The 122,187-nt window shown below is 37.6% G+C and overlaps 2 protein-coding genes across 12 annotated transcripts in view; both read left to right on the forward strand.

The window, feature by feature from the left end:
- The window catches only part of ZNF385B (zinc finger protein 385B), a 176,797-nt gene extending 162,778 nt beyond the window's left edge, over nt 1-14,019 (forward strand). For 8 of the 9 annotated variants that reach the window (XM_082763131.1, XM_082763130.1, XM_082763133.1 and 5 more), the window contains 4 exons: nt 7,705-7,950; nt 9,548-9,726; nt 10,867-10,968; nt 12,564-14,019. In XM_082763131.1, coding sequence (XP_082619257.1) covers nt 7,705-7,950; nt 9,548-9,726; nt 10,867-10,968; nt 12,564-12,782 — 746 coding nt within the window. In that variant the 3' untranslated portion in view covers nt 12,783-14,019. The remainder of the gene's footprint in view (nt 1-7,704; nt 7,951-9,547; nt 9,727-10,866; nt 10,969-12,563) is intronic. The other variant, XM_082763134.1, reaches the window with a different exon arrangement.
- Nucleotides 14,020-54,659: 40,640 nt separating this feature from the next.
- SESTD1 (SEC14 and spectrin domain containing 1) lies at nt 54,660-109,342 on the forward strand. 3 transcript variants are annotated; one of them, XM_082762986.1, is made up of 18 exons: nt 54,660-54,877; nt 68,196-68,275; nt 74,197-74,305; nt 76,768-76,858; nt 77,833-77,946; nt 84,349-84,462; nt 86,407-86,501; nt 87,376-87,431; nt 89,985-90,187; nt 93,329-93,451; nt 96,939-97,133; nt 97,739-97,853; nt 98,989-99,148; nt 102,868-102,949; nt 103,273-103,395; nt 104,755-104,946; nt 106,111-106,232; nt 108,563-109,342. In XM_082762986.1, the coding sequence occupies exons 2-18, from the start codon at nt 68,221-68,223 to the stop codon at nt 108,690-108,692; spliced, it is 2,079 nt and encodes a 692-aa protein (XP_082619112.1). In that variant the 5' UTR covers nt 54,660-54,877; nt 68,196-68,220; the 3' UTR covers nt 108,693-109,342. The 3 variants fall into 3 exon arrangements, with proteins under 3 accessions (XP_082619112.1, XP_082619110.1, XP_082619111.1); XM_082762984.1 differs by having other exon boundaries at nt 54,662-54,877; nt 89,985-90,196; XM_082762985.1 differs by lacking the exon at nt 54,660-54,877 and adding an exon at nt 54,950-55,152 and having other exon boundaries at nt 89,985-90,196.
- The last annotated feature ends 12,845 nt before the right edge of the window (nt 109,343-122,187 follow it).

Genomic DNA, 122,187 nt, shown 5'->3' on the forward strand with positions numbered 1-122,187 from the left:
TTGAGAAAGGCCCTTTTTGTCCTCCTATTAATTCAGTCATTGATCCTCTTCTTCCTCCGTATCTTGTTTCAGGGCAAACAGAACTAAGCTAAATATTTCAGCTAAAATATCTATTTATGTTTATATAAATATAAAATATTTATATATGTATAAATATATAATTATTTATATTTATATATTATGTATATAAGCTAAATATTTAAGCTAAAAATTTCAGACAGCCTTGCAACCTCTTTGGTTATCTCTCTACTTCTGTATTTTTGACTTAAATACTGTGAATTTTGTTATGGTATTTCTATGTGCAGCTTTTAATATCCAGTTCTTTCTTCCCTGTACTATTTCTTATTACTATTTTTCATAGTTTTCCATTTTCATAATGGCATTATTGTCTTTGACAAATGCAGCTAGGTCAAAGCCAGGTATGTTCAGAAGCAATGCTGCAGGGATACTTCTGGACTCTCAGTGGGAGGAAAGCAGTAGCTTTTCTATGTTATTTCACCATTTTATTGTGAAATGAACTAAAGCAGCTGATTTTCTCTCTCCAAATTCTTCAAATCCATCACTTTCAAAGCTCTCTGTGCATTGTTTCTCTGTTATAGTGTGCTTTTAAGGTGCTGACTTGCACTTACCACCCCTCAGCCATTGTGACCAGCTTCACACCTTGTCTGGTTCTTCTGTTTGTGAAGATCTTCCTACAAACAGCTGCCACACTTACTTTTGTTACCATCACCTGAGATATTTTTTTTTCAGTGATGGAGTGAAAAACAGAAGAAAGCTTATGAAAAGTTTGGCTGCCACACCAATGCGTATGTTGGTGACCTGTTCTGTCTCCTGTGATTTCATATATGTCTGTCTGCAGCTGTGATCTCTGCTTTTAAACTGTTGATCATTTGGTCTGGCGACTGTCTTGCTGTTATGTGCAGAAACCTTGGAACGGCAAGGTCAAATGAAAAGCTGCAGTAATACCAACTAACTGGCCTCTTTTTAGCATTGTCAGTGGCTTTATAAAGGAGAGTAGGAAGAAACTAAGTTTCACTTAGTTTTGTGTCAGATATGCCAACAATCTAAAATATCGAGTTTTAACTGAGTTAGAATTTTATCTTTCAATAAATACATTTTTACTCTGCCTTTAGTAAGAACAATTTAACAACAACTATTAGTTTTTCAGCAAAATTTCTTGGATTCTATATGGGTGTAATTAATATAACTTAGTTTACCTTTGCTATGCACTTGATAAGGTTGTATAAGTTGTTGTATAAATATTTATACAACAGTCTAACAACGTGATTGATCTCCTTGTCTCATTCTGCAGTCACTGAATGCTTCAAAGGTTGTTTAATGCAGCCCAATTGTCATAGTCATATTTGGAGCTGTTGAAATTACAGGGAGAACCTGAAAGATGGTTTCCCTAAGTACAGCTCTGCTTGTTTGGGAGATATGCCTGCTTTACCTCAGAGTCTCAAATAGTCTAAAAAATAAGCACTTCAGGTTAATACTGGTGCCCAGTCACACAGTCCATGTGAACTCAGGGCTGTCGTACCTCTTTGCACCTCATTTCTAGTGACAACCTAAAGCTATTCAAAGTTGTAAAACCCATAAATAAAACAGAAACTCTTCCTTTCAGAAATCACTTTCGTTATTGTTGTTACCATAGGAAACTCCATAGTCAGAAATTAATATAAGGTGGTCAGAATCATCAAGCTATCCAAGTTCTTTAAAGCTGTTCCATCAGCAGTGATGTGGTGTAGCATAGAGCTGTAAATAAGGCTGATACTGCCAGAGGCTTTGCACTTAACCGTGCATCATCTGTTCTCTGGTAGCATGGCACTGATAACCACTCAGTGATCAAGCTGTGCTTTAGTTTGTTCCTTGTGTGTCTCCTAACATAGCCACTTGAGGCTGGAAGTTGCACTGGAAATTGCACAACTGTTTCTTTTAGGTTCTTCAAGATGAAAGGGACCATAAGTATTTCAGGTATTTACTATTTTCTTACTTTTATAAAAGAGAATCAAAAATATCTAGACTACCAGAAACAGTTTTTCCAGTTTTGCTCTTTTCCAGGATGGAAGTACGCTTTGTTCTTTGAGAAGGTGAAAACTATATAATAATAATATAATCTTTCATAAAATCTAATCTCAATTTGTGGGATGAGAAATTAGCAAATTCCTCAAAAGAGCTCTGGTGCAGGGCTGTGTAGAGCAGCAGTGGCCACTTTACAACTGGTGTACTGTGTTTTGGTTGTAGCCTTAGTTTGTGTAAGTACTACTTAGTTTGTGTAAGGCTACAGCTCATCTGGGTGATGCCAGGTATGACCAAGTAACAAAGATAAGTGTGAAGCATACATACACACACGCAGAAATGTATTCTCAGTAAATAGTACATTGTTACTTCTGAGCAGATTTATTTAAGTATAGGTAGAAAATGTACATGACAGTTCTGTAAGGGTTATTAGGATTGTAGCAGTACTCTCTACCTAAAAGCTTTTGGTATATGTGATGGAAAGGGCTTCTGCAGGTGTATCCCATACATAATCTAAATCTTGGATAACCTGTAAATTTTATTTCAGTTGCTATTTGAACAAGCTTGTGAAGCAGAAGTTTATTGCAAATATATGTTATGTACATCTTCAGTGATAAAAACTGTAGGTAGGCATGTTGTAGGATGTAAGTAGAAATAGCTATTATTGATACAGAAAACTGGTATCATTTGAATTTCTAGGTTTATACACGAGTTTTATAATTCTGCTTGTTTTTATTTTTATTAGGAATCTGGATTAAGAAACATGAATTTTAATTTATTTCTCCATTAAAAACAGCACCTATATTTTCATCATAAATTCCAAGTGAAAACTTCTATCTATTGTGTATGGAAATCATCACTCACACTGAAGAGAAAAAAATAAAATTTTATATATATATATATAGTGATTTCCTAGCTGTAAAAAGCAAGACCTATTTAGTACATTTTCGTATGGTAAGAGACCATTTTAAAATATAAATTTCTAAGGTACAGATATACATATATTATAAAATTATAAACACTTGACACAAATTACAAAGTAAGCAAAGTGATTTCTCTTAAAAGTACCTTGTTAACTAAACTGCTTAAATAAATGATGAAATGGTTAGGGGAAAAAAAATTGTGTTGTTTTCTGTATGGCCTGCACTGATGGTCAGTCTGTGCATGGGGATGGAGCATTGACGTGCCATTATTAGGAACCAGGAGAGGATACAACTGCACAAAGGAAATGCAGGTTGAGTGTCACAGGGAAGAAGTTGTATGGTAGTGGCTTTGCCCCGTCTTGAGCTCTGTAACAGCAACAGTAGTGAGAGAAACATGAACTACACAGGGCGGTACGTCACTTGGACTGGTAGGGAGCTAGAACCGGTTAGATTTAAGGCTGTCAGATGTTATCCTATGCTGTTTTCTAACTTGGATACATAAAGCCAAAATTTTTAACTACTAATTAAATAAATAAGTCTTGAATTCTAACGGTGCTGACGCAGACATGAGGCAAACAACCACAAATATATGAAAACAACTTCAAAGCAGAATTGAAACAATGTAAGTAGGCAACAAGAGCATTGGTATTACTAAGCCCAAAGCAATACTTAATTAGCTTGCTTTATTTTTTCCTTGGGCTCTATTTCAAAATAAATTCAGGCTTCAGTAAGAGCTAAAATGAAACACTGATTTATTTCTCTGGAGTCCTGAGGAAAAGGCAGACTTAATTAAAAGACAGAAATTTAACACAAATGAAGTATGGCCTTCTGTCTGGAAAACAAACATAGTCCAGTACAGTGCAGCAGTACGAATTAGATTTTCAATGGACTCCTTGCATGTGAGTTGTGATGTGGGCATTTCAAGTTAACCCTGGGTCAGACTGAATCACAGCTGCAGCTTGCTGGGAGGAGACTGACACCGTCTGGGTCTTCTGATTCCAGTTCCCTTCTGAGGAGCTGTAGGATGATGATCTTCCTGCTTTCTATATATATATATATGATCTGCATTTCCTGTGCTTTGCACAGTTGAATACTTGGTAGGCATTTGTCTCAAACAAAACTGTAGGTAATGGTGTTTTGAATTCTGTAGACTGAAAACAATAAGTTATTATCCAAAGCCCATTTGGGGAAGTGCAATTGTCTGATTTAGAAGGCAGGAAAAAAAAACCTTGCCCCACTGCAGTGATAAATATGTACTTAGCTCACTGAACTTTCTGTGGGAGTTAAACTGTCTAATAACCTTCCAATTACGACTTTTGAAGATGTTCTGCATTAAACACTTAAAACAGTGGAAGGAAACATCAACTTATATAGAGGCATGTATCTCTCCATATAAACACACAGGCACATGGAGCTGATCAGTGTGAGGAAGCTCTCCAAATGATACAATTACTATGTGAACTGTAGTTCTTTCCAAAAGCCCAGACAGTGGCAGAATTTTGCCCAGCTGGATGCTGCTAACTTCTCTCTAGCTTTCCAGAAGTTTTCTCGTCATCCCGTTATGCATTATATACCCTAGAATTGCTTTGTATTATGAAGAGTGAAAACACTGTAAACCTTGGGAATATTTTAAATATTGACATACTACATCTGCTGGCATTTGAGCCTCAGAACTAAATATCCCTTAATGGTGGCTGGCGAAGTGAGGAGAAATGGAAAATGAAATCTAGCATTTTTCAATCAGCTTTTAAATTCAGCAATGGAAAGCTGTCACTCTCTGATGGTGATTGGTGACCTGTGTAAAATGGATCTTTCTCCGTTGTTTAGGATCCTACTTTACAGGCGCTTAATGGCAAAATCCACAACTGGAAATCTGTTCCTCTGTGTAACAGAGGGGTTGCAGAACAGACCTGTGCAGTGCCTGCACATGGGGCAGTGAGGGCCACCCCTCTCTGCTGGGCTCCTCTGCTGGGCAAGCCCATCTCAGTCTCCAGGGAGTGTTTCAAAACCACCAAGCACCAAACTTACATCAATAAATAAATAAATAAATAATGGGAAACAATATAAGACAGACCAAGTAGAAGTATAGTTTATATATACACTAACATAAGACTTGCAGTTCTGTAAGTGTATTTTTCTTTTATGGCCTGAAAGGCAAAATACCAAAGAACCTTCCTCTGCTTGAGTCAGGCCCCTACACATTTGGACATGATGCCTCTTGCAGTCTGGCAGTTTATCACATAGAACAACAACAAGAAATCTATTATCCTGTAATGTGAACTCACAAATGGCAGCAATTCAGAACGCTTTCCCTGTAGATATTAGCACTGCTGAGAACTTTCCATACTGAAAACTCTTTAATTTAGCATGTTAGCAGATGTAATTTATCAAAACCCTTAATTTTATGTATGCTCACAAGTCATATGCTGTTTGAGGTTTTTGCAGATGTAACTGATTACTACAGTGACATTAAAATTGAATAGTCTATGAACTGTGATTTAACATTGCTTTCTTTTGTCATACATTATCAATCAAAATACTTTCAGAATCTGGCTTTATCATATATTCAGTCCTAATAGCAGGCTTCATACTTGATCATTTTATGTCCTGTATATTTCATATTGTTTAATTTCAAAGTATTTTTATAGCTATTTTAAAAAATAATCAATTCTTTTATTAGAATTTCCTTTCTGCTGTTTTTTAACAATTTAAAATTGATGTACTGCAATGCACTTCTGGGAAATATGCCAAAACCCATGCATTTTGAGTATCAAAATGCCTGTTCACAGTTCACACGTGCTCTCAATTTCTTGTAGGGGATACAATCCTGTTTTCAGAATTCTTGGTAATGCAGCATTGGGATGATGCACAGAGTGATGTTACAACAGAGTCTGGTAGCTGTAAACATATTTCAAGGAGCAGTATTTAAAAATAACTGAGTGTTCAAAATAGAACCTAGCTTTTTAATTGGTTCAACACATTTTAAAATATGCCATAGGTTTCAGATGGGATATAAGTAATTTTGAAGAGGTTGCTGTTAAGTGATTGTACTTAGACATTGGTTCCTGTTGCAGTTACTTAATACTTTAGGGTTCTTTTGAATCTGAAGGACATCAAAACGTCACATCTTAACCAGAAGAAACTGTCATGTAAGTCAAGACAGAATCTAGCAGTGGTCATAAAGAATGACTAAGGACATTATTTATACAAGCCATTTAAATATTAATTGCAGTGGGTGAATGAATAAGAAATGCTCTCCTCATCCCTTTCCAGATTTTCTTCTCTGAAGTAGAGGGAACAGTCATCTTGTGGACTTAGAGAAATGACAGTACTAATAAATTTGTGGTATTCCTCACTAGAGATTAAGTGTTTTGAAGTATAAAGTATAAATGATGTGCATGGAAAAAAAAATACAATGTAAAAGTAGCTATATGAGTTTCTAATTTGTTCTGATAAAACAAGAAAGAAACATTAATTTTGAGAAGATGCTAATCTGCATCATCATATACATATTACTTTATGCACTTTATCCCATACGTTTTGTATCATGTCCTATTTGGGCTTGTGATGCAAGTGATGGAACTATGATTAATCCTAAATGTAGAGCTGGCCTTTGATACTGCATAAATCTCAGAGATACAGAAATGTCTAGGCTGATATTGGTTGGTCTTTAATAAAATTAGATCTATAGTCCTTTTCTATATATTTAAAAAATAATAAAAAAAAAATATCTTAAAATGCAAACTGGCAGATGCTACTGTTATTTAATAGAATTGAAACTTTGTCATCTTTTGTTCCACTGATGGTGGCAGTTTGTTCAGTGATAACAGGTCTCAGGCTTTCATTTCATGTGTCCATTTTGTCAGGGCTGCTCATACCAACAACACTGCACTTTTTCCCCCTCTCATCCCTTGTACTTTATAGGTGAGCTGGTACCAGTATAGCTTGTGGTCAGGAGGACTGCAACTGAATAACTTAAAATGCAATGAGTTCTTGTAGACAACACGTACGCAAGGACAATTTGAATATTGGCTCTGGTTCAAAGTTCCTCTTTAGACACATTTAAGATATTTAATCTCTCTGCCTTGTGATTACCATCTGTAAAATGAAGTAATACCTGCCTACCTGTCTCATAAGAGGACAGATTATTGATTCATGGTTGAGAAGTGATAAAGGAATATGCTGAATGCACATCAGAGCCATCAGATCTCCGGATATGTGGGGAATAGTTCTTGGAAAAATCTAAAAATATTAACAGCTGTGCTCATGTGTATAGTGTAGCACCATACTCAACCCTAGCTGAATGGAGGGATATCATATGCCAAGACAGTGCTGGAGCCTTTGAGTGTCCTCCCAGTGACTTTGAGAAATTCGAGCCATTCCAAAGACAATACATTGCTTTTTGGGAGTATTTTTGTAATCCCCAGTACAAAGCCTCATGTGTTTCTAAGCACTCTTCACTCTTTAACCCTGGCTGCCTTTGAGCTTTCTTGGGCTCCTTTCAGCTGGACAGAGCTGCAGCATGACAGCAACAGCAGCTGGCATGACTTTGTTGAAGTCATTGGTAATGGTAAACTTAAAAGCAGGAAAGTCATTACACACATTTTGTGGTTGGATTTTAACAAGATTTCAAGGATGCTGCTGTCCTGTATAAAATTGGATGACTTAGGCCCCTGTTGTGTTAGCTTCACTAAAACCACAGGACTATTGCTGTATGATTGTTTGTGCGCAGCATATTTGACAGATATTTTGATTCTTTTAGAAGACAAAGGGAAAGCAAAAACCAATAGTGCAAGTCAGAATTCCAGTACAGAAGCGGGTGCTTTTCTTCCAAAGCCTGGAGCAGCAGCAGCGGCACTTGTAACACCTGCATCATCCTCCAAGAGCACAAATGGGGCTCCTAGCACAGTGTCTGAGTCAGAAGAGGAAAAAGCCAAAAAACTACTTTACTGTTCATTATGCAAAGTGGCTGTAAATTCTCTGTCACAACTAGAAGCACACAATACAGGTGAGTAGGTACACAACGTGAGTTTTGTGTTAATTTCCAAAAATTCAAGGTAAAAACTGGCTTTCTGATACCATGGTAGCCAGAATTCACTGAAGAGTCTTTTAGTTAAAATTTACAATGGCAAGTTGCTAAAACTTTTGTGTTAATGGCAATTTGATGTGTGATGTTTGATATTTTATTAAAGCTCTCTATAAATTTTGGAACTGTCTGTCAAGTACTCTATAAGCTTTTAGCTGACAATATCCCTACAGTTCATGTTACTTTGTCATACTCCATGATATCTCCATTGTGGTTTCTGTAGCACCAAGGTTTCTAAAATATCAGTTCTGTATCTCTTTCATATTTGAGCTGTCTGTCTCTGGTGTCTGCTTTTGGCTGGCACAATTTTTAGTAACTTTTGTTATTTGATATTTTTGCTATTTTTAGTGTGGGCTCCTTAAATTTCCTAGATGTCCTAGAATCTTTGGATTATTGAGAATCAGCTATGCTCTCCTCATTCCTCTCATAAATCTTTTAAAAGGCCACAAGCAGCAATCTCTAATGTACTCTGGCTGCTCTGTGATGTGCTGGTGATGTAAAGCTTGTTAACAAACCATTGAAGCTGGTTTTACAGCTGTAATCCATTTTTGAAATGGCGAAAGCAGCCACTTCTTCCAAATCGGGGATACTTATTGCAGTCTCCATCACCGCCACCACCTCTGATGACAAGCTGTGGTAATAACTGTGTGCCTGTACAGTCTCTCATTTTACACCTTCCTGGATGGTCCCACAGTCACCATTCTGTTTTAATTATTAAAATTCTTAGAAATATGTGCTGCTCTTAAATCTGCCTTCCTCCACTTCAGCAGAAGTCAGTATAGATTTATTTCTGAGGCACCTGTACTAGAGAAATTGCTATGATGGCCTGTGCATAAAAGTTTTCTCAAAGAGATTAATCCAGAAAACTCCTGTCTCTGGTTAGTATAGTCTTTCTTTACACCTCAAGTTTCAGGGTGACCAGGACCTCCAAAATCATATAGATTCAGGGGAAATCTTTAAGATAAGTATTTCCTCATTGACCGTTTATCAGTTCCCACATTTAAAGCCAAAGGTTGAATTCTGGCCCTGGGTAAATCCTTGGAAAAAAAAAAATGAATCCAAGTAACAGAGCCAATATACCATGCAGTCTCTTTTTCTTCCACATATCATCCATCTGTATTGTGGCTGCTGGCTTAGTCACAAATTCACAGATTTTGAATGATCCCTCTGGTTTTTCTCTTGGCTAATGTCCTTTTCATACTGTGATCCACTAGCTTCTGGATTTTGTTCGAAGGGTTTTGGCAAACCAGGTCATGCAGCCACACACTGCCCCCACACAGGAGCCAGCAGCCCAGTCTCCCTGCAACTCCTTTCTGTACAAATGCTTCTGTTGTGCTTCCCCTTGGACTGAGGAAGTGGGAACAATGCTGACCAAAAGCAAGGTCTTTGTTAATCCTGACCTGTGGTAGTTCTGATTATTCTGTCTTGAAAATAAATGTGTTACAAGAAGTGCCATGGCTAATGGACAAGGTTTTATGATGCTGGTCAGTAATTCATCTTCAACCTGTGTGCCCATTAGGCTCCAAGCACAAGACAATGGTCGAGGCTCGAAATGGTGCTGGCCCCATTAAGTCTTACCCTAGACCTGGATCCCGGCTGAAGGTTCAGAATGGCAATAAAGGCTCAGGACTGCAGAACAAGACATTTCATTGTGAAATCTGCGATGTCCATGTTAATTCAGAAATTCAACTTAAACAGGTAGTTTGTGTGTGTCTGAGGCTTAAATCTCTTGTTGTTAGTTATGTTGCAATATTATAGGTGGGATATAGATCTGTGTGAAGATATTTTTCCATAAAATGAACTTCTACGAAGTATTTCTTTTCCATCACCCCACAAATATTTCTAAATATCCATTGAATTCACCTAATTGTTACAACTGAGAAAAAAAAAGTGTGGGGGGGGGGAAGGTGACTTGAGAGTTGTAAAGCAGAGGTGGACAAAATGTCACTATCAATTAATAGCACAGTAGATCTAGTTTAAAAGTTTTCTGTGGCTCAAGAAATTTTAACTTTGGTCCCCCAACAACCAGAAATCCTGGGCTGAGGTTCTCTGAATTCCTGTTTTGGTTCTGGTTTAATCTGTTGGGATATTTTTTAATAATCTTTGAATACAAGAGGGAGAATGTGACTTGAATCTATTGGTTTAGGACAATCAGTGGGAGGGTAATACCAGGGATATGTCTCAACTGTGTGGAGCACCCCTATAATTAGCACTGCAATATCAGCATAGCTGCATGAAGATGCAGCTCTGCCCTGACCAAGCCAATGAGCCCTGGGTTCAGAGCAATGCAATACAAATTTGTTGTTTCTGATACCCAAACTGGAATCTCCAACTGGATGGTGCTGTGCTGTGTGAACCTGTGCTCTCCTTCACAGTTATTTCAGTTATCTCTAAGACAGTATTAAATTGCATGGTGTACACATATCCCTGGGTACTGGTTCTTCCTTCAGTTAATAATGAATTATTTATGCAACTGAACAGCATTAGAGAGACTGAAGTTCACCTCCTATGTCTGAATATCCTTATGACCTAGTGATTACCGCTTGGCCTGGTTCAAAGCTTCTCAAGTAGAAAACGGAAGTACTAACCAAAATACCAATAATTTGCAGAGCCTGTCTTGGATCACAGAATTCGCTGTATTCGATTAGTTTCTCATTCTCTGTTTGATGTGCTCCAAATGATTATGTTTAATTTAGCAAAACTCATCTTTGCTCTCTCTAAAGAACCTACTGTATCTTACAAACAGGGGCTTAGGCATACCCTGCTGATAAATCAGTCTGAAACTCAAAGTTGAGAAATGTTTAACCAGTTAATTAAATGTGAGAATATTTATTTCAGCACATTTCCAGCCGAAGGCATAAGGACAGAGTTGCAGGAAAGCCTATGAAACCTAAATATAGTCCTTACAACAAACTGCAGCGCAGCCCAAGTATTTTAGCAGTAAGTATTTTTTTTTCTCATCATTGTCTGTGTGAATTTGTGACCTTGGGGACTCCCACCACACAGAGACAGGAGCATGACAGACCTGACACTTGCACAGAGCTTCTCCCCCTGCAGGCTTGCTCTGTGCTGGGATCAGATTTGAAGATAGTTATGTATGCTGTCTGCCCCATCAAAGGCATGCAGACGACTCTGGGAGTGTTATTTACCTCTAGGAAGGAAGGAATAATCAGTGGGATGTGGAATGGGAACCACATGCCCTGTGGAAAGGTATCAGCTCTGTTGCATTGGTGCACTTCTTGAAGTCTGAAACATATATTCTTTCCAGGCACCTGAGATAACTCTCAGTTATGACAGATGCAATCAGGGAAAAGGACATATGATGTTAATATATAAAAATACTAATGCTCTATGTAGCAAAGCAGAGGGCTGAGCAGATGTATTATGTTGCTGAAAAAGAGTTATCAGTTCTTTAGGAGAATCGATTGCCTATCAGCATGCTTGGGTAGTGTCTGTCACTATCAAAACACCTTGCCTCCCTCTGTGCCCCCTGCTGTTCCCCTCTCACACCCATCTGCATTTCCAAGAATTCCTCAAGCTGGCTATGCCAGTCCAATGCAGCCTAAGTTCAGGCTGGCTGCAGCACAACACAGATTGTATGTTTATTTGCTCGTGACTCAGCCTGTATTCTATTCATTAAGGGAAAGTGCATGTCATCTATGGTGCAAAAACAAGTCATAGGCTGGAAAGAGAGACATGCAAATGTGTGTGCAAGAGTAAGCACTGAAAAGCCTTTAAAAGCTAAGCTACTAATGGGTCTCTCTAATTGTATAGAGGCAAATGAAAATGCTGAGGGCTTTTTGTGAGTCTCCCTATTCAATAACCTTTCCCATTTGTGTGCACCGTTTTATAATGTATCAGGTATGCAGAGGCCTCCACTAACAAAGGAAAGATGTGAGCATCTTTGCTCCACAAACATGTATGTGTTGTGATACCTGCCATTTTCAGTGAAACTGTATTGTATGTGTTTCTGGTTAGCTTTTTCACCACAAGGTAGTTCTGAGTGATAAGTTTCACCACAAGCTAAGCTGAGTGATATTTTTTTTCAAAAAAATGTATGGTGTTGATATTAAAATGTGTGTGTGTGTGTTGATAAGAACAGCTCTGCATCAGCAGGTAAAAAGATGGCTGAACTCTAGTATCAGCTTTCCAATCTGACCACTGGACATTTCTACAATTTATTTTTGCAAGTGAAAAACTTGACTTTTTACATTGAAGTCTTAGTTGTGGTTTATATATATATATATTTTTTTAATTATTTTTTTTTCAAACAGTAATGATTTATATAATTTACTCTTGCTCACTTGCAAATTGCGCTCCCTTCTAAACCTGCCTGACTGCCCTACTCTTGAGATTTGTGTGTTGTGGAATATAGTTCAGTTGCTTTAATTGCCTCAAGAGCAAGAGGGTAATGTGGGTGTCACCCCTGAGCAGCCAACACCATGCTCTGTGCATCAGGGTTCGTTCTTCCCCTATGAATGAATGGTCATGGGGAGAAATGTACTTCACTGCCCTTTTTGTTTGCTTTATTCCAGGCAAAACTTGCATTCCAGAAGGATATGATCAAGCCTCTGGCACCTGCATTTCTCTCCTCTCCGCTGGCGGCAGCTGCAGCAGTGTCATCTGCTCTGTCCCTCCCTCCCCGTCCCTCCACTTCCCTCTTCCAGGCACCAGCGATACCCCCAGCTCTCCTCCGGCCAGGCCATGGGCCCATCCGTGCAACACCCGCCTCGATACTTTTTGCACCGTACTGATTTGATCGATGTAAACAAGAGATAGCTATGGCCAGTAGAAAGGGTGAAAGAAAAGCAAGCAAGGGGTCTTTCTCTTTTGAAATGCCATTTGGTGTGACACCTCAACCCACTGCACCATAAAAGTCATCACTGATGGTACTGCATTTGGAGTCTAGACAGCTCTCTTTCTCAGTCTCTCTCTCTCTCTCTTTTAATCCAAATAGACAGTGATTTACTAAAAATTTAAATGCTCATAAAATTATATCATTAAAGATTCATGTATCTATTAATTATTATTTTTTGCAATGTGTATGACACACCTTGGAAACAAGGAACATGAAGTATTTTCCTGGCAGACTTGAAAACTAGGGTCTTCCTCGCTCACACTTATGTAAATAGCTCTCTGGAAACCAATGGGGTACAATCTAGCATGGAAAAAGATAGATGAGCCAAGTGCTTGATCGTGGGTAACATCTCAAAAATGAACTGTGTCCTTTTCTTTTCAATGTGCTCTTGTTGACAGGGATTGTATACTGTCCTAGGCCCCAGTACTGGTGTATCTTGTGTAGTACTGAAGATGTATCACGTCTGATTTTAAGGTTTTTAGTTTCTGTGCAGATGTTTGAACACAATGCAGCGCTAAAGTTTTGTTTTGTTTTGTTTTAATTCTTTCGTGTCACACTTTATTTAGAGAGATTAAAACTAGAAAGCCATATAACATATAGTTAAGATTACTACTTGTTTGCTACTTTTATTTAATTTATTTTTGTTGTTTCCTCACTGGTGTTGCTAAGCAATGTTTAAAGAGAAAAAAAAAAAAAAAAAAAGCTTTTCAATTGCACATTACCAGAGCTCACATGCATTGTTCAAGAAGACAATGGATCCATGTATTTGTACGTAAATATCCTTTTTCTTCATTTCTAACTAGTTTCCTTTGTAACGATGCTGCATAATGTTGTGGCTCCCTAATGCAATAATGTACAGAACATGAAATATTTATAATTGACTGTCTTATCTGTTTACTTATTATATTGCAGTAATGCCCCTCCTCTCTTCTTACCTCCCCAACCCTTTTATAAAGGTGATATCAATATGCAGTACTCAGACTGAAGTCATTATGTGACAATGGGGGAAAACATGGAAGAAAGGAACAAAAAAATATATATAGAATTAACTTTTAGAGCATCTTTATCTGCAATCCATAATAGTAAAATGTCTGTGTATTTTTTTAAATGTATCTTTTCAATAAAATAATAAGGAAAATATACATGCTTCTTGTGTTTATTTGTTGGTACAGAAGAAAACACTTGGAACAAACAAATTTAGCTAAAGGAGTCTTTAGGAGCAAGCAAAGCATTCAAGTTGCAATAAAGTATAATTACAGAACCTGTATTTACTTCCCTAATATCTTAATTTCTTTGCCTTGCTACATCCTGTTACAGCCTTTTCTGGGGCTTTTTTGCAGTAAGACTGTAAACATTCAGTATATCTGAGAGTTGGAGAAAGAGGCAGGAGAGCCAGGTGGGCGATAATGGTTTTTATTATTGCACCACCAATGTACTGTGACATGGTAATGCCATCTCTTGATGAGGTTAAGGATTAACTTTAAAGCCAGCCTGGGCATACCTGAGGCTGCAAGCAGGTTGCTTTGCAGCCAGGACTTGCTCTGAAGCATGGGCAGAGCAGGCAGCTGCTTGCCACAGCAGGCTGTTGAAGACAGGTGTTTGCGGAAGCTTTGAAATGATCCTTTTCCCTGCTGAAAAGCTTCATCTGCCCTGTAAAAATCCTTTCTTCATAACTACAAAGTGAAAAGTAAGGAGTTCAAGAGTAAAAAGACTTAACTATTGGTCCGACAGTACCACTGCAAGTCCATAAAGGCCAAGGAGTAAAAATGTCAGGTACTTTGCAATACAGAGTTTACAACCAATATATACCTCATAGTTGCAAGGCATTAGAGAGCATTTTCTGCAAATGTAATTCTGCCCAGTTTCCATTATTCAGTGGAACAGTCAACTGTGGTGTGAGAGGATAACTGGCTGGAGAACAACCTACAAATGGATAGGAAAGGGAGCCCAGGCTTTTACCATCCTCTGGGGAAGCAGCCATGGCTGTATTAATCTTGTAGTCAGTGAGAATTACAAGGTGGTACAGAGACACTCCTCCATGTGTACCTGTTTGTGTCTGATTTTGTAACTCATGCTCGGATGGAGTCAGGTTCAACCACTTGGCACTTCCAGAGGACTGCCTTGCATGAGGAACTGACTTCTGTTTGACATGAGGTACATTTACAGCAGCATGCATTTTAGTTGGATGTTCAGGAAACAGATGTTGTCCATGAATTAAAACATTATTTTGTCTGCTTTTTATAGCTTACTATTGTTCATAAGAAATCGAAAATAATTACTAGTTTCTGCCATTGGAAATGTTACCATATAAAATACAGAAAACCTGTGCTAAGGAGGGGACAGGTCAGTGATATGAAGATTTGTTGTAAAATTGATTTTTTCCAAGAATATGTTTCATGGGAGGAATATTTAGGTCACTGGGAATGAAACGCTCTGTCACATCATCCAGCAATGAGTGGAATTATTTAACCTGTGCAACACAAGGAGCTAAAAGACTGCAACTGTGACCCAAGGAGGACTGGTGTTCAGAGCCATATTCAAAGCCCTTTGTACTCTGCTGTGTTAGCTTACATTTTGTGCACTGTAGCTCCTTTTGCCACTAAAGTGTTGTCCATGACACACAGGATTGAGCATTTGAGATAATAATTAGACGATAAATGGCAAAGCCTCCCTTTATGCCTGCTGAGGTCTTTAATTTTGGAAATGAGCTCTAAATGAAGATTTTGTGTCAAACTTGTACAAAGGCCATCATCTGCTTTTTTGATCCGTTAGGATGTTTTCTCCTGAGGTGAAATTTCACAGGTAGCTGGCTATGTTTATTTATTTATTTATTTTAGCCAAGAACAGTTCTGAAATGTGTATTTACAGTGCAGTTGCCATTTTGAATAAATACACTGAACACACAAACCACGAGCTGATTGTTTTGGTAACAGGGTCTGATCCCCTCATAGGTCTGTTACTTCAGGTCTGTTCACTGCAGGAATCGTCACAGTGTGAAGGGGCACTAATGCTGGGCGCTTGCTCTACCTCTGGCTTGCAAGTTGTTCCTGTGCACGAAGCCAAGTTTGTGCCACCAGAAGAAGGCTTACAGTGGGCACTGTGTCAGCCAGGGATTGTCACCTGGCACTGCCATCTTCCTGCAACAGAAGGAGGATCCTGACTGGGCACAGGCACATCAGATGGGTTTCTTTGCTGCTGATGCATGTGGCTGGACCACAGTCCCTGTATTGCAAAAGATTTCTAGAAGGGCTATCAAACAGAGGATGTGGTCCGGTAGTCTATACAGATAAATGCTTTTAGGACAAAGAAATAAGATTGTTTATGACTGCTGCAGGATACTTGTGTGCCTCTCATTGCTGCAGTTCAGAAAACTAACAAAAATCTTTCCTTCTCAGTTTGGTCAGATGGCAGAAGAAAGAAGACAGAAGCTAGTGTACACACTACTCTGACCATATCACCACCTGAACCCCTATGATAACATTACACTGGGAATTAATTTCCATGTTCTGATGACCTAATAAACATTTCCTGTTAGAAGAAATTCTTTTATTAAAAACAAAATTACCTTATTTTTACACCTTTACTCTTGACCTATAAATTTTATGCTCAGAAGTTTTGCAAAGGATTTGTCACCTTTGTATCTAAAAAGGACATGGCTGTTTTAAGCTCTCCAGAAAGTATTTCACTATCTTTATGCACCTGGCAGCAACCCAGTGGGCCCCACTGTATGTTTTTGTACATCACCTTGAATAAGTGAGGTACTGTCCTGTTTATTCATGCTTGGTTGGAGAGTAAATCTCCACAGCTGTCACCTTCTGGTCACAGTGGTCATGATGATTTTCTTATGATACCTAGTATATTTTTTAACTGTTTTTCTTTCCTTTTTTTTTCTTTCTTCTTCTTATTGTTGTTTCAAGTGGCATCCTAAATATTCCCAAGTATTTATTGAAAAGAGCAGCATTTCAGGTGAAAGTGTATATTTTTAAGTATTTAAAATTCTTATATATAATGTTTGGGGATTAAAGTAAAATTGAGATACAAATGTTTCTCTTTGGTTTAGCAGCCTAGTCATGTTTATCTGTATTGCTGCAGTGTGGTGCTAGGCACTGTGCAGACCCAGTGAACCTGCACGTGCTGCAGAATGCTGACAGTGAACTGGTGCTGAGCATGAGGCATGGAGGAGGCTGTATCCAGCCTGTCGCCTTTGACAGGTTGCCATTGAGGGAGGTCCCCAGTGACCACAAAATGTTATACCCATCTTCAATAAAGTCAACAAGGAGGATCCAAGGATCTAGGCCTATGAAGACAAATAGTTTGGGACTAGCTGACATAGGTTTACCAAAGGCAAAATCATGCCAGGGCAGTCTGATGTTGTCCGTGATGAGATGACCGTTGAGGGGGAGAGCTGGGGATGCCACTACTTCACATTCAGGAAGGCACAACATGCTCATCAGCGACCTGTGCAATGGGATGAAGACCACCCTCAACAAATGTGTGGGTCATACCGTACAGGGGAGCCTGCTCTCCCAGGCAGAGGTCTGGGAGGGAAGGCTGCCATCCAGAGGGAAGGCTGCCATCCAGAGGGATCTGTGCAAGCTGTAGGAACAGTTGGACAAACGCCAGGTCCTACATCAGCTTCACCCCTGCAATACAGCAGCCCGGGGACCCCTCACCACAGCAGCTTTGCAGGACAGGGCCCTGGGGTGGTGGTAAACCCAAATTTTGTGGTGGACAACTTGAACACAAGTCTGCACTGCACCCTTGTGGCAGCAGGGCTTAACTGAAAACTGTGCTGCGTTAGCAAAACCATGGCCGGCTGGTTAAGGGACATGGTAACTCTCGTGTTGGTTACTTTTGAAGCTGTGCCTGGTTTCATTGTCCAGTTTGGGGCCCCTGACACAAGCGAGATGTTGCCAAATAGGAGCAAGTATAAGAGGTTAGGACGATGGTTAGGATATGCACGTGTGTTTTACAAGAGAGTGAGGTGAGATGGGTTTGCTGGGGATGGCAGTTCTCACTGCTGTCCCCAGATGTCCAATTGGTGGTTGTAGAGAAGAGCGACAGAGATTTCTCAGAGCAGCCCATAAAGGGTGAGAGGTGATGGTCACAAGCAGCAGGAAGGGATGTTCTGGCTGTATATAGGCAACAAGTTTTCACAGTAGAAGTGGAGCATGATGTCCAGGCAGGTTATTGCTGTGTCCAACCCTGGGGAAGCTCAGAGTGCAGCAGGTCACAAACCCTTGTACTTTGTGGTGCTGAATATACCGAGCATTCACAGCACAGTGGGACTGGCTATGAAGCGTTGACAAAATGAAGACAAGCATCTTATCTCTAATGGGATGAAAAAGGAGAGATTAAAAGAGGGTGTATATGGAAAGGTAAGAGTGAAAGTTACAGGGTTGGGAAATTATTTTTACTACAGGTTTGTGGCTACGTTCTGGAGGTTCTGAGGTTGTATTTTTCAATCTAGAAGAAGGGATATTGCAGTAATTGCAGCATGGTGTTTTTTGGGGCCTGGTGAGTTTTGCTAAAACAAATATGTTTTCACAGAGCTTAATTTGTTTAGGTGATATGAAACACTTTAACCTGAAATATTTTTTGCTGAAAAATTTCTTGCCAGTCTTGGTCACCTAATGTGTTTGCAGCCAAGCAACTTCCATTATTGCATCAAGTACCAGGACTAACACTGGTTCTGCATTTATTTCTCAGTAAGTGTGTTCTGGAGCAATTGACTGTTTTGTTTTTGAATTGTGTATTTATTTCGCACTCATCAGACCTAATAATAAAAGATTTATATAAAAATTAGTCATTTTTCTTTTAGGCATGGTCTATTAAAGGATGTGTTGGCAATGTAGCCAACTAGCAAGAGGATGGATTATAATAGGACACTGCAACAGGCAGTAAGGCCACAGCTAGCTGAACCTGATGAATATGCACTGGTTTATGCAGGTAATATTTTGAATTATGCAGATAAGATTCTGAATTGCAACAGAAGGGCTACAGAAGCTAGAGACAGCTTTCTGTGTCTGGAGTTTCTGGTCTGCAGGACGTAGATGTTCTTTTTAATGTAAATGCACTTCTCAGAAATGTTCTCTCTGAAAACAAATCCAGAGCTGTATAACCGTATAAACAGAAATGATTCTTTTCTTCCCCCTGAAATAAATGTAGGCAAATATTGTGATTTTATTGTGCAAAACAGATGAAAATGGAACAAAAATGGAAGTTGGTGTTCACACCTTAGCCACCTAGTTATACTTGTCTAAGTTACATGCAATGTAATGGCAAAGGTGATGTGTTAACATCACAGCTTAGGTTGGAGGTACAGCGATTCCTATGAAATTGAAATAAACAGTAGTAAAAGAAATCCCATCAGCATTTTCATATGTTGTGTGAAGAGGCAGAATCAGGCTATCCCCTTTACTTGAGGCTGGGTACGTGCAGGGTTCTGCTGTGTCTTTGTTAAATGAGAAAGCAGTGAGAAACCAGATACCACTTTGACTTGCACAGAAGCCCTTCTCCACCAGCTGTACTGAGGAGAGGAACAGGCATAGACAGGCTTGCAGCCGCACAACACGGGCAGCACAAGTGGCAGGATGGCCACGTCTAGCTTGGTGAAGTCTCTTGCAACAGGAAGGGTGCTGCCAAGTTTAGGTCAGTCTTACATAATATTGTTTGTCTGCAGTGGTGTTGGAAGATGCATTGGTAAGGAGGTGTTAACTGCTGTTATCTCCTTCCCTGGGCTAGGTGCAGCCAGTGTTACCAGGGCACACAGACTTCTTCTTCAGAGACTGCAGTTTATGCTTTAGCTATACAATGTAATTTTGGCAGATTTAAATGCTCAACATGGACAGCAGCCTGTTGGTACTGTCAAACCACTAAATCTGATCCCTGTTTTTCAGGATATTTCTGGCAATGAGCCCCCCTCCTGTGTTGCAGACCCCAAAATGGTTCTTCTTAAGCAAGAAATATTTACATTTCTTTTCCTTGGGATTTTGTGTTTCCTTCAGTAACTCTCATGCTCATAAGAAGATGCCATTTTTGGTTAAGCTTTCTCCACTGAGCAACCCATCCAAGTTATTTTTCTGTTCAGACACTTCCTCCACTCCAGCTGTAAGAGGGAGGTTTTTCCCACTGTTCAAGGACCAGTTTCTGCTAGCCAAGATCTCACCATCTTACATCACAAGCTATTGCAGCAGCATCCTGCTTAGCCTTCTGATTGCATCAGCTGACTTTGATCCTCTCTCCAGCTCCTTTCTTGACCACATCAAACCGCGTCACTTGTTTCTCCTGAGTATCAGCTCTCTTGTCTCCCAACAAAGCTCCATCCTCCATTTTGTGACTGAAATCCATCTTCATTTTCTAGCAAGTTGTGAGGTTTTGTTCCATTCTGCATTTGAACTTGAAAGTTGGTCCCTAAATAACAAAGTCACCAAAGAGTCCATCTTCAAAATCCTCCCTACAGCCCACTTACAGAAGCAAAAACCCACCTCCCATCTCTCCCTTAGCTCCCTGTATGCACACACACACACACCAATAATAAATAAAGAACCACCACAACTTCAGGGAGATTTTGTGATGTCAATTTTAGTACATAAGAACACCTAAGAATAGGGGACAATACAGCCATGACCCTTCTCTTTTCATCTAAGCTCTGTCAGCCTTGACTGCATTAAGCACATTTTCTGCCAGATCTGATGCTTGCTTTAGAGGTCCAGTGATGCCTGCAAACCCTTCCTTTTTGGGATATATTATCTCCTCAGAAAGGCAGGTGGCAGCTTCATTCAAAGTTAATTCTTGGTCTCAACTGTGCCAGATCAGGTTTTCACAAGCAATTCAAATTTTAAAATCTTCTCTAACATCTTCTGCAGAGGCTGAGTGAAAAATGGGTCTTCACTGCCTGACTTCACGGGAACTGCTCAGAGGGCTGACATGATTGAACAGCATGAGCCTACCTCTTGCCAAACAGGGCAGAGAAAATGGTAGGGGTTTGGATGATGTAAGAGGTCTGTCTCCTCTTGCCTGTCTGCCACCAAGACAAGACTACAGCAATCCCCTTTCATATCTTGAAAAGTTGATTCTTTGGAGCACCTGAGTTTAGGCCTTGCTTCTTCCCTGGGGCAGAAGTGCCCTTCTTGTGTCTGGGCCTCCTGCCTCCTTCCCCAAGCAAAGAGGCAACCAGAGTTCCTTTAAAAAATGAGAGTGGGCAGGGTGGGACACAAAAGGAAAGGGAGCTCTCATAACACTGGTGTGGTTTGTGAGCTGCTAGGAGGTACAACGCACTCACATATTTAAGAAGGAAAATGTGCTTGTGAAGGTGTGTTTTCACATTGCCAATGTTTGTTTTACTTTCTGAGTAATCAAGAATTCAGTTGTGATTTGCAGTGCACTTCTGTGTTGTGCCTTAAAGAATATCTAAAGAAATAAACCAAAAAGTTTTTTGATAGATCTTATTAAGTGGGCCATCAAGGAGAGGACTTTACTCAACACTAGCCTACCTGTCTGTAGGCTTCCAACAAGCAATTCTTACAACAATGCATTTCAACAGATGACCCACTTTCTTTCTAATTTCATTTAAAATTAAAAAAAAAATCAGCTCTGTGAGCATCTCATTCATATATAATTGTGATACAGGCAGTTTTTATTATTGTCTGCTGATGAAAAGAAAGACCACAGCCTTAAAAACAGCTGGTGATTCTTTGCAAAGTGGAAACAATGGGCATTTCTACTAGGACTGAATCAAAACAGCCTGTGAAACCATCTGCCAAGCCACTCTGCTGATGGGAAATTAGCCTCACCCTCTATTTGTTATTAAATGGAAGAGCTAGAAGAGCAAAATGGTGATCACATCGCTTTTTAAAATTATTATGATGTTTGGAGGTGGCTTTACAATGGCAAGGAGGAAAGGGTGAAACCTTTAACCAGCTGAGTTGTGATTCCTAGAAACCTTGATTGTTGTTTTTTTTTTTGAGCTTTGGAAATGATCCCAAAATTTGTGACTCTACAGCTAGCCTGCATGGGGCTGTTTCCTTCTGGTGAAGAACCTGGAGCCATGCAGAAGCTGATCTCTGGGAAGTATGTGCAGGTATTGTAAAGAGAAAAATCCACTTTTCAAAGTTATTTGTATCTTGACAAAACAGAAGACCAGAGTGATTCATGTGCTTGTTTCTGTGTAGTGTTAAGAAGGCATGATACTTGGCTTGCATACGTTACTGATGGTGATATTATCTATTTATTAATTCTGAATTAATAAAAAGAATCTTCTAGCAGCATTAAAACAATAAGTAACCAAAACACTTTTTTACTTTGGTTTACTGTTGCAAGTCAATAGAATTGTTTGCCACAGGACATAACAAGACGCTTCGAAAATACAGTATAGAATAAAAAGTTGCATCTTGTAACAGCATCTTGTAAAGACCTTAAAAAACTTCTATACTTCATTAGTCATAGACTGGAAACTTAAAAAAAAATAAAAATAAAAAAATCCTGAAATCCTTAATTTTTTAATTATATATCTTAATCTGGATCCAAACTACACTGGGCTAAAGTCTCTGAACAATGGAGATACATATATATAATGATGAAAATAGGAAATATTTATACTTCACAATACTAAGAATTTCTGTTGAAAATGTTCTGAGCTGAATGTAATTACTGTAATTTGGAAAAAAAAAAGTGGGGGGGTGCAAACCTAGAGAACCTCTAACTGGAGAATTAGTTAGATGTAAGACTAAAACCTATAACAATCTAATTAGGGATGCTATTTCAACACATATTCAAAACATAACTCATAGAGTTGATGATTAAAGGGGAATAAAATTTGAAGCAGCCTGTACAACGTTTGTTACATCCCAGTTGTTTGTTTTGTTTTGTTTTGTTTTCTTAAAGAAAGCACCCTAGAGAGAGGCAACACAGCAGAAATGGAACCGCTGAGATTACAAAAGTTGATCACCCATTGCAGAGCACATCTAACATAGCAGGTCCTGCATAGCAGCAAACATATCCTTTGGAAACAGCCCAATGATCCCTCTGCCAAATCCAGGCTTTGAGTGTTTGCCCAAGTAGGAAAGAAGCAGGTATGTATCCACTGAGCCACAATCTTTTGAGCTATCCATAACATCTATTAGCACTTCCTGCCCATTGTGCTCTTGAGCCTCAAAGAGGATGTAAATGTGTGCATCTCTCTCAATATGTTTGCTATATGCCAATTCAGACTCATCAGCCAGTACCCAATTATGCCTAATTTCACAACACTTCTGAACTTGGTCCATTAAGAAAACTTAAAGTAGTATAACTCATGTTCTCTAAGGCAGCAAGAATCTGACTTAAAATGAACTGAATAGGAAATTGCCTGGTGACTTATTCTTCAATTTAATTATTTTTTACTTTAGAAGTTAAATGTAGCACTTTGCAGGCTACTGAATCTAGGTCAAATAGATGTGATATTAATAATAACCAGTTCTGTGTGAAATCTATGGGTTATATTTAACAGAAAGGCATTGCAGGATTCTACAGAATTAACTGATTTTTTTTTTTTTTTTGGTAAGTTTTGCACAGGCCAAAGCCAGAATTGCCTGGAATTCTGTAGATTTTGGAAACTCCCCCCAACTCATTCTTCTCTGGTGTGCTTGCCTCCTCTATGAGCAATTCTGGGCATCACAGGCACAGAAAGGAGAGAGTCTCTAGGTTGCAATTTTCCTTATCCTTTTTTAATTTATTTTCTTTCTACCTATTATTAAATAATAGGTAATTTCACTTATTTAATAAGTGAAAGAGACCCTGCAAACTGCCTCACAGAAAAATAACCACAAGTGAAGACATGGGTGCTTCCCTCAGATCCAGGAAGAAAACAGAATCTTTGCTGACCTGGGCAGGAGGCAGCTGAGCTGAACAGTACTGGGTAACATCCAGTCCAGCCTAGTTCCCTCAAAATGTACCAAAAAAAAAAAAAAAAAAAAAAAAAGGGCCTTTCCAGAAAGGCAGATCAATGAAAAGGTTTTGTCTTACGTGAGCTGAAACAAAATAACAGACTGGGAAATACATAATTTATTTACTTACTGGATCTGATTTGCTTTTTGGAAAGATACTGGAAGCTTTGGTGACACAATTTTTTGTTGCAATGTGTAATTTGCTGTATTTGCTGATAAATGATGTGCGCACTTTGGGCTGGGTTTGTTCTCCCCCAAGTACGCAGCAAGTACTACCATCCCTGTGGAATTTCAGGGTAGGTTTATTTCTACATTTGACAGGTAATGATTTTGTACCAGGGATCTGATTAACAGCCCTGGTGACTGCCTGTAATTTATTCAAGCTTCTGGTCCAGATGGTTTAAAAAATAAAACAAAATCCCCTGCATCTCAAATGAGTATAGAAATGAAGAACTGGACAAATGACTGAAAGGGACGTTTAGACTGTGACTGGTAGAAACAGCACTTAAAATTTTTGTTGAAAATGCAAAGATTTGGGGAGGTAGAGGTGGAAGCCATACACAAAGAGTTGTGGGGTTTTCATTTTTGTTTTTGTCTTCTTTTTAAGTGAAACCTGAATAAATATGTTCCTTCTAGTGCCTTTTCAATTCACACCTTTTTCCACCCTGTAGATGCAGTGTAATTGGGAACTCTGACACCTTGTTGAAACGTGAGGACAGCCGGACACAAAGAAAACTTTTTCTAGGCTTGATGGCGAGCACTGTGTGTCCAGAAACGCTTTGGAGAAAATCCTAACAAATGCCAGGTGAGCCGATGCTAACTACTCAAGGGTACATGTTTGGAGGGTTCTGTTTGCACCTTGTTGCTCTGATACAAACAGAAAAAGGTGTGGGTAAATCTGAAAAGTGGCCCTCTTACTGTTGTGTGAATTTGTTGGCAGCTAATGAGGATTTCACTTCTCCATTCCACCCCCCCCCCCCCCCCCACTCAAAAAAAAAAAAAAAAGGGGGGGGGGGGGAAATCCCAAATCCCGCAGTAAGCAGAGCCACGTTGCTGGTGGGAGGTTTGATGACACCTGGTGGCAAACGGGGATAATGCGGCAGGGAGGACACATGGGTGACATCGGGGTCACTGACACTAAAGGAAAACGAGATCCAGGGGGAGCATAATATGAGCTGGAGCCTGACAGCAAGAAGTAGAAAATAATACGTTGTGAATGGGGTAGAGGAGCTTAACGACATTATTTTTAGTAGCAAAACCAGCTCTAACAAATGTGTTGCGTATCTTTATAAAATATTCTGTATAAAGAAACTGTAATGGGCTCTCTGGGATCAGTTACTGTCTATTTAGAAGCAAGTGCAGATAGCAATAAGATATGACCAATTAGCTTAGCTGTGTAAAGTTGTATCCTTGGATACCATTCAAGTGACTTCAAGTATTGCTCATGCAATATAACTGGGAATACGAGCTTCAGGGTAATAAATAGGGTGTTCTAGATAATGCTTCATGAAGTGAATCTGGCGAGGAAAAAACCCTGTTCAGAGCAGAAGTTGCAAGGCTTACCAGTGCCGGTGCATGCCTTGCAGAAGGGGAGGGAGCCAGCCCCAAGCCTGCAGTGCAGCACTGGGGAGGAGACCACAGCCTCCACGGGCGGCCCCAATGAGCTGGGGGAGGCTCTTGGAGGATGCTCTCCTTCGCTTCTTGTATTGCCAGGCTGCATCTGTGAGGCTACTAGGGCAGTATGCCAGCAGTTCCACTCTCAGGCATGATCCCCAAGAAAGTCCTTTTACTGAAGACGTGTTAATTTTTTCTTAGTTTCTTTATTCTTCAAAAATAATTGTTGTGTTTTGTGAACGAATTCTGTAGGGAAGTCTGCCACCATTGTTACAGACCTGCCAAATACTCTAGTTTTCTATCCTACCTCACAAAGAACAATTTCTTTCACTATAAAGGCTTTTGGCACCTTTCAGTAGCTTGTCTATTTTGCACACTGCATTTGTATGCTATTTTCTGTTTGCTTGATAGAAACAGCCCTGAAATCACCTCAGAAGTTTCACTTCAGCTCCTAGTTCCCATGTGATGTCTGCTAATAGATTGTATAAATAGGGAGATATTTACACAGAAATGGAGGCTGTTGTAACCCTGCCATGAGTATCCTCCTCTCCATCTCTTGTCACGTGTCTTGTAATGGAAACACTGGGGTTGCATTCAGCCTGCTATCCTTAGGGCTAAGGGCACAACTGAGCTATCAGTTTGAGATTCCTCAGTTGACTGAACATTCATTTAAAAAATGTAATGGCTTATACTTCGTGGAGAGGTGAAATTTAAGTTGTTTTTCTCTTTTATATCTCTGAAAACTTCATCTTTCCCCATTCCATACTTTCTATTACCTTAAATTTTGTGCTAGGCTTTTTTTTTTTTTTTTTTTTTTTTGTCTATTTGTTCTTGTTCAATTTGTTTGTTTTAAGAAGTTAGACTCTTCATCTAAATTATGGGTCTCTAAATTTAAATATCTAATAATTTGAGGGCACTGGTAATGCAACTTGTACACAGTGGCGCACACAGCTCCATTTTTCTGTCAGAATGTCCTCATTTTCACTTTGCAGTATCACAGTTAGAGGTCAGCATTTGCTCCACTTTCAGGACTCTCTAGAAAAGAAAGCAAGCAGTAAACTTTCACTTTCTGCCCCCAGCAACTTCTCAGTATTTTTTCTCCTGTTAGAGCAATAACCCCAATCTTTAAAAGCCAGATATGAGATGCTCTTTTGTGTTATTTAAAACTTGTCTTGATAATGTTTGTGGGCTTGTTTTTCCAAATTGTATAATTTAAATAGGTCAAACAAAAATTTGTGAAGAAGAAATAAAATATTGATATACTCACAATATGCAAGTGAAGACTGTACACAAAAGTGGCCAAGCTCTAGCTTAGGCAAGTTGGACAAGCTCTAGCCAAAGCAAGAGTTATTTTTGCTTACAGAGAAATTAGAGAATTAAGCATGTATTTCCAACTTAGAGTCATATTTAAGGCCAATACATTATCCAGCCTCAACAACAGCAATTCTGGTTTCCAGTGCTCTCATCTATGGAAATAAACAAGAGTCCCTGTGGAGGCTTGGGTAGCAGGGATGGGATTTACAATGATTTGTGGCTCCAGGGCTGATTTAGCTCTTTACATCACTGGACGTGGTACGGATCCCACCCAGACCTGCTGCCACTTGCAGTGGGAGCTGTGTGCACCACACAGGAAGGGGGTCCCTTCACTCCAGCCCCTGCACACACTGCGCTTACAGGTAGAGTCTGTAACAGGCTGCAGTAGAAAGGGAGGGAAGAAAGTGCTCTTCATATTGACTGAGGCTAGCAGGACAGGTAACAAGCTTAAATTTGAGGAATGAAGATTTAAATTAGACGTTAGGGGAAAAAATCTCATAGTTCAGGTGAGTAAGCATTGGCGTTGATTGCTTAGGCTTTGTTCTGAAAACCTACATCAGAGATTTCATAACCTCTCAGCAAACTTTTGCCAAAAATGACTCACTGAAGAGTAATGTGTTGACTGGTACTTTAAGATCCCTTGCCACCACAGATTTTAAGTCTGTATATGCAAGGTTCATTGATTTGCTGGTTTGTTCAATCATTTGACATCTTAGACCCAGTAATTAAATCAAAAGTCCCATATCAGCCACTAGTACGGTTGTATTACAGAGAGCTTTGATGCACTTTTACTAATCGGCTGCTTCTATATTATTATTTAGTGTGGGTTAACTTGTAGCCTGACTCATAGAGAACACTTCAAGTGCAAACAATAATTAATGCTGTTAAAAATACTCTGCAGCAAAAAGCAGAAACTGAGAGCACTGAGTGAAATATTTGTTCCCTTTTCCCCTCAAAGGCTTTAGAATTAAAGATTTTACAATGTCAACTGCTTGCATAATGACAAAGGCTTGTGGCCTTCCTAGTAGATGAATGCATTTCCATCAAGGATACACTTTTTCTTGGAAAATCTTAGTTATTCAAGATTTCAGAGAACTAAACTTAACATTACCTCTTGCAGTCTTTCTGCTGCTTTTCTTGCCACATACCTGGCAGTGCAGAATGGATGTGGGCTTGTGGGCAGCAACTGCTGAGAGCGGCTCTTCACTTGTGGGGGTGGCTCTCTGACAGAGACAGAAGTCACACTGATATCAAAAGCTATGTTCATTTTGTCTCCAGAGGCAATGAGAACATCTGGCTAGCTCATGTTGTGAAATGTGTCAGGAAAGCCACTGGGACGCAGTTTTAAGAAACTTGGTCCCACTTTCCCACTACCTCTAAATTAATAAAGACCATGAGATGTCCCCACTGCTCGTTTTGCAGCTGCTAGAAGTGTTAGTCACAAATACATTTTCAGCCTCAGCCACAGGTCTGTCTGATGGATAGGGAAACATAAACTGGGAAATAAATATTTATGATGTATAGTCCCCCACATTCCTTTTTTTATAGATTGTTCAGTGCAGATGCCTATCACAACAGTAAAACTAAAGCTGAGCTAGATTTCAGCATTTATGATTCATTTGCCATGGAAGGCTTAAATCACCAGTCTACTAAATGGAATGGCTCTGAACTAAATTGTGAAGTCTTTTTAAATGTCAGCTTTGCAAAGAAAAGAAATTTGTTACACAGTTTTTTTGCATTGACTGAAAAGGCTATCTGGAATGCAGGGAACTTAACTATCCCTTGAATGCTAACAGCAAAACTGAGAACAACACTAGAAGAGTAGCTGCTGAAGCTGATGTTTTTCCAAGAAGACCACAGAGTTCATCAGCAATCCTATCTGGCTGTATACCAAAGAGTTTCCAAAAGTCACTTTTGCTTTGAGAAATGCAGTATCTGTTCCAGATACAGTGAAATATAGTTATGCTAAGTAAGAGGAATGGACAGTCAATTAAAAGCATACTCTTCCAGACATTTTACTTCTTTGAAACCCTAGGTATGTATTTTTCATGCAGTTTAACATTGCTGAGAGAAATGTTCATGTCTGGAGCTCAGAACTTCCTTATGAGTCCACAGTTCTCACCTTTACAGGCACTGATGGCAGCTAAAACACCTTCAAGGAGATGTTTCTCTGTGCCTGTGAAAAAGCATCTGAGCCTAGCAGGGACAAGGGCCTTCATCAGCCTCTCAAGTGAAAGGGTGAATACTTTGGATCTAGCCAATCTTAAACAGGTAAGAAATGTGGTTTAAGTTAAGCAAAACATATAAAAATGGTTGAAAATAGGTTCAGTGCTAACATAGTAAGTCTTGTTTTTATTGTATAATGCTGGGTAAGTAAAACTTCTGAGCAAGACTCAAGCATCCATTATCATCTTTTATGTGCTGATAGGTAACCCTTCATCTACCCCAGCATTTCTTGTTGGGTATTTATATTGTAAGTAATATTAGCCTGCAATCAGGCATCCACTGTGCTTGTTACTGCTCATGCATATCAGAAATGATGGTCTTGCTCCAGAAAACCTACAGCTTAGGTATATGGCAAGACAAAAAAAAAAAAAAAAAAGTGTGGGGGGGGGAGAATAGGACGAACAGAGAATCATAGTAATAGAAATGGCATTCCCGTTCCATTCTGTTGTTAGCATGTAGCTATTATGCTATGACTGCATCTCTTTTCCAGAGAAAGAAGAGTCTGCTTTTGCACATCCAGCTTTTGGGGATAAGTATTCTTTTCATGGCTTCTACAGTGATCAGATCTAGTCATCTTTACCCCTTAGTTCATATTGGTGCCACTTGCTTTTAGGTGTCATTCACTCTAGGACTTTTTCTGCAATTGTTCAGGTTACTTTAAGAGATGCTGGTCCTTAGCCTGGGTAGATGTTTTCTCTGACTCAGCACCTTGCTCTCACTTGTTTAGAAAGCCCATTCACTAAGCTTTCCAGCACTGTGCTTTTAAAGAAAAAAAAAAAAAAAGCAAAGGATTGTATCTCCCACATGATGCCTTCCTTTGAACCCTCACTCACTTGTCTCAAGATGTGTCTTCCTCACTGAAACTGTGAACCATTTTTTAGCATTTACCTTTTTTTTTTTTTTTCTTTCAGTTTTAAAGAGGATCTCTTACCTTTCAAGGCTGGTATTAGGTTTCAAAATCAGATTTATTTCAATACTTGAGTTTTTGAAGACCAGATCCTCTGTTGCTCCCTTGCTACCTTTCCAAACAGGCCTTCATTTGCAGGTATGGACTGTCACTTACAGGTAACAGGAACAATCTTCTATCAAGAGCTTTATTACCTCTAAAGATGGATGTTTACTAAGCAAGGTAGAGCTTCTGCATTTTTATAATGCATATTTAAAGAGTAGTTAAGCAAGCCATGTTTCGTTGAGTTCAACTGACATGAGATCTCTAACACTTCACTCAGGCACAGTGCCTATTGCAGAAAGCAGTTTGATCAGTACAATGTCTTTCATAGATAGCAATGCTATGTTGTCAGTATTGATTCTACTGTTTTGGTGCCTAGTCAATCTAAAGAGTGATTCTTGTTCTAAAGACTTTGAAAACTAAAACTTAAGATAGCCAGTCCTGTGGATAGACCTCTGCCTGAACACCTGCAAGTCTTTGTGCTATATGAAAAGTTGGTTCTTGAAGCCTGTTCTGGTTTGAAGTGCAGTCAGTGCTGGTTAGAAATTAGACATCACATCTGATAACAAAGCTCGAGAGTTGTCCTTCTGCTGATCCTTTGGTAAATAGTCTACTTTCAGTTACTTGTTTGGGTTTTGGTCCAAATCAATCTGTTTGGACACATCTCTCACTGTGATAATTCACATGTGATTTCAGGTTTCTTGACTTAATGAAGCTGAAATCGCATCATTGTTTTTGAATGTACATGTATATACTTCCTGGGTAGCAAAGCTCTACCAAATTTTTACACATTTAGTTGGTAACTTACACTAACAGGCTGCAATATCATGCTTATCTTGTGTGTTTCTTTGTGTTTTTTTTTTTTTTTGTTTTGTTTTGTTTTTTTGCTTCAGAAGCAAATAGCACAGAAATAGATTGGCTTGACTGAAGGAGACAAAACTGTTCTGGTGCCTAGAAACTAGCTTTGGCTGCTGCTTGAATACAGATATTTGTCTAGGTGATAAGCTTAAAGTTCTGTGTCTTCCTACTTAAGGCCTCACAGGGAATTTTTTTTTTTCCCTAAGGAGACAAAGTAAGCCTTTCTTGGTCTGTTTTCTTGCCATCATTCTGTTTTGAACACTTAGTGGGGTTTACAAACAATAAGCTTCCCAAAAAGCAAGAGTTAATACAGACAGTCCCTCCACCCACACAGTTCAAAGAGCAGCCACGTTTTGTCCTGCATTCCCTGCAGCATGGTGCAGACACCTCAGTATGACCACAGGTAATTATGAACCTGGTCCCATGCTTTAAAAGGTCACTTTCATCCATTCCTGATGACAGACGCCAGCCTGTTTAGCTAATTTACCTGTTCTCAGAGTTAATTCCTCTATAAGCAAGTCTCCTTAATGTGATGAATCACTGAAAGTGAAGAAGCAAGTCTAAAATAGGGGAGTTTAAAAAACTATTGTATCCTTCTCTTAATTAAAGGTTTGGAGTGAGGCATGTAGATGGAAAGAAGAGATAATGAACTTCTCATTTTAAAGGGGGAAGGAAAATCAGCTACGTGTAATCTTGGGTTTAAACATGTCTGGCAGAATCCCAGCCTGGAACTGCAAGCCTCCTGTGTGCTCCATGAGCCCAGGTAGAGCACCTGGTCCACACCAGGATGCTGGTATTCATTTATCTGTTTACATGGATGTCTATTTCTATTTTCTTTTGAATTGCATACAGTTGAATTTCAGGCTTTCCAGGATTCATATAGAAAACTTAATTTAGCTGCAAGTAACAAAAAGAGAAACTAGAAATTCTTTAAAATAAAACAGTCCTGTGACTATCCTACTGGAAGGACATTGAAGGTGTAATATGAATAAAGAAACAATCATAAGAAAGATCTCTCTCTCAAGTGTCAAGAGGTCTATAGGACTAAGATGCCCATGGAAATTCAATCTGCCTGCTGCTGCTTCTGCAGTGGAGGAGTCGAGCTGTCTTGTTCAGGCTGGTAGCAACAATATCACATTTGCCATGGCCATGGAGAATGTGCAGTAGCTTTTCAGATCTATGCTAACAGAGTGGCAATTCTTGCAGTGTTTGAAAGGCTGAAAAAAAGAGAAGGCTATGCATTGATACCTATTTGAGCCTCTTAAAATTCTTGTGTCTTCAGTTAAGCTTTCACAGTCCTTTTTGACTCTGCTTGCTGTAAGTCAGAACTTCCCACTTCACCACAGGTTTTTATAGTTTCCCTTGCCTTCTCGGACAAGCTGCAGAGAAATCTGATTTATCACATTCAGAAGCAAGGAGAGCCTCTTTTGGCAGTGACAGACTAGGCTAAAAGCAGCAAGCAGACACTGATACTGGTACTTCCTTGTTGAGAAGATCCTTCTACCAAGCACAGGTGAAAATGAAAATGTACATCAGGCTGGTTGCACAGAGCCAAAACGAAGCCAGCTCTTATACTGCTCATCATTAGACAATAAAATACTTCCTTGCTTGGGAATGTTTGGAAATAGCAAGAGGGGAATCTTACCCTGCAGAAACTGGAGATGTGGTGTGTCATGGGTGTTCTGCACTGAGATCCCGAAAACCCCATTGATGAATTTGTTGTTCAGGAAGAAGCTCATAGGCAAGGTGAGGTAGTATCCTGCAAGTGCACAAAATGCTTGAATTGCTGAAATTACCCAGCATGCTGAAAGCTGAGTTACTGTAGGGTAGGTTTCCTTTGGATCATTTGTCTCACTTAGTGGTTGGAGCAAAGAAGAAGCTCCAGTGTCTTATCTGCTCCTCATGGCACCTTCATGCCCTTCACAAAGCCTACAGTCATCTCAGGTCTGCTGAAACTGGTGTGCCTACCTCTGACAGCCACAACTCCACTTGTGCTGTAAAAATAAAGTGGCCTGCTTAAGGAAGGTCAAACACTGTGCAAAACAAAACAAACAAAAAAAAAATAAAAATAAAACAAAACATTTGTTGTACAAGGAAGGGATACCAAATACAAGAAATCAGGGAGAAATAGGCTTCAGTAAAGAGATGCTGCAATTGTGGTCCTGGTGGCCACCACTCACCATGGCCTTTCCCTTAGGCCTCTTACAAAAGTGAATGCTTAACTGAAAATTCAGATTAACAAGGCCCAAGTGCACAACCCCTTCTCTTTCTTTGATGCTTTGCAAAAATCCTTTAATTTCTCCTGAGTTTGACTTGTTTTATAGAAATATAAAATGTTATGGTGGCAGACCTGTGCCACATCTAATGCTGTGGAAGAACAGGTTGGAATTTTTTTCTAGTGTTTTCAGTGGGGGAAAAAAATATATATATATAAATATATGTGTGTTTGTGTGTATATGTATAAACAGAGTTTGGAGGGACTTCATCCTGAAATGATTTTACCTGCAAGTAAATAAGAAAACAAAAGTTTTTAGTTTTTATTGGCAAAAAGTATTTCAGTGGGAAACACCAGGTAAAATACTATTCTATGTTGATCAACGCTTTCCATAGAAAATGTTCAATAAATGCTAACTGTTAATATCTTTGCTCAAATGTACCATAAAAAAAACAATGTAATAATTAAGTACTGAATGGAATGTTGGTCTCTGGTATTTTATACTTAAGACTCTTATTGCCTTGGAAGGTAATATATATATATATAATAGCATCCTGATGAAACCCTGCTGTGTTATAGAGAAAGCTGCAGTGTTAAATTTTCAAAACTATCATAAATGTAATTACCTCCTGCTGAGAATCTAAATGCTTATTCATAGCACCATTACTTTCAGTAATTAAGTCTGTAATTTCCTTCAGACTATGATTCGTTCCTTCCTAAATCATAAAAGCCAGGCCAAAAAAAAAATTATGTTTGATCAGTTAATGTATAGAAATTTCATTAAGTTTGCTCCATGCCAGAATGTACATTAAATCTTCACTGTTTGAAGTGAATCAAAGCAACTTTTAAATTCTGCCTGAGGTGGTAGGGAGCAGTGAGGAAGGAGGATGACCCACTCAAGGGAGGGGTGTGTGTGTGTATTTCTGTCTGTCTATCTGTCCCAGTGGTTTTTAACACCTGCTAGCCAGCTAGGGCAGGGTGCACAGACGTGCTTCTCCTCTTCCTTATGCGACAGCCAGTTTCCAGATCAGCAAAAGGCACAGGCAGGTTCCTGTTGTTTCTTGCTGCCTGCAGACCTCTGCTCCAGGTGAGAATGCCTTCCCCGGGCAGTGCAAGGAACCATGCTTGCCTATGGAAATTTCAGTCATCATGACACTTGTCTTTTTTCTGCCTCTTTCTGCGTGTAGCATGATACAGGTAAGAGAATGTAGTCAGAAGATGGTAGATAATGCTTCTTAATGATAGAAAAACAAACTAGATTGGTCCTTGATTTTAAACGTGTACGTTGAGTTAATGCTGTGCAGCAATTGCTGGTTCATACAGCAGAAACATACCCAGATCATTATGCCTGCTGAATGTTAATACAGTATTTCCTTTTTTTTTTTTTTTTTTTTTTTTTTTTTTTTTTTTTTTTTTTCAACTCAATTTGCTTCCAATTTTTCTCTTCCTTTACATGATTTCTTGGTTTTTTTCCCTGTCCTGTCAGGAAAGAAAAATCTTACTGGTTGCTAAGTAACTGTTGCAGTATTGCTGCAGATGTGCAATAGGCATATCTGTTACTACGATGCTGTTTAGTTTTTGAGTAAAAAATATTTTTCAATAACTTCAATGTAATTTTGAAAATAATGATGGCCTGATAAGAGAAGATGCTTCTTATCCCAGATGTTTCTAGCCACATATTCATTATATCAGCTGACTGTAGAAAAAGGCTTTTGGAGGGAACTGGATTAGCTTACAGTGTTATTCTCCAAAGTTTTATGGGAATGCAGTGTAGGTGGCTAACATGGCAAAATGAACTCTCACCAACTCATTTGCACAGCTCCTTGTAGGTAGCCCATCTGCTATTTGAGTAAATCATTTCTCTGAGCACTGCAGACCTGTTTGAGCTCCAGGAGGCCCCACACCAAGCAAAATTCCCCCATTCACCACCAGCACTTCAATCTGTGGCCCATGGGGTGGCAAGGGTTTATTTCCCAACTGGTTCATGTGGAGGACAGCAACCACCTCTGCCATCTTTTGCTCCTCTGCATCAGAGCACTGTGCTGATGCACACAAAGAATAAAAGCTAAAATCACATTGATCATTTATTTGGGAGGAAAATACCAAAATGCATACATAATAGAGAATGATTGCACTACTGATAGATTTCATTTTAGCATTTACTAATTCTGGAATGTTTGACTTTGTACCTACAGCAAGCTTTCATTGTAGATTCTTTTTAGCAGTAATTATGTATAGATAGACTCTCCTCTTAGTGTGGGAGGAACAAAATAGTTGTAATAGTTGACATTATTCAACACTAATGCATGGTGTTTTAAAGACGTGTGTATTGTGTTAATATTTCATTTATTGTAGCTGGGTTAGGAGGCTTCCATTTATGTATGTATGTATTTATTTATTGTATTCATTTTAATCAGATACGTCCATTAAATGTAGGATGTGGCATTTGGATTTTTTTAGCGTACGCTTTCAGGCGATTGATTTTTGCCTGTGTTTGCAGAGAGTGAAGGAGTTTGTCCATGTAATCTCCAAGAAGGTCAAATCTTGACTTAATAAATGTATGATTCAGGAACATAATGCTTGTTCTTTAGGACATCACATTAATATTTATTGGGGTCTGGATTCTACAAAGACCTGCTAATTAGTTACAGAGTCTTTTGTGTATTGGTTAAACTGGCTTAAATCCAGTTTTGCTCAAGAGGGATTAAAATTGCTCCTATTACGATAACTCTGCTAAGCAGAGGACTTATATTCCCATTAATTCCTATGGCTTCCTATGGCTCAGATTAGTGTATTGGTACATCTTTCTGCCCCAATTAATAGCTAGTGGTAGCCAACATTTTTAATAAACTCATTGAAGAATATTTCCAAGGAAAAGCACCCCATAATGCTGATCTTGGAGTGAGAACCAGGTGGCCTTCCAGATATATTAGTTCAAATGTTAATAGTATTAAAAAAAAAAAAAAAAATGAAGATGGTTACCCTATTGAGACAACTACAGAAAAGCAGAGAGCAGGGTCTGCTGTCCAAGTAAAGGCACAGCTATCATTGCAATATTGCATGGGCGAGGGAGGACTTACCTATATATCATGCAAGATGGTGTGGCACAAACTTCAGCAGGCTGAACTGAGCCTGTAAATCCCCCAGACTTGCTCTGGATGAGTCAGCTATATCTGCATAGCTCTAACTAATCAAATATACCCTGCTTCTGGAGTCAGATCAGTTGTTTCTCAGACACCTTTGATTATAGAGCTGAGTGGGTAGGAAAAGGTAAGATTAGACAAAGCAGCTAGTAATCTCAGTGTGTTTGTGGAGAAGGAAAGAGAACATACATAATGTAACATCTGAAAAAGTGTGTGCCCTGGTAGAAAAATCCCTACAATTAGTGAATTTAAGACAGGCTTACAACTTAAAACTTATGCATTATGTTGAGGGAAGAAGCTACAGAGTCAAAATTGGATTGAAAAAATAAGAGTGGAAAAGATCTAAAAAAAGAATTGTGTGGCATAGAAGGACACTAAATAGAATCACTAGAATCATCTAGGTGTTTTTTGTTTACTTGTGTTTTGCTTTTTTTTAAAAAACAAAAACAAACAAAAAAAAACTGTCCACAGGTACGCCTCTAAAAAGAGCAAAGCAACGGGGGAATAAGAATATCTTTTGTCAGCCCAGGATGCCCCAGGTGATTCTGCTTCTTGACACTGAAAGCTGGTGATATGGACCTATGTGGGGTGAATTTTGAGGAGTAGGTTCATGTCTCTTGGAGATGCTGAAGCAGGGGAAGGAAATTAGGTACATATTCCAGAGGAAATTAGGTACATATTCCAAGAGGAAACTGAAGAAAGTGTGCTCAGTCATAAGTAACTTCAGTAGACCAGTGCAAATCTTAAAGGCACTTTCTGGACCAAAGGTAGGTACAGTGGGACTTGCCTGACCTTGAATCAACAGAAACTTCTTTGTTTTCATAGTGAGCATAACATCTGATAACAGTGACTCAGCTGAAGAATTTTGCACCTCTGTGAAGTATCACCAACACTGTGGTAAGTCTGGAATGATAATGAGATTTAAAAAAAACAAACAAACAAACAAAAAAAAACACCACTGGGATATGCCTGTGGTAATCTTAACTCCTGTAATTGTTTTGTTTTGTTTTTCCTTATGACAGGTATTATTCTAGAATAGAAAAATATTATTTCATAAAACCTCATTTAAGCCCCATGGCCTGAATCTTTAGGAATTTCATCTCTAGGTGAATGGGAAAATAATGGGCAGGGAGCTAACCCATCTGCATAAACTATTTACCCAAGCTCCTAATGGGGTAAAACCACAGAAAATATTGGCACACAGGGAAAAGTCAGCCATCAGAAAGCTTCATTTGCATCAGCTTTGAGATCAGCACTCCCCCACTGATGATTTTGAGCCAACGTAAGAGGAAGCAAATTACAACTTAGTCTGGATATTTAAGCTGAACTTAAATGTAGGGTTCAGTTCAGAGTCCTCCCTCTCTGTGAGCCCTTGTGGAGTGTCCCACACTAAGAGCACCTCACCTCTGCTCCAAAGTGGTGGCTGGCTGCTTGTATTCCTGCTGTAAGAGAGGTATCAAAATAATGACCTACCTCTAATACTAGCTTAAGGAAATGTATTATGTATCATCTGAAACACATTGCCAACGACAGTGTTCAGGCTGAAGCTGTGTTTCTCTAATAATAATCTCTCTCTTGCTCATCCTCCCAACTGTTCAAGAATCCAGTGCTTGGAAGAGGGGAATAATTTTTAAGGGCTCTCAGAGGATATATAAGTGGTTCCAGAAATTCTAGCTGAGAGCTTAAAGATACATTCTAAAGACGCTGAAATGCGCTGAACTGGTCTTTTTGTGGTTATTTCAATCAGCTAAGAGAGGGCTTATATACTGTGAAGCTCCTGGTCTTTGCTAACACATGCTCACACACACAATGGCATTCTGTTGAATTGTATCCAGAAAGTTAATTATTCTTCAGAAGGATTTTGGCTTTCTCTGAGGACAGTCTGCATCCCCTCCCCCCCTCTTTTTTTTTTTTTTTTTTTTCATTGGAGTAATCTTTTGCCTTTGTTTAACAAATAGGTGCAGTGGGGAAATACTTGCCTGGGAAATTTCTGCAGGGAATAAGATGCACAAAGATTTTGATGCTGCAGTCCAAGATAAATAAGATATTTTAATACTCTTAGCAAATGAAAATGCAAATCACAGAAAAGTAGAGGCAAAAATATATTCCCTGGCCTGAACATTCAGAGAAAGGGAGCAGGACTGGGAGGTGTCTGACAAGCACATTATTTGCAGTCTCCTACTAATTGAGTGTTATCTGCATTGCTTGCAGCTGTCATTCCACGACCAAATGTATTTGTAAAAATGCCAGTAGATTCAGAGAGATGATGCATTTACCAGAGAAAATTCTGAGCACTGTAAGGAGACTGTAAGCCAATTGATTGATTGAAGGGATGTCCAGAAGGATTCTTTGCACTGTTCAGGAACCGGTCCTTAAAACCTAATTAGTGTGGTGTTAAATTATCTGTTACAACCAAAGACTGTAATTGTAGTTTTCTTTGTATACATGAGTTCAACTTACCAGCATGCAATACCTCTCTACCACCTAAGAAAGAACTGCTGCCTAAGCAGTGAGATTTAGGTGAGGCCCAAAGGTAGCTAGCAAAGAAGGAAATATTTTTAAAGGGACTTGAGAAAGAGGTGACAACTCTGAGGTTTGGGAAGCAGAGAAATAAAGGAGAAAAAAAATATAGTGTCAGGGAAGAATAGGTGTGATAATGATGACAGCAGATATTTGAGAAAAGATGTGGAAAAAAAAAAAAAAGAGGAATAGGAGTGAAAGAAGGAAGAATTGTGCAACAGTGGGAAAGACTGGATCATAGAAGAACAGAAATTAGGCAGAGGAGAAAGAGAGAGTATCTTGATTTAACAGTTATAACAAGTATAATTTAACAAGTCTTCTGACGCATGTTAATATACTCTTTGCAAATTGTAGAAATTATTATGTACATTTTTAATCCTTTCAATTGTAATACAATGTATGTTAATGTTCACTTTCAACTAGAGATCAGAACACATTTCATTTCCACTGTTTCAACTTTGGGGGAAAATATGTTTTTATGGAGATGGAGCAATACAAATGACTGCATCTAACAAATTCTCTAATTTCTGTTGTGCAGATACCTAATAGAGGCTTTGAAAAATAAACCTCCGAACATTCCAAAGTTTCCAAATCAGATCTGCATCAAGGCATCCCACTGCTAGCAATGCCACTTGCCAGCTGTCAAATCCCCTGATATATTGTATAGGTTGTGACATTTTTTGCCATGGATTATTGACTGGACCCTGCTGTCAGCACAGCATTGGTGATGCTGCTCCTGCCTGCAGGCATGCAGTAGGCACCTGCCTGCTCTAGCCGTACCAGTGCCTCTCTGTTTTCAACAGCATTCATCATTGCAGAAGAGCAAGAGGGATAACTGAAGTCCTGTGGGCATTTGAAATAGTTCAGCACCACTCTATTCTGTGAAGTATGTCAAGCTTTATATGTTAGAAGACAAGTCAAAATTGCTGTTTGAACAAAGTGTGCAGGGAGAAACAGATTAAAAGCACATAGTGCCTCTTTCAAAGTTCTGACCAGCAGTTCATGTTTAGACAGTATTTTGGGTCTGAGAGGATAATTTCAGAGCTATTCCTACCTGTCTCTGGCCAGTGTGAGGGTGTACAGAAAGGAGATTTTGCTACCAACTGCCTTTGTGGCTTTCCTGCTTTCCAGTGGTGCTAAGGCCTGAGGATATTCAGGGACGCATATGCCAAGTTTAAGATAAAGAGCCAAAACAAGATTGGACTCGAGGGTTATTTTTCTCCAAATTATGTTTGGTTGTTTTGTTTTTTATTCCCCTTTGTATGCTCTTATAAATGAGGTACATTTTAGGACATTATCTCACTCTCAAGGACTACTGGCATGTACTGTTGGTGAGGACTTGTTTGGAAGATTGGAAGATGGCTTCTAGCATAGGCTTACACAGATAAATTCAATAATGTAAAAACCCCAGCGGGGACTGCTGCATACAGCTCTGTGTGCTTTAGATGATCCCAGAACAGTGCTGCTTACTAGCCGCTATGTACAATGTCTCCCAGATAAGATGCTAATAAAAATGGTAAAGTGCTCCCATTCTAATGATGCCGTATCTCAAAACCAACCAACCAACCAAATGAAGTCCCACAAAAAGTAAAAACAAACAAACAAACAAAATCCTACAGGGGAGAGTGATTTCTAAAGTGAAAAATGGAAATTTTTTTGAGTGCTAGCAAGAATGAGGGAAAGAGCTGTTTATATCTTCAGAGTTGAAAATTGAGAAGAAGGAGAGAACTGGAAAAGTACCTGTCAGAGATTTGAGAAATTTTGCTTTAGTTAACATATTTGTCCTTTTGAAACAAGGAGACGTGCTATAATCACACTGGAAACAGTTATAGATCACAATTTGGTCACTGCAGGAATGAAAACAACAGGAGAGGAAGGGTATGGTGCAGTTCAGATATATATACCCTGAAGCTATGACCGGTTTAAATCACACTGGAATACATGCACAATTCAGCTTAGAAAGAATTGCCCTGTTCCTGTAAATACAGCAGAAAGTGTCCATTAAAAGAAATGAAATGTAATGATAAGCTCTGCCTACTATTATGACCAAACTGACTTTTTAATCTACGCTGCAATTTATGTTCTTACAGGGTTTCAGTCAAGCCATTTATTTTATCTCTTATTTTGCTGTTTCAGGAGAGAGCCAGGAAGATCAGCTGTAATCTTCTCTCATTTTAGACAAATGAAATCCTGATGGCTGTGGCCTTAAGGGCAGAGCTGCCCTCACTGTGGAGGTGAAGGAGGAAGACATCGACATCTGGTGGCAAGACAAGAACAAAGGGTGGGCTCCAAGACATGCAGCTTGCTGCTGATGGTACAGGTGAGATACTTTGTGTAATAAACAGGCATAGAATAATGCAAGATAAATTGTGTAGCTGCAATACTGAGCATAAGTCCAGACAACTTAGCTCACATAAATGTGCCTTAGTGAGCAAAATGTGTGGACTCACAAGACAGGACAGGAAGTCTGTTTAATGACTCCTTTGGTTAGCCAAGCCCTGTGCACAGTCCAGCTGGAGAGCAGAAGGGGCTGAGGAGCTGGAGCCATTAGCAGAGCTACAATGACTACTTATGTGAATTTGGAACTGCAAAGGCCTTTTGGGGCCATGGGTAGCTGAGGTAAGCACCACCACAATCAGTACAGGACGTGTTTGAACCCACAGAGCTTCAGGAGCTGTGGCCTTGCTCCCCAACAGTGTGGGCAACGCCATCCCCTCTCCTGATAACTATAATGTGACCGAGGTGTTACTATAAAATGACAGAAAGAGCTGCAGGACCCAGTGCCAGAAACAAAAGAAAAGGACTTTATATTGTCTGCTTGCACTTCTGGAAAGGAGTGGCTACAGGTTGTGTTACACCATCACCCAGTTCCCATTTCCTCCTTCCCCCTTCCATGACTTCCATGAAATACTGTTCTAATACTTGAGTTCATCTGTCAATTACACCTGGGAATATTTAGCTCCCTTTGTTTTATATATGTTTTGTATAGGTTACAGGGTATATCTTATATGGTCTTTATTTGAAACTCCTAAAATATCAATCTATTCTTTTTTTCTTTTTTTTTCTTTTTTTTTTTTTTTTTTCTTTTCTTTGTCAGGAAAAATCTGATGGGGCTGTATTCCCCCATCTTTGTAAGTATAGTATTTCCTGAAATATTCTGTGGTTCATATTTGGATATTAAGCACTAGTAAATGCTCAGAAAAGTGGGAGAAGTTCCTTATGCCGCTATGTACTTCCATAGACTGCAGGGCATCGCTGAATCTTCAAATTTGTTCTTGTTTAAATTATATATGTCAACACCTCTCTTTTTATTACAGCCTGAACAAGTGCTTTAGCTATTTATAATAAGAAGGAGGTCATCAATTGCCTAGCAGTTGTTTATAGCACCCACCATTACATTAAATGTCTCTGCAGTCCTTAAAACATTGGCTTGTTTTTTAGTGATGACTTCATACTGTCTACTGTGAGGCACCAGGAGGATAACAAGTGACTCGTGGCCAAAGATCAGTTTGTGTGAGGAGGCAGCATCCTCTCCCTCCCTCCTTTCTCCCTCCATGCGGTGAGGGGTGGAAATGGCAGAGATGTTCATGCTGTGCCTTCCTTGGGCCAAGCACAGGGGCGTGGCAGGATGTTCTTCACTGGGACCTATAATATCTTTTACATGCTTTCTTGCTCTTGTTCTGAAATGCTCTGGAGTTACTCAATTTATGGATGTAAGGCCTTGCTCATTTGTTCCAAATTTCCTTTAAAGAAGGGAAAGAAGCATGAAATGTAGGTCCCTGGATATCAGCAACTGCTTGTAGGAGAAATAAAATAGATTGTGTTTTCATTTTTGTAACTTGAAATGGCTGACTGGTGAGGCATTTGTACATCATAGTTAAGTTCCTGAACTACGCTAAACTTAAAAAAAAAAAAAAAAAAAAAACAGGAGAAAAACCTGTAGCTTAATGGAAGTTTGTTTAATCGGAAGTTAGTTTGGTTATGATTTTGAAGTCAATCTGTAGTCTCTGCATACTTTAGATTTAGACTCTGCTAGAGAATAATGAACCTCACTTTGCAAAGCTCCTGATGACCTTCATAACAAGTAAAGTTGTACTTCTGTAATGGCCTCTTCCGTGTGCTAATTTCACATCAGAGAATGCTTGTCTGTTATTTAGATCACTATACTTTTCTAGCCCATTTTCCAGTGTCAAAGTTACTAAGTAATCATCTGTTACTTCAAATAATATAAAAATAGCATGTCATTACCATTAAGCACTAACTGCAAGGATTTAATTTTAAACCATTTCTCCTTTCCCTGACTGAAGAAATGGCTCTGCGATCATTTTTAACCTTTCATCAGCATAATTGCCAAATAATTAACAATAGTTAAATGATGAGAACCTGAGAGAATTGAAAATTATTATTGAAATATATATTTCACTGGAGCAATGACCTACATGAATGTTTCAAAATAAAAGTAATGTATATTTGGCAGCAGAGGCAACACAGACTCTTTATATGTGCTAGATGTTCTTTATATGTGCTTATGCCTTAGTAACCTATAGCCGTATAGGCACAAAGACACATCTCACTGAAGAAAACTGCTCCTCCAAGGTTATTTTACCAAGCTTTGCAATGTCTTCATTTCCACTAACACAAATTACTTATTCCACAGAATAAGCAGTGGAAACCTGTATAAAGACTCTATAATCCCTTTCTAATTTTTGTATCAGATACTGCTTCCTTGCTTCTGCTAGCAGAGCAGATTAGTCTGCTGAGTTTTTCCTGCAGTTTCTTCATTTTTCTCAACGAGCTCTATGTGTTGACTTTATTTTTTTTTTTTTTCTATACACCCTTTAGGAGTTGACAGTTGTCAGCCTCTCCGTCCTGTCCCATCTCTGTGAGTCATCAGGATTTACTCACTCCCCTTTGCCTACTAACTTGTTTAGAAGCTGCTTGGATCCTGAAGAGCTGCTCATCTAGGTACTACCAGCACATCCTTTCCTGCTCTTTGTTCCAGGCACTCCTATCTATGATCCACTTACACAAATCTTAATATTTCTACTCCAACTGTCTGCATAGAAAGGGTAGGAAGATGTGAAGGTACTGGTGGTGTTTACTGGTGTCCGGAGGAGATCACAGGTAGGAGAAACCAAGGGGGCACAAATGTGTCAGAAGCTTGGCTGCTCCCAAAAGGAATAATTTTTCCCTCATCCCCTCCCCCCCCATTTTTTTCAAAAGTTCGGGCACTTATCAGTGCACAGTGCTATGATGGCACTATTAGAAATCCTAAATAAAACCTCTCTCTGGATTTTCATCAGTTCCTTCTTAAGTTCATCCTTCTTGTAGACAAGTTTGTCTTTCCAATAGTTTTTCGGTAAAATCATGGAAATTTCTCTGCAGCTTTCACTCCCCTTTTTAAGGGTGTGGATTGTATATGTAATCACACTTTCTGCAATATTCTTCTCTTCAGTTGCGTCATGTACTTTTAGTGGTGGATGTGATCCTGCAGCCAGTGGCTGATGCAAGTACCCTTTTAATTGCAGTTCCTTCTGGGTTCACTCAAGCCTCTCATAGCCACTTCTTTCTCTCTGCTTGCTTTCATCTATTGCCACACCATTCATATTGAGTCCAAGTTTATTTAATTTTATGACTGAGGTTTTGGGGGAAGTAGTGGTAGAAAGCATGTTATATTTTGTTTTTCTGCTAGTGGTTCCAAGGTACGTTGCTGAAGTACCAGTAGTGCCTATACAACCCTAGTGATCCTTCAACTCCTGTCCTGTATTTATGCCCTTGAGCTGTTTAAATCCGGAGCACCTGGCTGGAAACAAAGGCAAGGGGTTGTCTGAGTGTTTTCACAAATAAAAGTAATGTGTCTCCTGCTTCAACTACATCCCCGCCACTTCCTCATGGACTATTTAGCACAAGGGTGTTCAGCAGGCTTTGCTTTTGTTTGACACCTGCTCAGAAAAGCTTGTTGAGTACCAGAGTCCATTGGAGTACGCAGCCCATTAATGCTTGCTTTTGAAAATGCAGGTCTAACACTAGCACAGCAGTTGTGATCCTTTGTGGGAAAGTGCTCCAAATGCAAATTTTAATCAATGCTATTTCCTTATAAAATCAGTCCCTCCAGCTCCCTAATTATCAGTGCCAGGCTATGAATTGCCATTATACCTCTCATATTGAGGTCCAGATTGAAAATGATATCTTCCTGTGCTGCACGGGAAAGGATTATCACCCTGCTGCTCTACCAGGGATGGGAGCATACGTCAAGCTGATTAGAACATTCTCCTCTTTCCTGTGTATAAGGTTCCACCATTGCAGCTCTCTTACTGTAAAGCTACTTATCTTTTTTCTTTTTATAAAAAATAAAATAATAAAAAACCCTACATGATGCTTCTGTGTATTGTCATTTATAGCTATTTTTAAGAAATAGGAAAATCAAGGTTGAGCCAACATTAAGCTTATTTTTTTTACGCAGTTCATAAGTACTGTGACCACACCTGCTGTTTCCCTTTCCTCCTATGCTAACATTTTTGCAGCCTCCTGCTTTCTCTGAACAACCAAAAGCCTCTAGATCAATAAAAGAAAGTAAATGTTCAACAGAATGGCTTATGGACACCTGAGCTTTCAAAACCACTGTGAAATAATTTCCCTCCCATTAAAATAAATGTGAAACTCTTTGGCAAGCGAGTGCATGTTCTGCTTTGTTATGTGTAAATAGAATAAAAAAGAAAGCATGATTCCTACATTTGAGTTGTTTGCAAAATAATTGTATGCTACCTGTTTCCATTACCAACAAGAAGAGCTACTTTTTTCATTTAATAATATAAAAATCATCATATGCTTTTATTAGGTTGTTTAGTTTCCTTGTGGTTGGATATAACGTTATACTTTACTATATATATAATTTATTATTGGTAATATTTATTGCTAATAAAATAGTCCATGAAAATACAAATGTTATATTAAAAAAAAAAAAAAAAAGTTGAATCCTTTTGCTGCAACAAACTGTTTTTGCACATTTTAGAACTTCTTTGTAGATTCTTTAAATGGAGAGTCTTAAGAGATTTTTGCAAAGCTTTGAGGAAAGTCTTTCTTTTTGCATTTAAACCTGAAATTATAAATGCAGATTATATTTTTACAAGATTTTGCAGCAGCTCAGCACTCAGGATATTGTAGTTTATTGATGACTTCTGGGGACGTGCTCTGTCAGGGAAGCCTGAAAATGTAATTGGAAAAAAAAAAAAAAAAAAGCATAGTGGTCACAGATAAAAATAAGGATAATAATGAATATACAGAATAGAAAAAAAAATCGAAGGGTGAAAGTTTTGAGGCATAATCTGGATTAAACCCAAATGCAATGTTTTATTTACCAACTACAACAGAAAGACACTAGGCTTTTGTTTGCTTCTTATTTTGCTGTGCTGTAGATTAGCTGCTGCAAATGTTTAAAACTGTGTACCTGTGTCCTGCTCTGAGAGAGAAGCAAAGGGATGCTGTGTGTTTGCAGTTGTGATCTGGGAAGTATCCAGCACACTCCAGCTCTGGGAGGGAAGCAGTGTTTGTGAGGAGTAACTTGGGTCTGGCCTCTAATGGCTGCTTTGCAGAACAGAGGAATCCAAAGGTTTGTCAGTTTGACTATTATTTTCTGCAGCTAAACACTCTTTGTGTGCTTATTCCAAAGGATTTCTGGTAATTAGAAATCTGATTTTGTATCTCTTATATCATCCATATACTTAAATGGTTTATAGGTGATCTAAAGTCTAATCCACAGCCCTGCTAACAGAGCTACAGAAATGTCTGAATTGAACAGGGCTTTTTGTTGGCAGTGGCTGCCTATATGGATCTAAGCATGAGATGTGCACTCTGGTGCTAAATACTTAATTCTGCAGATATTTTACTCACATAAGCAACTTTATGTGTGTGAGTAGTCACCTTGAATTATAAATATATTGAACTAATTACATTTCTGAGGCCTAGCAAGACTGGAACAGGAATTATTAAAAGTTTTTTCTTCCTATTCTATCAAAACTGGTTTAATTTCTTACAATGAATGGAAATTTAAAAAAGAATAAAGGAAGAAGTCATACATGACAGCCTGGGGAATTGTTGTGCAGTATACAAATACTGACTGATTTCAAAGCTTCTCTGTATTACCAAACATCTCAGCGTCTGTGTGATCTGCCACAGGGTGTAATGTTCATTCAAAACCAGTAAGCTTGGAAGACACCAAACTTGGGCTGGTTCCACTCAACCTTCATTGCAAAAATGAAGCTTAGAAAAGCCTGACAATTCAAATCAGTTGGACAAGAGAAAAGTCTTTGAAGAGGAGGCTGGCGAAGTCAAGGACTGACACTAGGCAAAGGACTCAGAGTACTCACATGCATCACTGAACAGGAGGCAATTGCTTTATACCTTCAGATGGAGTTGGTTGAGTGTATCCTTGGTGAAGGCACTGGCTGAATCAGCTGCAGGGGGCAGAAAAGGAGCTATTTCTGACTTTGGTCTGTTCTCCATCCTGGCTCACCATGCAGCTGCACAAACCAAAATACTCCATGAAAAGGAAGGGGCAAAAGGGGCAGCTGCAAATGAAGCAAGGGCACATCAAATCTGGCCTGAGATGAACACCTGCAGAGGAGAGACTGCTAGAGAAGGCCGTGCCATCCTTCAAGTTCCAGAGGTACAGGTGGGCAGGTAGCTTGGGCGCAGCGAGAAGAGTTTAACCTAAATGCAAAATGTGTTTAGAGCAGGGAGGAAAACAGAGAAATACACAATCAGGTTTCTACTGTTAGCTAAGCCAAAGCTGAGAAGGCCATTTATTTCTGCTGTGGCATGGTGCTGATGGGGTAATCGCTGGGCGCCGAACAGGCCAGTGAGCCCAGAGAAGGGTTTTGTGTGAGCTGGTAAGGGTGGTGAGGAAGGTGAAGGGGAAGAGTTGCCACTAGTGTTAGTGCTGGTAACAGCAACCAGCAGGCATAAGGACATGTTTCTGGGAAGAGTAATAGGTGGCCTGGGTAGCAAGGAAGCCAGTGAAAACAGATGGGCCCTGTTTAGCCTAAGGAAGGTTTAAATCCATGCTACCTCCGATGACACAACCTTGGTATGCTCGTGAATTTTAAGTGGGAAGGTTCATTAGGACAATTTGCTGCAATACAGGCAACTCAAATGCTTCTTGCCAGTCCTGAAAACTATATATTTTTATATTTTTTTTCCTATAAACTTCATAGTTTTTATTATTTACTTATTATTTATTATAAAATTATTTATTATATATTTACTTATTATTTATTATGTTATTATTTACATAATATTTATTAATTTACATAATATGGTAAAAAAATATAAACAAAATATTTGCATTTAGGATAAAAGGCAAATAGCAGTCTGGATCCAGTCACTGATTATTGCTAGAGGACACAGGTGTTCTTAATGATAAAGCATGGAAGATATCCACAGCCAGTTAAGAGAAAGGGTTTAGAAGAATGAAAAACAATTACTTCATAAAATAAGGTGAATTCAGCAGAGTCCTTGTAAAATTTTTAAGCAAAAGAATCCCACATCCCTGCCTTTATTGTGTTACTTCAAATCCATCTGTATTTGAAATGTACTTCTGATTCAGTTAAAGCAAGCATTTCAGAAAACCTCAAATACAAGGCCATGTAGAGATAACTAATAAATGTCAGTAACACTTTCAAACTCTGAGAAAGCAATGCATCTGTTGAAGAAACACAGAGCCTGAGAAGCCAGATTTCATTCAGTATAAATTCTGCTTCCCCCTCCATCTCAAAGCACAACCTTGCAATACCTGAAAAGGAATGGAACTACCACAGTTTTGTTGAAAAGCTTAAGTGTACGATGTTGCAAATAGCTTTTCTGTGCAGTCTGAGGACAAACACAGCAGCCTGGATAGCTCACCCTAAAAGGATATAGAAGCCAGGCAGATCAGCGGGCCAGATCTGTTGGGTGGGCACAGGCAGGCTGACAGGAGCGCTGTGAGTCAGCTGCTGCACGCCCTGCACCAGGAGGGGGAGGAAGGTGTCTAGCCAGCTCCCTGAAGCCAAACCAGCTACATGTAAGAAATAACAAGACCTTAGCTCTTATTGCTGAAACATGAAACGGATTTAAATGCCTTTATTCACAGTACAAGAAAGATGCTATTGAAGCAATAAGGTACCCATAGATATTTGTTACTGTGTGAGGAATCTGTTCGTACACATGCAAAAGGACAAATTTAAAATTTCTTGCTTAATGAAAGAACTGAAATGTTTTCTCACAGTGCCATGCCTTAGAAGTGGAGTTGTATACGTGTACATGAGCTGTCTCTGGCTGTGCTCCCTGAGAATCCTTTTCCTTTATCTGCATGCATATGGTAAATTTCCTTAGAATTTATAAAATCAAAAGTTATTGGGAAGATGTAATTCATGGTACATTAGGGTTTTCAACCTGCTCACTGACTCACAGGAAGAATATGAGGACTTTCAATGGTCTTGTCTTTAGAAAGGATCATTTGATGAAGTAATATATGCTATGAGTCTGTAAGATTTTTTTTATTCTTTTTTTTTCCTTTACACACAGAAATGCACATTTTATATGTTTTAAATTTTGTTATATACTGTTTTATACTACATATACATATATGTGCAGTGATTCAGTGCAGGATAACATTCTTTGATAACCTTTCTTTTTATGGAAGTTTTTATGTGTTACCTTATTAAGTAAAAATTGTTGCATGACTTCGTTCATCTCTGCCCTATTTTTCCCATCTCTCAGTATGAGCTGTTCTGAAATTATGTTCATGTACTAGAAGACAAAGTGCCAAGTACCTAATTTAGTACTCAACAGTTCCATCCAAATTTCAGTTGTTGTTTAACACCAAATACTGTAAAGACAAAAAGCTCAAGAAATCCTTGCCTCAGACTTGAAAATTATCAGCACTTTGGTTTAGACAGTACTACTGATACTCTGCTTAAATAGTACCTTATTACCAAAGTGGCCTGAGTGACTTTAACAACTTGTATTAGCATTACTTGTAATGCCTGTGACCTCCTTGAATGACGTCAGCATTGCCACCTGATTCGCATGACTTCTGATGCATGTGTGCAGAGAAGTGACACAGGAAGCCCTAGGGTTACAAAATACTTGGAAACAGTGCAAAACAACTACCAATGAGTGGGATTTTAAAACACTTATGTGGATTAGAAACAAGTCCTGTGATTAGCTTCCAAGGGTTTTGGATATGTTTGAAAATCCTGGCCATTCTGACTAAGGTTTCAAAAATATTTTAAGGTTAAAGATCAAAACAATGAATTATATTTGAGACTACTTTTTCAAAAAGTATTAAGTTTGCACACAACAATGTTGATAAAGGAATGAGAAATTACTTCCACATGTTCCAAAATAATTTACTTCTCAATTATAATTACAGATGTAATTCCTTTCCTTGGTGAAATTGTTACTTTTTTAGCCATGAAATTCTGTCCTTCTTGAAGAGGATTTCTGACACATGGGGTGAACACCATATACTGTGTAACGGAACACCAAGTAACACCCTATCGCTGTAAAATGACCACTCTTCTACACCAAAGGTTGCATTGGTTGCATTTAAGACTCATAAATGCTTAATAAATATAATAAACTATGAAGCAAGGAAGCTTTAAGAATATCCATAGACTAGCAGACACAGTGATGAATTTTAAACAGCCTAGGCATTTACTCTTAAGAATGGCTTTTTTTTTTTTTTTTTTCTTTTAAGAGAGAGAGAAAGAAAGAGAGCAAGAAGAAGACAGCAAGGAGTTCTGAGTTATTGCCTCTAAAAATAATTCATATTTTTTATCCTCTTTCGATTCACCGTGTCTCACAATGATTGTGATTAGTATTAGTATACACCCTGGAAACCAACTGCTGTTTGTAAAGTTAGAAATCCAGCCTATAAGAAGATGAAACTATTTAAAAATATGTATCTAAAATCTGTAACTGAATGGTTCTTGTTAACATAGGTAGATCAGCTATTTTTACACTACAGAAAAAAAACAACTGTTATTGAGACTCTCCTTTCAATGTATTTCCTTTCCAAATGATCCCAGTCTGATCCACACAGGAAAAGCAAAGATTTGTGTTTTTTTTTTTTTTTTTTTTTTCCTCAGGAACACACTTGTTAACTCTTCCTGGTGAGGACTGTGCCAGACTCCAGAATCACCCAATATGGGGAACGTGCCCAAAAGTGTAAAGCCATCTAAGACTACACTGCAGAAATCCTGTTCCTTGATTTTTGACTTTTGTCGTCATCTAACCACCTCTATCCTGTCAACATTTTGCTATACTTGCTAGCAGTTCATTTTGAAATTATATGTAAATCTAATGTAAACAAAAGAAATGTTGGTGGTACTGCATATAGTTTTTTCAATAGGCAAATGCTAATAAACCCCATGGCCAAAGAGTGAGCAAGCTGCAGGGAGTCAGTAAGTAATGAAGCTTCCTGAGAAAAGTCTTTATTTCTTTATTTATTATTCTTGTATGCAAGCAGAAGAAGCAAGCAGTGCGGTTCTGGCACTGCTTGAGAGAGCATTAGGAACTTTGTCTAAGAGTCATTCAAAAGCATCACTGATGACCAGTGCTCTCTCTGCTACTTCCAGAGTTAGCACTTCAGAGTCCTGTTTTTATTCAGAACTGTTATGCCTTGCATGATAACTGGTATGGTGAGCACAGTAGTTTCTCTTCTTCAGCAAGCACCACAGCAGTAATCCCTGATCATTCTGAGCCATCCATCACCAGAATAAGCTGTAGACAACCCACCAAACCTGCTCTGTGGGATGGCACAAGCACCTAACAGGACAGGTAGGTTGGTGCTCATCTCCTTCCCCAGCAGGCACAAAGGTGACCCGAGGCATGCCCATCTCTGTTCTGCTGTCAAGTGCCTTCCCACTGAACCTACAGAGACCAGCTCAAGATCCATACTGTTGTTATGTCACATGGAGACTCAAGCCAGAGCTGGTAGACCATTTTTCTGCATAGAAAGGAGGATGTTCCCCTTGTACTATTGGGGCTCAGGGTCTGTTGACAGGCAGAAACTATTTCTTCTTTGCAAGATGTAATAAATTCCCGAGGAAACTGTGTTGAAGGAATGTGTGCAGCAGGACACTGACCACAGATAGCTTTGCTTCCCATGAAACATTTCTGACATTTCTCAGGTAGCTAACCCAAGTAATGCAGCTTTTAGGCTTCTATTTTATTTTTCTCAAGAAAGCCCTTACTTCCTCAGTAGAAAGGAAAGGACAAGTTATGAAGTATTTTATAGAAGATAAAAAGTAATTAAACAAAGTAATAAGTCACTGCAGAGCTTGCTGTGGGACATGCAATCCAACAACTGATAATAGTACTTAGAAGGATACAATGAGATCAATGTTTTATTGTTTCCACCTGAGCACAAAGCATATGAAAAAAGACACAAAATACAGTTTCTTCAGAACCTTGGAAAGATTCATACTACTGTCTCGTTACAGATATGTCACTCATGCAAAGACCTTTGTAAAACAAAGGTTTTATCTTTAAAAAAAATAATTTAAGTGATGAACTTCAAAGTTACTGCCAACATGAGATAGCTATTTACAATATTGTTTTATACACTCTTTGGGAAGTATGATCATAATGAAATTTAGGTGCTTCAAAACCTGTTGCTCCCACAGAGTGCCAGCCTGTGTTGATCATTAAATGCAATCTCACTGGTTTGGGCTACCTGGGAACTCGAGTGTGGATTCCATTACAAGCGTGATTTAAGGCTTTGTTGCAATTGTTTCAGAAGATCCAATCTCTCCTTGGTTCGCGATTAAAAACTATCATTTGTGTTTAAAAGAACATTGCAAATTTTTATGCTAATAGCAGGTGAATGTGCTACCTTCAGAATTCACTGAGTGGTAGTTCACATATTGAATACTGTAGCAGATCTTTTGTTTGTTTCTGTGATGTTTTGAATGTGCTCTGAATGCTTATGTTTCTGTCAGTTTCACTTACCAAGCCTTCTAATATTTATCAACATAGGAGGGACTTTTCCCACTGTTTTGTCAACATGAATCTGCCCGTATGACAAACATGTAAGGCTTTAAAGTAGTAGATAACTTTGCTGCTTACCCATGAATACAATGATACCATCTTGTTATGATCATAAAATGCCACATAGAAAACATTCACCGTTTTTTATTTACAATTCATCATTGCCAGCCTACACTAACCGTAGTGCCTAAAGTTATTTACTGACTTACAATATGTACAATTTATGAAATGCAATGGTCTGCAACGTATATCTCTAGTTACTTATGCTAGATAGTGCTAGCTTGTGCTAATTAACTCTTCACAGTCATTTTTGACCTGCAGGTAAAAACAATTGTCTATCTACTGCATGGAGATGTAGAAGCAAATAGCAAGCAAGGCAGCAGAGTAAATCATTGCAGCTGGAGGATTTCCAGCCTGCCTGGTGCAAGGCTGTGCCCAGCAGCACTAAGTGGAGCAAGAGAAAGCTGTGGGAGGCTCCTCTGAGTGTGGCATGGGGTGCTGCATAGGATGGCCACCATCACACCTGGTGGCACCTGGGACCAGTGTCATGGTGAGGAGCTGCTGCCCACTAGAAGTGTGTGTGGGGGTTGGTTTGGTTTTCTTTGATGACTGATTTTTCTGGAAGCGCAGCAGCTGAAGCTGGAAGCAGTAACTCCATTGTGAGAGTACGGCTCTGCCTGTAACAAAGGCGCTGTTGTGCTGGCACACAGCACAGCTCCCAAGGCTCAGGATGTTTTCAGCCTATTTACTTCTATTCATAGTTGAGTAAATCTGGCATGGCTGCTGGAAAATTATAAGATATATGCAGGCTTGTTTTGATCAGATTGATCCTTGATACAAAAATACACTGTGAGTTCTTTTTACTGGCAGTTTGCATGGCACAGGCCACTAACTACAACTCTGAACTTCCAGTATAACTTCAAACAAAATTATTCATCTCAGAGTCTATCCTAGCAAATCCCTCAGCAGAGGAGACATGGACAATTCTTTATCTTCAGCTCTCATACGTCTGATGGGTTGTGTTCTCTGAGAGAGGGACAGCTTTGTGACTCAGCGGAGGCCAGGGATGAGGTCAGTACCACAGATGTGCTCCAACTGGGACGCTGAGGGCGAGTCCTACAGCAGATGTTGACTGGCAGCTACAGGGAAAGCAGTGGTGCTTTTGCAAACTGTTTTAAAGGGAGAAACCAAACAGTTGGAGCCTCTGTTAGATACAGTTCTCATACTTGGATTGAGATATAGTAATAGTCAATCATTCTGCAAATAACAAGAGCAAGATTATTGTTAGGATGAAGTTTGTAGATACTATTTTTTATTATGAGCAATTACGTTGCCCAAAAATGATGTATTCAGCAGGAGATTTAAGACTGACAGCAACTTGACCTAGGGCAGTTAGACTGAAAGCAAGATGAGTCCCGGCTGGTTTTCTTCAGATTCCTTTCCAGCTTGCACGTTTGTGCTTGAATTATTTTAGTCTTGGCATCATGTAGTTTCAGGATGTGCATCCAGGATTGGGTCAAGATGAGAGGTTATCAGCTGCAGTCCGGGGAAACAGATCATTAGCTGTGTGGTGATGGAAACACCGCTGTCAAAAGGTCACAACAGGTGGAGGTAGAAGATAACGGCTCTGCCCACGCCGTTATCAAAGACCACTTCTCACCTGCGGTCACCCCGATCAGCTGGCGTCCAACACGCCGCCCGCAGGCTGGCTCCTTACAGGGGCCCTCAGTAATTAACGAGAAACGGGCGGCACCTCGTTTACCGCAGGGTGCCGGGTCCCCTCAGCCGGCCGCGAAGGGCCGGGGCCGGCGCTCGGCACCCCCTAGCGGGGCGGCGGCCGCGCATTGTCTGCTGCCGGGGCGGGGTGGGGCTTCTCGCCGGCTCTCGGCCGGGCCGGGACCCGCGCAGCGGCTCGGAGGGAGGGAAAGAAGGAGGCAGGGAAAGAACGAGGCAGGGGCGGGCGGCTCCGCGCCCCACAGGCGGGGGCTGCAGCGGCGCGGGGGCGGCCCCGGCAAGCCGCCGTCTCCTTGCTGGCAGGGGAGGGGTCGGAGCCGCCCGCCCCTCGCCGGGGGCCGCCGCCGGGCCAGCGAGGCGCTGCGAGCCCGGCCGGAGCGGGCGGGTGGGTCCCGGCTCCGCCCCGCGTCCGCCCTGCCGCCGGCCTCCAGCCCGGCCGGGCCCCCGGAGCGCCGCAGCCCGGTGAGTAGGCGCCCGGGCGGGGGCTCTTCCCCCGCCGCAGTCCCGAGCGCGGCGCAGGCCCCGCGGCCAGGCCGCGCTTTGTTCCCCGGGCGGCGGCGGCGGCTGGCCGGCTGCCTCGCGGCCCTGCCGGGCACCGAGCGGCGGCGGCCGGGCCCGGCGGCGGTGGCCGGGGGCAGTGCGCGCCCGGCCTCCCCGCGCGGCGCCGCCTCCTCGGGCTGCCTGGCCGCTCGCTTCCCTGGCCCCTCGCGGGTCTCCGACCGGGGGAACCGCAACAGGTCCGGGCATTGTTCGCCCCGGCGGCGGGGTGGGGGTGCGTGGGGATGGCGGGGCTCCCGGGGGACCACCGCCTTTGTGCGGGCGCCGCAGGGCGGCGGCCCCCTGCCGGCCTCGGGCTCCGAGGGGCTCCGTCGGGAGCCGCCTTGGCCGCCCTTGGGGCTCGCCCCGGGAGCCGCGGCCCGGGCGCTGCCTCGGCGTGGAAGCGCTGCCTGGTCGGGAGAGGTGATTCACGGCCAAAGCAGGGGCTGCTCAGAGCCGTGGCTGCCGTTTCTTTGGGTTTTTGGCAAGTCTATTGTCTAGCGATTTTTCCTTTTCTCTCTCTGTAACCGTAGTGTCTCTCGATACCCGCTAACAGAGCCTTTCAGGCAGATGGTTGTGGGCAGGAGATGCTCTGAAGTGCTCTTAAACAGTGTGTCACTGCGTGGAAGCAACTGTTTAAGACTTGTGTGGATTGCTGCAGTGTGGCTCTGTGCTTCATGAATTTCTTTCTTCCTCTCAGTAAGCAAAACTGGCAGTACTTACACGGATTGGTGTTAATAGATGCTCTCGTCATTTGGTCTTTCATCTTCATCCCAAAGGAAATACTGGTCTGCTGCCTTAGCGCTGCGGTGTCTGCATTGTCCTAACGATTGGATGCTGACTCTGTTCCCTCATTAAAATTCACTGTCGCAAGGAAGCACTGCTTTTTCCCCTTCCCTGTTCAGTGATATCTGATGAGGTTCAGTGCATAGTAAATAACAAATACCCCGATTACATTACGGGACAGCTATGGGGATGAACTTGTGTGCTAATAAGGGCTCTAATTTTTCTGAATGTATGTCTCTTTATAGTTCTAGTGACATTGTCCATGCCAAACACAAACTTAGTAATGATGGAAGGGGGAAGGTGGACCACAGAGTAGAACTGAAGCTTGGTCAGAGAGGCCTGCTGCTTGTGCTTTGTTTTGTGAGGAAGAGCAAAACAAACAGAACTAGAGATGATTACAGTGTTGCTTCTAGTGATGGCTCTGGGGGGTTTGCACAATTCTTTATAGCATAAGCTGTTGCATCTTGAAGAATCCCATGAAATCATCTTAGCCAACTGTTTTTCTTAAAGTAACACAGTTGATGTTTTATTCAGTTTAGATGATCTGTAACATTGCTTTTCCAAGAAATGGAAATTAAGAAAACTTCGAGTGTCTTATAAGAAACAGTACCCTGATGTCTCCTTGCATCATAGGCTCTAATTCCCAATTAGCTTTGGAATCATATTGCTCAGTAAAGCTTACACTAAGAAGGGAAATGCACATGGTTTTGGTGTTGATCGCTGTTTTCCAGCAGCAGGGGTAAGGTAAATTTCAGGTCAGTGTCAGTTTGCTGCTGCTTGAGAGGGAGGGGAATGGGAGGTACTTATGGAAGATACTAAATCTGTCAGTGGTGAGCTTACTCATGATGATGATGCTATATGACTGGCAAAGTTTTTAGGAGTAGAGTGTGAAGAGGAATAATTTTATCCCCTGACTGATAATGACTCCTTGGGGAAATAAGGCATACTTATAGTAGGCAGCTCCTGATAAAGCAGGCAAAGCCTGCACAAGGATCTAGCAGTGGCACAGGTCTTCCCCAGCATCTTTGCTCAAGCTGTCTTGAGCGCTTACTATTGATATTATTGTTCCTGATCTATGGGTGTGTACTATTGCCTTCTGTCCATCGTTCTGGTGTATTTGCCTGACTGGCAAATTTCTGGTAATATCTCTCTTTATGAACTTAAAACTTGTTTTGAGAGAGTGCTGTAATGGCTGCTGCAGCTGAGTAAATACCTGTGAAATGTGTTCAACATATTGGCTTCACCTGTGATACAATAAACACAGATCTGAGTTGTTGGATTTTATTGTTGGGTGGAGTTGGATCATGGCTGCAACATTTCATGTAAGTCTTGAAGCACTTGCTGAGGTTTTTCATTTAATGCTGATCTCTTAATTCTGCATTTTCTAGTACATAGAGGGACTATATCTTGAGTTCAATTTCTAATTTACTTTTTTAGTATTAGTTAACTTAATTTGTCAGAATACATCCATCTTCTTTTCACAAAAACAACAACAACAACAACACTGTTCTCCTTTTGCCTAAAACATTGTGTAGAATACCTCCGCTAGAAAGCGTGCTGCAGGGATTCTGGTTCTTGTTGCTTTCCCACTGCTTCCGGTGCTGCCTCAGGAGCATTGCCTGCTAATTATAAACAATGTTGATGTCTACCATATGTTTTGGTAGAAAACATGGGATTCCTGCTGTCCTACTGAAGTCGGATGCCTATCTTATAAATATTTGTGAATGTGTAGTGGAGAAGTTGTTTTCCTTATCACATAACTTTCTAATAAACCCTTGTTTTCAGTCCCAAAGGAAATAAAATTTTAGTTTCAGGATTCATGTTGAAAAATATGGTCAAATAAAAATGTATTTTTTTAAACTTAAACTTGCAGTATCCAGGATCTGGAGTTCAAACTTTAACACCTACAGAAAGTGGTGTATTCCAGTACCAACGGTAAGAGAGATCAATCTGTTCTGAAAAGTAGGTTGTTAAAAACTTCATGTGACTTATTTGGGTCTTATGAAGCTGATGAATACGCTGTGTTGAAAACTCTTTGCAGCTGGTGTTGCACGAACTTCTTTTTAAGCTGTTACTTTTGTGTTTAACTTAGCTACTTGTTTTTTCATCTTGTGATGTTTTAAAATCTTTAAAACCTAATATAACTAAACCGAAACTTCAGATACTGAAGTTATGCTTGCAGTTCGTCTTTGGCATTATAAAGTAGTGCAATTTGTGTATTGTCTCATAGTGTTAGTGTTTCAGAGCAGTGCTCTCAAATGTAGAGGATGCTTACTCAAGAGAATGGAGATACCTGGATTCTGTGATTGTGGGTGAGAGTAAGGACAGGAGTTCTAAAAGCATCAAGATAAATTGTTGCTGCTCTGCTAATGATAAGCCTGTGTACAGAAGAAAAATAAGAGACTTGAGCAAGTAGAATAACCCTCTGGCAAGACTTCTTAGTCTTAGACTAAATGAGAATGAGAGATCTTGAAGTGAAGTTATCCTTATGGGAGACACTAAACTTGACAGGAAACAAGTAAAAATGAATATAGAGTGTTGTTTTCCTGTTTCTAAGAGAGAAGACAAGCTGCAGCATTTTTGGACAAGCTGAAGTTTGGAATGCTAGGACATAACCTGTTAAGGAAATTACAATAGTTAAGAGGTGTTGAAGGTATGACTTAGGGCTTTGCAGCAGCAAAAGGAGATAGATGTAGTCTCAAGGGAGATAGATGTAATAGGCACATGAGAATGCAGAGACAAACTCTGCGTTCTCATGTGTTGGCAGAGTTGACTTTGAGATGTGTTCTTAGAAAGGTATCATTAAAGGATAAATATAGACCAGACAAAATAAGGCAAAAAAGGGCACTGGAAGCGTAGGATAAATGGATTTGATGTTAACATACTGTTTTGGTCATTAAATTGCCTGTATGGCTGAACCGAAATAAATGGACATTCTTAAGGGAGAGGGTCAGAAATAACATCAAATACATAGATGAATGGTGCTGTGGCTTATATGTTATTGTGTGTTGATGAAAACAATAGTTTCTAATCAGTATACACTTAATGTATACTCATACTCTTGTCAGTTTTTCCCTATGCTAGCATAGTATTCTCAAATTCTTTCATGATGTGTTCTAATTCAGCCCTAGTTCATGTGTTTTACACAGATACTTGTTACATCTATGCTTCAGGTAGCAGTTTTGAGCTTGGTTTTCATATTCTCTGAAATGTGTGACCATCTGTTTATGATGGTGGAATACTGTATGTTTTATTGTGAAGGAATGGAAGAGAGGTGCTGCGGTTACTGCAGGTGGTTGCTGTGGCCAGGTTCTCTTGTGGTATGGAGCTGGAACATTCAGGATTCTTCATATGAGAACAAAATTGAAGATAACTGTTCAACTTAAGGAAAGATTTAAGATTTATTTCTTTCACACAGTAACTTAAGGCCAGCACAGTTATTTTGTATAGCAATGAATCTGTAGTTCTTGAATATTTTGTAACTTACAAATGTGCATGGAAGCTATTTATGGCCCAGCTCTGGAATATTTCAATTGTCTATTTTACTTTCATGTTTGGTTAAGATTAGCAAAGTTCTCAAATTATTTATTTATTCCTTATGCAGGGATTTTAATTATCTTCATTGTGTCTACCTTCTGTGCTGTGCAGTGGGGCTTGAGGAAGGAGGCCACTCCCATATAAATTATTTGTAAATACGGAGGAAATTATTCATGGTGCTTTGAGGCCCACATGCAGATTTATTTTGGAGCTAGTAACTTTGTTTGTCAGATATCAAATGTGAAGTTTTAGAGATGTGTAAACAGTCTCTTTATTAGCCTCTCATTTCTTTTCTTTCTGTTTAGGCTCAGTTTTCTCCACCTAAAAAGGCTAACTGCTTTTGTCTGCTCTGCTTATGTCTGTGTTCCCCACTCGACTTTCCTCTCAAACAACCCCTTGGCCCCTGCCCCAGACTCTATCTGGCTTTCAGTTTAGAAGAGCATTTCTTTTTGCTTCCATGTAATTGCAGTGACATTATACTGGGCTGAGAAGTGATTCTGAGGGCCTGAGCTGCACGTACTTGTAACCAATGCCAAGTATGTGTATTGTTATGAAGTTGTAGAACTAGATTGTTTTCTTGCATAAATGTTATAAAAGGAACAAGAAGTTCTAATCTGGCACCCCCAGAGAAAAGTTATTTTTCATTTGCTCTAGACTGCCAACAGTTGCACTCATCAGTGCAGCTGTTTGTCTTTTGACTTTGTCTTTTGATACAGCTGTTTATGGTATTGTCCAATCCCTTTCCTCCTACTGTCTATTTAGTTAGCTTTATAAAGTACTGAAGGCATAAGAGCTCTCTGATCTTTCATCACTAACTGGTTTTGGCCAGTTCTTTAAATAACTTGTGATAAGGGATTTGTTTTGGCCAGCTCTTTCATGCAAGCTTTTATGGCTGTTGGTTTGTTTTTCTCTTTTTCAGTAGAGGGAGCTAGAGGAGTCTGTCAGTTTATTCTATTATTCTATGATTTATTTCTTTTACAACCTGAAATTCAAACCATCTCTATGTGGGAGTTTACAATCTATATGATTTCTGTCACGTTTCCACATGGTTTCCAACTAAGTAACATTTTAAGAGCTGAACCTGTGTTTTTTATGGTAATTAACGAAGTGTCATGAGGGAGGAAAAAAATGTTTGTGCTATGCTTTGAACATAACATTTCAACTGACATATTGGGAAGTAGGAAGGAATGGAAGAAGCCATCCCCCAAATTGTCTCACTTCGCTTATTCTATGGTGCTCTGAAGTGAGTTGGGACTGTTCCAGATGACTGCAGCTTCTGCTGCATTGGCTGCCTGTTGCAAGGGAGGAAATAAGGTAGACCAGAGTCTTTTGCTGCTTGGGGAAACATCCTAAAAGAGCAAGCTATGGAGTTCTACAGAAAGGTAAACACCAGGCTGCATAGTCCTGTGCTTGCCCTTATTCTGTGAGATGACTGAGGTATAGGTACCCTGTGTCCTAACTGCGGGTTGCTTGTTAAATTGTTTGTGCTCTTCCTCTTCTTTCTCTCTGACACTTCCTCCAAGTCTGAGAAAAAGCTCTCATTCTGTGAAACGAATGGTTGACAGAGATCAAAGTTAAAACTTAGGAGCACCTCTTCTCAGATTGCATAGCTGCTCTTACTCACTTGTTCTCCATTTGCTTGCTCACCATTCATTAAATTGCTCATCACTTCTTTTTTGCCACTCATCGTTCATTTCACTGCTCACAGAATGTTGAGGGGGAGGAAGAGGGTGGGAAATGAATATTGAAGATGGATTAAATAGAGGAAGTAGTTGTTACATGCAGCTCTTCTAAATTTTGTTGCTAGCTGTAGTTAATTGACGAAGTGTGTAAGTTAGGACTTCAATGTCCAGATGAAAATGGGGCAGGAGAAATTGAGTACTCGTTCCCAGTACATTTGATATGTCTGCGACAATGTGCTTTTTGATGGCTTGGCAAACTATTAACACAAATTTAAACAAAAGTTGGGCACGTTTTTCAATTGGCATTCATCTGCTGTCATGAGTTGCTGAGTTAAAGTACTAATTGCATGTCTGTAATGTAACTGGCATTGTATGATTGTGTTTTGCTTTCAAAGTAAATACGTTTAAATACTGATGAAATCTGAGTCTATAGTTTTTATTTTTTAACCCTTTAGTGTGAATTAACAGTTTGTGGAAGATTGGGAGTATTTTCTTTTGGTACAATTTGAAAATCAGGCACAATGTAAAATTTTAGTATGCCTTCTCTTTTCCTCTGATTTGGTCAAGAAGAATAATCATTTTATGACTAAACAAAAATTATCCCGAAATGCAAGTTTTTCTGAGACCTTAAAAGACTCTGACACTTAAAAATAAATAAGTAGTTGCTCCTGATATGCTAGTTACCTGCATTTGAGTACCTAAGCTGATGTTCATCTACCAGGTTTTATGGTGAATTTGAAACTGTCCAGCCGAGTGACCCAGTTCTGTGTGCTCTTTAATTAGAGACAAAGGTAACAAATGAATGTTTACAGTCTTCTCTAACTCCTTGGGTAGGTTTAGTGTTCTCAAATTTCCCTGAGGTATCAGTGCTGAAGATACTGTGTCCTTCTCGTCTTTTTGCCACTTCCAATGTTGTCTTGCCCATAGCTTTCAAGGAAGGTGGAATAATAATCTGTGTAGATGATTGTGATATTCAGTTTTCTCTCTCGCACATGAGGTTTGTGTTGAATGGATGAACTTTCTTTTAAAATCTTATCCAGGTTGTTTGGGCTAATACTTCGTGGGTTGAAGTTAATGTCTGAAAGAACTTGCATGCTGGTTTCAGGGAATGAAGCTGTTAATTTTGAAGGCCTGCGATTCTGAAGTTGATTTAAAAAAAAAAAAAAAAAAAAAACACCTTCTCCCTATATGATTGAGGCTTTTTTTTTTTGCAGTACTTCAGAATATCTATTGTTATTTGTGCTATTGTTTGTGCCTGGACTTGCAAGCTGCTACAGTTTTGAATGTAGCTGCCCATCTGCTCCTTGGTTATTTATAGGCAAATCTATGAAACTCCTTATAATCTCCCAAGTCTGCAAAACGTTAATGAATTAAACATCACAATACTCTTGTAAAAAGGGAACTAATGTATAACATCTACATTTTACAGATGGGGAGATTAAATGAAGACTAAAGGATAAATGACTTGCTGAAAGCCATATGTATATTTCATAGCAGAACAAGGAATGGGAACCAGATTTTTTTCTTAGTTTTGGTCCTGTTTAGCAGACCAGCCATGTTGCATTGTCTGATACGTGAAGAGAAAATAATGAAATTACCAGTTCTTTGAAACTTGCAGTAGATACTCATGAACAGACTAACCCATTTAAGGATCTTGCTCTGTGTACTATGCTGAACATTTCAGTTCTAACAACTCTGAGTAATTGTGTGTGTATTAATTTTTTGTGATCCTGAATTCATCTTGATTGATGTTTTTACCAGTGGTTCCCATTGGATTGCATAGAAAGAAAATATGTTAATTGCAGAGTCAGGTTTGCTCTAGCATCCTCAGGGCATCTTACTTCCAGTCATCAGGTTGGTGCAAGACCTTCAACATCATCTGCCCTCTCTCTTTAGTAGACTTTTTTAAAATCATTTTAAACAGTGTCTGATTATTGGTTCTTATTTGATTAGTTTTATTGTAGAAGATTGAAGATATATGCAGAGCAAACAATATTCTTCATCAGAATTACACACTTTAACACACAGTTTTTATTGTAGGTCCTTTTTGTGAATTTGTTTCAATTTTTTAAAAGAATTTTTAGAATTTCAAACTGCCTTAAATTTAAAAAAAAAAAAAAAAAAAGTAATTTACAGTCTTTCCAGAGCTTAGAAATGACAGGAAATGCAGTCTGCCTAGTCGTGATTTGATTTCACATTGGAGTGCAGCCTAAAATAGTTTGCATTTTTATGTTCTATATTGACAACTTAGTGTCACTCCAGTCCTTTTTCCTACCCCTAAACTATATCTATTTAATTCAAGTATGTCTTCAAGAGAATTTTATTCTCAGGTAGAATTAGTTTATGCTTTGTGGGGTGACGGGAAGAGATTTCTCTTCTTTTCTTCTCTTCCGCTGGAACACCTTTCAAATGTTTAGGTCTTAAATACAGATATTGTCTGGATTTAATCTTGCTGTATTTCCATAGAAATCTAAAAATGAACAAATATGTTGTTGGAGTTGAACATTCGCGTATTGATTTAAAAACTTGAAAGCCCAGGTCATTCTAAACAAGTTCAGTGAGATTCTTTGGTGTGTTTCTTTTATTTTTAGCACGTTTCCTGTGTACACAAGTTTTATAACTTAGCCAATTAAAATACCATATGCCATGTAGAAGGGAGGTATAGGTATGCCTATACAGCACTCTAGATTGTTTCTGACCTTGAGCAAATGGATTTAATCTCTTTAACTCGTTTCATATCTGTATAATGAAGGATTATAAAAGTTAGTCTTTGTTTTGGAATGGTAAAATGCAGCCTCTTGAAGCACTTGTCTTTTTGCAAGTGAAATCTGTTCTCTTCAGTGCTCTGGTTTTTCCTCTAGCTTTTTTCTCTGAGTCCAAATCCCTTTTTAATTATTTATTTTTAATTTTCTTTTAATTTTTAAAGTAGGCAGGGGGTCTGCAGCTTTCAGCTAGACAGCGTTACAATACTGAGCATCACATCATTCATTCATCATACTAAATAAAAAGCTTGATGGTCAGTTTAAGACTGCCATTTTGTCTTCTTCCAAATAAGTTAAAGACTTTTTTTAATAGTACTAAATATACTTTTTTTAACATCATACTTTAAAAAAAATAATACCTTTGACAGCTGCCAGTGGAAAGTAGATGACAACTCTCTTGAAACTGTTTCACTTTCCAGTAGAAAAATGGCATTTAGTTTTAATTCAACCTGAGATTCTCTCATGGGCTAAGAAGTGAGAGACAGTAAACGTTAGTTCTGGAGGTTTTTATCTGGCTTGTTGTGGTAGTTTTCTGTAGTCTTCTAGAAGAGAGCTCTCTTCTAGATAGAACAAATCAGAGCTCTCGCAGAAGAGAGGTAATTGAAAACTTCCAGAGGTTCTGGAACAAAGGCTAGGTGTTTGAAATTGAAATTATCATAGCTCTGACTCACCTCCCTCCACTCTCAGTGAACAAAATACTTCCTTTGGTTCCAGGAAATGCTGAACAAATGAGCTATTTTAATCTGTGGACAGTACCACTATTGTGGCAGAATACCAAGCAGCACTTGAATATGAAATAAATCTGTGTTTTTACAACAGCAAAGTAATGTGTTCCCTAAATTCACTAAGCTGATGCAAGCTTTTGTTTATATGTGAAAGTATGGAAATTCTGAAGTGTGAGTGTGCAAATTTGCCTTCTTTGTTGATTATAATACAGAGCCATTTGTAATAAGTTTGAAATCCCTCTTGGGGAAAAAAAAAAAAGGAAAAATCATTACCAGGTGTGTGTACCACATGTTAAGAAAGAAAAATGAATAGTGTCAAAGCTAAATCACTCACACAGCATGGTTTGAGCATGGTTGTAGTGGAGAGGCAAAAATGTCTGCTTGAGTCATTCTTGAGTTTGCTATTTTATGCAACAAATAGCCCACAATTTTTTGCCTGAATCATACAGGAAGCTTTAATAGGATGCTTATCTGAGTTATTGTTTAAAGTGCAAGCTGTCTCGAGACTCAGTTTCCTGAAAGAGCCAGAACTTGTTTTTTTTTCTTTCTGTAATGTGCAAAATGTGTTGTGTTATTGATGAAAAAGACACTTAAATATGGAGATTTTGAATTAAGGGATGGAATGAACATTGTGAATCTTTACACATTAAAATAGGGAGGTAGAGTAAAAAGTTCTTGAGATATTTTTGTTTCCTGATAAAAACAGTCATTTGGCTTCTTTCTGTTTGCAATGAAGCTTATTGCTTTAACAAAAAATAACTAATGTATTTTGCCTTGGGTGTTCCTTTTGAGGCTTTTTTTTTTTCCCCCGCTTCCACTAGATTACTTACAGTCTTGATTCTCTTACCTGTTCCTTTTCCAAGGAAAAATGTTATTTGTATACATAAATACAGAATTGCCCAGCAAGCTTCAGGTCTCAGTCTGAAGCCCTGTGCCTGTACATGGTTTGGTGTATTTTTCTTTTCCTTCTGGTTTGAGATGGAAATGAACTTAATCTTGTAAGGATTGAGTTAATTTTGTATGTTTGAAATCAGAAATGCTTAGGAGCTCTGGGTCTTGTTTTATCCTTTCAGCTATAGCAAAAAGACAATCTTCCCCACTGGGGTGGTGATCGTGAGCTACACAGTAGGAGTTAATGTAAAATAACAGTCACACTTTCAATACTATCTCAGTGGGAACATCATGAGAAATGTATGGAAATAAAGTATTAGTGAAGTTTTCTCCTTGATCAGCGTTGTGTTTCTTTTCTTAGGTCTCTCTTCCATGGCTTTCATGTTTCCTTAAAAAGCTAGGGAAGAAAGTCAGCATGCTGTTTGTCAATTGCTGCCTAGATGAATGTCTGTAGTTCTTATTCTCTGTAGGGCTGGCGTGGAATTCAGGTGCAAGATAATTGCATTGTGCTACTGTGCACTATGAGATGGTAAATATTTTTTCTTTATTTGTGTTATAAGGAGTGGGTGGTCATTCTTTCAGGATGGAAGTCGTGTGATAAAGATGTGCAGTGACAGTCATTTGTTGTTGTGCTTGCATGTTACTGTAGGAGTGCTGTTTTGCTTGGGGTAGAGTGAAACTAAGTGCATGGCACAAGTACAGAAAGAAAAGAGTCTGACAACATATATGGCAGCAATTTTAATCTTCAAATACAGATATATACGTAGAAACATATAAAGTAGTAAATTGTCAGGGTTATCAAATACTGGGAAAGTGTAAATTGACAAAATAATGGACAGTTTTTCTTGGCATAGTGAATGCCACCTGAAATATTTTTGGCACCATTTTATCCAAGAAGCAGTATGGCCTGCCAGTTTGAATCTTAGCAACAAAAAGCTAATCTGATGCTACATCTTGGTGATCATATCCTAGCCTTTTGTCTGTTGTGACTTGTGGACTGGAGTGTACCTTCCCAGACATAGATCCAGACTTAGTGGAGGTTGGTGGAGCTGCCATGGAGTCAGTGATATGTGGAGCCCATATATCATTCATCCAAGGTGATTAAAAGCCACTCAGTCAAGAGTCCTGTCTAAAACATACATGTATCTTTTTGGGTACTCGTCATCATCTCTGGCATGTTTGAAAAAATGCAGATTTAGTTTTTTTAAAGTTGTTTCTCATTTACCATTTTTATTCTTAAAGATACTTTTTTTTCTTCATCATCTTCTTTTTCCTAAAAATTTCTGCTCTTTTGCAGCTTGTCATTTACTAGTGTTCAGGCTGCAGTTTTTGGCATGGCGAGGACCCTAGTCAGTCTGTGTCAAAATTCATCCTTCTATTTCTGTGAACTTACTCTGCCTAGTCTGTCTAAGTTAATATTGTATCCTAATGTTCAGAGTTCGCTCCTGCTCTACTTCCTTCAGCTGCTTAGCTTACTCAATGACCTGTATTGGGTTATTGATAGTTTCAGTTGTCTCTGTGTCACTGAAACTTAAAATTTCATGCAACTGCTTAGCAAACAATCATCAGTAGGAGTCACTTGTAATATAGTTATTCTATATAATTTTGGTTATATGTTGCCACAACAAAATGTATCTGTTTACTTCAGCACTGAGATTTTTATGAAAACCAGTAAACTCAATACACTAATAACTAGTTTATGCCTAGTAAATGAAATGTTTCTCTGTGCTTTTAACTACAAATAAATTTCATGAACTTGCATGTCATTTTTGTGACACTTAAAATAGAGGGGGGGTGGAAAGTAGTGTTTGAGCATCAAACCAATTTCTAAAGAAACAGTGTGCTTTAGTGATTTTCTTGGGGATGTGAGCAAGTTGTCTTAATTATTTCACAACTGCATTTTCAGTTGTGTCAGGAAGAGTTGTCTTTATATGCTTCTCTAAAGAAAGTTTGTCTAATTGGGAAGAACAAATGAATCTGAAAATTGTGATGCTGATCTTGGTGCAGGGGTAATGGGAGGGTATGAATGATGAAAGCTGGATGAAGTAAGTTTGTTACCAGGAAAGCACTGTACATGGTGCTGCATAGTGCAATAGGACATATATGTAGTAAAAACAAGCATGAACTCAGAGATACTTAGGGGAAGATGGCAGTTGATGCTTTGTGTGGGCTAGAAGAGGAGCTTGTAGTTCTGGCATGCTGCTGATAGCCAATAAAACACTGAGGAATAATCACAACAAAAAGTGATTTATAACACAATGGAAATGAGATGAAGGTAAGAAGGGAATTGGAGACAAAAAGAGCAGAAGCGTTTCCATTTGTAGGCTAGACTTGTTCATTTTGGCTGTTGGATGTTTTTGCTTTAATTGAAGACGTTCTAATGGCACGCTAGTGACAGTGGCATAAGGTGCTTAATGATAATATACATGGTAATTTAAGGTAGACTACCCAAAAGTGGGTGAGAGTACCAATCTTATTCACACTTTCTATATCTGAATGATAGAGCAAAAAGATGATTTACGTGTAAATTAATTGTACTTTAGTGGAGTTGGGGAAATAAGGCTTTTATGTGAATTATTTCTGTATCCTTCGTTGAGATTTCATTTTGATTTCTTTATTTTTTTTATGAGGAGGAGGAAGATATACTTGTTTATAATCTTATGCATTTTTCATGTAGATATTTATTTTTTCCTTGTTTTTTACAGTGCTTTGAATTTATTACGTGTAATGACCTGATTCGTGATTTTGGTGTTCTGTACTTTCTTCAGAAGAGTATAAAAGTGCTTTGGCCAGTGTGCTTTCTAGTGAAATGTTGCAATTGATTTTCCCTGCTTGGTGACTTCAATTTGTTGTGTTTCAGAGCTGTGGAAATTAGCTGCAGTAGAATGGAAGCGTCAGTAATATTACCCATTCTGAAGAAAAAATTGGCATTTCTTTCAGGTACAGTTTGTTTTCCTCAATCTGTTCTTTTCTGCATTATATGGATGGGATTTTTAGTTTGCTTTCTTCTATTTATTGGATGTTTGTAATGGAAATGAATTATAGGCCAGCACATTGTCATATTTCAAAAGCATCTGTGTACATTTATTATCTAGTAGCCAAGCTATTGTAGTTGGCATTTAGCACTTGTTTACACTGTAGCCTGTAACTCAACTCCATGAAGCTGATGTCATGAAGTTGCAGCACATAAGTAAAAGAATGATAATTTAGCACATGTCCAAGAATAATACTTCTTGTTTTGTAAGTGGTGTTAAAAATGCAGGTGGTTAGTTTCAGGATTTCCTTTAGAAAACTTTTCCTTCCTTGTCATCCTTGTCGTTTTTCCAATGTAGATGGAAGCAGAATTAGCCAGGCATTGCCACACTTTGATTTTCTTACCACCTAGTTAATTCAGGCAAGGTTGAAATGACTGTTCTTTTATGTATTCTAACTTCTTGAGTCTTGGATTAAATGTAACTTTCTCATCTCCACAAGCAAAATAAAAACAAAAGGGAATGCTTGAAATGATGAATTGTATTCTTTTCCTGATTTCCATGCTGTTACAGATAACTGTCTTAGTTGTTGGTGTTTGAATGTCTGCTTTAGGGAAGGTAGTTAATTTGTAGAAAACACCTCAACTTTACAAATTGACAAGTATTGCAATAATTAAATCTTCTGTTTTATTTTAGCCAGTCTATTTTAACCTGCCAATTCACTTGAGAAGGGAAGGGTATTCCTTTTTAAATAGTTTTTAATTGAATTTGCTCACTGTCCGAAGGAACTTGAAATCAAACAACTAATTTAAAAAAAAAACAAAAAAAAACCAGCATATGTTTGCAGTCTGGAATAGCAGGTAACTTCTTCAATAGTATCAGTAGATGCATAGTATGGTTGGGTGTTCAGCATTGTACTACAAGGAAATTCTCATTAACTAGAGTGCCTGTGCAGCTTGGCCATTAAAGCTGCCTGATCCACTTTGAAATATAGATGTACTTAGGTGAAAAGTAATTTATTGAGTACCAGGTAAATGCTAGCAACCTTTCTGAACTTATGTAATAGGCTTGACCTCTTTGGAATTGCATAGTATTAATGAATGTTTTAATTTAATAAATGGTAAAGATTCATGCATTAGTTCTCTTAAGCATTCTTTAGTATAAGTAAAGGAACACAGCAGACAAACCAGTTTATTGTGTCTCTAAAGCAATATTATTCACTATAGTTTCATAAATAAAGCCATGATTTAAAATAAAAAAAATATATATTTTAGGGAAAAGTTCTCCGGTGTTTGTATGTTGAAGCCTCTTACTTTTAAATTATGTGGATACAAATGTTGGCACTGACTTCTTTTTCTGGAAGCAGAACACAGTTTCTAGTGGAACAGTGTCTCTTCAGGTTTGGAATTCATGGTGGTGTGCAGACAAAAGAAACAACAAAACAAAAAACACCACCAACAAAAAGAACCACTTGGGTGCAAACTAAATTATGGAATTTCACTTTTCACTTTCTTAGTTGCTTTCTTTAGCTTACATGTTTGTTTTTTTCAGTTCTCAGTTTGTAAACTGTACCACTTCTAAGTTAAGACACACGTCATGGTGATTTGCCATGATTATTTTTTTTGGTTTTAGTTCTAAGCCTAAGGACTTAGCCTGAGAGTAGTGCTTCTTTGTAAGACAAAGAAATTCCAAGTTTATTATGCCTAAAATCATAATTGGATTTTGTGTTTCTCTCTTAGCATTGTATTCTGAATGTGGTAGTGAATGCTTATGGAATCAAATATTTAGAAGGATGTTAAATGTCATACAGCTAAGATAAAAGAGCAATTTACTTTTATTCAATTTAATAGTTTTTGTTTGTGTTAATATGGGCAAATGTAGACTGTGTGATAACCATCATTTCTTAACTGGTACTTTTAGGGTAATGTTTCTTTAAATCCTCAGTTTTTCAGTATTTCTTTTAAAACTAAAATTTTGAGTCAAAATGATTTTTATATGGGTAAAAATGAGTTAGCTTTTATATAAATCACTGGCTATCCTACACTGAACAAAAGAAGTGTTTTTTCTGGGTTCATCATATGCTGTTTTAATCTAGGTATAAGAGTGAAAATTTCTGGGTGGCTAGTATTTTACACAAGTAGACTTCATGTGATAATTCTAAATTTTGATTTGTAAGGCCTTTTTCAACACTGGAGTCTTTCAAGTCTGTAAACTAAATATGAACTACTATTAATTGTTAACTTTCTTTGTGTGGATTGGTGCTAGTCTCATGAATCCAGAAATAGCATGGAGAAGAGCAAGTCTTTCAGCTGTGAATCAGCCATGACAAGACTAACTTCGCATAAATTCAAGAACACGTTTCTGCAAACCATCGCAGTCCACACTGCATATAACTTCAATGAAATGAACATCTTTAGGCCTCCACCTCAAGATCGCTCATAAGTTCATGGGAGGTGGTGAATAGGGAGCATTAGATACCACACCTACAAATCCAGAGCTGCTGCCATGGCATGCATTGCTCAGCATGGAGTTTCTGACTCTGGAGGTCAGATCAAGGCCAACTTTCAGTTGTTCCTTACAGAAATGCCTTCATAACTTCTGGTGTTATTACTTTTCTTATCATGAGCTCATTCAGTTTGATCACCAGCTTCTGTCCATTCTGTGTTTTTAATCTTTATGGTTATTTGTGAAGTTTTTCTTTACTGTGTTAGTTTTTCATACTGTTCCATCTTGATGCACCTAAGCTGTTTATGAAATTAGCTGTTGCAATTTTCAGCTTTTAGTTTCAACCATTTTTTTTCCAAATTCTTAAAAAATTGCTGTCCTCCTGCCTTTCAGAACTTTAAAAAAAAAAAAAAATCACAGCTTTTTGGGTAAGGAAAGACCAAATGATGCCCAACCACATAGGGAAAGGCTTCATTCTTCATTTTAATGTTCTGTTTTTTTTTTTTTTTTTTTTTTTTTTTTTTTTGTTGAGATAGCTAACAAGCTATTGTTGAATCAGTATGGCTTCTGAGGTACTGTTTTACATCCACATAGCATTTTCCTCTAATTTGTTGGATTTAATGTGGGTTCACTAACCAGTGTAGGCAGTGAGGAGAAATCATTTTTTCCACTCCAAGTGTGCAGATGAGAACAAATCTCCGTTTTCTTTTAAGGATTGAGTTACTTTTCCTTCCTTTTTTTCCTTCCCCTTCCCCTATCCATTTTTCAGGCTTTCTGACTGAAAAGGCTTTTGGCCTGAAACAGACAAGGATGAACAGTCTGTAAACAACTGTTTCTTTAAACTTTGAACTCCTTCATGGATTCTGGAGAAAAGATCTGCCTGTTTATCCTGTCTAATGTAGTACCACTCTTTAACTCTTATGTTTAGAAATAGTTATTAAAATCTGTGTTATTGGTTTGCCAACAATTCTTCCCCTCCCTTGATTTCCCCCTTTTCCCCCCCCTCCCCTCCCACACACACACACACACACACACACACAAAAGAAGGGGAGGGGAAAGGATGCAACTGTTGGAATAGACCACCTCTAAAGCAGTAATTTTGAAGATGTGGAGTATACTCACCTGAATAGCAGTAGATCTTCAATACTACTTGTGGAGCTCGGGCAGCTTTCGAAGCAACGAAAACATTGCAATTAAGATGCCAACATATATTGTGCAAACAAACCTTTCATTATCACACCTGCATCTCTAACATTTTGGGGGGAATTCTCAAATTACACCAATTTAGATATATACATATGCAGGCATTACTGTGCTGTACTTGTGTGCTTTGTCTTATTTCTCCAGAGCTGTTGCTCTTTTTTTAAAAAGTTCTGCTTCCTGATTTTGGGGGGAGAGGGGAAGGCAAAACCATGATTTAATGGCTTTAACAACATAAACAGCACATTCATAATTTGAGAATAAAATTTCCCCCCCCAGGACACAGGAAAAATTACTTTTCTTTCTCATTCCCGATGAAGCTGAGATTGTAACAAGGTCATGACAATTACATGTTTAAAATCTGAAGTTACTAGCTGCCTCCTTGTATGTACTGAAATGGTTCCATGCTTTTGGACTGATTTTTTTTTTAAATACATTAATTTTTTTAAAGTTTTGAATAAAATGGAAAAGCCTTTAAAATGATCCAGACTGTGAGAAACTTACTTTGAAGCTGGTTTAATCTAGAGATGGGTATTAGTGTTTTTTAAGTACAAACACCTGGTAATTAAAGCAAAACTGTAATAAGCTATGGAGTCAAGCAGTAGGCCCTTCTGAAGTCTGTTGACATTCATTCATGTTTTTTATTTCATGTGTGAGTTCCCTTCTCCACTTCTCCTTTACTTTTTATCCTGTTTCCCTTGGAACAACAACAACAAATTTAATAAAAATAGTTGGAGTCCGAAATGACGTTTTTTTAGCTGATTATAGACATTAAAAGATTTAAGGCTAGAGAGAAAAAAAATAGATAAGCTGATTTGCTCAAACTAGCAAATACATAAACTAGATAGGAGCTGCTCCAGATTATGTGGAAAGATATAGCACAGCTACCTCTGGCCCATTACTGAATTTAATTCTTTAAGTTAACAGCTATTTAGGGACAAATTTTTTGATCCCAAGGCGTTGTGCATTCAGAAGATCACCAGCCCAATCCCTGTACTTGGAGATGCAGTGAATATGGAAGAGTCTGCTGCATACCTAACTGGTTCCCTTCACACTACAAGATTTTCTGGCTGACTTTTCTGATAGAATAGAAGCACATAGCAGGGAGCTGTGTCAGTATTTATTTTTCATGTCATCTTGTTCTATTAAGTATTTTTGGCTTAACTTCCACTTTAAACTATGATAAAACCCAGTCCAAATCAATTTTGGTTGCTGGTTTATAGACATGTGACTCAAAAGTCGTTTTTTTTAGAGCAATCACAGAATATTGGAGTTGGAATGGACCCACGAGGATCATTGAGTCCGATTTCTGTCTCTCTAAAGGACCATCAAAAAAGAAAAGAAAGGAGAGGACCATAGAGAAAATTTCAGCTCTTTAAAAAACAAACAAACAAACAAACAAAAAACCACAACTTTTTTTCCATTTAAACTATACTTTCCAGAGACTTTCTGGATCCTGTGTAATCAAAAATGACCCAACCCACAGCTGTAGAACGTTCTACTTAAATGTAGTACCTCAGCATCACTTAACAGTTACTAGGTCTTGTCATAGAAGTAAAAATGTGAAGCTAGCACTTTCCCTACTGTTTTCCTGTATTTTTGTAGCTGTTACTGCCTGTATAACTTCTATTAGAAGGGTTTAAAACACATACAAAGATTAAAGCAACTGGCTTGAAGTATTTATCTTAATTGTGAGGTGATTGTTACATGTTTGTAAGTAGGTATGGAAATCTTACAAGTTTAATGCTTGAATTATCAAATTAGAATATATTCCAGGGGCAGCCTGTGTGGTAAAAAGATCCACCTTTGTATAATGGGTGTTCCAGGAGGTCCTATGTTACATTTAGAGCTGCAGTGTGCTCACTCATCTTAGAAGCTTACCATGTTTCTGTCAGGCTGGTAGTGTAGATGGTTTAGGAAATGCTTTGGAAAAAGGAATCTAGATATGCAAAAATAATGCTTTTATAAAACTTGATGTAGGCTGCTGCTTATGTTGAAAGCACTAGATGAAAGACTAACCGGTATGAATGGGATCTATGCTCTGAAGCTTTGGTGATGCATTAAATGTTAGTGAGGTGAATGAATCGTCAAGTCTGAGAGGAGAAACTTCACTTGTGATTTTCACAGCAACTTGAAATACTAGATTTATGGTGTGTTTTGAGACCGTGTAGCTACTAAGTTTTTTGGTTTTGTTGTTTTTGTTTTTAAATTAACTTTTTAATGACTTTTTCACCCCCCAAATAGGAGGGAAGGACAGAAGAAGTGGCCTCATTCTGACAATTCCATTATGCCTTGAGCAGACGAGTATGGATGAGCTGAGTGTCACGCTAGACTACCTGCTAAGCATTCCAAGGTGATTTCAAAGGTGTTTGGCTCAGGGCTATGTGCTTTTCCAGTGATAGGAGGGGTCTCTTGTTGTTTTTCATTTTTTTTTCAATTTGACTTTCAATACAAAATAAATATTATGTAAGTGTTTAAAATGTGATACAATTTGATTTAATTAGAAACATATGTTTGAAAAAAAAAAACATCTACTAAGGCTTGTCAAAGTTCTTTCATTCTGTATATCTGGCTTTGGTTGTGTTGTTTTTTTTTGGTTTGTTTTCCTTATGTATTTCCTCACTCCTTTCTTTGTATATCTTTGGTTATTTATTTCTAATGACAGTACATTTCTAATGACAGTACATTTGAATTGTGTTCTAAATTGAGCCACCATTGAAATTCTTAAGCTTACAAAGGTAGCATTGCAGTTGCTGAATTTACCCACCGTAAATTTTCTCCTCTTTTTTTATTTTGTTATATGCATACTCTCGGTAATCTCTAGAGCTTAACCATGCGCTGAGTTTAAAAATAGATGAAATCTCACTGAAGTTAATGAGTTTATGGAAATGTTTAAAGTTAATACCGCTTAAATGTGTTGAATTATGACTTGAGTGTTGTTCGGTCCTCACTGTAAAATAATTTTTATGTTCTGCTCATACAACTCTGTAAATTTATGACAGTTTTTGGCCCTAGCTTAGCTGCATTTTGTTTCTTAAAATGTAGAGACTGGTCTTTATAGTTGCTTTGTATTTATCTAAAAGGAAAGAAGCCCATCAACTAAATATTTGTTTGTATCCCTTTAAGTATGTTTTTTTTTTTTTTTTTGGAAATAAGAATAATTGAAGAATGTTTAGTGCACTTTGCTTATTGGAATCTACAAATGTGTTAAAAACATGGTTAAATAATCCAACTTCGTTTTGTAGTTAAGGCTGTTGGGGAAAAATAAAAAAGCTCTGGTTAGGGAGAGAGTGTCAAAGAATAAGCTCAGTGTGTTTACAGGTAAAACATCAAAATGTGTATGTTGAACAGCGTTTTAGCTGTGGAAGCCTTAGGGTTTTTCAAACAGCTTGTCTTTTTTTTAAAGTAATGAAAATCCCAAGTTGTCATCCATGCAAGTCATCTCATTGACTTAAGGACTTGGCCACGTTTATGGAACAGATGCAGGCATTGTTGTTCTCGCAAGCATTAATTATTCTGCAGTCTCATCCTGCTATATGTTTTTACATATATTAGTGTAAAAATAACTGTCTGAAAATTCAACCAAAGCACTCTTTGTACTCTGTACAAACTTGGAAATCTGTTTGAAAGAAAAGTTCAGTGTTGCCACTTTGAATGTTCTGTTTTTCAGTCGTGGAAAAAATGACCTCTCTTTTATGGTGGCAGTATGGAAAGATTGTTGTCAAAGTTCTATCTATAAAGTAACCTAATGTGTTCAACTTTGAATTTAGTTGTGCATTCTATATATTATAATTGTAACTGTTTTGTTTGAGAACCTGGTCACTAAAGAGACTGCACAATGCTTTTCTATCTTATGTAAATGTCATGGTTTTTTAATTACTTATAACTTTGCCAGATATCATTTCTCAGGTTGAAATTTTTCTATCTTATGTGGTAACTAATGTCAAAAAATACAAACACCTTTCCCTGACCTCTTCTGGCTGCTGCTGTGCTGATGGTCATATCCAGGGGTTGCTGCCACCTTTGAACTCTGAGCTGTTCTTGTTGGGCACCTTGCTACCTGCTTCAGTTAGGAATGAGCTGGCCATCTGCTTGTGTTAATGTACTGAGAGCAAGGAAAGTTTTCACTGTTTTTTTCTCATTCAGTACTTAAAAATTCAAAAGCTATTTCCACTTGTCTTTGCAACTGTTTTTTAAGCAGAGCTTTTGTATGTAGTATGCCTAGACTCAAACCTTCTTATTAGAAAAGAAGAGATGTTCGTTTAAAATATTGTTTTCTAGATCTGTAGGCAAAGCCTCTGTCCTTGTAGAGATTTTTTGTCTCTTCCCTGAACATTTAGACAACTTGTTCAGGGAAGAAATTCAGGGACGCTTAGATGACTTCCTGCTTGGACATGCATCAAATGATATATAGCTTTGTCCTCAAGTCTGCGCCAATTCACAGTGACCTCGTGAAAACTGGCATCCCTTTGCCTTTCATAGGAAAGTTTGATTTACAGTTTCATGTCTTTTTGAGGATTTTGTGAAGTTTATAGCAAAGTGGTGAAGTTTATGGTGTAGTTACGAAACCTTTTCAGAGATGCTAAAGTTTAAACAAATACTTTTTTTGTCATATCTATTATAATTTTTTAATAATTATTGTGCATCAATATTGAAAATTACTCCTAAGTGAGCAAACGTAAGTTTTGTAAATAGTATTTTCAGAAGTAAACTATATAGCTGTATTTTTCAGTATATTTAAATCCAAAGTCATTGTAGTCTGACACTTGATGATGATTTTTTTTACTTTTTCCTAAGCATTTTTCTTCTTTTTAGTGAAAAATGCAAAGCTAGAGGATTTACTGTGATTGTGGATGGTAGAAAATCTCAGTGGAACGTGGTGAAGACGGTTGTGTTAATGCTGCAGGTAAATCAATTTTTATACATTCATAGTTGACAGATTAGGTCTGTAGATGTAAACCTAGTAACAGTTTTACTGTAGAGGTAATAATTTCTTAATAGAGAAAGACAATTTATGGCCTTTTACAATCACAGAATATGTGCTCTGTACAGGAAGAAACAATCTGAAAAGGGAATGATTTCTTCCCTCAAGTGAGTGTCAAGTTCATTACCAGCTCAAAACATGAGTTTGTAGATCTTTTTCTAAAACAGAGTTTTAGTTTAAAGAATACAGAAGTATGCTCCTGTCAACAGCTATGAGTGGTAGCAATGTCTGCAGGGGACAGTTGGCACTGATAGTGCATCTAAGTAGGCTTTGATGCAATATGCTGTACTAATTGGCTTCCATTGGAATTGACTGTAGTAGTTGATTTTGTTATATGTAATAGTTCCAGTCAAATTATATCCTGGATGCTATTCAAAATAGAGAGGGGAAAAAGTGCAAATTCCTAGACAGAGAAGTTCATAATACATTATCTTATCTCTTCAGAATGGTGGGGTAATGAAAAAGTCTTATTTCTGCTAAACAGTGTAGGTTATTTTCTGGTCTCAGTGGTCAAAGAGAATGTAAGATACAGCACACTGAAACGGAGTAGAGAACTTGGACTTTCATACTGCAATTTTAGTTAAGCTAGTCATTCATGTTTTTCTGTATTAGTACGGCATGGTCTAGTGGTTGGACTTCAGGACTGGGAGTAAAGAGGTTAGATTTGCTTTTCAGTTCTGACACTTTTGCTATGCAGTTTAATGCAATCTAATATTAAGTATGATAGAGCCAACATGGGACACAGATGCAGAAAATTTTGTTTAATTTCTATCTGCAAATGTGAGTTTTTGAATAGATGGTGACACTCGAATGGAATTCAGTTCTGTGAAACAAGAAAGCTAAATCTTGAATGTTTTACTGGTTTCTTCCCCCTCTCACCCCAATTTGTTTTACAGAATGTTGTTCCAGCTGAAGTATCGCTTGTTTGTGTAGTAAAGCCAGATGAGTTTTGGGATAAGAAGGTTACACACTTCTGTTTTTGGAAAGAGAAAGATAGACTTGGCTTTGAGGTATGTAGAGTTTTGTCTTCTTCAGTCAGAAATACTATTTTTGGAATACTAGATAAATGGATGCAAATGAATGTCATCTTAAAATAGTTTTATTTTAGATGCTCAGTGTTTTTTTCCTAATAAACCACTGTTTTCATGTTTTCTACTTGAAAAGAATATTAAATATAGTAATTTCAAATTAGAAATCTTCTCCTCAGCAAGAGGATAAAACTGTATGATACATTTGGCTGATGTTTTGACAGAGAAATTGCTACAGTGTTTAGTGTGAATTTTGTTCATGACTTCTGTACGAGATTGTATAGTGTCACCAAATCAGTAGTTACCATTTTGCAGAACATCTTATTGCTGCTGAATGCCTCTCTCACCTTTGATTTTTTTCTGACATTAACAACAAAGGTTACAGGGTCTTTCAGCTTTCCAAAAACAAGCTGATAGTATTACCTCATGAGGCAGAGTGTGTACAAGAGATTAAAGCCTAATGTTATCAGTTCCATTTTTTATCTTTTTTATCTTTTTGGGAAGTTAATGGAAACTTCACTTTTCCCTATTTTTAGGAAATTACCCGTATCATTTATCTTTCCAACTGTTTTTGTAGCTAATTTGTTTGAACTATGACAGGTTTGCTGGGTTTGCCAAATACTAAAATGCCTGCTTGTTTTGTACAAGGCACTATGAAAGCATCTTTTTTTTTTTTTTTTTTTTTATGACAGAGTTTGAAAAGAAAAGATTTTTTGCAGCCTTATCTTACACTGGTAAATTCTCTCAGATTGTAAGATTATAATGTTCTTGAATACTCCTGTTGAAAAGTTATTCAGAGAAAATGAGACTTGGAAATTGGCAGCTAAAGGTTATGTAACTAATAAGTAATATAGTCCTGTATTAGGAAAGAGACTATCATCCAGATAAAACACTGTTAAGTTGTATGATTTTTGTTCTCTTAAGTCTTTTATTATCAGACTTTACATAGAATAAGTGGCTTCGTTTCTTTTTTTAGAAACAATTCCTGCATGTCAAAGTGGTGTGAAGGAGTGGAACAGATGGCATGGGTTCCTATTTTCAGTCAAGTGGCCAATCCCTTTATTTTTTCATTTTTTTTTTTCATTGCATTACTTCATTTTCATTCTTGTAATGTGCTTTAGAGCCTTATAAGTACCTACATCTTATAAGTCCTACATCTTTGTCTTCAGGATGTTTACCTTACAGAATAAGGTCATATTTTCAAGTAGTTCGTTAAAGACACTTTGAAAAGTAGCCCAAATACAATAGAGCAATGCAAAGAACCTTGGAAGACCTGTCTATATTTCAGACAGCTAGGTGTTTGTTAACAAAGGTAATAAGGTAATAAAGGTAATTAAGTGCCTGAAGTTAAGGGCTGGAAGTGGTTCCAACTGTGATAATATTGTGACTTAAGGTACAGTTGCATTCTCCTGGGTTTCACAGATTCTGTTTACCTTCACCTAAATCCCTTGAGGGGACTGGCAAGGGGGTGTAGTCAAGGTTTCTGTCTTGAAGTTCAGCAATTAGCAGCTCAGTCAGCATAGTCACAAACAAGATTACCAGAGCAAAAAGAGTTGAGTAGGTGATATCCACCTATTATATGCTAGTCAATTGTTTGTGGCACGTCCAAGATGAGCATTAAAAAAGCAACTGAAACAACCATCTGTACTAAGAAGTTTATTATTTTAATGCTAGGGCACCAGAATTCATAGTTTTCATGGATTTTACAAAAACAGATATAGCAGTTATACATTTTTTAAATAATCAAAACGGCATTTATTTAAATGCATCTTTCTTCCTCTGCACATATCTTTTTCTTTTTTTTATTTTATTTTTTATTTAAACTGGAGCTGATGGGTCCTATGCTTTAAAAACCCATGCCAAATCAGAGAATTGTCTCTGTGGAGCTAGGGTACATAAGCCTGTGTTTAGTTCACTTTCTGAATTCAGTTCTAAAGAAAGGTATGTTGAAAAATACCAGGTTTTGTGTATCTATTAGTCTCTTCTCTAGGATGCAAAAAAGGTGATGTGTTATTGCTATGAGCCCAGAAGGGCAATGAGTAGGCAAAACTGTTTGTGCTGGAAAGTGAAGGAGAGGGTTATTGGGAGTGGAGCTGACATTCTGGTGGGTATCTAGGTTCTGCTTTCTGCTATTGGGTTTCTAGTATTCCAGATTTTCTGTATGATACTGGCCAGATAAATATTTAACTTGTATTTCTCTACCTTAATGCTTAATCAAATAGTGTTTCAAACAATGTTTATCATGAAACAGTAGGATTTTTGTTCTTAAGAGGAGAAGTCTTTTTCTTTACAATTGTGGCAGTGAATCACTGTCAGACCTGGTAGTTGGGTAGTTATGTTTAGTCTGTTTAAAGTGCCATAGTTATTCTTGAAAAACCACCAGGAGAGTAGTTGAATCCTTATTTCATTTTTCTGCAGGAGCTGAATTTGCTGAGGAATGAGCACAGCTAACTTGGGGGTGAGGGGGCAAAGATGAATCAGATTATTTGGAAAACAAGTAGGATTCATATTTGCTTTTCAAACAACAACAAAAAAGAAAAAAGAAAAACAAGAAACACATTACTGCTTTTTACACAAAGGCTGCCTTCAGCATATTGTGAAAAATGAAAATAGGAATTCTTTGGTTTAGATTTTTCCATGGGTTGAAGTGCAAAGTTATGCTCACAATCTCTGCCTTGTTCATTGAAGATTCCTCTGTGTTTTCCAAAGCTGTTTGGATATGTAAGCTGTAGGCATAATAGATCATCAAGAATCCATCCACTAAGAAAATGATTCTAATGGTGAATCACAGAATCTTAGAATATCCTGGGTTGGAATAGATTCACAAGGATCATCAAGTCCAACTCATAAGTGCATAGGACGTTACCAATGTTTGGTGATAATCAAACAGGCTGTGACAGGGGATGAGCTTTCTGGTCTTCTGAGTGTTTCCTGGCAGAATTTTTGGAACACGGACAAAAACCCCTCTACTTAGGCCTATTTGAATGGAATATGTCCAAAATTACCAACCTGTGGCCAGATAACTGATCAGCTTTTTGCATGCATTAATAATGTTCTTTTAAAATGAAATCATACATTTTAAGAATGATAGATTATTTTGATGTGCATTTATTAAAATTTGTAGTCGAGGCAATGGTGTTCTGTTCATCTTGAGTAAGTACCTTCATATACTTTTGGAGAAGCTACATTTGTAGTCAGCTACCTTGTAATATAACAAATTGGAACAGAGAAACGTTACCATACATATTTAAAATTCTGTGCGTAAGTGTTCTGGCTGTTGCATTTCTATCGCTTTCACATAACACCAAATAGCTATGTCTATTCTCTGGGAAATTCAGCGTGTTTTTAGATTTACAGTTTTATGTAAATGTCTTTTAGTAATAAGAATACTTTTTTTAAGGGATGACACCAACTATTCTTTTAAACTAAATCTAATTTTTAAGAACTCTAGCTTTTAAGAACTGAGATTAAAAGGGGTTAATCCCCTTACAGTGCTTCTATATCTGTTCCTCAGTATAATTTTTTTGCCCTGATGATAGGTATAGAATATTATTATTCAATTTGTTTAGATAATTTTCTTAATTTATCCCAGAACTGGAAAGTATTATTCATTGATATGAAGCTATGAAGATCAATACAGATACTTACTCCATTCAGAACATCATATCCTTGGATCACATTAGTTTAAATATTGTATTCTCGAGGAATATGTTTATGTTTTTTGAAATGTCACCATTTCATTTTAGATTCAGTAGCATAGCTGTTGTGATGTCATATGCTTGAGTTGCAAGTAACTTGTAACTGAAATTTTACACCAGCTTGTCTTCCAGTAGTTTTTGGTTTTGACTCTGTAAATGGCATTTGTATTAAGGAGCTTTTTTATTCCCTAAAGGAAGCTTACATGGATGTTTTTATCATTTGGGGGGTCCTTTTGCACATCCTATTGAATATTCAGAAGTTTCCTTTGCTGATTTTGACATCTGCCTCCATCTGGTTGCAGAAAATTGATGAAAGCAGTTGGGGAAAAAAAAATGGAAATGACATAGAGGGAGAGGTCAGCTTTGTACAAACAGTATTCAGAGCTCTTGCATTATTAGAGATTAGTGTTAATGGCACCGTTGCATCAATCAAAATCATGCTACTAGAAAAAAGTTACTGTAGTGTCCAGAGGAATAAAATATAGCACTTGTACTTTTCCCCAAACAATTGTCTGTATTATTTCTGAAAAGGCTTTAACAATGTTTTGGCAGGCCAATATTGTCGATTAGAGTAGAACAATGATGAGAGGTGTTACCACTCTTACAGATTATAAAAAGAAGTGAGTACAGATGGTGATCAGTACCAAACAGGACACACTTGAAACCTGTTACCAGTCACCTTACTAGCTGTCACTTTGTCAGAAAGGGTGGGCCGAGTGGGAAAGGAAACAAAGACTTAAGGATTCAATACGTAGTACTTTTCCCAGTCTTTGAAAGATCCTGTCTTACCATCTGTACAGACGTATTCATTTTTCCCTTAGGAGATTTAAGCTGTTCACATTATAGTCTGCTGTCCAAAGGTTTTTGCTTGGGATTGAAAAAAAAAATTTCTAAAGCCAATATAATAAGATCACTTTGGAAAAGGAAAATCAGTCAAGTTGCAAGCAAACAGTGGGATACTTCTATTTTTATAACTGTAAATTGTCTTCGTTTATACCTGTGTCTTAACCAGTATTCAGAGCTGGCAATAGAGATAATAGCAATGGGAAGCCATCACAGAGAATGGCAGTCTTCACAGAGGAAAGAAATTAATGAAGATGTTCTTTGTGTTCTTTATGTTAAATTGTGAAATACAGATGCAAAGAGGATAGAACGCTAATTCATAAAGAAAAATAGTCAGAATGTGGTGATCTGCTATTAATTTTCACAGAAGGCCAAAGACTGTGATCAGATTTTGAAAAAGTTTTAGGGATCTGACATCAATAGTTTGTATGCTCTAAGTGCTGGCCTTACAGTAGAATTATCTAGAATAGTAAGTAAAGATAGTCTAAGACAATATTCTATTAGTGTGTCTTTGAGAAGGGTCTTATCTGTTTTACAACATCACACCTTCCAGTTTTCAACCTTTTTTTTTTTCTTTCCTCTTAGCCCATGTTCAAGTAGAGATCTGTGCTAGCTAACTAAAAGAGCAATTCAGAGAAAGTTACTAATGTAAAGCAAATGGAGGGAGTTAACATTAACACTGTCACTAGTCTAATTCAGTACAAGAGCTAAATTCTGTTGAGGAACCTCCCTTCTGCTTCTACTTCATTAAAATTTCAAATGATTGCTTTCCTTTTTTTGAAGTTTTCAAACAGGCTTACTGCAGTTGTCTGAAATAAGCCAATAACTCCGTTAGCTCAAAGTTTTTGAACTGTAGGGAATAAATGTTTTTTGGAGCAACAACATAAGTTACAACAAGACTTCTTATTGGAAGTTTTGTCATCTTCAAGATTTTGCTAATAAGATGCATGTGAAGTTTGTGTTCTTTGATCAAATCCTACTTGTGGGGGGTGGATGGGGAGAAAGATTTTTATCTCATGTTGCTAATATTTGTTACATGAAGGTTTTGCTTTGCTAGAAAAGATTTTTTTTTAATGTCTCCATGGAACAAGTTTGTAAAGTGTATCCCCTGGTCTTACCCCTCCTTTGAAGTATTTCAGTAAAATACTCACACATAAGCAGTCTCAGTGCAGTCCATCCTTTTATTGAGGCAGTTTTCTTTTTTTAGAAGTGATATTTCAGTGGTATGAACCAGCCACTTTATTTACATTTGTTTCACTTCTGAGATGTCCTGAATGAGTAAATTAATTTTATTTTTTTTTATTAACTAAGAGGCATGGAAACAGAATGTAAAAATTACTTAAACTATATGTTCAGCACATTTGTACAGTAAATAGTGGTGCTTAACTTGTGTGGCATAAAGGACTGCGAGAGTGTACTGCAAATATTTTTACTGCAAGAGAATACTGCAAACACTTCTAAGTACTTTGCAGCGTGATATCCTGCTACTAAGTTCACTAAAAATAGATCATGTGAAGTATGGCTTAAGATGCATCAGTTACCACAAAAACAGGCAGGAACTATGTTTATTTCTCCTGCTATACATAAACAAGCTGGTACAGGTGATTCTGGTAAAGGATTATGCATGAGATGTAAGCTGCATATCAAAACTACATGCCTGGTTTAGGTCCCAGTTAATTGCAACCAGTCATAATTGATATAAGTGTTTAGCAGTAAGAGGGTCCCTTCTTGTGAATCACAGAGAAGTTCTGTTCAGTACCTCTGGACACTTAGCACAACTTGTCAAGTACTTAAATATAAACATTGCCTACACCTGTACCTAAAATTTCTTCTATTGTTGCAGGTTATTCTGGTATCTGCTAACAAACTGACTCGGTATATTGAACCATGCCAACTAACAGAAGATTTTGGAGGAACTCTCACCTATGATCACATGGATTGGTTGAATAAGAGGCTGGTTAGTTTTCTCTTTCTTTCAAATGTCTCATTCTTGATCTATGAATTTTTATTTGTGTAGGAACTGCTCAGCACATAGATTTTTCGTATGCATAGAATTGCAGTTCAAATGGATGAATGTATGTAATTACTAACACTGGATTTTACTCAAGGGTAATTAAGCTAAAGTAATCAATTTATTGAATTAGCTTGTTCCTTACTGAAGCTCTTTTACACCATCAGAGCCTGAATGTATGGTATCGTGGCTGCAAAGGGAAACTTTTTGCCTACTCATAGGAGAAGTCCCAAGCAAGGAGGAAATATTTGGACTCTGCAGGTGTTTTAAAGTTTTCTTATTCCTCAGTTACTATGGACTGAGAGCCTGTATATATGCTGCCCTACACTGAAATCTCTGTCAGTGCTGTGGATACAGGGATGCAGTAAACATCTAGGAGCAAATACGCCCCTAAATCATTAATATACACAAATTGTTACAGCGACTGTAGGTGCACATAGCACTGCAGAATGTTTCTAATCAGTTCTCCACTGTTACTTGTTTTCCAGTTACTTGAATCTTCAATACAACATTTAATCTTGAAAGAAACTGTTCTCCTGTGCAATGTGTTCTTCAAATGTGTATCCCCCACTAGGGATCTATAGGTGGGATTCTGGACATAAATTCTCCACAATGCTTTCCAACTCCAACTGCCCAAAGCCTTCAAAAGTACCATGCAGCCAATCTCATAGCAGAACTTCCCCTGAAAAAATCTGAGGGCTATACCTTTTTCCCCATCTGGGTCTTAGTAAATTGAAATGCGGGTGTTCAGACCCAAGGGCAGAAGGACAATCTACTGTGCTGCTTTTTTCTGTTAGACTTTCACGAGGAGCAATATGTGTGCATAGACTAGGGCAAGGCAGCTTGTTTCTGTTCTTCCTGAAACCAAGAGAGTCTGGACACATGTTGGGGCAGAGGGAGGGGAAGGGATATTGAATATCTTCGTCGTCTTTCATTTTTTTTTGTCTGGTATATACAAATGTGGCTTCTACTTACTTCTGACGTTCACAGAGTTCATAAGCACAGTATTTCCACTGTAGCTGGGACTTCTGTTTTAGTTCTGGGGATTTTTGTTTTATAAACCACTATCTTATAAATAAGCTTTTAAGAGCTGTCCACCTCTTGTCCTTCATGTTTTTTCCTGAAATTTAACTGGTCTTAAATTTCGTTAAATTTAAATTCTTAAAATCGGTTAAGGAAACTTCAGCTCTAGACCATGAATTAATAAATTATGAACACGAGAAAGACCTGAAAGTTACTGCCTATGTCAGTTCTGGTACCAGATCGTGTCTGGTTCTGTTAAAGCTCTGTTCTAGAGGAGTCATTTGAGCAGTACCCAATGTCTGACTAAACAGATCCTGCTATCTATATGTACTCCTACACTTGAAGCAACTGATTAGGAGCATTTTTTAATTCATAACTACTACTCCTTTTATATCAGTTATTTATTACACTATTGCTCTTATTTGTAGCAGTGAAAAACTGTCATCTTCACAAAGGTGGTTATTTTAATCCGTTCAAGCGAACTCTCAGATGTTTTTATAACATTCATTCAGAATTATTCTTAAGATTTACTTAAAGATTGAGGCTTAAATGAAATGGTGGAATATATATATCCATAAGGGCTTCCAGGTTTTGCAAAAATTAAAGATTTGTCAGTGTTTCAGAATTTATCCCTTTTTCATTATATTCAGTGTTCTATTTCTTATTTTCCTAAGGAATCTTAGCGCTCCTAAGTGTTCCATGAACAAATCTTTTTATTTTCAGCCATTTTTACTGTGCCATCTGAATGCTGGGCAATAATATAAAAGTTGAAGTATATTATCAGAACTAGCAGATAAATTTGTAGTGATGCCTTCAAATACTGTCACTTAAAATTGTTTTTCTAAATGTAAAACATGTTTTATTTAGGTATTTGAAAAATTCACAAAAGAATCAACATCCTTACTAGATGAGCTTGCTCTAATTAACAATGGAAGTGATAAAGGAACTCAAGAAAAAGAGAGGTGTGTGGTTAGCTTCTTGAAATTAATGTTTTTGATATAAAATTTCATTGGAATTCAAAATGATATTGAAAATGTAATAATGTCTTAAATGTCATACAAAATATGTAAGGAAGTTTTCAAAGTTTAAAATACAGACTACAGAATTTGTGATGTATGGATGCTCGCTTGGCTATTGACTGCATATAGCTGCACTTCTGATTTGATAAAAATGAGTACAAAAAGTGAGAATTTTATGACTGGCTGTTTTTGCTGATACTTAGAATCAAGATGGGGGAGAGGGATTTACTCCCAGTACTTTGCTTTCTAATAAGTAGTTGTGTAGCAGATGTAAACAGGCTCCAAAAGAAACTAAAGGACTATAAGATTTTTTTAACGTGTGTTACAGAACACATCTATACAATGTCAAAGGCAAGCTGATGTTTTCAGTTATTTCCTATGACTTTGATAAATGATAGCTCTTTCTATAGGTTTACAAAGAGCTTGTTTAGTTAAGGAATTAGGCTGGGATGCAGGATATTTGTATTTCGTTTTATACTTTGTTGGAAGTCTCTTATGACAGACAGTGCACAAGCCGGTGGGGCTATGATCTTGTTCAGTTATCCTTGCTGGCAGGCCACATTTAAGTACAAAGCTGCTGCCTCTGTTACACAGTTCTGTAAACTATGAATGCAGCTGTTTGTCACTTGATCTGTTCTTTACCTATTTTGTAGTATGTAATGTATTAGTTCTTTAGGGTATGAAGGAAGGAGAGGTGTGGAGGAAAGTAACATACAGTCTCTTAATGCTTTGTGATAGCTCCAGTGTTGGTTGAAGCCTTGTAGTGCTACTGTATTAGAAATGAATGATTAATAATGTGTTTATTACTTTATTCAAGATCAGTAGATTTGAACTTCCTTCCATCAGTTGATCCTGAGACGGTACTGCAGACAGGTAAGTTGAAAAATGATCATGTTGGTTAATAAAGTTCATTATTCATTTTCATGCCCCACATGAAAGCACAGAGGGCGTGATAACTATCTTAACAAACATCTCAATGTAATAAACTTATCAATTAATGTAATCTTTAGATTAAAAAAGAAATCTTAGGAAATACATGGAAGAACTCCAAATGATTTGTCTGTTTAAAATAGGTTTTAGTAGTGCTGATACCATCTTCATGGTGTTACCATAAATTAATAGGTTTAATTTGAGAATACATTGCTTCTAGATGAATCTAATATGTTGACCTTATGTAATGAATTAATCTCAGTAGCTACCAAATGGCTACAACACACATAGCATATTACACAACTCAGATAATTTGCATCAGCCTTGTTCTGAGTTGGCGATCTGTAAAAGTGAAACATAGTCTTCTGACTCTTCACTGCTTGGAATCTCCCCTGAACCTTAAACAATTACTTTTCTTTGAACAAATTTTTTTTCAGGTGGATTTCTTATTCACCATAAAGCACAGTGGCACTGTCGATTTGGAGTAGAAATTTGCTTAAAGATTTCTGCCTTTCTAGAGTGTTAAGTAATGAACCATGTTAAGATGGTGATCAGAGTCTGAGGAGTGCTCAGAATCCTTCTAGCCTCCTACAGTGCAATGTGTGAGTCATGTAATATATGCTACTGGGAACTGCTGGCTCTGCATGCACTCTGTGCTAAGTTTTAGCTTATTTAGATGTAGTAGAATATTGTTTGAGTTAAAAGGTGACATTGTAGTTCCTTTCTGGAGTCTTTAAAGCTTTTAAAATACAAAGTGTCTGTAGACAATGTCAGTATATTTTAGTCTGATTATATATTCTCCTCTAATGGTAAGATGTTTGGACAAAGCATTTCAATTTGTTGAATAGGTGGCTCCTAAGGAAGTTTGGAAACACTGTCTATTTTCTTAATTATTGCATAAAAAATTGTTGGAGCTTTTAAAATTTAGTAACTTTTGTCAAGTCATGGGAGTTCCCCACAGATAACTGTACTTTCTTTTTTTTTTTCTCAGTTCCACTATATTGAAAGTTAGATAATATATTTTTTTTTCCCTGTTAGTTTTCTGTCTCATAAATGCAAATATGAACAAACCAAATGAAAAGAAGGAAAAATGGTAAGATTTGCTGGGGTGATGTTCTAAGGTTTTAAATAAAAGCCTTGCCTTCCATAATGTTAAGAACTGTTGCTTTCACAGGCTCCAAATCAAAATAAAAACTGCAGTTCTTAGTTTGATAAGAATCTAGTTTAAAAAAAAAAAAAAAACTTTTTACCTTGAAAATATTAATTATTTACTGCTGAAAAAATACAGTAGAAATCAAAATTATCCTAGTATAACTGACTTGTAAAAACCTTATACTGCTTGCACTGCAGCTATCTGTGCCTTGTAGTGTTTTATAAGATGGAATAAAGGATGTTTATTTCCATAGCATGGCAAAATGTATTTGAATTCTTAAGCTACGTTCATCTCACAATCAGAAATGCAGAGTAATTTATAGTTGCTTGCTGCAATCTCCAAAGCCTTTGGCATTTTGATTGTCTAGACGATACTAGTTGAATTTAGAGTCTATTTTTCTGCATTTTTCTTGAGGTACTGTAATTACTATTCTGGTGTCATTTTTTTTTTTATTTGTTTGCTTGTTTTGGTGAACTGGCATGTTACCATTTTAAGGTCTGAATGGCTGATGTGGGTTTGGCAGATTTTTACTTGTATGCCAACGCTTCTTTACTGACCACTGTTTTATTTGTTAACTTGTTCATCGAGCTTTTGGGAGTACAAATAGGTTATCTGAGTTGACTAGTACATGTAGTATAGTATTTATATGCAGAAAATTTTACCACAACTTAGCAATAACTTACATTCATTGAACAGTTTAATTGGAAGAATAAATAGCCAACCATGCTATTTTCATATATATGACAGTCTTTACACTGCTGGAATTCTGTACCATAATATGGTGTTTAAAAGCACAAATTAAAACATGAGGACAGCAAGAAAATATTTTTGATCAAAATACTTTGGATTCTTTTACACACTTTCGTAGAAACTTATGAGCATTTTATAAAATCTTGTCAGATAACAGAAGTGATATGTTTAATTTGTTAGTGCTTTTACATTGTTCATTTATTCTAAGAATACAAATGGTATGAGAGAAATACTTTGGATGCTACACGATATTTTGAAGTAAAAAAGAATACTTACAGTTGTTTCTGACTCAGCATTGTGCTTTGCAAGTGTTTTCTTATGTTAATGTTATTGTCAGTGAATGTTAAATTCATGGTATCTCTGTTATATGTCTTATATATACCACCTTTCTGCCCTATTTTATGACTGGTACAGCCCCACAGACTGCCCTGTGCTCTGCATGTTAATAAAATTACATCATTAAATGTGCACAATGTATGAAAGATTAGCTACAGAAATGTACTGCTGGGTGGTCTAAAAATACATATGCTGACTCGTCATTGTGTGCTTTTTTTGTATCCAAATTAACCATACCATTATACATTCTTTTAAAGGCCATGAGTTGCTATCTGAGCTACAACAGCGTCGATTTAATGGTTCAGATGGAGGAGTATCATGGTCTCCAATGGATGATGAACTACTTGCTCAGCCACAAGTCATGAAGCTACTAGACTCACTCCGAGAGCAATATACCCGCTACCAGGAAGTTTGTAGGCAACGTAGCAAGAGAACTCAACTAGAGGAGATTCAGCAGAAGGTAATGCAGGTAAGGACGAAATTGTTCTTGAATAAGGTGGGGAAGAAGGCTTGAGCTCAAATCCCAGACTGCGTTCTCTGCAAAACTAAGAATCAAATGAGGAGCTTCTTGCTATTGTTCGTGATTCTTTTCACTCCTGAAACTGCAGCATGCTAGTTTGACTGGATGTTTTATATTTTGGCTACTAGGAGGGACTTTCTAAACGTTCCTCTGATACATGGAGGGGGTAAGAATGCAGAGCTCAGCTCAACCTGCTTTCACCCCCACGTTGAATAACCTGCACATTGTCCCTTTGTTGTCTACTGTGGCAATGTATTCTTACGTTGTTAGAGGGTAGAAACCTGACATGTTAGCAAAAGAAAGAACATTGACAAATGAGACACAGATGACTGTAGTTTTGCTTGAGTTGGAAAACTTCCCTGACACATTGTCTGTTACTGTTACTGAAAGTTACTGAAAGTTCCGATTACTGAAGGTAAGCCATGATTCCTTTACTTGTCTAACACTGTATTTTGAGGTTACTCTGACCAGAATGAACAGAAATCATGCTAATCAATTGTGTGTTAAAGGTCATAATGAATTGATCTGGTCCTTTGGAAACAGGCTTGTAATTGGCACTTCCAATATTTTATCATCATAGTCTTAATAGAGATAAATTAATTCAATTTCTTTGATTTCTTTCTCAAGTGTTCGTTACTTGAAATTAGATTTATGTTTTTAAGTTTCTGTGAAGCTTGACTATGGAGAAAATTGAATGGATAATGCTTTTAACCTTTACACACTGACATTTCTAAAGCACGGCGAGTGCAAATCAAGTACTGACACTTCAGTGTTCCAGGTATGGGAAGATAAAAACTAATCAATCTTGTTTTTATTTCTAGGAGTAAAAATATTAACCTACTGAGAGGAATCTTTTTCACTTGTGTAGTCATTCAGATAATAATTTTTTTTTTTAAAAAAAGCAAACTTCTGATATTTTGAGTTGGAAATTCAAAAAATATATGCAAAGATTTCATCCTTCGTACTGTATAGAACACATTAGCATGGCAGTGTATACATGTATAATGGGGTGATGTGAATTTTATTCCCTGTGGTAAAGTTATAGTGGCTGAACAAGATGTGCTGATTGAAAAAATAAATTTATAACTAGCTTGGCCAACTGCCATTATTAATGCATTTAAATAACTTGTTTACTGTGGCATCAGCCTCATTTTGCAATATTTTTATTAGAAATAGTCTTTTCTTTGCTCTGTCTACAGTACGGATGCTGCATAATAAGTGAACTGAGTCTCAGTACACAGCACGAATGTGCTTTAATATTTTACTGAATCAATCTATTTTATAAAGTGCATTTTAAAGCTTTCTAAATGCTATACAAACAAAAAATTACTAAATCTATAAGCTGATGTAGTTTCTTTTTGGCTTGTGGGGAAAAATTGATCTAATAGAGAAAAGTAAAGAAGGTAATGATGGACTGTTGGAGGTAAACTGAAGTGGAATTTATTTTGTCAAAACAAACAACTTATGGTATAACATGCAGTATTTTCAGTTGGAATGAGTGTGTGCAGAGAAAAGTTACTTGCTGTGTTGCTAATTTTTTCTGTTTTGATTTCCTGTTATTTTCATTGCAATTGCATCTCTAGTCATTAACATATGTTTTACAAAAATAACATTGCTGCCTTCCTCCAGCTCCTTTGGTGACTTTTCTCAGATCAAATATTTTTCACACAAGGAAAAATCAAGAACAGTAGGGTCTTAATAAGACAACCGAGGGTTACTAGAAGTGATAAAAGTAGGGAAACCCCAGGATGCTTTTGGAACAAATATGGTGTGTTCTGAAATGGTGCTGCTTATAGGAAGGAGGCTGGGGGGGAAACCACAGACAAAATGACTAAACATGAAGTGAATTGAGTTACCTTCGGTAAGGATGATGGCATTTCTTTCCTACTGTTACAAAGTGGCCTAGCAGCACTAGAAAAATTGCCCGGTTGTCTTCTGGGTGTGTTTCATTTGTCTTTATAGTTACGGTGTTGCACTGTTACTGTATTTTTCCTGAAAAACTTTGGATCTGTTCTGTTGTCTTTGTTTAAACAAAAGATGCAGCAAAAATGCATAGAATCATGGAATCATTAAAGCTGGAAAAGACCTCCAAGGTCATCTGGTCCAACCATCCTCCTTCCACTAACATTACCCACTAAACCATGTCCCTAAATGCCACATCCAACCTTTGCTTAAAGACCCCCAGGGACGGTGACTCCAACACCTCCCTGGGCAACCCATTCCAAAGCCTAACCAAAGAAGCTGGCTTCCAATGCTCTTTCATTAAAGTTCAAAATATGGGGGTATTCATAGATTTCAGTAGGACTCGGATAGAGGACTCAGTAAGAGTCCTGAAGTAAGACTCTGTAAGAGATTTTCTTTAGGTTTCATTATGGCTGTCTACATCCTGGAAATTTAAAGCTTTATTTTCCCTTAAGGTATAATCTGGTAATTCAGATGTGTATAAATTGAGATGCTCTGCTTTAATTTAAATAATAGCAAAAATGAGAATAGTTTTTAATAATAATAATAATAAAATCTCATGTCATAATCCAAAACTCTATCACCAGGACCCTGCAGAGTTCTGCCAGGGCAGATCCAATAAGATGATGCCATTAAAACTCTGTAAGAGGCTTCTGTAGTTTGAATGGAGCAAGTTGAACAAAATAAACATATAAAATACTAAAGGTATAAATTTTAATTTCGGAATAAATACATATCATGCACTTGTGTGTTAAGATATTCAACAAAATAGGGAGAAAACTCTCAGATGTGAGGTTGAATACAGCTGTACATTGTAATTCAGTTAAAAAAAAAAAAAAGTCTTGTTTAAGTGTTCTTATCAAGAAAATCGTGTTTTAACTCATTATAGACAGATACAAAGTGACACCAATCTTTGCTAGATCCCACATGCTTTTATGGAGATGACAGGCTAAGGTTAATGAAAAGTAACTTCTACATAGTGCTTTTGAAGATATGAATGGATACAGCAAGATAACTTCCATAGATTATATATTTCTGCTTATGTTAGAATTATTTTTATCCTAGTTTTCATGTAATTGATCTGCTATTTGTTCTTTGTCATCTTTATCTTATTTACAGGTAGTCAATTGGCTTGAAGGACCTGGATCAGAACAGCTAAGGACCCAGTGGGGAATAGGTGACTCAATTAGAGCTTCACAAGCATTGCAACAGAAGCATGAAGAGATTGAGAGTCAGCACAGTGTGAGACTTCCACTGTCCTTTTCAAGTAGCAAAACAGTTTTAAGTGCTTGTCGTTACATGCAATGTTTTTTGGTTAGAGTACCTAGAAATTTTGGATAGTGAATGATCTTACGGTTTACTATCTAAGCAATGTAGGAATTTATGTTCACTGTATGAAGATGTTATTTATTTTATTTTCCAGTGTGGAAAAATAATGATTTCTATTAATGTTTTTTTATTTTATTTTATTTTATTTTATTTTATTTTATTTTATTTTATTTTATTTTATTTTATTTTATTTTATTTTATTTTATTTTATTTTATTTTATTTATTATGGTAGAGCATTTTTTTAAGGTTTCACATAGAACAGGTGGAGTGAATTTTTGTTTTCTTCCCTGCCTCTGGTTGGGCAGGCAAGGGCTGAAAAATCCTATACTTCTTGGGTGAATAAGTTAATAAATTTCTTTATTAAACTACGTTTACCAGAAGCTGAAACTGGCTTAATGCTTTCATTGATCAAGATTTAAAATATACCTTTTGCTCATCATGAAATATTTAAGAAACTGTTTTGTAGGTGTACTGAATGTCTTTGCTTCTAAGTTCCAAGGCTGCCTAAGGTTCAGTAATTTTTTTCCATTTATTATTAATAATTATAACTTATTATTAAACTTTAATTTAATAATTTAATAATAATAATAATTTATTATTGAACCAGGATGTGAATTTTCAGTGTTCTCAAAAGGCGAGAACACGCCCACAGTGGATTTCCTCGTCTGACTTTTTGAATGTAGCCACTGAAAACTAAGCCCACTTTTCCGAAGTTCCCTTTACAGCCGAGGAATAAAAAATCACGGTTGGACTACAGCTTTTCCAATTTAGAGGAGAATAAAAAAAGCACACTGTAGTCTGAGAAACTGTGCCCTAGACTACATTGCTTCTGTTGGCTACATCCTTTACTATGCTTTTGTTGCTCAGATGAAGGTGCATTGTAGGTATTCGTCTGTTTTGGTCAAGTGATCTCATCTCCTTTATGTTTTCATTGCTTTAAGCTCTTTGAGCAATGTTCTATGTTGAAAAACAGTATCTTCTGAAGTTTAAACCATCTTATACTTAGAATCCTAATTAAAAAAAAAAAAAAATCTACTGCATTCTTTATTGACAAAAGTAATTGTGAAAACCTTTTAAACATACTAGCACTTCAGACTAACAAGTTAGTATAGACTTTGTTCTCACTGTCTGTAGCATAGAGAACTATGTTTTAGCTGTGGCTAAATACAGTCTTTGAAGTCAGTGAAATCCCAGTGAAGTTTACAGTATGACCTATAGCTTGCTCATCACTGTAAGGCACGGAAAATGCCAAACATTTCCTGGTTCTCTTGTTGTGGCAGGATTTTGTAGAAACAGAAAAGTTATTTTCCATTTTTATACCAACACTAATTATTAGGATTCCCATTTATAAATTAAAACAATTTTTTGAAAACAGCAATGGAATGTGGTTGGCCTTTTTCTCTCATTTCTAAACATCTCACAATAGCTGAGTATTTTCTCTCCTAAAATTGATTTGACAGCTTGTTTTCTTTTTCATTCATCTCTCTCATTTATTGCTGATTATATTGCTTGTATTTTAAAGACAATTCCAAAGATGCAAACAAGATTTGTTACCTTGTTAGACTTGTTATCAAAGTAGCCTTTTCTGCTTCATTTTACTTTGAAAGTGGAAAAAAAAAAAAAAAAGGTATTTGTTTGTTTTGTTTGGGGGTATCCCCATTTCCTGTCTGTTTTATTGATGGGCTCTATACTTGAGCTGTTATTTTTGAATGAGTGTTGGCCTTTTTTTACATGGTTGAGGTGTCATGAACATCTTCAATATGTCCCTCGTGGAAAATATCAGAAATACACATTTTATATTTATTTTATATTATATTTTATTTTCTATCCATTTTAATTATATTATAAATATTATATAATTATAAGTATTATATAATTATTAATTATTTATATTATAAACCATATTGTATGGTTTACCAGTCTCTTAATTGCACTGATACCTTACTGAAAATCAATTACTGCAATCATTTTACTTTCTTTAATGATGAAAATAAATTGTTGACCTAGATATTTTGTTTGACTTGCAATGCTATGTTTGATTTGTCATGCTTGGTAAGCTTGATTTGTACGTTCAATATCTAAAGGTAATAACAAGTGTTGTGTAAACTGAGTTTAATGAGCTTGTGTATTTATGTATCAATAGCACAAGTGTGATGATGGAAGATTTTTCACTAGCTGGCTCTTTTGGGGTAGATGAAAGATTTATTCTGCTCTTAAAATTTTAGTTGATTGCTAATTTAACTTTTTTGTGACTTTTTTTTCCTAATTGCATCTTATATTCTTTCTTCCTGTGAGCAGATGGTAGAGAAAGCTTTGGGTGAAAAGAAAAAAAAAACAAACAACAAGAACATGAATATTTATATTCTGTATTTTACATGCTTTGTAAATAAATGAAGCAAAAGCAGAAGGCATAACTTAAAAAAGAAAAAAAAAAAATCCTCACTGGAGATTGACAAGAATACAAATTCATTCAGATATTTTAGGCCAATAGATGGTGCTGTTCAATGTTGTTAGAAATACATAGGGCATTTGAATGTCATTTTACTGTCGGCTAAAATAAAAGCTTCCAGGCAAATGTTTTATTTTTCAGGCATCTAAATAATGCAAGATGTGAATGTGATCTTGACGTATCAAGTAATTTCTAAATCTCCCAGAATTGTTAAATATTTGAAGTACTTTCTTTTGCAAATATACCACCATGACAACATTAACTCCTGTGTATGCATTCAGTAATCAAAGCACTTGAAAATGAAGTTTTCAAGTTTTCTGCGCATTTTGAATTGAGTAGTATAAAGCTTTCCTTAAATAAGGAAGAAGGGTCATTTGGAAGTTCCAATATACAGAAAGCCCATTGTATTTAAAAGATGATGATTACTTTCACTTTGTGAACAGTAGTAGTTTTTTTCTAAAGGTTTAGGAAAATTACTGCTGGTTTCAATTGTGTCACTGAAAGTAACAGATAGATAGTCTTTTGAACACCCTTTGGAATGCTTTACTACTTGTCAAAAATTGCTTTATTCAATAGAGCACTATAGACATGTAAGTATTAGAAGTTTGTTTAAAAATGGTAGAATTCTTCTGTTGGTTCAGTAAAGTAGTTCGAGTGGGAGTTTGTGCTGGGAGATAGTAATTATGCTGTTTATGGTTTGTTATCTTCCCAACTTTCTATACCATTTTTTTTATATTGCAGTATATGTGTTATTTAAAATGTGCTAAGCACTTTTTGAGTTGATTTAAAACTTCAAAAGTTCTCCTCTCCTGTGAGATTTCATAATTATAGTGTAAGCTGTAATAAACTTATTTTAAAATCTGATTATTTATTAATCTGGAGTTAAGATGCATGCCATATTAAGAGAAAAATGTTTTGTATTATTTTAATAGTATTTTTTGTGTCTGTAGGAGTGGTTTGCTGTTTATGTTGAGCTTAATCAGCAGATTGCAGCTCTTCTAAATGCAGGGGATGAGGAGGACCTTGTGGAATTAAAAGCATTACAGCAACAGCTGAGTGATGTGTGTTACCGGCAGGCCAGTCAGCTGGAATTCAGGCAGAATCTATTACAAGCAGCACTTGAATTTCACAGTGTTGCCCAAGATGTAAGTTGTTCTTCCTAACTTTTCACGGGTTTACCTGCCAATGTGTTATTACTGTACTAGTGTAAGCTTTCAGTTCATTGGAAAAGATTTAAGGAGGGAAGACAGAATGTCACTTGGAAAATGCCCTCAGTCTTCATTTACTGATTGAAACACTGGGAAGATGAATTTTTGGGAGAAAAGTTCATTGCAATATATCTTACATTTCAATAGCATTTGAAACGGAATGGCTAGTAAATAAAAAAAAAAATAGTTTTGCTCTTGCTTTTTTATTAGAATCATGTGCGTTACCTGTACCACGATGATATCTTTTTATTTTAAAGATTATTGGATATACACTTCATAGTTCCTTTTAAGAATTGTTGTTTATTCCTTTTCTGTAGTTGTTTAAAGAATCTTGGCTTTTTTTCCTCCACCTAGGGATGTATCCTTTTGGAATTTTATAAGCAGGTGGGACATTTATCTCTCATCTTGTATTGATTTCCTAAAGATGTGAAAAGACACATATGAAATGACAGATTCCCAAACATTTAGGAAGTAGATTGCAGACCCAAGCATCTCAAGCTCCAAACTTCTTTTTAAACAGTGATACTTGTTTTGTGTTTTAGTTGTCTCAGCAATTGGATGGCTTACTAGGAATGTTGTGTGTAGATGTAGCACCAGCAGATGGAGCATCGATTCAACAAACTTTAAAATTACTGGAAGAGAAATTGAAGAGCGTTGGTAAGCATAATATTTCTGCATTTCAGACTGATGCATTCTAATGAATGCATTATAGGAAAAAAGTGCCCTTGCCCCCCAAATCCCTTTTGAAAAGGACAGCAGATAAAGGAGTATCTGTCTCTTCAGATTTCTAGCTAAGTAAAGTTCTACCTAACTACCTTTGACTTGCTGGTGCTATCTAGTCTGAGGAAGTGTTCTGGAGCTGTCTTTTAAATGTTTTACTAATTAATTTACCAATTTACTAATTAATTTACTAATTTACTAATTAATTTATTGATTTACTAATTTATATATTGGTTATATACCATTACTATGCATTTCATCTGTTAACAGACTTTTTCCCACCAATCGTTCTTAATACCTTGAGAATATAGTGCTTAAATTGTTCCCTTCTTTTTGTTCCAAGAACTGACCTTTAATGACTAAAATTGTCTTCCACTTGGTTTTAGAATGTTTGTTTCTAACAAGTATTTTGCAGTGTTTTGGAATGTGTATGTCAATAAACGCAATGCTTAAGCTTGTTACACTGTCAAGCTTTTGTGGAAGAAGAATTGTAAAGCAAAATTGCATGTGGTAGAAATAATCATTCTTAGACTGTAACGGTGACTTATACGTGAAACAGATAATCCTTTAGGAGAATGAAGAGTAGACCTGCCAAATATAAATGCGATAGCAGATTGTAACTGTTAGCATATTTCAGTATTGAAAAATGTATCAACCATATCAGATGCATTATAAAATACTAACTTCTGCCATGGTGGAGCGTTTAGGTTACAACTGCCTAGCAGTGATGAACATTACAGGTATTCTGAAACTGTGTGGATGAAAGATGTTAATCAGCTTTTTGCGTGCTGAAAATTTAACACTCACTGTCAGCTTTTATTCCTTTTTTTTTTATCTGCTAGATCATAAAATAGCGAAGACTTAGCTCTTTGTTCATCTGGAAGAATACTTGTGCAAACTTAGAAATTGGAAAGGGTAGAGAAATAGATGTAGTAACGTCTTTTTCACTTCCCAGCCACCCGTCTCAGAGTTTCTATTTAATTTCTTCTCTTGACTTGAGGAAAAAAAAACACAAATGTGAAAGTTAAATTTTTGCTTTTTACTTTTTCTGTTTTCTTTTTTTTTTCTTTAGACTTAGGCCTGCAAGGCTTGCGTGAGAAAGGTCAAAGTCTTCTTGATCAGATATCTAATCAGGCATCCTGGGCATATGGAAAAGATGTGACTATTGAAAACAAAGAAAATGTGGACCACATCCAAGGAGTGATGGAAGATATGCAACTTAGAAAACAAAGGTAATAACAGTTATAGTCACTAAGATTTTCATAAGTCATCTTAAAATACCTCTTTTTAAAAAGTCATCCTTAAAAAATCTCTTTTTAGAGAGACCATTTTGCTTTATTTTCAGTGAAGAGATGTATTACAATTCATAATTCATAACATATTCATAATATATTTTTTAAAAAGACAAGTTTCCATGTCTGGTCTACTGGAGCATATTCCTAAATCTGGGCACCTTTTCCTTTTTAGTATTTGTTGGGAGAATTTGAATACTTTCCTATGCTCATTCCTTTTATGTGCAGTTATGGAACAGATGCAGGAGATCTTCTAAACATTATCTGTTTGAGATAATAACACCAATATACCAATACTACAGTAATGATCATGGCTCTAAAAGTATGCACTGGTAATGTTCCAAATTTTCTCCTTTCTTTCTCCAACCTCTACCCTTTTAGCTCTGTCCCCCCTGACCAGCAAAAGGGAGGCACAGAGTTCAGCTTTGAAAACATGTTTGGTGTTTTATGTAAGTTTAAAAAAAAAAACCATAATATATATTTTTTTTTTTAAAAAAACTTACATAAAAACTTATGTAAGTTTTGGAAAAATGTTTTTTTGGAAAAACTTACATAGGGTGGGGGATGAAATTTTAGTAGAGGAAAATGCTGGGGAGAATTGTGAGAAGGATGGATTTTGCCACCGCTCACTTCATCCAAACTTTCCATTGATATATAATAATACAATAATACTGTGGATTGGCTATATTACTGCCTTCTGCCTTCTCCAGTCTGAGAGAATCAGATGATGGTGCTCATCATTTCTGTTGTAACATCTGAGACAATGAAGTACTCTCTATAGAAAGTGCCTGAACTTTGTGGATGATGGTTGAACAAAAAGGGGCAGCTAGGGAGCAACGAGGTTTAATGCATGTCAAGTTGCTCATTTTAGGAATGACTTCTAAACACAAATTGTTTTCTTAGGGAACTCAGTGTAAGGAACCACATAGTTTGATATCACTTAAAGAACATCCTGTCTTAAGTATGTCCCCTGAATCCTGTTTACTTGCGCAGTACTGTTGTTTAGAGGGCCAACTGCACAAAGTTTTTAGAGGACCATGCGTCACTGCAGTAAAACAGCACTTGGAATTCAGAAGTAAGAAAAGAAAAGTACATAGGAAAGGGAAAAACTTGATATATGTAGTGATGGACTCTGATCTTTGGAAGTAGCAGCTAGTTCAAAGTTGGGGAAGTTTTTTCAGAGAAGTGTTTTGTCATACTGTGAGAAGCAAGTAGAATGCTAAGTATTATTAGGAAAGGAGTTGAAAACTAAAAAGAAAACATCTTGGTGCCGCTGTATAGGTGTGTGGTGCATTTGTGTTTTAAGCATTCCATAATTCTTGTCCCTCTCCTCAGAAGGGATATAGAAATGTAGCAAGTCAGAGAACAAAAAAAAAAAAAAGGCAATAAAATGCTTAGACAAAGGTATGAAACGATTTTCAGATAATGAATGATTAAACTGAGGATCTTCAGCCTGGAAGGGTGACAAAAAATAAGATAAAGGTCTGCAAGAAAGAGTGAGCCAAGGAAAAGATAGGGATAGGTTTTTTTGTTTGTTTGTTTGTTTGTTTTATTGCCTCTTGCAGTACAAAAGCTGAAAACATCAAATGGAACTGGCTTAAACACTGAAAATTAAAGCTGGTAATTAAGTATGTAAATAAGGTGTGGAACTCTTTGCCACAAGATTGTTTAAGCTTAACTAGTTTCAGGAAGAGTTTGGACAAATTGTGGGAGGATACACATATCAAAGATCTTTAAATATAGATGCAACCTGTACCTGGACTGGAATTGATGGAAGCAAGCACATTTGCATTACTGTAAAATATTGCTGTATACTTAATCTGTTTGGATGCTCTTTCCTAAGCATCTGCTATGCCTGTATGCTTAAATAGGTCTTTAAATGCTGCCTCAACTCTCTAAGTCAGTTACATTACATGCCTGTAATTCTTACAGTTGTATGAAGTGATTTGTGAATCCCTTGGTTGAGAAGAAAGTCCTGTGCATTCATATTTATGAGAGAGCAGATAAAGGCAGCAACTATTTAGATGATGTACCTCTTGATTAAAATGTTGTAGGACACTGTTTTAGCTCACATTTTCTCTGTTTCAGTCTTTCTACTTCAGCTTCAGCAAAGATCTTATAACTTCATGAATGTGTTCAACTTGACAAGGTTTCTAAACTAGCAGGAACTCTCATTCTGGTACATTCTGAATCTGACTTAATTGTCAGATCCATAATCTTAACGCAGTTGCCCTAGATTAAACATAGCTTCTTGCTAACAAGATAAGCTTAACCAGGCATGTAATACATCTTAACCACAACACCAGAGGTTACTTGGTTAAGTACATACAAGAGAGCAGGGTTTAACAGTAGTCTTTTCTCATCAAAAGATGTTTGTAGAGAGAAATAGAAAATAAGTGGTTGGGAAATTAATGTAATTTATTTCTGCCTTCTGACATTTGTTTGCAAAAGAATCAGTGCGACTTTACTTAGACTGAAAATAAAATTCTTTTTTTTATAACTTTTATTAATGTAATTACCAAATTGTCATTGTCCACTGAAAAATACAGAAGGGTACTTTTAGAAAGTACAGAATACATAGTGTTCAGCGGTATTTTTTTGATATTTAATTTTCCTCAAATTCAGTGGAATGTTTCTTGCTTACATATACATACAAGTAGCGTAATGTGTATTTCTAGGGACATTTTTCTGCCTTATTTATGCTTTCAGAACACACAAACTCTTTCCTTGCATTATTAGAGCAATAAATTTCCTTTCTGTAAGCATTACAGCACTGCAAAGCACTTAACAAAAACACAGAATTATAATGAACTGTTCTTTGGAAGTGCTTATGTGTTTGCAACCAGTTTGAAGAAGAGATGTGCATGCGGTCTTTAGCATTTGCTTATAGTGCTAACTGTTGTTGACACTAGTCATTTGATTTGCTATGTGAGACAGGAGTCTGAATCTTGCTGTTTACTTAGGCTCTGAAATTGAAGCAGAAAGGTCATTCTGCTAAATGTTTTAACGTTTAGCTCTCACAGTTAAAGGAAAATGGGTTCAATACTTGTTAATTCTGGCTACACAAAACTGCAAAATGTTCTTAATTCAGAGCAAGAGAATTGGAATTAGTTTTTATATGAATTAGAATCGTAAGGGTTCAACTGCTGCAATCTTTAGCTTAAAAAAAAAAAAAAAGTATACTGTGATTTTAAACAGTTTACATTTTATTCACCAATAAAGCTTTGTCAGCAGCTGACAGAACAAATCACAATTATGGCAGGTTCAAGACAGCTTTTGCCTGAATATTTCAGCAGAAAAAGTCTGTCTTAGCCATGAAAGCCTCTGGCCTGCAAATCACACCAGTGCAACAGGGTAAGGAATCTGAAATGCAGCTGGAAGGTCATCTGTCTACTACTGGCACTACTTTCTGTAGCATAACCATGTCTAGACTCTTTAAGATGATGATGTCTGTGGGTTGTAGTGCTCAGTTCTTTTTGTTGCTTACTTGTTTCTTCTTATTATGGCAGGCAGTATTTATTTTGATCATTCTAAGCAGCACAAGAATGCTTTGGTCACCTTTCCATGAACACTTGCATTTTAATGTTGCTCCTTGAACACATTATTGTCAAACTCAGAGTGTGTTTTGTCTGCTTTGTATTTATGTGCTACTGTTAAAGGTGTGAGGATATGGTAGATGTGCGACGACTGAAGATGCTTCAGATGGTACAATTATTTAAATGTGAAGAAGATGCCGCTCAGGTATGGAAATGACTACAGAATTTCATCATTCTGGTCTTTGTAATCCTCTAGCTAAATTTAGGGGGGATTGATAGTTGTACAGCATTATTTTTTGTTGCTTTCAGGTGCTTTATCTAATGAATTTCTACAGTGAAAGTAAAGGATATGTCAGCGACTGAAAATAGTGGTTTAGGGGATTTCATGCACGATCTACTAGTTTAACTGATACCTTAACTTTTTCCAAATCGAAAGTATACACTAGTAGTTAATTCACCCTGCTGGATGAATGTCATTTTAATTTCCTAGCTTTTATTCTTCTAATTTTTTATATATATATTTTTAAGGCAGTAGAATGGTTAAGTGAACTGTTGGATGCTCTGCTGAAGACACATATCCGACTGGGAGATGATTCACAAGAAACAAAAGTTTTGCTGGAGAAACATCGAAAATTTGTTGATGTTGCACAGGTAAAATGAACTACCTGTAGCAGTAGTATGGGTTTGGTACAGTTTCAGAAAATGTCTTAAATAGGATTGCCATCTATATGTACAGTAATAGAACAGCTGTTCCTCGTCTTCATGTTTTGTCTTAATGCTTGAACGAATAAATCATGATTCCTGAAATTAGTTATGAGTCTAATGAGATTTTGAAGTGAAGATTTTGGTGATCCATCACCAATAGTGATGCTGCAGTTCTACTACCGCAGTTTACTCGGCTATGCACAGGCAGTACAAACCACAGAACTTGAATTTCACATTGACCTTTTAAAAGTGTGTATTTTAAACAGCTTTGTAATGATTTTTGAAGGACTCCAAACAAAATAATGAAATGTTGTTGAGCAACATAATTTCAGTCTATTTTGTGCTGTACTTCATGAAATGGAGACTGATTTTCCAGGTAGTTTATTATTGGTTTATGATAGTCCTGCTCAAGGAATATCTGTTTGGTAAGTTTAGATCAGCTGTTCTGGTAATGTTCCCTCCCCAACTCTTGCCAGCCTCTAGCCTACTGGCTTTGGAGGGAATCCTGGTGCTGTGCCAGCACCAGACAGCAATAGACAAAATAGCTAGCAATAGACAAAACACTGGTGTAATACCAGTGCTGTTGCAGCTCCAAGTGCAGAGCACAGCACTCTATGGGCTGCTGCAGGGAAAGTGAATTCCATCCCAGCCAGACCCAGTACCCAGGTTCATGTGAATTTCACCTAAAAGTAGAATATGTGCCTTTTTTATGTGCCATTTTAGATATATACTGTTTTCAGGAATGTCTAAATCACTGTTGCTAATTAACAGATGTAATATTTCGTAGTTACACCAGTTACACTAGAACTGATTCTCTCTTTTGGTGAATGGAGACCATGTAAGGAGGAAATAGAGGAATTAGAACTAGAGGAATTAGAACTGACCATGACAAGGGGATAGCTTGTTGTCATAATTGTGTGCCACAAAGCACCTTGATGCTGTGTGACCAGAAACATGGTGATGGTGGTATCAGTGAGATGGTCATCTTGGCAGTAGATACCAAGCATACAGTGCAAGATACAAGCAGCTATTCTCTGTTTTCCAGAAGGTCTGCCCTTTTGCCTAGACACTAATATTTTTTCATTATTTTCTGGGGAGCATATTTTTATAGAACAAAGAACTGTTTGTGGTCATCACAATTTTATGCATGCTTCAGCAGCATTTTCTAGTAGACCGGATTTGTTCAATGTACTCCGTGGATCTCAGTTGAGGTTTCACAAACGTGTCTGCTGTCATTTTAAGATAACTTGCTTTTAAGTTAAATGCAGAGTTCTTATGTGTATCTTCCTGTCCTCCAACTTTTAGAGTACTTATGATTATGGAAGACAGTTACTACAGGCAACTGTTGTGCTGTGCCAGTCCCTACGATGCACTTCAAGGTCCTCAGGGGACACACTTCCAAGATTGAACAGAGTGTGGAAACAGTTTACATTAACTTCTGAAGAAAGAGTACAGAGGCTGGAAACGGCTGTTGCATTTCATTCAAGTGCTGAAAAGGTGAGGTTTTTTTTGAGAAAAAAATCTATCTGAATTTAAGGAAAAATATAAGAAAAATGAAGTTCTCACCATTCAAAACAACTTTTTTTTTTTTTTTTTACCTCCCTATATATAAAAATAAAAGATTTAGAATCTTTTATTAGTTAACTTCAGTACTTAAGGAAAAAAAAAAAGCCAACCTAGGACATGGTAAAAGAAAAAATTCAGTCTGTCATTGCAGGAAGGCATGGGCTACAAAGCAGGTTGGTATGCTCCTTGCTTGTATTCATTTCTCGTTTGTATAAATGGAAGATGTTTTGGATCCATAGGCATTGGGAGTTGCTGGTGATTCATGAAAGCAAAAGTATATCATCTGTGCTGCCACAGATGGCTGGAAAAAGTTTTACCTGATACCAAATTAGAATTCGGTGGTTCATAAACTTAAAGTTGATTATCTCAGCCCATATTATGGATGTTCTTTCATTATTTCAATAGTTAATTGCTATATTTTCAGGCAATTAAAAGTAAAAGCAAGTAAGTAGATGGCTGAAAAAAAATAATCTGTTCATAAGCATGATTTTTCTTGCACTGTTGTGGCATTATTAATGAGACTGATGAAATTATGCTGCTAATTATGCTTCATAGGAAAAAATAGGAAGTGTCAGAGGGAAAAGTGGAAGAAAATATAGAATTAAGTACAAATATTGGGTTCCAGTCTAGAGACTTATATTCATATTTTATAAACCAGTCTGAGTTTTCTGCCAGATATAGGATTTTGTTTTGAAGCAGCTTGTAACAGGCCCTTCATAATTGTTTTTTTCCATTTTATGTGACTGTCTTGCAAGTCGCTTGATGCGGGCTACCATACTCATGCATTTTGAATTTGTTGTTGGAATGTTAGCTAGCAAGACTTTTTTAGTTCTTTGTTCCCACTTAACAGTACCGTAAAACATACCAGTACAGAATATTGGTAGCCCCAACCTATCTTCTTGCTCAGTGGTAGCTTAACTGATGTTTTTGTTCTGGAATTTTATGAATATTTTCATTGAGCTCATTTAAACGTGGCAGTGAAGATGCTGAAAGAACATTCACTCTGCCCTGTAATGGCACTTAATAAATAAATAAATTACATTCTATGCCTTGTCTACCTTATTATATTTTGGGGGCGGTTGTTTTTTATTACAGATACTGCAAGAATGTCCAGAGCAGCCTGAAGCTTTTAATGAAATGGAGCAATTTGATGAAATTGAAGCAGTTGGGAAATCGTTGTTGGATAGATTAACAGTGCCTGTAGTTTATCCCGACGGGTATGGAAAATATTATTGTAATGCCTTTTGAATATGTTTTTGGTAAATTTTCATAATGCTTTCAATATGCAGAAGAATCCTGAATGGTTATTGCTGAAAATAAAAAGATAATGCACTTATCCTCATTAATTTTTCCCATCTTTTCACAGAAAGCAGGCAGATCAAATTTCAGACTTTCCAAAGACACGTCCACTATTCTCACACAGTAATTGTTAGATATACGCAGTCGTTATACCAGCAAAGTATTATGTAGAAGCAACAAAAGTGACCAGTCCCAGTGTCTTTCTCTGAAAAAAAAAATCACATTTGAATTATGATATTTGATTTATTCAGACTTCTAGCCATCTAAAGTCTTAAGCCAATACGTTGAAGATATATTTATGTTTGATTTATTCAGCTAATAAAACATTACTTCCCTCATGATCTACTCATACTAATTTAAAATTGGTGGTTGTATCAGGCTACAAAACAAAACTGAATTTGGAATTTCAACCACAATAACTATTCTGTTCAGCAAACTACAGTTGTCTGTTGCAATGCTGAGCTTGTGGTTAATTTCTTCCACCTTAGTATTATCTAGTCCTGGAACTAGTCTCTGGGTATGTATGAGCACACTGTAATGAATGGGATTTGAAATCTGTGTTTTGAGTACTTTGAAATGATATCAAGCAACTTCATTATGGGCTACTTGAAGTTGATCTGAAAAATAGTTAAAAGAAGGTGGTCATGAAAATTAGATTTGTCATATTGCCAAAATATTGTGTTCCCTGTATGTTGTAGTTTTCTTTGGCAAGGACTATTTAAAGGCAGACCAGCAGCTGAACTAGTAGTAATTTTAATGCCTTTCCAGTAGTGTATTTGAAAATAGTGGAGTATTTAACAGCTGTGAGAAAAGAAAAGCGAAGAAATGTGTTATGTTTGAAGCATTTTGGTTTAACTTTCATATAGCAGTTGTAGATGTATGATAAATGACCTGGTAAATACAGTAACTTAAAACTGCTGTAATTTGCAGATAGACTGCTCAAGTGTAAATGGTAATGTTACTGTTTCATTAAATTTGCATGGCACATGTTAGAACCTGGGAAAGCTCTCCATGAAAGAAGGCACTTACTGCACTTTGTGATTTGAGTCCTAACAGAGTGCTCTTATAATTCTAGATGTATACAACTATGTATTAGTTTGACTAATCCTGAATATTACTTATGTCCTCTCTGGCATTTCAGATGGGTTCTGCTTGTCCCCCTTTTCAAAGATGGGTGGTATCTTAGCTGTCCCAGATCCCAAGATACCCTGCTGATCTGCCCACAGCATTCTATATTTAAAGCTAAACATAAACAATTGGAAAGGGTTCAGCCAACAATTGGAAAGGGTTCAGCCATTAGTACAAATAGTTTTTAAAATGTAGGTATAACAAAAATGTCATAATATGCCTGCAGGCATATTTCTTTAGTCATCAGCTTCCTCACCATTTTGGACTTCGGTCAGTGTCTTCTTGCAAGTCCAGGTCACTGTTCCCTGTCCTATTCATGGCTTTTAATCTGCATCAGACAAAATGTCTGCCCTCATTTGTGATCGCATTTGCAGCTGTGCAGTCTATTGTGTTTGTGGATAACCCAAATCAAACTAGTCAACTTCCATATGAAATAACTTTTCTGTTTGCTTATGGTCCATACCCCATTCAATCCCAAGTCCTTTGTCCGGCCACCATTTCCTCTATGCTTCATAATATTAGGTTTGATACCTGCTCTTCTGAAAGATTTCTTTTGATCAAATCCTGGCTTTGCTGACAGCTCAGTTAGTGGTTTCCCTAACATTTCAGCTCTCTTTTGTTATATTTAAATAGGAGAAATCTGATTTAACAGCCGCATGTTCTTTACAATTTGAGAGAGAGATGATATAATATGACTGTCAGCATGTGGCTGACTTTATATACAGAGTCCATCAATAAAGCAGCAATTGAATAACCTCAGTCAGAATTCATGTATAGACAGATTTCTTTAATTGTCATAGTATTCAAAACTGCAAGACTGGTTTGGAGAATGGAGGTGAAAATAGTGTTGGGAAGTCTCTAGTCGAGCTTACAGAACAGTGCCCTGCTGTTTAGAGAATATTTTGGATGTAAGAGGGTCATTTGCTATTTATAATAATTTCATCAGGATTGCCAGACAAGTCTCATCACTGCATTTACAAAACTTTTTAAAGGTGGCTTTTAAATTTCAAGACAAAAAGTGTCTATTTTTCTTCTGTTTCTTGTTTTATAGATTGTCATTCACATGTATATTTGCACAGTCTAACTTGTCACTGATTTCTTTTTTGTCTTTTTTTTTTAGTTCTGAGCAGTATTTCGGGAGCCCAAGTGATATGGCTTCTGCAGCAGAACACATTAGAGAGAAGATGAAGCTAGTTAGCCTGAAAAAGCAGCAACTGAGACAACCAGAAGTCGCTACCCCAGAGAGCTAATACTGACCCTTGTCTGTCAATTCATAATAGGACTTCAGTTTGTAATCCAGCATGTTGTTTGCATATTACAGATTTTGGCATAATATATTAAAATGCATCTCACAGCCATTACGTCTCATCTTTTTTTTCAAAGTAAATGTTCTCAGCATCTTAACACTGTGCATCTATCAAGCCATAATTATTTAACATGCTATGAAACCATAGATTCCAAGTATCTTATGAAAAGGAACTGTAAACTTTGCACTGAAATTTGCTGTAAAGCTTTACCTGACCTGTCAGCTGCTTCTTAGTTAAACAGCTGATGCAAGCTTTGAATGGTGCTAATGGAAGTGTTAGGAGTTCCATATTACAAAATTGTAGTTCTTTGCTTCCCCCTATGCCCAGGTGATGTGGTAATTTTAGACTGTAGGTAAGGTACCTGCAGTGTAGACAGTGGTGACCCTATAATTTTAATTTGAAATACTTTAAAATAAGAGATTGTTTTTTTTATTGTGCCAGTATGCAACCTACCCATAAAATCTTTGATATATCAGATTCATTAAACAGATGTTTTCCTATTTGTATTGATAATGTATTAAAAGCTGTTTGTGCTTAATAAAAATCATCTTTTTAAAATCTAATAGAAATCTGTTCTGGCCTGTGTTCCCAAATGTTATTGCTATATTTTGTGAAAAGTGATAGTAAACACCCTCGCTTCCCCAATATATTTATGCCTTGTTTTTGTTATGAACTACGCTCTTTAACACTGTAGCTGTAAGAGGAACTGCTCTAAACAATTATTATACAGGAGTGAGAGGCTGTGTCTTTTTTTTTCTGATAGAAGAACTCACACAAAGGTAATATACTATGTGCCTAAGTCAGTGTTTTATTAACAATAGTTGTCTTCCCAGGTAAGACTGATATACATCTCTTGTGCTTTATTTTTAGGTCTTGTTTCTTTTTGAATTGGGAACCTTGAATAATCTAAATGTGAATAATGTGAATGCCCTTGGTAGTACCTTTGTCTAATTTGAAATTGTTAACATGAAGTTTGCAAACATTGTAAAACCATGAGATGAAGTGAAATTTATTAAGGAAAGGGAACTGGATTGAAACAAAATCAGCCATGTGCTTAATTTAGCTAACTTCTTACTCTTCACGACTTAATTAGCATAAAATGAATATTACATGTATATTTGCTGGAAGGTGGTTTGACATCTGACCATTTTAGAATACCGTGAGGAACTAACAACTAGATCTAAGTGTTTTGTATTGTCATCTAACTATATTGTGCTCACAGTAAAGATCAGTGCCTGCAGGAAAAGAACATTTTATTGCTCACTAGGTTTTCTTGATGCATCTGTCATTCAATGTTATATTTACTTCTCTCAGCTTTTTCCATATTTTCTCCACAGGAAAGTGATGCGTCAAATAAAGCAATTTCTCTTCAAACACAACAACAAAACATTAAAAATCAATGGTTTCTCTTTGATAAAGTGATAAAGGTATTTTTTTTTTCCCCTCTCAGGGTATTTTGGCAGAGGAAATCCAATTATTCTTTTGATGCATTTGATGTAGTGCTGCAATTACATTAATACTAGCTTAAAATCAACTGAAGTTTCACAGACCTTTTTTTTATATAGACTTTTTCAATGTAATAATTTAAAATTGGATTTGTTTGTTCAATTCTCTATGAGAAAGCTGCTGACACTATTGCTAATATTTGGATGAGATAACTTTATTTTGAAACATCCAAAACAAGAAAAATCTGATATTTAATACAAAATGCAAAGACAAAAGTAAACTAAGACAATAGTCATTAATAAGCACTATGTCTCCAATTCTGCATCACTTGTTTATAAACTGCATTAGTTACAGTAATTAATGGTCTGCAGTATGAAATCTTGTTGAAATAGTAGCTTATAATGAGTATGTATTACAAATTATATTTGCAAGGTTTTTATCTTTATTCTGTCAAGGGGCATAACATATGCAAAAGGAGAGCAATATCAGGGGCTTCTGACTCATTCATGTGACTGCTGTGCTTAAAATGTCTGAGTAGACCTAATGTAAATATCCTTGGCTTCTAATGCTTGATATGTAATAGTCTTTCTCTGGTAAGGCTGATTTAGCTTCAGATCACCTCTAAGTCTTCTATAGTAAACCATGCCACTATCTCGATATGACCAAAATGATCTGTATGACTGCTTTGCACAGCTAGCTAACATAGTTTCTTCTATGGAAGTGCAAATATACTGAGCTCTGCTGAGGATCCAGACATTACATATCCCAATCTTGTTCTGTCTGTTCTGCTGCAATTACTGTCAGGATTGGAAAGCAACGTGTATATTATGCAAATTAAAAAAAATAATAATAAAAATAAAAAAGTGGTCTCATGGTAGCTGTGGGTCCTGGAACAGGCACAGTAAGCAGATGCTTGGGCAGTTCACTATTGGTATATATCACATGTTAGAATAAGGCTGTGACAGCTCAGTGCAGAAGAGGCTCAAGGCTTTGTGAAGTACTGAGAACCACTGGCTCCATATGAATGGATATAAATGCTCACTAACAGTGTATCTATAGGTTGGGCCTTAAAAACTTTCAGTTCATTCCCACATCTTAAACCAAACATTAATTCTAATTATCTATGCCCAAGATGTTTATAGGAAAAGAGGGAGTGAATAATCAGTGCAACAGATTATCTTCCAATTCTATTTTCTTTTCCTAATGGAATTCAATAAGGGTAAGTAGAGATCTCAGATACATACATGAGCAAATAGTGCAGGACCTGAGGTGATTCAGGCTAACAGAAAGGTTTTGATGTCATGGAGATATGTAACAGCATATGTAGAAAGATGTTGCCCAGGGAAAAATAATGATCTTGGTGGTGATGATGATTAGGAATGGGATTGACATGGAAGATTCTCAAACAGCAGTAATTAATGAAGTTCTGGATTCAATAGTCTGGAAACATGGGGATCTCCATTGCTAGCAATCTTGAAGAACAGTTAGGACTTAAATATGCCAAGAAAATTGCAGGGTTGGTGTAGTTGGGTCCCTCCTTCTGAATCTAGCCCTGTTTGTGACTTTGATTCTGTACTGAAGGAACTAACTGGTAGATCATTCTTGCATTAATTAAAAGTGCAGTTTCTACTCTGATTTGTAAATGATAGCATCAGTTTTAGATGCTCTCACCAACCCCAAGTTTTATGTTCAAAAACAGCTAACAACTCAACTTTCAGCTACACAGAACCCAAAAGGAAGTGTCACTCAGCTGTTTCACTGGTATGATGGTAAAAATTAAATTATAGAAATGAAATGGAGAGTGAAATTTATCTTAACTGTAAGAACAGCTTCTTACAGACACTGATGGGAGACCCATTACTCAAGACACTTTACATCAGAACAAAGTATGAACAAATACTTCACCTCTTTGTTACTGTTATCTTTTTTTTTTTTTTCAGAATTAGTCAATGCATTAATTTCAGTGGTGTCACTTTTAGACATATTTCACTTATGCAAGTTTTGTAATGTATGGTTTACTATCTCATTTGACGGAATTTATTTTCCATGTTCACTGTTCATTTTCTAAATAACAGTTGCAGATGCTGGGCAAGTGACAGCACATTCCCATGTCATTGTTGACTTTCCAAGCATGCATGGATTGCTGATGTTCCTGTGCCTCACGGGACTGGAGGTTGCAGAGCTCTGGTGGGTTGGAGAGCTCCATTAAGACATTTGTCTAAAGTATAATGCCAGGATTTATTTTTATTAAAGCCATTGGCAAGTGGTAAGTAACACTTGATGTTCCATTCTCTTAAGGATTTTTGGACTGCTAGGAAAAAGAGTAGCTTTCATGGTGTTTTGAGCATTTTTGCAGACATACACAGCATGGTTACTGGATATTTATTATGTTTGTGTGGTGGTGTGGGCCTGACTCAGAGAGACTTGGGGACAAGCCATGTTCTAAAACCGGTACTAAGTGCAGACTGTTCTTTCTGAACACTTGTATGCAGCTCTGCATGCCTCTATTGGATGATAGATATGTGCAAGCTAGGCTCAGCAGGGTGAAGATTGCACAATGTATTCAACACATCTGACTGCTACTCCACTTATCTGTGGTGATGATGTGAATGTGATGCCCCACTGACTGTTTTATATCACTTGCTGCCTCTCAGAACACGGCCTTCCTCTCCAAAAGAAATGTATAGAAAGACACACAGTAAGGCGGTCAGCTGTAGCCAGGGTTTTTATTACTGCTTTTCTTGAAATGGCATAAAAAGGCTGCTGTGAGCTACATGCTCAATGAGCCTTGTAAGGTTTTCATTTTCCCCCATCATATATGGCCAATTTGTTGGGTGGCAGCCATTTGCAGACATCATTTCATGCTGCGTTACCTCTGCAGGACCAATCATTTCTGAAGAAGCCATGGCTTTTGCTCCTGCAGGTAACAGAAATGTGAATTTCTGGGGTTCATCTTGGTATTGTTGGCTGTGGCCCCTTCTCTAAGTATTGCTTTGTTTCCTGGGCCTGATCAGAGAGATGTCCACATTTCTACCACTAAACTTTCTTCTCTGCTAACGGTTTTGCAAAAGACCTTGCAAGTGATCCAATGTGTATTTTAAAGTGTTCCTTCATTGTTCCCAAGGAAGAATTGGTTGCTACTTCCAGTGAGTGTGTGCATGCGCATGCCTGTGTTGGGAGGGGGTGACAGCTGAGTTCCGTGCTTCACAGGGGTGCTAGGAAGGAAGTCTCATTAATGTTTGGTAGTGGGTGATATGATATAGTTATGGAAGTCACGTATGTGCACACAGGATATAAAAACTACAGCTGGAATCATTTTCATCTTAGAGCAATGAAGTGATGTTTTTTTTATCCTTTATATGGTAGTGAGACCTGAGGAGCAGTAGTTAGCAAAAAGAAAGGAGGGAAAAACCATGCACATGTAATAAAACCAGTTATCGAAATGAAGGGTTTTATCTGCAATGAAAACATTTATACAAAACGTATGGTGTCAAACAGGTGGGCTGTAAGGATGTTTGGGAAGATCAAGCTTCTCCCTTAAATGCGGTTAATCAAATATCCTGCAAATAGAACAGATCTAGCACAGCAAGAAAGAGTAACTCAGAGAAAGGGATTTAATTACAGAATATTTAGTAAGTATCGAATCAAGTGTTCAAAAAAATTATGAAGCTTATTAAGTAGTCCTGCATGCTGTTTTCGTGCCTGGAACACATCAGACGAAGTTCTAAAACATGCAGTTCCTGCAGATCCTCTTGCATTGACTAGGTACGTCATCTAGCTCTGCCTTCTGAAAAGACTTCCATATAATGAAAGGATGACAGAGGAATTTTCAAGTGTTCAAATTAATTTAGGCCAAGTTCTGGGCTTCTTCACTGAAGTGAGGCTTTTAATCTTTTGATTCCTGGGACTGCTTATGTTTGATGAAAGCTCTGTCTTGGAGTTCAAAAATGAAGGCAGTGAAATAATTTATTTTTTAACTTCCTCTTGATTTAGCTAAGAAATAGAAAGCTCACAGTAGTTGTATAGCTGGAAAGAAAATAAATCTTTCTAAATGTGATATTCTATCTTGCCACTTTGGCTATGAGGATGATTACATTTTTTTTTTTTTCAAATCAGAACTATAACACATTGCATGATTTTCAAGACACTACAAAAATAGACAAATATGAAACATTAGGAATTTGCAAATACATTAGCATTATTACTATTTTAAATTTACTTAGCATAAATCTCTTTTACCTCAGGGCCTGACAAGATGTCTCTTAAGAGTAAAAGCCTGTTTTATGGCCATTTGCAGAGTAGAGAATAGAAACAGACCAGAGCAAAACCTGCTGCACAGACAGTGGTATCTACTATAAGCCCTGTAGATATTCTTGGTATCTCCTAAAAACCCTCTGTAAAATGTCAGTGGAGTTTTAATGTAACCAGTCAAAACCTTGATATAAAAGTTATTTTGCATGATGTGAACTTTACCTCAGCACTCTGGCAATGCTGTTGTTGCCGGTGGGGACACAGTACTGTTCTCAGGCCGTAACATTCAAGTAAATTAATGTGTCATCTGAGATTGTATTCCCCAGTATTCTGTCTCAAACGGTCCAATATTGAAAATGGGTTAAGGTTAAAAACAAATCAATCACCTCTGTGCAAATTTAAAAATGCAAGGCTTTTTTACATTTGTACTTGATTTGACACTTCCTTCCCGCCCCCAACCCTACCACATATAGAGGATATCCAGTGCTGCTTTGTGTCAGGCTGCAAATTCTGTTTCATGTATAGAGCCTTGCATATACGTTGCCTGCCTTTTGTCACCATACTGTGAGGAAGATCACAGGAGGTTACGCCAGAAAATCTTGCAACTACCATATCTTTAAACTTCAGTTTGTATCCTTTTTCAAACACAGTGATTATTGTCCTGTGCAGACCTGTTTTCAGGGTTGAAATTCAAGGTAATTAAGCAATTCTTGGTCAAGGCAGCTGACTGCAGAGCTCATTAGTGGACTGTCAATTCAGAAGATACTTGTTTGAGAAACTGGAAAAAGTAGACAAAAATAAAATATTCAGTGATTCATGGGACAAGACTTTTATCAGGACAAAAGGATCCTGGTCACATTACTGGATGCTGTAAGAAGATTAAAGCTCTTGGAAAAGATACTCTTGAGTAAATGATTTGTTTGATCAGTGCTGATGACCTAAGGTGAAAAGGGTCATAGCTAGAACTTCTGTCTCGCAGGTCTAACACCAACAGAGGGGTCAGAGTAAATTTACTGATCTGGTTTGTAGCAGTAGTGCAGTTTTGTAGTGAATTTCTGACTCCTTTCACTGCATGTTAGGCTATCAGAGCACTGTTACGATGTATACAATTTATTTTTCAGAAGAAAATCTGGAAGCTCAAATCCAAATATGATCTAAATTGTTCCAACAATTAGGTGTTTGACTAACCTGTGTTTCACCTCCCCACAAAGTCCTTCAGATTATTTCTGACATGGTTCTCTTGCTACAAAGGGCAAAGTGCTGTGTACGCCCTTGCACTTACTGTTGGTTATCAACCTCTGATTCATTCCTGAAGTTCTCAGCTTCTCCTTTGAAACAGCCTTCTCCTGTTTCAAAATGTTTTCCAGTCTTTTCTGTTTCTCGTCCCTGCTTACGTTCCTTCTTCTCATCACTTTTATTCTTTAAATTGTTCTTTTTTTTTCCTGGTTTTAAACTATTTTACCATGGTGAGAACTATGACTTCTGTCTCCTGCTGAATTCCAAGAGGAGAAACCTGAGGTCCAAAGGTGGCTAATCATTTATTTGTGTGTGTGGAGAGATGAAGTCTTTTAGAAACACAATTAGCTGACTCCTACTGCTTTCCAAACTATTGTCAATTTCTCTTTTTACAGCTGTGGCTGCTCCTTAAACAACTATTCCCAAGCTTGCTTTCCCCTACCCTGTCTCACAGAAGCTTTTATCAGACCAAGTGAGCTAACTCCTTTTAATCTCCCCTTTCTTCAGTCAGTTTCTACCTGAGCAGGAAACGGTCACAGGCTCCCATCTCCACCCTCTCCACTCCAGTGGCAAAGGGCAGGCAGAGATGACATCTTCCAGTAGCCAAGACCTATGGAGCCATATGGACACCCCTCAGGAGAAAGGAGAGGAAAAAATATTCTTGAGGTTCTAGAGGAAGATATCAAAACCACTAGCTAAGATACAGGAAAGGTGATGCTGTCCTAAGGATCATACAATCTCACCAGCCAGCCCTCAGTTTTCCAGGCCCAGAGCCTTTGGTAGACCACGGGCAAAAATAACAATAATAATTAAAAAAAATAATAATTGTTGCCATGCAGACAGCTTGGTTGCTGTAGTATCACTTGGCACCAACATGAAGAACTGAGAAGAGGGGTGGAAAGAGAAAGAGAGAAAAGGAGTCTCGGTACCAAGTTTGTCTATTGAACAAATCTTTTTGCACTGGCTCACCTGCTACTGCATCCAGCAGCATTCATATTCAATGAACTCTGAGCACACAGTCCCAGAACAAGGAAAAAATCACCTATTTCTACTGGCATACTACAGTAGTTTTTGCTGTGAATGGCACACAGTGATTCTGTAGTGTGATAATCCACCTTAACTTTAGTTAGCACTGAAAGGGGAGGGGGGGGGTTATTATAGGCAATGCTTCCTAATTTTATGTGGGACTTAAATTACGCAGTGTAACGTGCCACCCTTTGTAGGGCATAGGGCATGAACGGTCACTTGGATAACCTGGGAAGAAAGGGGTCTGATTCTCATGTACTGTAGTCACACCCCAGTTACATTAGGTGTCAGCAGTGAGCGCACATTTGTTTAACAACCCAGTGTCAGGCAAAGAAGCAGGGGGTGGGGGAAGGAGAGCTCAATTCTTCCTGCTGTTTTACCTCAAGTAGATCACACAATTCAGCACTTAAGTGATAGGGACAACAAGGATCTGTTGTGTGCTTGCTGTTTGAGGTAATGATTTGGAAAATGGAAATGTATGACTAGAACATATAGAGGAATGCTCAGCAGCACGAACCTTCAAGTAGCAGAGTTGCACTATATGGAGTTACCGCTTTAAAACAAAACAAAGTGCTCCTATTTATAACTTCACTGATAAATGACTTTTTAAAAAGCCTTCTAAAGTCTCATGGTTCTTAACACTTGAAATTCAGCTACCCCATTGAATCTAGCTTTTCTAGATAAATTCTTCCTAATATTAGATGTCTAAAGCAATGTGTTATTAGAAGTGGGACTGTGTAACATATTTTGCTTTTTGCTCTAAATTGAGCTTTCTGAAATTTGTGCCTATTTAAATCAACTCTTCCAAACAATAGAAACAACATGGTTTGACTTTTTTCTTTGTGTGTGTGTGTGTGTGTGGTTAGTATGTTTATTATCTATTTAATTAGTCTTGTTAAATGAATGACTCATACAAATCTTTTTGGTATCATTGCTCACTGACTACTTTTGAAGAGGTTAAACAGATGTCTCACTCTTAAATGGTAGACCCCAGACCTAGTTACCCTGATGGTATATTTTTGAGCAGTCCATATGTGTTTTTAACAGCTGGTTTTATTTTGAGTGTAATATATGCATCTATGTGTATAAACATTGAAAAATAAAGGGAAATAGTTTTTTAATACAGTTAAATTATAAATATAAACCAGAAATTGGCAACATGGAGCAAAACTGTTATTTACTGTTATTGTGTAATTACCTTATTAGCTGGACAGTTTGTAGCTGCCTTCAGACTAGATCTAGGATACAATCTGCATCTTTTTTTTTTTTTTTTTTTTTTTTTACAGGGAGAATGTGTAGCCTGGCTGACATCTATATTTGGTGCAGGATGCATACTCCTCTGCACTAACACAGCACATCAGGAAGGAATTTCAAATGCTCCCAAGCAATTTAGTAACAAAAGTCCTGCTGACTACATGCATGGATGAGGGAAAACACTAATAATGTTTAATAAACTGTTCTTTTTCTCCTGCTGTTCATGAAGGCCAAACAACAGATTAATGAGCTATCTAATATCTTTGTTCTCCTGATAGAATTGAATGCACTGGGCCACAGTTTAATTGTGCTTTTTTTCTTCTTTTTTTTTTTTTTCTTTTTTTTTTTTTTTTCTGTTGACAGGCTTGTACCTGTGAACTAACTGTTAAAACTGCTGCATTTCTGTATTCTACAGAGTATGGGTGTTTTGGACAACTCCTGGTGAGATACATATGTTGAGCTTCCCCTCTGGTGCTGTTGTAGAAAGCCTAGTTTCCTCAGAATCACATGGAGAGTGAAGGTGGTCTCTGCCATTTCTTCAGTAAACTTAAGAGGACACACAGGTTGCTCTCTCCCACGTCCCAGGTGGAATGAGATTTGATTGTTTCATGTTTCACACATGGTAGTGGTTTTTTTTTTTTGTTTGTTTAATCTTGTCACCCTATTCAACAGTTAACATTTTCCTTATTTATGTTTTGCAATTACATTGACATTTGAGAAGTCAAGTCACTCTTTTTTTTTTCAGTCTTTCCTGTAGCTGTTATTTTAAGGAAAGTTATAAATCCAGATTGTTTGTTATTTTTTTTTCTATTGGCTGTGACAGTAGAAATAAAATTAAGCTTTCAAAGAAAGATGATACTGAGTAATTAATGTGTTTGGATTTGGAGACATCTGTTCAGATGAGTTAGTTTAGAGATGCATCTGTTAATCAGTCACAGCTGCCAATGTCCTCAGAATTATTGCAGAGACCTGTGTTGCTTGTCCCCCACCCCCTCTGTGATGCCTAGTGAATAAAAATGTAATTGGTCCTTATTTGTCAGCATTCCTTTTTACCCTGTATATGAGTCAAGTAAAGAACAGCAAGACTGCCCTTTTATAAAAAATAAATAAATAAATAAATAAAATGTTAGCAATAATGGTCTACTACACAAAATTTAGGAGCTGGACTTTTAAATGTAAAGGTTATAGAGCTTCCTTAAAATAAGCATGGAGGCTGAAGTGATATAATGTGGCTGTAAGCCCTAGTTAAATTTGGTGGATCTTTTCTATCATTGAGGACTTAGGTACTATTTTGAAAAAGTGCCAAGTACAAATAGTATGTATACTTTGTGGAAGTCAACTAGGGTCCAGTAAGAGGGTAACAAGGAAGAGAGTGCTGTGGGATGAAAGAGGAGCATGAAAAATTGATGACTAATGGATTGAAAAGTATCAGCTGTCACTGCTTTCCAGGTCTGTTTACCACATGGGTTGTTTTAAATGTTGTTCTTGGAAGAACATAAATAAAGATTGTGCTCATATACACAAAATTAGCTTAAACTGTTTGCAAGTTTCTTCATCTCTGATACACTCTGATTTTACACAGCAGATTGTTTTGCTTCCACGGAGACATTCAGTACATCAGGGATCAACCAGGATAACTTGTTTTTGGTCTTTTCTCTGCTTCATGTGACAGTGCTTTTCAAGTAGCTTTTTCTCAATGTGCTGCTTTTTCTGGGTGGCATGAAGCATCCGCTGCTTTTTCTGGGTGGCATGAAGCATCCTCGGGACTGGTGATAATCTAGCACGAGTAGAAGGGTTTTCATTAGGGTGATGAATAGGATGAGTGGAAAGATACAAGCTATAATGCTTAAATATGCTAATATGTTTTTAAATAAGATAAATCTGGGAAGTGTAAAACATTAATTCATACATGGATGATGGTTCTTTCTCTACACTTTTTGCTGGGGGTTGTCTTTTACTCCTTGGGCACTCTTTCACTGTCATTTCCTAGTCCTTTACTGGGATTTCTGTGCCTTCTCTTTTTGTAGTATGCAAGTATGGCAAAAATAAATAAATAAATAAATAAATAAAATAAAATAAAAATGGGGGAGCCACTGGGGTCACTGTTTTACACATGCCTTTTCTTAAGCTGGTGGACTCATCACTGACAGGGAAATGGCTTCTGCCCATACTTCAACCATTATCCACCTAAAATTAATCTCCTTTACCTGGGCTGGCTCTTCCTCTCCCTTACAAATAATAGTAACCCTGTTTTGGGTGTGGGGAGGTAATAGTCGTTTCCTGCCACCCCACACACCCCCCCTCCCCCCCGCCCCCCTCCCCCCCGCTGTAGGGCACCTGCCCTTCCTCAGGAGTTCTGACAGCAGTCTGTGTGCCCTGAGGTACCTGTGGGCCAGGGCCTGCAGCTGCTGTGGTAATATGGGCGGGGTGGCGGGGTGTCCCTCTCCCACCAGTTCTGCTGAGGGGAGCAAGGCCACACCAGGCTGAGCTGCCCTTCACCTGGGCTATGGTCTGTGTCATAATCATACAGCCCTGCTGGTAGCATTGGGGTAACTTGTTCTCTTCCTTGCTCTGCCTTCTGGGCACTGGGGCGACATTTTATGCCCAGCACCCTCTTGTCCTGTCTCTCTGGCCCTGAGTAACAGCTGAGGGTAATGTCTGCAAGTGCTTCCATTTCCTTCTGTTTTCTTGTAGCCTTCATAGCACGGGTCTCTCCAAGAAGCGCTTATTTCAGTGTTTTCCCTATACACATGTCAAAATTGTGATTAGGGTTTCCATTGCCACTAATAAGATACCATGTTGAAAGTGAAATGTTTTGTCATACTTATGTCTTCAAATCCTTTTTACATACAGTTGTTACAGATGGTACCTGGCATTTCCCACAGTATTCTCCTGAGGAAGCTGGCTGCTCAAGGCTTGAAAAAGTGTGCGCTTTGTTCATTTAAAAACTGTCTGGGTGGCTGGACCCAAAGAGCCATGGTGAATGGAGTTAAATCCATCTGGAAGCTGATCACTAGTGGTGTCCCCCAGGGCTCAGTACTGGGGACTGTTCTCTTCAGTATATTTGTCAATGATCTGGATGAGGATAGTTGAGTGCACCTTCAGTAAGTTTGCAGACACAAGAAGTTAGGTATGAGTGTTGATCTGCTTGAGGGTAGGAGAGCTCTACAGAGGGATTTGGTTAGACTGGACAGATGGGCCAAAGCCAACAGTATGAAGTTCAAGACTACGTGTCTGGTCCTGTGTGGGGGGCACAACAAACCCATGCAATGCTACAGGTACTCTGGTACTCTATCTCATATCTGTCTGTTTCTATCTCATATGCTTTGCTTAAGCCAAATCAATAGAATATCCATGCATTTATTATTAGACATTTTGAATCATTTGACTCAGCTGTTGCCAAAATTGCTATGGTCAACTTTTTGAGTGGTGTTTTTTCCACAATTTTGGCTGTTAGTACTACAAAATATGCTTTCTCATTTAACCTGAGTGATAAAAATCTCTTACGCCTGGTTACTCTGAGATGATGGAATGACCCAACTTGTGCCATTAAAACCACTGTTCAAGTGTGCTTGTGAGATACTCAAGGACACACTTCAATATGGTACTAAAATTGGCTGGGAATTCCTCTTATGAGACTAATTAGAGGCCAGGTTACTTTTTCCAGTAAGTTTTTCCAGCAGTCAAGCCCTAATTGCTCTCAGTCTTCTCCACAGGTTGGAAAACCCAAACTCACTGTCTTCTGGAATGTTATTTAGAAATCTTGCATATTTAATAATTTTTGTACAAGGGATCTTGTACATTCTAGTCAATTCAAAATAGGGCTTTCTATTCAGCTTCAATTGTTGAGTTTTCTTCATGACTATCCTCCAGTTTTTGAGTGGCTGTTAAATTTCAAACATTTTGTTCTGCCCACGTCCATTATATGAATGCTCACACGAGTCTCATGAATACCGATGTCATGCTTCTTTCACTGGAAGGTATTCCTGGGCCTCCTGCAGGAAATAGGAGAAATTTTAGAAAAGTACATTATATTTGCTTTCTTGATGGCAGATTGAGGATTCATGGTTCTGTTTTGGCACAAGGAATAGGTTCTATTTTGGGGATTATTCGTTTTGCCAAGCCTGTTTAGTTCAGCACAAATCACTACAACACACTTCAGATACCCTGTTCCAAATTCAAGTTCTGAAGAAAAAATCAGATGAAGATTTTAATTAGAGGGAGG

This window comes from Aythya marila, assembly GCF_965140915.1.
Source record: "Aythya marila genome assembly, chromosome: 6".
Classification (NCBI taxonomy): Eukaryota; Metazoa; Chordata; class Aves; order Anseriformes; family Anatidae; genus Aythya; species Aythya marila.

Coding starts and splice junctions, on each gene's coding strand:
- SESTD1 (XM_082762984.1), top strand. CDS start 68,221: ATGGAAGCGTCAGTAATATTACCCATTCTGAAGAAAAAATTGGCATTT. Junction 93,452..96,938: donor AGATTGAGAGTCAGCACAGT/GTGAGACTTCCA, acceptor TTGTGTCTGTAG/GAGTGGTTTGCTGTTTATGT. Junction 97,854..98,988: donor AGAGAAATTGAAGAGCGTTG/GTAAGCATAATA, acceptor TTTTTTCTTTAG/ACTTAGGCCTGCAAGGCTTG.